The following is a 103,301-nucleotide window of genomic DNA, read 5'->3' on the forward strand; positions in this document are numbered from 1 at the left end:
TGGGGCCTGGTCCCAGACCTGGTCTCTGCCCACAGTGGATGGAACTGCTTTCCTGCTGAGGAAGCCCGAGTCTACCACCCAGAGAAGATGCAGGAAGAGTCAGGGGTCACGGGGATGGCGTGCAAAGGGGCACACCCTCCCCTTAACTCCTCTGCCTCGTTTCAGAAGGGATCCAAGGGATCCCTGCTTTATTCCCGAGACAGCTGGCACACAGTCAACTGAAAAACCAGAGCCAATGGGAAAAAAGTAGTGATTTTTTTCAGAAGTTTATTGATCAGTAGACGGTGTCTTTTTTTGACATTTCTAAACAAGATTACAAAAAAACAGAAGCATTGTGTATTAATTGCATTGGCTAATTGACACGTCGCCTGGTACACTCTTAGATTCTGCCCGTGTTTACCTGGAAAAACTCAGTGGTTATCTGTCCTAAGAAAGTTATTTCTCTGCCACATTCCATGGAGGAAATAACCAGTGCCTCCTTAAATGCTTTCCTTATCTCCAAGGCAATCTGTCCAGGGTATTGTTCTGAGCATCAAGGAGGAGTGTAGCCATAAAGCGGGAAGGTTCTGGTGGTGGCTGTCAGGCCATGACTCTGGTGGTTAAACCCCATCCTAGGCGGCAGGCTCCAGTACAAGACATTCCCAGTGTGGTGCAGGGGCGGCTCCCCGAGACCCAGCAGACATAGCAAAGTACCGTGGTCGGGGCAGTGGGGCCAGGGCTCTGCTGAAGCCTCTCCTGCGGTCTTGTAAGGCGGGCAGCGGTTGGGGGAGAGCACGAGGCATTTGGGTTCTCCTCACATGCTCTCTGACCCACCTGGACATCAGTCCCATGAGATGGAATAAGAATCCAACTCCTTAAGGCCCACAGCTCCGTGGGAGGAGTCACAGCCCCCAATCCAGGCATTATTGCTGCATGATGACAAGCGTTCCGGAGAAGCCACTCCAGCCCTGGAGAAGTGAAAGCCGACTGAATGCCTGGCCCTCCCCACAGAAGAGCAGCCCCAACCCGGGTCATCCAAGTGTGTGTGATGAGGAAAGAATCCACGTAGGACGCCAAGCGGGTTGGACATCAGCGTGTGGCCGCAGAGCTGGGGGGTCTCGGCAGGTCTCAGTGCAACGCTTCTGTACAGACGGGTTCAGGAGGGCCTCACCAGCAGGCTCACAGTTTGGAAGTCGACTTCGGGAGAAGTAGGCAGAAGTTTTCATTTTTTTTCCCCTAAACTCAAGACTGCAGAGGTGTGTGTTGTGCGATACCGTGTGCTGTACAGAAAATAGATTCAAGATTCTTAGGTTTTCTTCTGTGAAATCATGGAGAGCATGAAGATAGTTTTAGAGTTCTGGAGTTTATCTACTTCCACGTCCCCTGCCCCATCCGTGAGCACTTTGCGGAGGGGGTACTTGGACAGTGGGGTGGTGCAGGGAGGACAATACGGTCGGTCAAGGTGCCCAGATCCCAAGGGCTCCGTGTTCCCGGCCCTGCTGCATGGGGTCAGGGGATAACGGGTGTTTTGGACACAGACTCAAGGAACTCTGTGTGGGTCCTGGGACGATATGGGTCCTCGCTTGGCCGCCATCCCTAACGTCTTCCAGTGTTTTTCTTTCCAATCGACTATTTACGATGGGTGACTTCAGGTTTTAAGAGACGATATTGAGAAAAATGGACATGTGACTTCCTCTTGCTTCCTTTTTTCTCAGCATTCAGCTGCCAGATGTTCTCTCACCAGAGGTCATGGCGGGTGGGGTGGGGATCACCCGTGAGGTGTTTCCATCCACGTAGAACCAGAAACCTCCTCTGCGGCTCCTCTGAAACAGTATTCCTCTACATCCACATATAGACAAAACTTGGCCATAGGTACATATCTACACATTAACAAGTGGCCAAAATACATACTCTTGTGACATACGTGTATATATTTATCTTTATATATGACAACTGAGCAGAGTTAAAGAAGCAAGATGATTGTGAATGGAAATCATCTAACCTCAGCATCTCTATACCTTTGGACAAATGAACTCTCTCTCCTCCTCTCTCAATCTTGCCCTCTGCTGGATCCACTGTGCTTGCATGCCTGTGTGGTCCTCGTGCATTCACAGAACTATCTGCTCAGATTACAGTACTGGGATTACAAATGTCTCTTTTCTATGTGTCTAATTAATTTAAAAGTACTCATTAAGACTAAAACCATGTTATGTATTTATTTCTCTTAAAGCTAAATTATGTAGAAAGTAAGCTAGGGAGTGTGAGGGCTGGCATCTGGATAAATGCTTCTCTAAAATAAACATTTTCTTAAGTCTGCTGTTCTGCCCCTGATGTCGCAAGTGACACCAGAAAAAAAAAAACAAATGAGTTTTTTGGAAGACTTAGGTGTGACTGTTTGGATTTCATTCATTTTTGGTGCCGGCAGGGTCCCAGGCTATGCAGCCATCACAATAGTGATGAAATATCATATCTCTCTTATTGCATAAATAATGGTGAAAGGCACCTGCATCCCCCAGCTGGAGCCCACATAGTTGGGAGGGTGATCTCCACTGGACACAGGCATTTGGGCAAGTGGTCCAGAGAGGTTCACACAGGGCACCCAGGGAGGGAACATCAGGAGCTGATGTACAGGTAAGGGCCCAAATCCTACCTCGTGAGGCATTCATGGTATGAACCACACAGTCTTCTGAAGAAAAGGCTTTATATGAAAGATTGCATCTTGTTTCTGTATAAAGGCCTTTATCCTTTATATAGAAACTATATTTTAAAAACTAGTCATAATAAAAATGCCTATTTTTTATAAAAATAGTGTCTACAAAAAAAAAAAAAAAATAGTGTCTAACGCTAGTAGACTGACCTCTTCTATCTGACAGCCAGCTTGGGCTGGCCCCCCATCCCCTCTGTGGCCACAGGGCCAGGACACTGCCCGCACCAAGCCATGTTTTTTCTGGATTTAAATCCTGCCATTGACCAAGGAGCCTTGAGGACGTGTAACCATGCTAACTGACGACTGGGGAGAACCACCTCTTTTCTTACTCTAGTTTAAGTATGATAAACTTTGCTACAACCTATTGCCAGACAAGTAAAGCTAATCTTCAGATTTCAACGTGACTTGAAATGAATACTAGAACTCTTGCCAGGGGTTAATAAAGGTTGTGAGTTCCAAATTTCTAACCAAATACAACTTTGCTGGGAAGGCTCCAAGGCTGGGGGAGCCCTGGGAGGGCCGGCCAGCAGGTGCTGGGATGGATGCTCCCTGTGGCCTGGCCGCGGGCTCTGCGGGCCTACAGAAGGGACGGGGACATGCAGACACGGTGCGTCCTCCTCTCAAAGCTGGGGCGGCAGTCTTCTCTTTGGTAGACAGTTTGGAGAGAACAGAAATCTTCTCAGGTGTTTTTTTTTTTTTTTTTTTCACTCCAAATAGAGCAAGAGGCAAAATAAATAAGCTCGTCTTTGCTGCTTCCCGGTGCCCTCTGAGGGACAGCCAGTTTCAAAATGATGGACAGTCCAGTGAAGCCCAGCAGAGCCCCCAGCTGACACCCCGTGGCTCCTGGGATTCCACATCTGGGCTTCTCCAGGCTTTGGAGGACTCCTTGGACGATTTCCCTTTCTTCTCAACCCTTCCATCCCCGTATCCACCCCCTCCCACCAATATTTTAATAGAAACTCTGGGAATTTTAAGGTGAAAGGATCTCATCTAGTGTCCAGTGTCTGCCCTCCCCATTCTACAGATGGGGAAACCGAGGCACAGAGAGGGCAGTGACTCGCCCAGGGTCGCTCAGTGAGTCAGTGGCAGCGTGGGCCTCCGGCCCAGGCCCCCCGATTCTAGCCCCACACCGCCCTCCCTGTGTGCAGCCTGCCCCTCAGTCGGCCTTCGGCAAGGATTTCCTGTGGGAGGGCGGCACGAGGTGCAGGGGCAGGCTGTTGGGCAGCTCGTAGCCATCGAGCTTGATCTTGATGAGGTGCTTGGCCAGTGCGAACTCCTCCTCGTCCAGCATGCCGTCGCAGTCACAGTCGGCCAGCTTCCAGATCTTGCCCAGGACGCTGTTGGGCAGCTTGGAGGTCACCATCTCCTTCTTGGCGTTGACGCCCGATATCTTGCCGTTGATGGGCGACAGAGTGTAGAAGAGCTCATCGTAGACAGGCTTGTCTTTGGCCACAACCCACTCCTCCTCATCGGCGCCCTCCTTGGCGCCCTCCCCGTAGCCCTGGTTGAAGGGGCCCTCGGCCGTGCCGTCGAAGGCACCGCCCTGCACCAGCTGCGTGGGCATGCTCGTCTCCTCCTGGCTGATGAGGCTCATCAGGGACGAGATCCTGTTGCTCAGCATGTTGTCCACGGCCTCGATCAGCTTGGGCTTCAGCGAGTGGAATTTGGTGAAGTCATAGTTCTCAAGCTGTTCCTGGAAAAGGAGAAGCCACAGATTTGGTTAGCGTCCTCCCTGCAGGAAGCAAATGAGGAGAGGGATGGCTGGAGGGGACGAATGCTCCCTTAAAGCAGGCAGCTCATGCTCTGGGCTGTCCAGAGCTCTCTCTCTTTGGTGGGGTCCCCACATCCGAACCCACCAGACATAGGAGTAGCTTTTGGAACAAGAGACAAGATGCATGAGATGCAACATTTTCCTACGGTAGCTAATCTGGGCTGGCAGTGGCATGAGGGACGGTGATCCCCTAGGGCTTTGAGACAAAATTCCTTCACCCTGTCTTTTTTTAAAAAAGCACTCTAGAGATCTACTATTTTATCTTTTAAAGTATGTTACATACCTTACATACTTCAGTTGATTTTCACAACAATGCTGGGAGTCAGGAAGGGCAGGTATTAATAACCCCATTTTACAGAGAGCACAAGGGGTGTCCTGGCGGAGTCAAGACCAGAGCCCATGCCTCCTGCCGCTCGACTAGCCTCTTTGTGCTGTAACATGAAGCTGCGACAGAGCTGTCAGTAGAACTTATTTAGGTAAAATGATTATTTAAAGATGATGTTGATCAGTTAAAAAAATGTAGTTTAGGGTACAAATAGGTACAAGTTGAAACTGGAAAGAGAGAGAGGAGTAGGGATGGGAAGGGCAAGTATAAATGCAGCCAATAGCGCTGAGTAGTACTAGCATGGTCAGGGCAGGTCTCGGCTGCATCTCCCAGGAGAGCTGGGAGGAGCAGACAGAGCACAGGGTTTGCAGACGGCCCTAGGGGACACGGCAATTGCCTGGCCAGGATGGGAGCCAGCTGTAGATGCCACAGAGGCTCTGTGGATGGCTCTGTAGAAATAGTCCTTCCTGCCTTGGTTACCCTTTCTTCCTTCCATCCATCCATCCAACATTTACTGACCATTTGTTATGTGCCAGGCCCTGTTCTGGGATATAAATATGAAAAGCCACAGTCTCTGCCTTCAGGGAGCTTATATTTCAAAAAGGGCTTGACTTAGTTTACAGTGAAACAATGATAACATGAAATAGAAGAAAGTCATTAACAAAGGGAAAAGCCAAGTAATTGAAAGGAAGAGGAGGGGAATCATCACATCAGATAATGAAGGCTGAGAAAAGCTACACTCCTCAGCTGCCCTGGCTGGGGAGCCGGTGGGGTCACACCTCGTTGTCGGAGGGGAGAAACCACCTGTTCATCACAAGAAAGACAAACCTTCTCTGGCCCTGAACTGTAGAAGTCACTTAGGGAATTTTATAAGGGGCCTCAAAGATCTAGTGAAAATGTCTTCAATAGTAGTCTTGCCAAACAAACGCAGAGAATTCCAGGTATGGCAGTTTTTATACGGACTCTACATGAAGTATTTCTGTTTGGACAATCCTAGAGGGCCAGAGAGGGGACAGCCAGGTGCGCAGTTTTCTGGAGATGAGACAGGGAAGCTCTCAAGGGAAACAGCTTTCACATTCCCCTCAGACCTCACTGTTCTGGACAGAGGTAATGGGACAGGGAGTTAAGAAAAAACAAAACTTTGTGCTACCATAAATATTACACTTTGCTTGTAAAAAGTTGGGGAAAAAACTAGTAAACAAAAATAAAAATCTTGGGGCTTCACTGGTGGCGCAGTGGTTGAGAATCTGCCTGCCAATGCAGGGGACACGGGTTCGAGCCCTGGTCTGGGAAGATCCCACATACCGCAGAGCAACTAAGCCCGTGAGCCACAACTACTGAGCCTGCGTGCGTCTGGAGCCTGTGCTCTGCAACAAGAGAGGCCGCGATAGTGAGAGGCCCGCGCACCGCGATGAAGAGTGGCCCCCACTCGCCACAACTAGAGAAAGCCCTTGCACAGAAACAAAGACCCAACACAGCCAAAAATAAATAAATAAATAAATAAAGTGTAAAATTAAAAAAAAAAAAGGTAAAATATTAAAAAAAAAATAAAAAATAAAATAAAATAAAAAATAAAAAAAAATAAAAATCTTAAATCACTTATAATACCATCACCCAGCAATGACTTTTGCTAACATTTTTGGGCATACGTTTATAGCCATTTTTACAAACATACACACACACGTGCACACACACACTCTTTAACTGAAATAAGATCACACTATGTAACAACCTGCATTTTAAAGAAATAATGTATCACAGCTTCCCATGATATCAATTTTTACATAACCTTTAAAAATTTTTTAAAATTTGATTTAATTTTTAAATTGAAGTATGGTTGATTTACAATATTGTGTTAGTTTCAGGTATACAGCACATTGATTCAGTTTTATATAAATATAAAGTGATTTGGTTTTATATATACATATACTTTTTTTCGACATCTTTATTGGAGTATAACTGCTTTACAATGGTGTATATATACATATACTTTTTCAGTTTCTTTTCCATTATAGGTTATTACAAGATATGATATCGTTCCCTGTGCTACACAGTAAAAACCTGTTACTCAGCCACAGAAAGGAATGAAATATTGCTATTGGCAGCAACATGGATGGACCTCGAGATTATTATACTAAATGAAGTAAGTCAGACAGAGAAAGACAAATACCATATGATATCACTTATTTGTGGAACCTAAAAAATAATACAAATGAACTTAATTGCAAAACAGAAACAGACTCAAGATACAGAAAACAAACTTATGATTACCAAAGGGGAAGAAGGGAGAGGGATAAATTAGGAGGATGGTTAACAGATACACATTAATATATATAAAATAGATAAATAAACTTATTCTCAATAACTACATGATATTGAACTGTATAGCTGGGCCTTTCCTCATTTACCCTGTCCACGTAATTGGAAATTCAGGTCGTTTCCAATGGAGAATCAAAATTGTGGTCCCTAGGGTGTGCTGGCAGGGCAGACATTCTAGGCTGTTATTCTGAAGTGGAGCCCTGAGCTTTAGATGGTGGAGAGGACACAGCGGAAAGCAAAACAGCCTGACATATCTTGGAGAGGTGCCCCCACCACTCTTCTCAGTAGCCAACTCTGTGGCTGTCAAAGCAGGCTGGCCTGGGCTGCCACCTAGCACTCGGCCTGAGCTCAGCTCAGAGTGGTGGGGTAGCACAGGCCTGGTTTCTAAGGTACATTCCAGTTTTCATGTCCTCCATCCTCACTGACAGACCACAGTCACCTGCACGTCATCCCAACATCAGCACCAAACAATGCTGCTAACACTTTGGGGTCCTGCTGCCGGAACCTCGGTCAGCCAAGGGAACTGAGAAGAGAAAGCCCAGGAGGAGGAGAGCAGGCAGCCCACACAAAAATCCCAGTGCTGCTGGGGTAAACAAGTCTGGATTCCCCTGGGTGCATGAACACCTACCCTCTTTCCTCATGAATGAGCCTGAGCTCTGGGCACACACAGAGCCTCTGTGTCCAGCCAAGTGGACAAATGAGGGCGGTGCCCACCCAAACTTTCCACCCGCCTGCAGGGGGACATGGATTCAGACTGCAAACCTCTGGAAAACTGGCCAGGGGGAAACGGCCACATATTTGCAGGGGTGGGCAGGAAGCAGCGGCAGCAGCCGTTCCCGCCCCAGAGGGCACATAGGAAGGAAGCCCTACACTCTCATCCGTGTGGCGCCCGCCTGCCCAGCCCTGGCCGGGGGGGTGGGGTCCAAGTTAAACCACACCATCCCTGCCCTCCACCAGCGTGACTCCAAAACTTTTTATTGGGATGAACACACACTGGAGAATTTAAAGAGTTACCCATCAACAACTGTATCCATCAAAGCCACCAAGCCCGGGATCCTGGAATTCCCCCCCAAGAGACAAAGGTCAATCCCAGCCTAGCCTCTTCTGGGCCCTCCCTTGCCTGCTCACTCCCAGCCTGTACCAGAAGCTGTTTTTGAATCCACTGGGAGGGTCTGAGCGGATGCGGATGGCTCTGCCGCCCTCTGCTGTTGAAATGTTGCCAGCTCCTCAGCTGTGGCGGCCTAGTTCTCCAAGGAGGACGACTGCGTCAGCAATCAAGGCAGCCTTGCTAGTGTCCCCTCATTCTGCAGCACGGACACGTCAGCGCAGCAAAGCAGATTCCCTCCCCAGTGGTGTAGGGCTGACACAGGCAGATGCACCAGCAGGTCATGGGCCTCCCCCAGCACCAGGCAAAAGCCTGCAAAATACAACTGGCTCTTTGCTACGGTGAAGAGTCACCCTGACCAGCTTGGAGAGTAGAGACTTAAAGCCGGCCCTGGTGAGCTCTCCGTGAGATCCTGGGATGTGCAAAGATCATAATCAAGTCATCTCCAAGCTTCTGCCCCTGCCGCTATGCCAGACACAGTAAGGCTGAATGCCTGTGCTGGGGAAGATGTCAGATGTTCAACAGACTCAGGGATGATGGAGGCCTTGACCCACACCAGGAACCCCCAGAGCTTCCTGGGTGACAGCAAACTAGCTTGAAGTAGTAAGCACACCCTCTGGGCTCCAGGCCTGCCTTGCTCCCTGGGGATTCCCTGAAAGGACTCGGGTGGTATGATCAGGGCCTGGCCGGCTTCCCAAGGAAGAATCCTCAGCCAGCTTCCAGGGGTTTGCTCCAGAAACCACTGGTCTATAAGCCCTGTGGGAGTCAGCCCTAGGTCAGGGTCTGAGAAACTCATTACCCTAGAGCCTGCTACGACATAAACATACACTAACTTATGAATTAAGCTACTCAACACGTATTCACTGAGTGCCTGCTACACCCCAGGGGCTGGGGATATGGCCAAGAACAGGACATGGGTCACTGGCTTCATGGAATTACAGCCTTCTACGGGAGACACTAAATAAGACACTGAGTAAATTAATTATACCAAAGCACAGAGAAACTTACGCTGTAACAAGGAGCACATGTCCCAACAAAGGGCTTTGCTGCCAAAACGTCACTGCCAGTTACAGTCATAGCAGCAAAGCCTGTAACCCAGAATGGACCTCTGTAGAGGCAAGGATTTTTATTTTTGCTGTTTGTTCAATGATTTATTCCAGGGGCCTAGAACAGTGCCTGGCCATAGTAGACTTAATTACTATTCTTAGGTGAATGCATAAATGAACACAGATGATGGTAGGACTGTGTTGATGGTAGACACCCGTCAGGTAGGACTCCTGTTCCCAGTCTCAGGGCACCCAGGAGTCCAATGAAGGGGCCAAGGTGCCTGGTGCGGCGCCTAACCACAGGGTTCCCAGTGAAGGTTCAGGCCCTTCCTGTACTGCCCGGCTACATGGGCCAAGGCTGCTCCCGAGACCTGAGGTGAGGGACTGCCCCTGTGACCAGCTCTGAGAGGCCTGGATGCCCTCTGACCGGCCAGGCCCAGGCTAGCATGGTCAGGAGTAGCTCTGGTCACAGAGTTTGCTCCCTCCGTTCAGGAGCTCCCCGGAGACGGGCAGGGGAGGCCTGTCAGGGAGACTTCAGGTCTCGGGAGCCGCAACTTGTGGGTCGGGCATCAAGGGAGGCCAATGAGCCACAGACGTCCCATCAGGCCATCGTGAGCACTGTGTATTTACTCACAGCTTTCATTTCAGTCAGGAAACCAATTTCCCTTCCAAAGTATCTGAAGGATGCCAGGAAACAGTTGTCCTTCAGTTTGGTCACGGGGTGCAGGGCATAACCCAAGGGTGTGAAAGCAGAACCTGCTCAGGAAGAGGCCCCAGGAGCCCTCAAATTAGCCATCTTGTGACCAGAGAAAAATCCAATTCATCCTCTGAGTACAGGAATATCAACTTTACTTCTAAAAAAAAAGTGTTTCTATGTATTTTTTTAAGCCGACTAAATCATATTTGACTAGATCGTATATACCAGATGCATTCACCCTGATCCCAGGCATCACAGCAGTAAGTGTAACCCACTCCTATTTCAGTGTGTACTTTATATACAGAGTTTACATTAACAAACCCCTTAGGATCAATGCTTCCCCTCCTGCGGCCTGATCTTGCGTCTGTGCTTGCCCTTCCTCCTCCCTGACCCTCCCCTCCAAACCCACCCCCACCCCCATCCCCATCCCAGGCGGGCTGGCAGCTCACAGGCCCAGAGTCTCCAGGGTGCAGCCAGTACACTCTCTTTGGCCCATGTAGATTCTTTGAAATTCTGAGCCAAAATTTGAAAACCAGGGGACTTTACATACAAATCCAGATCTCCAGCTTCTTGTGAAATATCCAGGCCTGCACTCCCACGGGGCAGTGACCACTGGGCAGGATGGGGCCTCCCCACCGAGGGGGGCAGGGCACACGCTCCCCAATCTGCCCCCACCGTGCACCCCGCAAGTTCTCACTCACTGCACTTGCAGAATTGTTTTCTTCCTGGTAGAGACATGTTTCTCAGGACCCACATCTCTACCAAATGTGAGAAAACAAGAGGTGGTCGGAGGGGGCACCCCAGTTTCCTTTGGCGTGGCCCGCCTGCCTCACTTGTTTGAGTTACTTTTGGCTGGTGGCCGCAGGCATCTGAGTTGTGTTGCCTGCTTTCCAGAGAGGACTGTGGCCTCCAGGGCAGACGGGGCCTCGCACTGGACAAGGAGATGGTCGGTCAGGCTCTCTGAGGAGCCAGGTGAGGCGGCCTCGCTCGGGAGGACATGGTCAGCATAGAAATCAACGGTCACCTAACACCACGGCGGGGAGGTGGACACACGGGTCAGGCCAGGGTGGCAGCACCCACCCGGGGTCACCTGGGGCTGCCCAGACACATCTCAGGGAGACTCTGAAATTAGGCCAAAGGCTGCCCGAAGCTGACCTTTAAGCACACTCTTCAGTAAGCACAGCCCGCTGTGTCTAGTGAACTCCCGCCGTGGCCACAGCCCGCCACGGCCTCCGACTGAGCCCGCAGCAGCAGCAGTGCTGCCCGAGCGCGTAATCCCACAGCGCAGGGCAGCGCATGGGAGGGCCGGCTTCAGGAGGCCCCTGGAAGTGACCTCCAAGGTCACTCTCAGCTCTAATTCCCTTAAGGTTCTGGGATTCTGAAAAACAGGTGTCACTTCCGTGTCAAAACAACCTTGAACGCAGCCTAAGGGAGCTGTTCACAGGATTTTCTTCAGGTGAGCTTAATTTACTTCTTGAAATGTCTCCCTTTTTGTTTAAATGTTTCAGGAAGCAAGCAATTTCTGCTTTATTCACAGGAGCCTATTATCATGTATTACTAGGAAGACGAATTGACCGTGTTCCCCTCCATTCTAAACCATGAAACCCAAATGTGTACCCAGCAACCAGCCGGACAAGGTGGCAGTGCCCCTCCACCCCCACTGGTGACACTGTGATGGGCCTTGGTACCTGCATTGCCTTGACCTCGGGGAAGTCCCCTGAAGAAATCTGGTATTCTCGCTGCAGCTGAGTGTAGATTTCTGGCAACCTGCTGATAAGCTCTCTCTTCTTGTTTTCTTTTCCAAATACACTTGGCATCTCCTTCTTCAGGTGGCTGATGATGTAGGCATGTACCTGAAGGGGTATATGTCAGTGAGGACGGGCCATTTAGAAGTGCACCAGAGAAGGACAAACAAGATGGCATCTTACATGCATCATAGCACATAACAGGCATCCCCGCAAAGTCATGGTGCTCAGGACAGGAGGAGGGCAAGGACCTGGGGGAAAGGTATGGGGGCACCTGAGTGGGAAAGACCTTGGTTCTGGTGAATAACCTCAGAAGACCTAAGAGAAAGTTTCACCAGGGCCAGTGCACGGGAGCACCAGCAAATGAAGCTGGAGGCTGATGGAAATGGCTGATCTGCATGGAAATCTGTGCCCGGTGAACAGTGAGATGAGAATGCCCATAACCTCCCCGTGGACAGTTTAGGCCCCAAGATCACTGAAGTCATTTCTGCACAAGACCAGCTGCCTAGGGCCAGGCCAGACAGCAGAAGCTCCGTCTGAGAGAGGGATCCCTGGTACATGAGCAGGGAGCCCCAGAAACCTTGGTCACTCAGGGGTAGCAGGCCTGGCTACTGTTACCCGAAGGGTGGTGAATCCTGCTGGGATGGCTCTACTTGGCTTGCGTCACTTTCTTCCCTAACATTTCCACCCTTCTACTGATTTCCAACTTTAGGATGTTAAGAAACGCTCATTACAAAAGTTCTCTTTGTACAGCAGAAACTAACAAAACATTGTAAAGCAATAAAGATGTTTAAAAAAAAAGTTCTCTTTGTATATCTAGAATTCTACAGAGTAATTTAGAAGTCAAGAAAATAACTAAAATAAGAAAAGGTGAAAAACAGGGCAGTGATTACAAAAAGAAAATGACTGTGTAGCTATTAAAGAAAGCAGACGTCTACTACAATCTTGTGGAAGAATGGAAATTGAATAAAGGGGGTAAGCAGAAACATCCCATGGCTCAACTGAGGGCCTCTGTGTATGGACATACACTGGGCACAGCCAAAAACATTTTGCTAAGATTTAAACACTAAAATAAGTGCATAATGCAAATGCTGACAGGCTCGGACCAGACAACGCTAACTTCTCCATCTACATAAAGGTCATGTTAACATAAGCACACACTGAGCTGCCTGACTATTGCTACAAGTATAGGTTGGGGGAGATGCTTCTAAACCTTCCTGTCACTAGTAAACTTATTTATTTATTTATTTTTAAACATCTTTATTGGAGTATAATTGCTTTACAATGGTGTGTTAGTTTCTGCTTTATAACAAAGTGAATAGTAAACTTATTTACTTTTCAAATTAAAACAGCTTAAAATATTTACACGATTCTTTAAGATAACCAGAGAAATCCAAGGTTTGGGAATCCTTTTATTTAGAACGATGGGCTTTAACTGCATTCCTGAGGATATGATGAATAAGTGGTAAAGCTAGTAAGACTGGTAATTTCCTTGCCTTGATTAGTGAATGCCTGGCTTGGTTTGGATGGGGCTGGGGACGGCCCTGTGTAGGTCCGAAGGCCTTGGAGGGGCCGCCATATTCCATCGGGGAGAACCAGCTGTCACCAGCTGTCCTTGCATCATTTCCTTGGCCTCGGCCCTCCTGGATCTTCTGGACTGGGCCTGTGGACACCTCTCTCTTCCGTGCTCTGGCCTGCTCTGCTCTGGAGCCCATCGCAGCTGAAGCAGGAAGTCCCACTACCTGCTCAGCTTCCCATCCACGAGGGCGTCTTTCCAAGACCCCTTCCCAGAGCCCAGGTCTGGGGCAGCTGCCAGGCCACTGCAGAGCTCCCCAAGCCCCCTCCCCACCTATCAGTGTGGTACCTCGGAACTGCCAGGCCCCTGCACAGGTAAGGCTGACTCCCCACCCAGCCCCTAGCTCCCCTGGGAATGGCACCCTGCTCTTGAACACTGCCTGGTCCCCAGGGGCCTGCTTTCCCTGGGCTGGGCTGCAGGTGATGTGCCCGTGCCACAGTCCTCCACGCATCACCTGGCACCTGCTCCCTCATCCCTGCCCTCATGGTGCTCACTGCTGATGACTGAGGCTGCTGGATAATGGGCCAACCTTGGACGCCAGGCCTCCAGGGCCCTGACATAACTGGGGCGGTTCCTGTGCCAGGCCTCAACTCCCTCCTCCTCCCACCTGCCTGTCTCTACCTGAGTCATGACCCTCAGGTGACCTGCTCATGCTGCAGGCTGCTCTCAGCCTCAACTACTGGCCTGTTTCGTGGAAGTCCCCTGTTGTACTGCCTCTGCATGGCCGCCCCCTCCTGCTCTTCCCTGGGCATCCTAAGACAATAACCCAGGGTCAGATTCTATGCATGGGCCCTGCCTTTAAGAAGCTTATCACGTTACAAGGTAAATTATAATCCTTAGAATCACAGAGTATTAAATCTGGAAGGGGCTCCCTATATCTGATTGAATTCCTGGTTCCAGGAAATTCATATGACTTACTCAAGGTCACGCAACTAGTTAGGAGATGCCAAGCTGGCACTAGCATTTAACTATCTTACTGCCTCATTCCCTATCTTATAGAATTAACTGCTTTTTGTGGGTATGAACTAAAAATGGTACTGAAGCTGCTGAAATCTGGAATTCAAACTGAACTATGTCCTATGGAACAACTTTGAGGTTTGGCTTCTGATTGTTCCTAACTCACAGGGAAGCTTTGGAAAGGTCATGTACTCTTCCCTCCCCATACATAAAAAATGGATGTTATGGCACACACACACTGCGAACACCACGCAGAATGTGGGTAAAGACTGCAATCTTCTAGCGGGACGGCGCCTTGTGATTTTCTAAGGACTCTTGGTAAACAAGGGGCAGCCAGGGTGGCTGAAATCCCCAGTCAACTTGAAAAGCTCATGTCTGCCCTTATGTGTCAAAGATGTGTCTCCAAACAAACGCAGGACCCGGGGCCAGATCCGGCGATGGTCCAGGGAAGGAGGTAGAAACAGTCTGATCTTTTGTTCTTTATAATAAGAGAAAATTAATCGAGAGGAAGAGGAACAGGAAGGAGAAGATGGGGAGAAAGAGGAGGTGGGCAGGATGGGACTGCGTGTTTGAAGGCCGGGTCAGGCGTTGCCACCGCTGCCCACGCGCTGGCTGAGCAACCCTGGGCAAGCTATCTCCTCCCCAGCCTCGGCTTGCTCACCCACAACCTGGGGATTACAGCCCTTACCTCACAGGGCTGTGGTTATGAGAATAGAGAGAGAGCACGTATTTGAATGCACTTTGTCCTCTAGAAAGGGGACTAGAAATGTTGTCATTGACTAATGGCCAAAGACCTATAGCTGGAGGGGTAGTAATGCCAGAGGAGGCTTGTGGCTATTTAGTCCTTATTGAATAATGAATAAACTCTATATATTTAAATAGAACATGATGAATTTGGGTTCCAAGTTCTTCATTCACAACTGAATGACACTGAACCCTGGGGAACGTTTGAACATTGTTGTCTTGTTCAATTCGCTCTTTCCCTTATATAAAACTAGAAAAGCCCTAACTCATCAAATGGTGATGACCAAGGGTAAGTCAAATGGCTCAAAATGTCAATTTTTTTCTGGGCTAGTAACTCAATGAGCAGAAAAAGATGTACTCCCCTTTAAATGAACAGGGATTTATAGCTCACATCTACACTCTGCCACAATCTCATTAACTGTGTCCAGTGACAAGTGTTTGCATATCCAAGGCTGAGAAGCATGTACACAGAGTAATACTGAGTATTTCCACTGTGGGCTTGGAGGGCAACCCCCAGCAGCAAGTGCTGGAAGCTTGAGGTGCTCATGGACAATAGGAATGGAAATGCCCATGGAATTTGGATACTGGGGAGCCGTGTGGGGGAAGTCAGGCTGGGATACATTGTTCTGCACTGGGCAACCTTAGAGTTGCCCAGGTTTAATATGACCTGATGGAGATCTGCATCTTTGCAGGCTCAGCTGGAAACGTGCATAGAACATTTAACCTCTGGGGATCAGCACATTTATATATATATATATATATATATATTTATATATATATATATATATATATATATATTTGTTTGTTTATTTATTTATTTATGGCTGCGTTGGGTCTTTGTTGCTGCGCACAGGCTTCATCTAGTTGTGGTGAGTGGGGGCTTCTCTTGTTGCGGAGCACGGGCTCTAGGTGTGCAGGCTTCAGTAGTTGTGGCACGCAGGCTCAGTAGTTGTGGCTCACGGGCTCAGTTGCTCCGCGGCATGTGGCATCTTCCCAGACCAGGGCTCGAACCCGTGTCCCCTGCATTGGCAGGCAGACTCTTAACCACTGCGCCACCAGGGAAGTCCCTGGGGGTCAGCACATTTTAAAATTGGGTTTATTATGATATAAAAATATCAGTTCCTAAACTAAAGACCCAGAAGATGAACCCATGGGGTAGTAAGAGTGTGAGGCTTCAAGATGCAGCTGATTGGCTCCCACTTGGAGGTTTGTTATTCTGTTGAAATCAAAGCTGGCACCAACAGCACATATGATTCTGAAGAGCCTTAAAGGGCATGTGAGGGGGTCTACCCAGTCATCTGATGTTGGCCTTCAAAGAGACAGGCTCCCCTGGGTGGACACAAGTACTGACACACCCCCAGTAGATTGGGGCTGCCAACTGAGCTATTTTTAAATGCCCCCTGGAGGACTAAGCATCAAAGGGATAGTCATCAGCCATTGTAGAATGATTTTTACATAACTTAGCCTGGGTCCATGTGGTGAATTTCAAAATGTCTAACTCCTCCCCAGATGGAATAGGCGGTGCAGACAGACCAGAAAGCTGCCCCTGCACGCGACACGTGACTAAGAGGAGAACACACTTTGAAGATGAAACTAAATTGCACAGCACTATAGTAAACCCCCCAAATCACTGACCTCTCCTTTTCTTTCTCATTTTTAGTTGTTCCTTCCTCAAATGGTGACTCATTTTTTACTGAATAAAGGTTTCCAAGTGGGTGGGAGCCTTTCCTATCCTTGGGCAGCATGCTTATAAAGGGTGGGGTCCTACAGTAAACTTGCCTCGCTATTTACCTTTGTGCACTTATCCCATAAACTACTATGATTTGGAGTGTGAACCTTATTTCTTTAACTTGGCTATTTTAATTATAGCTGAATAAAACTAAATTCTTATTTTCTAAACTTACTTTGGGCTTTCCCCAAGTAGGTTACTCTAAAAAATCATGAAATGAAACTTGACTGGCATCTTAGATTGTGACATCCTTCAAAGAAGGATGTCTACGGATATCATAAGATATAATCTTTGAGGCTAACCAAAAAACCCACTCTAAAGGTTTCCTGTTCTTTGAAATAGACAGTCGGGAAAAAAATATAAATAGAAAAAGCAGGGAAATCATTAAGTTTCAAGAGATCTTTAGTAAGAGTGCCATTTTTCATATTATTAAAATGTCATCTTGGGCTTCCCTGGTGGCTCAGTGGTTAAGAATCCGCCTGCCAATGCAGGGGACACAGGTTCGAGCCCTGGTCTGGGAAGATCCCACATGCCACGGAACAACTAAGCCCGTGCGCCACAACTACTGAGCCTGCGCTCTAGAGCCCGCGAGCCACAACTACTGAGCCCTCGTGCCACAACTACTGAAGCCTGCGTGCCTAGAGCCCGTGTTCTGCAACAAGAGAAGCCACTGCAATAAAAAGCCTGTGCACCGCAACGAAGAGTAGCCCCTGCTCACTGCAACTAGAGAAAGCCCGCACACAGCAATGAAGACCCAACGCAGCGAAAAATAAATAAATAAATTAAAAAAAAAAATGTCATCTTTATGATACCTCAAGTTTGACTACTGCAGAACACGGCAGGACATTAACAACGCATTTCTGGCTTTATTTCTGCATGGGCCACAAATTCTACCTAATTATGGTGGTCTATAAATAGACACACTCCATACCCCAACTCAGATCTGTCACCTGTCAGGTGACATCTGAAAACTTATCCTTTGCATGCTTTCAAAATGACAGCTCGACAAACCTCTAAACTTACAGTAGGGTTTACGTGGATGGATAATTTTATAGAATAAACAGAATGACAGATTAATGCAGAAAGCAAGGGTGTAATAAGGAGCAACCAGATGTTGTCCACTCTGGATTTCAGGTGAATGCCTTCCGGACCAGGGAGTCAGGCCCACTGGAGTTTGAATCTATATTTTGTAACTTCAGGCTGGGGAGCCTTGGGCAAGTTATGTCACCTTTTTGAGCTTCAGTTCCCTTTTGTGAGAAATGGAGAGAATGCCCAACTTTGTGCACTTATTGACAGGATCAGACCCTCAGGAAGGACTGGCTTACAAAAGGAAAACTGGATCAAGAGAGATGAAGATTAATATACCAAAACCAAAGAGCATTTTTTATGAAATAGAAACACTGCAAAGAGAAGAACTCAGGTGACTCCTTGTCCATTTCGGCAACAAGTTCACAAATGGAACATAAAACTGCAGATGGTGTATAAAGTGGATGGCATTGGTTAGTGGCCAAGGCCACTGTGCTGAGTTCGGCTTCTTCTCCGCCCAAGACTGTTTCCTGCCCCCTTTTGCAGTGTGGTGCTGCCCCAGGAACACACTGGCACTGAGAAGCTCAGGCTGGAAACATCCGTACTTCAAACATTTTCCTTTATGAAAAGGAACAAGCCAGATACTATTCTTAGGAAAAAAAAGACAAGCTTTTTTCCTGGAAGTAAGCTCAGCAAGTTGACCGCCCCCTGCCCCTGCCCCCCGCCTCTACACAAGGGCTTTCATTATTCCCGGTGTCAGTACACAGCAGCATTCTGTGCCTCTCTAAACCCAGGCCATGCTGGCCCCTTCACAGGGCCCAACACCCAAGGATGGCCGCGAAGTCCCATGTGCTTGGCACCCCCAGTGAGCTCTCTGCTCTTTATTTATTTATATGACTAACGACAGCTGCGTCTTCAGTCACTAGGCCCTCAGCAACGACTGGTAAACTAAAAACGTCCATGGGGGGCTTCCCTGGTGGCGCAGTGGTTGAGAATCTGCCTGCTAATGCAGGAGACACGGGTTCGAGCCCTGGTCTGGGAAGATCCCACATGCCACGGAGCAACTAGGCCCGTGAGCCACAACTACTGAGCCTGCGCATCTGGAGCCTGTGCTCCGCAACAAGAGAGGCCACGACAGTGAAAGGCCCGCGCACCGCGATGAAGAGTGGCCCCCACTTGCCACAACTAGAGAAAGCCCTCACACAGAAATGAAGACCCAACACAGCCATAAATAAATAAATTAAAAAAAAAAAAAGAGTAGGAAAATTAAAAAAACAAACAAACAAACAAACAAAAACGTCCATGGGCATTTAAAAATAGTTTAAAAGATCTTGAAATCTGCAAAGGCTATGACGTCATTTACCCGCCTTGGTTATAAGATCACGTTGGGTACTACGTACACTGAAGGTTAAGTCCAGCTGTATCAGCTGGAGGAGAGAAAGACCACACGCCGGGGTGGTGGGGACGGGCGTCACTAAATGGGCAAAAACGGACTTCCTGCCACCGAGCATCGGGCCCGGGATGAGCAGGGGAGGGAAATCATTTCAGGAGAGTTGCAAATCAGTGGATTTACAAGCCTTGCAGAACTGGAACAAATGTGGCTGTAGTTCGGGAAGGAAGCAGATGGTACTGAGAAGAAAAGTTAAAACAACAGTGACTCACGGGAGCACAGGTGACTGCAGATTAGCTGGGCCGCCTGGGAGGAGGGCATGAGCACGCGCTGGGTGGGGAGCCGAGTAGAGAGGAAAAGAGCAGATCCAGGGACTACGGGTGGGGCTGGGCAGCCAGGGAGGCGTCTCTTTCGACACAGGCGGGACGCTGCCCTGTGAGCATGCTGGCATAAGGGCGGCGATGACAAGCCATGAGGAGGGGTTGGACGGCTGGTCACCCGCCCGGAAGTCACCCTCCGTGGAGCCCTCCCCGCTCCCCATCCCTCCCCGGCGAGGCCCCCTCCTCAGAGCACAGTGTCCACACCCCGGTCACACACAGCTCCCCATTCTGTAAGGGGGGGTCCTGCGCCCCCTCCTCCCCCAGACCAGGTTGCCCAGCCCCGGCCCAGGGACGCTGAGCAGCTGCCGACTGAATGAGGCAAAGTGATGGTGGACTCCAGGAGGCTGGCCCGTGGGCCCCCAGGCCACAGCAGAAGCCACTCTCCGTGCAGCAAGAGGAAGTGGGAGGAGACATGGGTTCTCTGCCACCAGCAGATGAAGGAGAAGTGAGCCCACCTCACTTCCTGACCAGGGTAGCAGTGGATTTGGAAAGGCAGGCCCGGGGACCAGTTCTAGCAGAAGGGACGGGCCAAAGCAGAAGGCGAGACTGAGAGGCAGGAGGGCTGTCTTTCAGTCCTAACTTTGTCACTGATGGATTAGGTAACCCTGGAGAAATCACTTAACCTACCTTGTGCTTGTAAAATTAGGGAGTCAGGATAGACCTCTGGTTCCCAAACTTGGCTGATCATCAGAATCACGTGGGGAGCTTTACACACACACACACACACACACACACACACACACACACACACACACACACGCATGCACATACGCACGCACGCAAATGCATCAGAGGCTCTGGGGCAGGGCCTGGGGATTCTTTGCTTAAAGCTCCTGGGTGCTTCTGATCATCACCAGGACTAGGTAAACTCTGGAGGCACTTGTAGCGGTAGAGGAATATGATTTTATGAAATGTACAAATAGTTTTCAAAGAACCATTTTTTTCTATACTTTTCCTTAGAGGAGTCACATCCTCCTCTCTCTTCAGAGACATGACAAAATCGACTACTTGAGGGTGGTCAGCAGACTACTGCCCACCCCTGTCGGGCACAGATTCCGGGGGCTGCTGAAAGGCTCAGCCACGAGGTGAGGGAGCGGAAGTCACAGCCTGGAATGGGGATGTGGTGCGCCCCCCGCCCCCAAACCGGCACACTTGGTGGGCTGGGCTGAGCCAACCTTCCTCCTGGGGCCCCTCTGTGTCTACGTGTGACACGGGGCTCTATGCCTCAGGCATAGGGTGACAGGTGGTGGCATCTTGGCACCCCACTGGTCCCATCGACGCCACCTCTCTCTGGTTCAGCGGTTACGTTCCCACCATCCTAACATAACAGCAGCATCCAGGTGGTGAGGGCACGGATTCCTCCCTGTGTGCCACGTACTACACCAAGCACTCTGCAAACCAGGTCGCACTAAACACGCCCAAGCGCCCTGGGATGTGCTCTTATTAGCTCCATTTTACAGATTAGAAAACAGGTTTGGAAAGGTTGAGTCATTTGCCCAAGATCACAGAGCTAGGAGCCAGAATCTAAAGAGGGATACTGATCGTGGGGCTCTCTTCCTAACCCATTCCACGTCCTGTCCCCCGAGGCTCCTGGAGTGGAGCCTCCCTCAAACTTTCCCTTAGAGAGGAGAGTGTGGGGAGGGTCCCCTGCAGAGGCTGCTGCGGGGGGTCTCCGGCTTACCTTGGCCAGCCTCGCTCGCTTGATGAGATCATTGAGTTTGCGCACCGCCGCCTTCTGAGGAAGGCTCTGGATGTCTCTGAACAGGTCCTGGGCCTCGGCCTCGAAGAGCCGGCGGTTGTCAGTGTTCTGCAGGGGCTGCGCCCAGAAGGAGCCGATGTAGACGCGCAGCACCTCGGGAGTGTTGATGACCTTGCCCAGGGACCACATGAGGGCCCCGTAGACGCGCATCAGCTGCTGCGTGTCCACTTGGTCAGCCTTGTTCAGCACCACGCGGATCTTGTCGTCCTGGCCCCGGAAGGCCTTGATGGCCTCCGAGAACTCATCTGAGATGTCCAGTTTGTGCGCATCGAAAAGCAGGATGATCCTGTCCACCCGCTCAGCAAACCACTGCAGGACCTGGCAGAAGTCATACCCTGTGGGGAGGGAAGGGCACATTAGTGCAGGCGGCTGCTGCGGGGGACACACTTGCCGGGAGGGCTCGGAACCACCTGGGTCTCCAGCAGCTGCCGAGGAGAGACCCCGTCTCCAAGCTGGAGGCAGGGGAGGCCTCATGACCTGAAAATCATTTCAAATGGGGCCCTCTGGGCTGGATGCATCGAATTAATGCTGGGGACCCTGGGAGCCCTTCCATGGGATGAAACAGGGGATATAGAGGGGCTCGTGGTCACTTTGATTGGGCAATGCTTACTTCCATAGATGTAATTTCATTTAGTCCCCCAGGAGTCTCTTGTTTCACCTAGTACAGTCTTTTGGCTCAATGGCAAAATTGATCAATGGCTCTGTAAAAATGCAGGCCATGGGTCAAAAGCTCTTAATTTCTGTCAAAGTCTCACCTTTCTGAAAGTTCCAGAGCTGGAGAAGGAAGAAAACCTAGAGGCCACTTGGAGTCCCATGGGGTGTCCAGGAAGTACCACAAAAGAGAAATCGCCTTCTCTTTAAGTTTTTAAGAGTGTTAAGGAGATCAAAGGTTGGCCTGGCCAAAACTGTGACCTATATTTATCATTTGGACTATTTATATCCTAAGTATGTTGTAAATATTTAAAAAATTGTGTCTCACAGCTATTCCAAGAAACGGTCTCTTGCCAATTTCTTTCTAAAAACGACTAGGCCCATGACAATTCTGTTTAGTTCACTTTGGCCACGTACCAACGCACTCCAAATCATGCAGCTAAATCAACACTCCTCTGCGCTTGTGGTCAAGATTTTCAGGCATTTCTCCAGAGAGGCAAGTCCCGCGAGAAGCAAACAAGAGGGGCCAGTTCCACAGGTTTATTTTTATTCTCAGCCTGATTAGCTCTGGAATCAGAGCCTCAGTGCAGCCCAATCAGAACCCAGATGGGATTCTTCCTGACACTACTTTAGTGCTCTTGCCTCTTTTTTAGATTTTGAAAACTTCCAAACACATATAACAGTCTAGAGAATAATGTGATGAATGCTGATATACCCACCTTGTACCTTTAAGAAATTTTGACATTTGGTCTTGTTTGCTTCACATACTTGAAAAAATTGAAGTCTAGTTTATTTATATAACAAAATACCACATAGCAGTGCGAATGAACTAGATCTTCACTTGTCAACACAGGCAAATCTCTCACAAATTGGTGAGTAAAAAATCAGTTCCGGGCTTCCCTGGTGGCGCAGTGGTTGAGAATCTGCCTGCCAATGCAGGGGACACGGGTTCGAGCCTGGGTCTGGGAAGATCCCACATGCCGCGGAGCAACTGAGCCCGTGAGCCACAACTACTGAGCCTGCGCGTCTGGAGCGTGTGCTCCGCAACAAGAGAGCCCACGACAGTGAGAGGCCCGCGCACCGTGATGAAGAGTGGCCCCCGCTCGCCGCAACTAGAGAAAGCCCTCGCACAGAAACGAAGACCCAACACAGCCATAAATAAATAAATAAATAAATAAATAAATAAATAAATAAATAAATAAATAAATAAATAAATAATTTAAAAAAAATCAGTTTCAAAAGGACATGTACAGTTTGATAACATTCACTTACAATGGAAAAAACAAAGCACCGCTCAACAGCCTATGGATATATACTACAGCACAGAAAAAAATAAGTTACACCAGTTTTGGGATTCTGGTTGACTCTGGGGATGGAGGGAGTGAGGCATCTAAGGTAGATGGGAAAGTGTCTAAAGGAGAATGAGCTATTAGGCGGAAATAAAGGGGGTCCATGGACTAAAGTTTCCACGAATTGAAGAACAGGTGTAAGGGGAGTAGGTGGACAAGCAAACTGGATTCAGACACATTTAAATAAAGAAAACATTCAGAAATGCTCAAGCCCTCTGTGCACCCCTCCCCAAGCCCTAGCCTCAACCTCCTCTCCAGAGGAAACCACAGCCCCCAGATGCGGGGCTTTATGTCATCACACATGTGCATATGCTGCCAGCTCAGGCTTTTCACTTCTCTTTCTCTCTGCATCACTCCCTGACTCCACCGGGGACAAGGAGGACAAAGGTAGTTCCCGGAACGTGGGCCAGAGTTTATTTTCATTGCTGTCAGCAGCCAGTTTAGATCAGAGGAAAATCAAAGACCTATTGAACGGGTCACAGAGTAGTATGTGAATATTCAGAGTCAAGATTCCACTCGAGTTCTGTCCCTCTGAGGCCAGAACAAACCTCCTCCTAAGGTAACACAGGTTCTGTCATTTGAAGCTGACTTGTGTGCCAGAGAGCCCAGATCCCGGGTAGCAGATCCTCAGCAGATGAAAGATGGTGCTGTTCCCTGGGCACCAGGAGGACATTTTGCAACCACCCACTGAGGGCCCTGCTTGTGGATTTACTTTTCCAATAGGGATGATCGACTTATCTCTCCGACCCAAAGTCTCTCTCACTTGGTAACCGAAGGTTCACAAACAGATGAAAGAAAAGGCTGTGTCCAGAGTGCACACTGGAGAGGACACGAGTTGTATTTTGCTGAACGCCCTTCCCGTCCGGTGGGGGTTGTGGGAGGGTCCCTCGGGGGCCACAGACGCTGAAGGTGTGGCAGACAGACTCTTGCCCCACTCGTTAGCAGGCTGGGGTACAGGTAGGTGATCTAGAATCAAACAATCATCTCCTACCAGAGGATGGTGTTGAATCTTGAGGGAATGATGCAAAGACACAGGGAACCTGAGAATTTATTTCTGGCAGAGGTGGCTGAGTTTAGACAGTGATGGTGGTTTCCTAACCTAGTTTTTGAGCCCAGCTCTCCAACTTTCCCATCAATTCTGTGAACAGCCTGATTTTCTGAAAAATTCCTTTTCTGCTTAAGTTAGCCAGAATCAGCTTCTTTGGTTTGTTACCAAGGACCACGACTGGTAAATAATCTATCCCCACATTTGAATATTTCCGAACTCTAGATGCTCTTACCATCAGTGCCAGAAGAAACTTGCCACTCCAATAGCTGTCACCTCCCCCATGTGCGTGCACCGTGCAAATCCAGCCATGCAGACACATCTCTCCTCCTCCAAGGGCCACCTGGGTTCAGCAGTTGGCCTCAATAGTACCTCATGTGTTTAAACTTTAACTTAAATTTGGGTTCCTAATAGTTATTTTAAAAAAGACTTCATTCTAATGCTTCAGTGAAATAAAAAGTTACTGTAAACGGAACTGCCAGATGTAAGTTTACTATAAGTGAAGCCAGTACTCATCTCGGGAGGAATGGCTGCATGTCCGTATTCTTCTGTTTTAAAGTAATGTTGAAAGCTTAATAAGATTAAGTAGTATAGGGAAGTAGAACTGTTTTGTTTGGCATTAAGCAGGTGTAAAAAGGATTGCTTGTTACACATTAGGCAACACAAAGGTGAAAAAAGTCACCAAGTGTCTCAGAAGAAAGCAAAGAATTATCAAAGCCAGGAGAGGTTGGTCTGCTCAATTTTTTCCCCACATACAGTTGTTGTTATTGTTATTATTTTATCATTTTTAAGTGTACAGTTTAGTGGCATTAAGTGCATTCATATTGTTGTGCAACTATCACCATCATCCATCTCCAGAACTCTTTTCATCTTCCCAAACTGAAACTGTACCCACCAAACAATGTGTCCATCCCCTCCTCCCCCAGCCCCTGGCAACCACTATTCTATTTTATGCCTTTATGAATTTGACTACCCTAAATACGTCATATAAGTGGAATCATACAGTACTTGTCTTTTTGTGACTGGTTGATTTCACTTAACATAATGTCCTCAAGGTTCATCCATGTTATAGCATGAATCAGAATTTCCTTCCATTTTAAGGCTGAATAGGTCTTCTCAATTCTTATATCTTCATGATATAAGAAAGGCACCAAATATCTGTCTATCAAAAAGTGTCAGCTGATTTTTTTTTTAAATTTAAAAATTATTTATTTATTTATTTATTTATTTATCTTTGGCTGCGTTGGGTCTTCGATGCTGCGTGTGGGCATTCTCTAGTTGCGGCGAGCGGGGGCTACTCATGATTGCGGTGCACGGGCTTCTCATTGCGGTGGCTTCTCTTGTTGCGGAGCATGGGCTCTAGGCGCGTGGGCTTCAGTAGTTGTGGCTCGTGGGCTCTAGAGCGCAGGCTCGGTAGTTGTGGCGCATGGGCTTAGCTGCTCCGTGGCATGTGGGATCTTCCCGGACCAGGGAACGAACCTGTGTCCCCTGCACTGGCAGGCAGATTCTTATCCACCGCGCCCCCAGGGAAGCCTGTTCCAGCTGATTTTAAAGAAAGGATCTAGTTTAATGATATGTTATTTAGTTTGCCTGCTGAAGGAAAATTATTCAGAAGGACCTAGAGACCACTGATTCTCAAAGCCTGGTCTTGCATCAGAATCAAGTATGGGATTTGTTAAAATTTAGACTCCTAGCCTCTCCCTAGAACCATGGAGTCAGAATCCCTGGGGCTGGGCTTGGTGACTTGCATTTTATTTTACTTTATTATTACTTTTTAGAGTATACAGATTTAATTTTATTTTTGGCTAAATGAGAGTTGTTTACAAAGCCTCTACAACATATTTATACATTATCTTGGCTTTAGTAAGCATAGGACGGTGAATGAAACTGAAGCCTGCAATGATATATGGTTTCCACTGAGGATTGGTCATCATTCTGAATAGAAAAGATTGTATTTTAGGCACAAGGGAAATGAACTATGTAGTAACTTCAAAATATAATATTAGAAATATTTATGCATGCAGTCCTTCAGTAAACTTAAGAGTTTGCTCTCTTGTCATCTGACACTTTCATTTCAAAGTAGAGAAGTGTGACCGGCATTTTATAAGCTCCTCAGACAACTGTAATGCCCAGTAAAGTTTGAGGATCACTGCCTTAGAATGAAGACCAAGGCATGGGATGGCAAAGATGTGTCTGTGTTATTGCTGGTCGGTAAAACAAAACACATTTAAAATAGTTTCTTTTTATTCTAAAAAGTTACCAATACATGGTTAGATGGTACAGCACAGAACTGAGGAAACACAGAATTTAAATCTGCTTATTTGAAGACGGATTTTAAAATTCATGAAAGCTCCCCCATCTTTGCTCATGCTGGGCCTAGGCCCTGGCAAGCCCTTCTCCTCTGGCTTAGGACCTAGAAATCTAGCCCAAATCCTCATCATTCTTCAAAACACCTGGGGGAAACTTAAGCGACATGTTACTTAACTTCTATAAGCTCCAATTTTCTCATCTGTAAAACCAGGTTGTTGAATGACTGCATAAGAAAATGCTTTTAACATGCTCAGTACAGTGCTGAGACTTAGTAAACTTTCAATAAATATAAACTTTCATTATTAATTCTGCCCCCCTCCCTCAAAAAGGTGGACTCAGTTACTCCCTCTTCTGAGCTCCCAGAGCCCTTTGCTTAGTCTCCTACTAAACAACTTTACACAGTGGATTATAATCCAATGGATATACAGGGCTCTCTCATTGGATCATAAATTCTTTAACCGTAGGGACCACATCTTCCTCATGGCGGCACAAGACAGTGATTATCAGTGTGGGCTTTGGACTCAGGCTGCCTGGGATCTAATCTGTCTCCATCACTTACTAATTCTGTGACCTTGGGCATGTTACTTAACCTCTCTGTGCCTCATTTCCTCATCTGTAAAATGGGGCTAATAATAGTATCCATATACTTCATGGGGCTGTGGAGTTAATATATGTGAAGCATTTAGAATCATCTTGGCACCTAGAAAGCTCTCCAAGATGTTATCTGCTGGTTATTTAAAAAACCCTCGTACCTAGTCCCCAATGCATGGCGGGGGCACAAAAAATATTTGTTGAAGGATGCCTGGCTGGGGTGAGGTATGGTCTGCAGTCATAGAGAAAACAAAATTAATTAGGGTAAAGGTGACAATGCAATGATGCTTGAGCCAAGTGAGAGAATCAGTGCTCAGAAAATAGCTAATAGAATATACCTACCAAGCACAAACCATTCATATTTTACTAATAGAGCTAGTGGCCTTTCTTTCCTTGCTTGTGAAACAGAGGGAGTTCTACCAGTTGGTCTTAAAGACCCTGGGTTATTCCTGAAACAGAGCGATGATTCCAACCACAGGATTCCCCCCTGGCTTAGGAAAGGCCTGTGCACACCTGCGCTGGCTGGGACAGCTCAGGGCAAACATTCGTACTCAACGGGTGGAGAGCAATAAAGTGCCCCAGAGGTTCTGTTACAGAGGGCGGTCAGAGCACTGTCACCCCTGCAGTCAGCACACTATGCTAAGTAGGTCTGTGACGAAGCTACCACTTAAAACAACATTGAAAACCAGTGGCCCTCAGACTGAACGTGCCCTTGGCTGCTGTTTTTTTTGGCCTACATAGTGTCCTTACGTTTTGAGCTGACTGCCTTTGGTCTGGACAGCACTGTCTACCTGGAGCCTACTTCTGAGGGGAAACACTACAGCTCTGACTCAGCCTTAGAGACCCAACTGTGCCCTCCAGCCCTCCTGGGCTCCCACAGCGTGCCCCTAGCCCCCCAGAGAACTGTACTCCGTTAGTCCACAGGTGCCTCCCAACTGGGCCGGGAATGTCTGAGGTGGGGGGGGGGGGCCCTTCCTACCCTGCTTCCTACACTGACTCAATGTTTTCTGTGGGAAGATGTTCAAAATCCCTTTTCTTTTTTTGGGCTGTGCCTCGTGCCTTACAGGATCTTAGTTCCCCGACCAGGGATCGAACCCAGGCCCTCGGACGTGAAAGCGCAGAGTCCTAACCACCGGACCACCAGGGAATTCCCCTAAACTTCCCTGCTTGAAACAATCTTTTTGAACATGTCTCTCCGGAAATCGAAAATACACTAAACATCTTGGAATTTAACAAGACATTTCAAATACAAAATTTTTTTTAATGGATTAATTAATAATTATCAAGTGCCTAGGATGTGCTTGGGACTGTTGCTGAGGGACATACTGCCATAAAAATGAGGCTGCTAGCTTTACCCAGAATAGCCCCAAACTGGAAATAATCCAAACGTCCTTTGGCAGGTGAACGGATAAACTGCGGTGCCTCTATGCAGTGGATTACTACTCAGTGATAAATGGAATGAGCTACTGACACATGCAGCCACACGAGTGAATCTCAGAAACATGCCGAGTGGGAGAAGCCAGGCGCTAAAGAGCAAATACTGTACGATTCCATTTATATTAAATTCTAGGACAGGCAAAGCTAAGCTACAGTGACAGAGAGCAGATCAGGAGTTGCCTGTGGCTGAGGATGGGGCTGGGACTGACTGCAAAGTGGCACAAATGAAGAAGGAACTTCTCAGGGTGACAGAAAGTTTCTATTTCTTGAAGATGGTGGTGGTTACACAAGAAACACGAGTACATGAGTAAATTTGCAAATTTGTCAAAAATCAACAAGCTGTACAATTAAAAGTGAGTGCATTATAATGTACTATACTTCAATAAAACTGACTTTAAAAGTAAAAATAAATAAATAAGAAAGAAAGGAAAAGAGAAGAAAAGAAGAAAGGAAGAAAGGATGGACAGAAGGCTGGAAAGAAGAAGGAAAAGGAGAAAGAAAGGGAGAAGGAAAGAAAGGAAAAAATCCAAGGCTGCTAAACTTGTTTGAAGATATACATCTCCACAAACTGCTGAGTAGATCAGGAAGTTGAAATCTGTTCATCAGGGAACTATGTCACAAATCTGGCCATGTACGGAGCTGGATTTAGCAACAGTCGAAACAGTCTTAACCACAGAGGTTAATGTAAAATTCGGCTTGTCCACTGAAACTTTGAGAGTCGTGTAATTTCACAGTGCCTTGCCTCGTGGGCAAGGTGATTAAAGAGCCTTTCATGCTGACAGCTCAGGGAAGAGAATGTTCTGAGTTTATGAGAATCAGTTCCAGCTGGGCAGAATACAACAAGTCCCAGGGTGCACACAGATCTGGGCGTGTGTGTGTGTGTGTGCACGCATGCAGGTGAGCTTGCATGTGGGTGTAGTGTATGTATGTGTGCAGGTAAGAGTGTCCGTGGAGGGCACAGGAGTCGACACAATAATAGAACTGTCCCTGTGATGCTCGATATATGTTAAAAATTCATCATTCAATTATAGACATTTCAATTCTATAAGACTTTCCAATGGAACTTTTAACGGTCTGGAACAAAACAGAGATGTAATCAGTCCAGTTGTTTAAAAATACACTTTCTATCTTTGCAAAAGGACCCCAAAGCTATATAGCTTTGCGAGCTGGGAAAGAGACTTTGTCCTGTGGAAGATCCCAGCTTGGCATTCCTGGCTCCACATTCTGGGAACAAGGGGGGGAGGCAGGAAGGAAGGGGCCCTTTCCACCCAATCAGGGGCTTCCGTCACAGCCCTGTGGAGACCATGGTCACCATCCCTGCTGAAAAGACCCACCAGGAAATGGCATCTGAGGTTTCAGCAGTGGCCGCCTGGCTCAGGTAAACACAGGGCGGGGACCCTGAGGAAGCAAATTTGGCAGGATATTTTTAATAGAACAGCAGAAAAAAATGCTTCAGTTTCTTCCCAAAGCCAAGTACGTGAGTTTTAAACAAAATGTGTGTCAATAAAAGGATGCAAGATAATGGAGGACAGTCAGACCGAGGCCAGGTTCTCCCTGCCCGTGCCCCTAGTGCCCTTCTTGGGGTGGGCAAGGCCACTCACCCAGCCGGCCACAGCCCAGGACTCTGCTCAGACCTCTCCTCCTCTTTGGCGGGGCCCTGGCCTGCCCCTCCCAGAGCTAGCAGCTCCGTTGCATGCAGGGCATTCATACCCCTTCCCCAGCACCTACGGTGTTGGTTTGTGTAACACTGGCCCCTGTCCCAGAGTTCCCCGAGGTGTCATGTCCATCTTTGTGTCCCTCCAGCACCTAGTCAGCTGTCCAGCACAGACTGTCCAGACAGGCATTGAGAGTGCTGGCAGTGACCTTAACTGCCCTTCCTGTCCCCGGGCTCCATCCTCTGCCATCCAGCCCTCAAATGATCCCCGCGCCTTCTCAGAACTCAGATAGTCTCCCCAACTGTGAGTCCCTGATTACTTCTAGAATAAATGTCTACAGAGTCTTGGCGACTAGCCCCAGCTTACCTCCCCAGCCTTTTCTCACAGTTCTCATACTAAACTGCCCTCCCCACCCCAGAAACCACACTGGGCTCTTTGCTGCTCCTCCAAAGCGTCCTGCAGTTCCCTGCCTCTGACTTTTCCTTCTGCCTGGGACGCCTTCCCTCTTTCCCATCTCCAGTTACCCATCCCTCCGGGGCACTTCCCCCCAGGAGGCCTTCCCCCACCCGAGTGGAGCTGGACCTCCCCACCTCCTGAGAGGGTCTGTTCTCTGCCACAGCCCGTCCTCTAGATGAGACTGTCATCATGTCTAGAACCCAAAAGCCTATCGCAGAACACTGTACACTAAGTCAGCTTCCCTGGGACATATTCTTCCAGCATCAGTGATGTTTCTTTCATAACACTTATTCTCTATAATATTTATTTGGTGACTATACGACAGAAATTCTGAGGGCAAACACCACCCCTCATTCCGTTTACCACCTTACACCCAGGATCTACCACTGAACATAGTAGATGCTCAATAAATTTGACTTATTCCTCAAAAAAAATAAACTTAACCCAAGGCCACACAGCTATTTCCCAGGGGAGCCAGGATTCAAACCCAGGGACGCTGATCCCAGAGCCTGCAATTTTATCCACTGCACTGCACTGTGTGTACACCACGACGGTGAGATTAGAGGTGATTTTTATTTTCTTCTTTTTGGTCTTTTAAAAAGTAGTTTTTAAGTGTTTTACGATGAACATATATTATTTTTGTAATAAAAAAAATAAACATGGAAAAAATCATTGGCCCATACAGGACTGGGCTAGCAAATATTATTGAGGTGGCATTCCCTTCCTTCTGTACTGGTGTTTACAGCTAGGGTCTGGATTTCTAGTGCTTTCCAGCTTATTGCCATCTCAAGAAACCCTGCAGGTGAAGTGGTGTCTTTGCTACACAACCCGCCGTGGACAGAGGCAGGCCCCCTTCAGCTGTGCCCGAAGAGCAGCGGGAACACGCAGGTGTGCAATGAGTACAGACACTGCTCCTGCCTCCCCCCCCCCCCACCTCCCCTCTCTTCTCCAGCCGGCTCTCTCCTCCTCGCAGCTGACCAGACACACAGTTGGGGTGGGTGGCGTGGGGGTGAGCTGATACTAAGCCCCTTCCCGGATCCAACGAGACTCTCAGAGAGGACGGACACCGCGGCCTCCACATCTGCACAGCGGTCGCCTCTTTCGGTGGAGGTTCAATGTGTGTTCCCCTCAAAGTTTTCAGACGGTAATGGTCACCGCTTGATGAATGTAACTGGCTACAAGAATACCCCCGCAGTTACAGAGTTCCCTGCCTCCCTGTGCCTGGCCTGAGGGTGGTCTGGCCACTGAACACAACACATTTTAAATTAAACCAAGGACCGAGCCTGTCCTGGGATGGGCTTGGTGTTGTTTATCCTCTAGCTCCTCTTCCCACTCCTCTCCCTTTGGAATTCAGTCCAAGACCTTGTGAATTAACTTTTCTGTGCCTGTTTCCTCCTAAAATAAATAAGCTGGCCCCACAGCCTGTCTCTCCTTCCTCTGGGGGATGTTGTGAAGATAACGATGGGGCAGATGGTGCCACGTGACCCCGAAGAGCCCGCACGTCACGAAATCACAGCATACCATGGACAGATGGGGAACTGAGAAAGGCTCTACCTGAACATTTAGCACAGCGAACGTGGCTGCTTCTGGTCATGTGACCAAGCCAAAGGGAAAATTGGGTTTCATATTTCATTTTCCATTTCAGGTTAAAAATTAGGTTAAGAAGCAGGTCTGAGCCCTAGAAACAGACAGCAACAGTACACGGCATTTGAGGCTCTTTGCTGGAGAGAGAAGTTGGTGAAAATCTACTAGGAAAAACCTACATGTCCTGGAGCCTGGTTCAGCCACTTCACTTTACATGGCCTCAGTTTCTACATCTATCAGATGGGTCAGATGATCAATATGGATTCCTTCAAATCTTAAAGATATATGTGGTGGTTCTGAATATCAAGCTTTTCTGAAACAAAAAGTCAAATTCTCAGGAAAATCCATTTAGTGCCTGTATAGTAGATACCATCAAGTTCCATTACCAGCATAAGAATGTAAAACCATCTGGATGGTTACAGGAATATTCAGTGACTAACTCTAGGGGATAAGATTAGCAAGGGACACATTTCATTTTATTATATTCGTTCCACTGGACTCACGTGCTATGGCATTTTGGGCTGATCTGAAGGTCCTTGCATGTTTCCATAGTGGCAGTTAGTTGCCCTGCAAGATTAATTTCCTTGTCATTTAATTCCAAACTCCCTATGCTGAAAGAAATTACCAGAGAAAAGGTCACAGAATTTGAGGCTTTCAACGATGCTGAAGAAGTCATCAGATTCAACCTTCTAATACTATAATTAATAGAATCCAGGAATCAAGTGTCACACACATGGAAATTGCCTCTTCCTCATTTTCAGGTGGGCTTTGTGTACCTCAGGTGAGAAGGTCTCATACAGTATGTCTATAAATCAGGCAAAGGCAGTTTGTACTTGGATTTTCTTGAGGCAAAACGCCAATGGTATATACACTCCACCCAAGTGTGATGAGGCCAAATATTTACAAACAAGGCTTCAACTTTGACAATGCATCTCGTCATTTTGTGGTTCAGAAGGGCAAACAGACAACGTTTCTTCAAGTCATAATTTTCCGCAGAGAAATGTTAAACCCAGAGGGTGACAACTTTGGATCAACGAATGACTTGCAAGCGACCTCTGACCCCGACCCCCTGCCCTGCCCTGTTCCTCCTTTTAAACATTCCCAGCGTTGAGTGAGTGTTCTGTGAGCATTTGGACAATAGCCAGTCATGAACACCAGCTCCAGCAACTAAGTTATCAGCTAACCCACTCCGAAAGCCGAACCATTACTCAGAGATAGTTATTTCTGAGTTTTTGTCACAGATAGAAAGACAGATCAAATCAGAGGGGACCATGTAAGCCCACACTGGGGTCTTTATTTTAAAAAAAGACTCATTTAATTAAACAAAAGTCCATGTAGTTTCCAACAGTATTTCAAAATGGTCAAATATCTCCGGAAAGGAACTGCTTTGAGAAGATTTGTAAATATGAAAAGATGCTCAACCACAAGAACAGTGAGAAGTGAAATTAGAATTATAATGAGATGCCATTCACCTATCAGACGATGCAAAGATAAAGCGAAGATGAAAACAAAATCGGTAATGCCCTAAATTGCGGAGGATGTGTGGAAACAGGCACTTCTGTACTGTTGGTGAGAATGTAAACAGGCACACCTTCTAGAGAGGGCATTCTGGCATCAGTTAACACAGTAAAAAGACCACAGTTCCTTTTGATCCAGCAATGCCACTGCTAGGAGTGTATCTTACAGTTACACGACTGTGCAGACTGTATATACTTGCACTGTATGTGCAAAACTGTATTCTGTGGCACTGTCTGTAACAGTAAAAGATTAGAAACCGCCTGAATGTCATCCATCCAAAGGACACCAGCTATTAATTCTGGCACAGCTATATGATGGAATATGAAGGAGGCAGCTCTAAAGTCCTGACCTGGCTGCGCTCCAAGATTTACTAAGTGGAAAAATCTTGGTGCAGAGCAGTGAGCAGAGGACCTTCTTACTCAGAGGAAGCCCAAGAGGCTGCTGCTGGGTTTTGCTCTAGGAGAGGAACTGGGAATGTGGATGGGACAAATGTTCTTCACCATTTAACTTTCTGTCACTTGAATTTTTCATCCCAACATGTACACACATCCGTACAAAATGGTGGTACTTCCGAAGAGTACTTGAGACAGGCGAAACGCTGAATAAATGGTCTGACTTGTGCTTTGCATCATGATTTGGATTCGAACAGGGGATGGTTTTGAGAAAGAGACGAAAGGAATCCAGGTGAATTGGAGGTTTCTAGAGGAAAGTGTCACGGCACATGTGAGAAATACCCCCAGATACCAGAAAGAGGATTATGGCAAAAAGAACTGAAAACGTGACAAGAGCCGGGGCCCTCGCCACGAGAGGACACCTCCTCTGGGTCATTCTCTGAAGCAGGTTCCCCAATGGCATTCCGTGGCTGCATTCTCTCAGTATCCTTTCTACAGATCTGCCGTCAAGTCTACTATGCTCTCTGCCACCTCCAAATCAAGTGAAGGAAGAGATGATCACAAACTTGGAAAACCTACCAAAATGGACTTGAGCTGTGTCTCATGTCCCTTTCACCAGTGTGAAAGGATAGGGCAGAGGATGTAAGTGGTGGGGAGTGAGATCTACTCTCCGGGGTAATTCTGGGGCACTTGGCCGAGCTGACCCTGCGATCCTGGTGGGTCTTTCAGGGACCATCCCAGTTCCAGGAAGTGAACAAGACTACCATCACCAACAGTCCTTCAATACGACTGTATGCCAAATGGCTTGTACTTGTTATGTCACTTTATCTTCCAACAACTGGGGTGGGGGGTTTCCTCACTTTATAAAAGTGTAAACTGAGGCTCAGAGGGTCCCACAGTAAGGTAGTGGTGCTGAGATTTGAGCTCAGGTCAGCCTCCTCCAGGGCCCACAATGATGAAAAACAAAGATGCCCTGAAAGCGCCGCTATTTTCAGCACGTTTCTACGTCCACTAGCTGGAGATGCCTCCCCACCAGCACGGGCGCCTGAACTTGCCCTCTGTCCACTCTGGATCCTCTCACTCTGAGCATGTTTCAGAGCTAATGCCTATGGACCACTTAGGTATTGACACGATTATTCAGATCTAACTCTGTGAGGGAAAGCGTTTTTCCTCCCATTTTACAGAGGAGGAAACTAAGGCTCACAAAGGTGGAATAACTTGCCCGGGTCACCCAGCTGGTCAGTGGAAGAGCCAGGGAAATGGAAAAATGTCCCAGGCCAGTGTTTCTCAGATGATACTGCTCTTCTCCCGCCTAGAATCCTGCATTTACAATCGATCACTCCCACCCTCCAGTCTGGGGGGGCCCCCCATGGGTGCACAGTGATGGTGGGGCAGAGAGCTTCTGCCATACATAACATTAGGGATGGAGGTTATATAACAAGAATGTCCCCATTATAGCAGTGAAGTTATTAAACATTTGAAAATATAAATGAGAATCTTTAAAAAAAATCTCTTTATTTTTCTCTAGAGGTTCTAAAAACCCTAACTTCCAAAGAAGTCTAGAATGGTTTGGGGGTGCTCCTATATGGAGTGAAGGCACAGGCAGAGGACAGCAGCGTCAGGCCAGGGGTCCCTGTCAGATGCTCACGAGGCTAGAGTCACCTGATTACCTGGTCACCACTGTGGGGTAAAGTTACCTCCGCTCCCTGTCAAAGCCCTCACCTGGGAGGATGTTGGTCAGTCACAGATCCCGGCCCAGTGCTGCGCTGCCTCTCACCCCACCCAAAGACCACCCCCGACCACTTACACCCTCCGTCCTATCCTTTCACACTGGTGAGAGGGACGTGGGACACAGCTCAAGTCCATTTTGGTAGGTTTTCCAAGTTTGTGATCATCTCTTCTTTCACTTGGTTTGGAGGTGGCAGAGAGCATAGGAGGGGGCAGGCTCAGCGCTACCCCAGATTCCTCAAAGTGGGGACCTCCTGCACCAGAACCCCTGGACACGCAGTTTTCTGCGTCTCACTCCAGATCCCCCAAATTGTGCTTGAGGCCAGGAAGTAGCATATTAACAAGTTCCCTGGAGCCTGAGAATGTTTGGGTCTTGATTTGAGGGGTCATTTCTTCAGGTAGCCCATTAGGGAATGTGAAACGAGGGATGTCCCATAGGATGTTATCATAGTGCCAAGTGACACTTGGCTGGTAGAATATGGTTGTTGTCATTAATCATTTTGTATCTTGCCTAGGGCTCTAGGGCTTCAGTCCATCATTCACAGGGTAGAAGGGGAGCAGAGGGGAGACGGTAACTGAGAACAGGTATGACAGGAGAAGAAATGACAGTGACAGCCTGGCATCAAGAGAGGAGAAAGCCAACCATCCACCAACCAAACAAACACACAGAAACTGAGTGGCAGAGCTGGGCTGGATCTGTGACTGCCCAGTATGAGAACACCTGGCTGTTCACAGAGATAATTCTGGGCAATCAAGAGAAGGTTAAAAAAGATAATCCTTCTGTTCCTCTCAGAATAAAATCTACGTGCTTCCCTAAAGCCAACAGCTCCCACCAGCAGCCCCTCCTGACCTCACTGCTCACCACCTCCCGGCCACTCCCCAGCCTCCAGCCTTCCCTGACCTGCCCGCTCCCTCTGGCCTTTGCCTGCAATGCCCTTCCCCCAACTCTCTGCCAGGCTAGCCCCTCCATTCTGTAGGTCTGAGCTTAAATGCCACCTCCTCCGAGACACCGCCTCTCACTACCCATCTAAAGTAGGACCACCCAGGACTTCCCTGGAGGTCCAGTGGTTAAGACTACGCAGTGCTTCCACTGCAGAGGGTGCACGGGATCGATCCCTGGTCGGGGAACTAGGATCCAAAAAAAAAAAAAAAAAAAAAAAAAAGAAGGACTACGCTTGCTGTGGGACTCTGCAATTGTTTCCTTCAAGTTTTTGTGTCAACTTCATTTGTTCTGCATTTTAGCTCATCCATCTACCTCAACCCCCCCTCCACCCCCGTATGTTTCAGAAAGCAGCAATAGGGTCTATCTTGGTGCTGTTAACTCTAAAGCGCCTGGTACCTGACACATGGTATGTGCATGAGCAATGGACCAAGAGGACCTAGCAGAGCACGGTGCAGGGTGGACATTCAACGTAAGGAAGCTTCTTCCTCTTCCCACTACCCTTTTTTTTTTTTTTTTAAAGGATTTAATTTATTTATTTGGCTGTGTTGGGTCTTCGTTGCTGCACGCGGACTTTCTCTAGTTGCGGTGAGCAGGGGCTACTCTTTCATTGCGGTGCACGTGCTTCTCATTGTGGTGGCTTCTCTTGTCGCAGAGCACAAGCTCTAGGTGCACGGGCTTTAGTAGCTGTGGCACACGGGCTCAGTAGTTGTGGCTCGCGGGCTCTAGAGTGCAGGCTGAGGAGTTGTGGCTCACGGGCTTAGTTGCTCCGCGGCATGTGGGATCTTCCCGGACCAGGGCTCGAACCCGTGTCCCCTGCATTGGCAGGCGGATTCTTAACTACTGCGCCACCAGGGAAGTCCCCCACTACCCTCGGAATGAGAATGCAGGCAGCGTGTACTATCTTTCCCAAAGACTACTACCAAAAACCACTAAAGGAAAAAAACCCAGGAGGTTTGGTGTGTGTAGGGGAGAAGTGTCAGTTATGTGGAAATGTGCCCCACGTGGTACCTTTCCCCAGTGCTGTCTTCTCAGTGTGTGTGTGTGTGTGTGTGTGTGTGTGTGTGAGAGAGAGAGAGAGAGAGAGAGACAGACAGACAGACAGACAGACAGACAGACAGACGGGCAAGGGTGTTTATGTCATTGCCTCTTGTGGTTAACATCCCGTCTGAGGGTTGACTGGGCTCAGCTGGGTGGGTCTCGATTGGGGTCTGCCATGAGGTGAAAGTCAGGTGGCAGTTGGGGCTGGAATCATCTTAAGGCTCAACTGAGCTGGTCCTCCATGGCTTTGCTCCTATCTCAGCTGGGCCAGTCAGAGGCTGCCTGAGCCTCTCGGCTGCCCCATGTGACTAGCTTGGGCTTCCCTCACAGTATGGTGGTCTCAGGGCAGCTGGACTTTTAAAATAGTGGTTGGCTTCCCAAGAATAAACATGCCAAAAGCTCCAGGTGGAACCTTCAGGGCTTCTTATGACTTAGACGTGGGAAGTTATATAGCATCACTTCTGCTGAATTCTACTGATCAAAAAGTGAGCCAGAGGCCATCCCAGATTCAAGGGCATGAATACTGGAAGGCATGGTTCATGGTTGGCAGTGGTGGAAGCAAGAGGCATCTTTGGAGACTGGCTACCACGCTAGCTATAGGACTGTGGACTTAACTTATTTGTGTCTCAGTCTTCTCGCCTATAGAATGGGAGAGCAGTTCCTACCTCACACAGCTTTTGTAAGGAGCAAATGAGTTAATAATATATGGAAAACACTTAACAATGCACCGTGTAAGTGTCAGCTATATTATTAGCACTCAAAAGAGTAAGGAGCAAACCTTTTCTCTGATTAATCTCTGTATCCCAATGTCTATGAAATGTTTTATGATCATAAGCTGCTCTCTATGGGAAGTAAGAGAAGGACTCTTTCTCCAATTTAAAAAAAAAAAAATTGTTTTTCATTTAAAAGTCTAGGTAGGTTTAAAGTTTGGGTAGAAGCAGTCATTTCTCACGATCGAGTATGCATTTAAGGTATTAACAAAAACTAAAAACATCTTCCAGGGCTTGGCAAATGCCATTCTGAGTCACGGTCATAACGCGCTCACAGGAGGGGCAGAAGCAGCCACACTCATGGTGTGGAATTTCCTGTGGCACCGGCGGAAAAGGAGCCTGAATGTGTTTGTCAGCAAACTTCCCCGAAACAAAAAGAAACCAGGATTTCCTGTTGGAGGCCCAAGAAGCGAGTGATGTCCAGGACCTCACAACCCAACCTCAGACTGGCCTTAGCTCTGGCCAGAAAACAGGGTCTGCCAACAAATTCATCAGCAGTCAGCCTCAGGCACTGGGGATGCACCCTTTTCTGTTGTTGCCAAATTCAAACAAAGCTCAGAGACAAGTCATTGAGCTTAAGCTCTAAATATAAAAATGGCTTCATGATCCGAGCCTGTGGACATAAGTTCTACCCTACAGAATTCCTACAGAATTCTCTACCATGTCATCCTCTACCTCATACTCCTCAGTATTCCACGCAGCCTCCAGGATAAACCCAGTCTCCTGACGTGTGCGTCCACCCGCCACATGCACACACTCCAGCCACAGGCATGACTCACATTCCTCCAAAGGGCTCTGAGCTCACACATCTTCCCGTTCTTGCAACCTCTTTCCATTGTCTCGAGGAGAATAACAATAGTTAGGGCAGCCAGGTTATCTTTCCCTTGACTGTGCACCAGACAGGTACTGTGACAAGATGTCACATCAACTCACTTTATCCTCACCTCATCCTGTACGGCCCTGACCTTGCGGGTTGATGAACTCACGCATTTACCTGCAGTCACTGATCAAGAAGAGCTGCATCATAAGGTCAGACATACAGATCAATGAAATAGAATTGAGAGTCCAGAAATAAACCTCCACATTTATAGCCAACTGATTTTCAATAAGGGTGCCAAGACAATACAACGGGGAAAGTACTGTGTTTTTAACAAATGGTGCCGGGACAACTAGATACACACATGCGAAAGAATGAAGGTGGGCCCTAAAGTCACACTATATACAAAAATTAACTTAAAATGGATCAATGACCTAAATGTAAGTGCTAAAACTATAAACCTCTTAGAAAAATATAGGAGTAAATTTTCATGAGCTTGGGTTAGGACAAAAGCACAAGTGGCAAAAATTTAAGCAGATAAATTAGACTTCATTAAAATTAAGAACTTTTAATGCTTCAGGCTAGACCATAAAGAAAGTGAAAAGACAACCCAGAAAATGAGACAAAATATTTGCAAGTCATATATTTGACTAGTACATAGAACATATAAAGAATGTTAAAACTCGGGCTTCCCGGGTGGCGCAGTGGTTAAGAATCCGCCGGCCCATGCAGGGGACACGGGTTCTAGCCCTCGTCCGGGAAGATCCCACATGCCACGGAGCAACTAAGCCCGTGTGCTACAACGGAGCCTGCGCTCTAGAGCCCACGAGCCACAACTACTGAGCCCGCATGCCACAACTACTGAAGCCCACATGCCTAGAGCCCGTGCTCCGCAACAAGAGAAGCCACCGCAATAAGAAGCCCGCACACCGCAACGAAGAGTAGCCCCTGCTTGCCACAACTAGAGAAAGCCCGCACACAGCAACGAAGACCCAACGTAGCCAAAAATGAAAATAAATTAATTAAAAAAAAAAAGAATGTTAAAACTCAACAATTAAAAGACAAATAATCCAATTAAAAACGGTCAAAGCCTCTATATATACATTTCTTCAAAGAAAATATAGAAGTGGCCACAAAGCACATGAAAAGATGCTCAACATCATTAACCATTAGAGAAATGCAAATTGAAACCACAGTGAAATACCCCTTCATACCTATGAGGATGGCTCTAAGCAAAATGAGAGTGTTGATGAGAATGTGGAGAAACTGGAACCCTCATACACTACTGGTGTATGAAAATATAAAATGATGCAGTCACTTTGGAAAACAGTCTGGCAGTTTCTCAAAACATTAAATACTGAGTTACCATATGATTCAGCAATTGTGCTCCTAGATTTATACCCAAGAGAATCAAGAACATACGTTTTCTCACTCTCTTTTTTTTTTTGCCTGTGCCCTGTGCCATGTGGGATCTTAGTTCCCTGACCAGGGATCAAACCCACCCATGCCCCCTGCAGTAGAAGTGCAGAGTCTTAACCACTGGACCGTCAGGGAAGTCCCAAGAATGCACATTTTCACAAAAACTCATACATGAATGATCATAGCAGCATTATTCAAAATAGCCAAAAAAGTGCAAACAACCCGAATGTTCACCAACTTATGAATGAATAAAACGTGGTACAGCTGTACAATGGAATTTTTATTCAACCATAAAAAGGAATGAAGCACTGTTTGACTCAGATGAACCTTGAAAACATTATGCTAAGTGAAAGGAGCCAGACAGACACAAGGGCCACATGCTGTATGATTCCATTTATATGAAATGTCCAGAGTAGGTAAGTCCAGAGACAGAAGGTAGATTAGTGGTTGCCAGGGTCTGAGGGGAGGAGAATGGGTAGCGGTTGCTAATGAGGACAATGTTTCTTTTTGGGGTGATGAAAATTTTCTAAAATTCATTGTGGTGATGGTTGCACAACTCTGTAAATATACAAAAAAACCAAAAACCCCACTGAATTGTTCAGAGAGAGAGAGAGAAAATGCAGATTTTTTTTAAAAAGGGGAAGAAGAGTCCCTTCCCTTAGCAGCTTTGCTGACAGCCTACTTCCCATACCCCACTTCTTGTTCAGAACTCCTGTAATGCACAGGGTCAGAGTGGCTTGTTTGCAGGTCCAACCACCCCAGCCAAGTGTGCGCACCAGGGCCAGGGGCTGTGCCTCATTCCTTTTGAATCCAGGACAGTGCTTGGCACCCAGCAGGCAATCAATATAAATGTGTGTTGAATGAATAGTCTCTAGCACGCCCCTACTACTACCCATTGCTTTTTAGACCATCACTTCTAAAATAAAGGAGTGTCAAAAAGATCACACACACAATATCTGTCCATTATTTTAAAATTCTTTTTCCACCAAATATTTTTTAAACCAGATGATCAATTAGTGTTGTCCCTTTTCCACTTCCAGAGAGACATGTGATTTCAAAATTTAAAAGCTAATTATCAATAAAATGACCAAGGTACGGGGAAAAAAGGTAAAAATGCTTAGCCAAACACAGCATATTCGGTCCCTGAACAACAAATTCCACATTTCAAATAACTTGACAAAAATTTCCCCTACTCTGAGACAGAAGACTTTAAGAGGCAAGAAACCAGTACCAACCAATATTAAATTCAGCCTTTGAAAACTCCAGCCTACACCACCACCACCACATTGAGATGGTGAGAGTAATAATAACAGCTAACATTTACTGAGCACTTACTATGTGCTAGGCTGGGTATTATTTTCTGCTTTCTAGGTATTAACTCAGTTACAACAGCATTATGTGGTAGGTGCTATTATTACCCTCATTTCCCATAGAGATTCACAACTTTCCCAAGGCTGCATGGCTAGTAGATGGCTGAGCTAAACTGGAACCCAGGACGTCCAATTCTCCTGCCCACGTGCTTCCCGCTATATGACATAGGACAGCCCACAGGGACTTCAGTCCCTTGACTGGACCTAGGAAAGCAACATGTTTGACTCTGGGTTTACAGACTGAATAGTGTCGGTTCTAAAAAAAGGCCTCAGAAAAAACCATGAATATGCAGGAACTGAAATCCATGGGTGAATATCTGATACTTGAAAGTCTATTCTTTTATATATCCTTTATATCAGGTGGAAAATATCTGAATAGACAACATAGTCAGCCAAAACCTGCAAAACCTTGACCTGCCCCCCTCTGCAAGGCCGCCGCCTTCTGAACTTTCAGCCACAGGCCTCTGTCACCTTCTGAGACTGTGGCTCTCCCATGTCACCCCTTCTCATTGAGCTCAATGCCTTATCTATTTCCTTCCTGGCACTCACCACTATTTACAATGATTTTATTCATTTGTTTACCTGCTTTTCTTGTCTGACTCTCCCATCAGAATGTAAATTCCATAAGGGCAGTGACCATGTCCATCTTTTTTGCCTAGTGTTTGTTGAATGAATAATAATTCTCTATGTAGGTGACAGCTTTCTTTCAGAACAATCTGGTGCATCAGTGACTGGCTGGATGACCACACTAGGCTGGAGCAACTCCAAGGCAGGGGCGGTACCTTGTTCATCTTTATGCTCCCAGCTCCTAGCTTAGTACCTGGCACACAGGAGCTCACTGCATCTCGACTGAACTTGTTCATTAATGAACTGCTGTCAACGTGGAGGGCAGTCTCTATTGGAGTACCTCAAGGCTCCACCTTGGGTCCTGTCCGCTCAACTTCTGGATCCAAGGACGAAGGTATAAGCGCATGTTGATGAAGCCTGGGGATGCCTTAGAGCTGGAAGGAGCTGCAGTGGACAGGGAGAGGAGCTAAGAGAGCCTCAACAGTCGTAAACCCAAAACCCCAGAAACAAAACAAAAAATTAAGAAACGCTGTACCAGGGTGGGAGGAGGGAGAATTAGATGAAGGTAGTCAAAAGGTAAAAAATTCCAGTTATAAGATAAATAACTACTAGTGATATAATGTACAACATGATAGAGATAATTAACACTGCTGTATGTTATAAATGAAAGTTGAGTTCTCATCACAAGGAAAAGAATTTTTTCTATTTCTTTAATGTTGTATCTGTGTAAGATGATGGATGTTCATTAAACCTATTGTGCAACCATTTCATGATGTATGTAAGTCAGATCCTTATGTGGTACCCCTTAAGCTTATACAGTGCCATATGTCAATTCTATCTCAATAAAACTGAAAAAAAACCCAACAACAACCCTGTACCAACCACAGGATGGGAAGGCAGGGACAGGAGTAGCACCTGTAATGAGGGTCACATGTCCAGTGAGCTCAGGTGACCGCAGTCTGAGATGCTGGGATGGTCCTGAGCCGTGTCTGTATTGGGTGGTGGTGAACAGAATGAAGGAGGGGATAGTGCTGCCTCGACTCCCCCTTTATTTAATGATTATTTCTACTCTTATTTATAATACTACCCAAGTAAGGCCTGAACTTCTTCTCCTGGGGTACTCGGCAGGCATGGCAGGCCCCCCTCAGAAACTCTCTGTGAAGTCCAGCCTTGGGCTGTGTGGTCCACCTGAAGCACAGGAAGCACCTGCCGTAACTGCCTGGCCCTGGGAGCCGCTGGCCTCTTCAGCCTCCAGCTCTCAGCTCTCCAGGCGCTTCTCAGAAGAGCCTCTGCTGCTGTTGAACCTGGCTCACATCTCGCTCCAAGCCTTCTCGCTCTGTTAGGGAAGAAGACTCATTCCTCCGTGTATGTGTGTGTTTTCCGCTCTAGTCCTCCCTGTCCCCAAAGCACAAGAGGGGAAGTCATTCTTACCTGGACATTTCTAAATGTTCTCTCTCCTGTCTTGCGCAGCCTTCAAAATTGGTCTTTTGTCTTTCAAGTTCAAAAAATGTGTCAAGGAGGTGTGTTTGGACTTCCCTGATTACAGTTTTCGTCATCGCTATTTTTTTTAGCATCTTTAATGATTACCAGTTGGATTTCCATTCCCTGTTTCCTGTTCTGTCAATTCTTTTGTGATGTTATGTTTGGGTACCTCCACTGTGTTGGCATATCCTTGAAATGACCTGCTCACGTGTACCTGTCAGTACTCAGATGCCTTTTTTATTCTTGAGTGCTTTCCTTAATGCTGCCAAAATCAGGAGGACATAAGGACGTCTACATGTAAATGTTAAGACATTAATCAATGATTTTGAAGCTAATGTTATGGCCTGTTATGTTATTTGAAGCACAGTTAGATCTCTTCTGTTTCATGCATTATCATCATTGATTGCTTTTACTAGCAGGACATTTTCTGCCCTTCTATTTTTCACTGTCTTCTCAGTTCTATTCACTGATTTATAATGAGAAAGGCTTAGAGAGAGAAGGGCTTAAACATCAGAAGAAGGCGCCCTTAGACTTTCATTTGACAAGCTGCTGGTCCTTGGTCCTAGGTCCTAGGTCTGACCTAGGACTTAGGATCCTTAGACTTTCATTTGACAAGCTGCTGGTCCTTGGTCCTAGGTCCTAGGTCCTAGGTCCTAGGTCCTAGGTCTGACCTAGGACTTAGGATCCTTAGACTTTCATTTGACAAGCTGCTGGTCCTAGGTCCTAGGTCCTAGGTCCGACCTGCTGGTAGATCCATTAGAAAATTCAGATGAAGAGTTTTTTTGTTCTAGAGTTATATAAATTTTTTAAAGGGAAAAATTGTACTATTTTTGTTATCAAAGTCAAGTCTGTTGAAGGCTACACAAAACCTCATGCTCTCAGGAAACCAGAGGAATAATTACTTGCTGCTAAAATAGCACCTTCCAAATGCTTATGTGCTAAGTAGATGGACAAGTACACCAGCTGCCACATTAGAATTTTTCACAGACTTCTCTTTGTCAGACAGGGACGTTATAATTGCAGCCAGAACCCAAAGGTTTGTACCACGCAATTGGGAACACACTTGTGTTCATGCCAAGTCCAGAAATAAATCCTAGATGATGTTTAGGTTCAGCACGACATAAACAGTATTTTAGGAAGCAAACAGTTCAGGAGCCGGAATAATAAGAGATTGGGAATGAAAATAAGGATGTGTGGATAAATGTGCTCTTTTCTTATCACATAGAGTCAAAAATCTGGATGCCATCATCAGGGCAAAGGATGTTCTCAAAACTGAATCTGGTCAGATTTCACCCACCCACTTCAAGAAAATAACTTAGAAAATCTTAAGAACTCAAACATTTCTTTATTGGCTACAAGAAAAGAATCAAGAAAAGTTTGTAGGAATTTTAGGTAGTTCTTACTTCAGTAGAATAAAGTTATTATTAAAAATATATCAGAATTATTTTAATTCCTGCTTGATGGGAATTCTCTATGTCAGGCAAGAAAACTAAAAGTTAGTATCTAAGCTCACCCTTTTGTTCCTAAAGATTTTCTGTTAACTAAAATTAAACCAAGGAATGTCAGAAGGGTAATGGGTTTCCATATGGAGTAGTATACTAAAAATTGCTTCAAAATCAATTACTCTAGTGGGTTTTATGTATAGAACTCCCAAAGAGGAGATTTAGACAACATTTTCTCCCCTCCAATGCTGACTATGCATTCTTGTTTCACTCTGGAGCACAGAGCAGGGTCCTGACTTCTAGGGTCCATGTTAAGGACCTGCTGATGAGAAGCTATGCTAAGACACATTCTAATTGGTAAGGTCACTTCTGACATAAGAGTGGGTTTGCCATGTTTTGCCTCAAACTGAACACCCCAAAATACGAATCATCATGTAGAAATGTCAGCTCTTTCTTCTGGTCACCTATGACTTTGGCCAAGAGAAGAGCAATGTCCTCTGTGTGATCACACTTGCCCCCTCTACTCAGCACAGAGTAAAAAGGAAGCAGGCGTATGACGTCACGAGAGAGAAGAATGAACAAGGAAGAAGGGAGCCACAGGTAAGGGGAGGCACGTGACTGAAGCCGGGTTCAGGACTCCTTCCTGGAGATATACCCTCACTAGGCCATCTGGTTCCCAGAGCTCGGGGTACCTGGGCAGTTCCCTGGGGGTGCCCAAGGGCTGCCAGTGATGACGAGGCCAGCTCCCCAGCTTAGGTCCCTCCTTCCCTGTTCGACCACTAGCAAAGTAGCACGACGCTCCACTGCCCCACCTGCCATCTGCCTCATCCTGTGCGGATGGGGAGAACTCTGAGTGTGATGCAGTCAGCAGGTCTTCTTGGAGGTGCTCTGCAGTCACCCCATGCTCATCACCTCCTCCTGCGGCTGCACTGTCTGCTCAGTGTGTGCTCAGCCAGGGCTGCACAACCCTGCAGGCTAGAGGGTGGACTAGGTCCACACAGCAGCGTCAGCCTGCAGCCCACATCCCCTCAGCTTGTTCTCCAAATGCGGCACCTCGTTAACAGCTTTTACTCTGTCCGCTCCCCGGATGTCAAGCCTGGTTGCCCATCTGCCCAGCAGCTGGGGAAAGAATTCTTACAGTCACTGTTAGGCTCCGCTTTCCCAGAGGAGCGAGGGCGAGGGGTTCCCTAGTCAGGGCTGGGCTCCTGTCTGTGCAGGACCGTGTGCAGGTTTAACTCAGCAAGTCCCAAATGAAGAGCACACTGTAGACACACAGCAAGGGCTCAATACCTGGCGGCTGTTCTCATACTGCTACTGTGAATACACACTTCAAGGAGACACTACATGTGTAAGAGGGACCTGCTCGATGAGACTCTGCCTGCTGAGGGTTAATCCATCAACTGCACTAAGGGACGAGGAGGAGGGGCAGCAGCTGCCCCCTTCCTCTCTCACAGACGAAACACCCGTCAGGGAGGCAAAGCCCCACCAATAAGGTCAATGGCGGATGTTTCAAATGTTCTGTGGGGTCACAGTTTGTCCCCGTGCCTCATCCAGTGTTAACACAGATGACTGGCGAAGGTGGTGCTCTGATTTAGGAGCTGGAGGGATGGAAGCAGACAGGAGCGTGTGTGAGAAGGCAGCGCTGTTTGCAATAGTTTAAGCTGAAGCAGCTTTAAAACAGTACACATTCTTTGGGGTTGAAACTGTCAGCTAAGTGACTCCAACCAGCTACGGTGCCCGAACACGGTATGGCACCTAAGCCTGGGGACCCTGGCCACAGTGCCCGGTTTGCCGCTCTGGGTCCTTCCCCATTTGCTGCTGTCTGTCAGGGTGGCAGGGACCAGCTGACTGGTTGGAACCATACGTGCTATTTCTGGGCATAGGATGTGAAGAAGGACAAGCCACAGTAAGTCAGGATATGAGTCAGTTATTATAAAGTGTTAAAAAGAACTGTCTTCAAAGCATCCTGAAAGCATTACACCACGCTAACTACTCTGAAGGAGCTATAGGTTGAAAGACACTTAGAATCACTAAGCCCAGGAGAAACCCTGAAGAACATGGATGATTAGCATTGGTCAAAGTCCTGCCAATGAAAAGGAATGGATAAGGCTGAAGCTAAAATCCAGAGGTCCTAAAATGTAGAGGCAAAAAGAAAATTTCCAGGACCACATATATCTCCAGCATACTTCTGTCAGACACGCAGAAGCAGTGGAAACATAGGCAGCTTGAAAAAGCTGTGGGACGTGGGTTTGCTTTACTTTCCTTTTAAAACGAGACATTGTATTTGCAGAGCAATGTTTAATGGGGCCAAATTAATGGTCCTAAATTGGTTTTTAAAAAAAATCTATTGGCACCGAGGTGTAAAGATACAAAAAAGATGTCTCTCTGGAGTGCTGTCTGCAAGAGGGAAAAATTATTAACCACACGACATCCACAAATCAGTTAAATAAATGACGTTATGTCCCTTTGATAGAACCTAAGCAGCTGTCAAAAGGAATAAAGTAATTTAAATATACTGGCATAGAATGATCCGCGATAGCTGTTATGGCAAAAAATCAAGTTGTAGCAAATGTGCATGGCAATCACATTTCTGTTAAAAAAGGTATGTTTGTATATGCAGAAGAAAAAGTCACTGAGGAGCTGGAGAAAACCATTAACAACTGTTATTTGCGGCTTTTTCTACAAGTGCAATGTTCTTGGAGGCCTCAGGGAGGCCCACTAAGTCCCTGAACGAATGGGTGAAGGCACAGCAAGGCAGTCGGAGGCTGCAAAATCAGCATTTCTCAAACGGCATGAGAAGAGAGGGCTTACAGACATGGGGAGCCCTTTCTTTAACCCTGTCACGGGACCCTCGCTTTCTAGCTCCCAGGTGTGTCCCAGGGCCTGTGTAACGTTCTTCAGCTTCGGGAGTGGGGCAGTTCACTGGCTGGCCATAACCCCACTGCTCCTGTTCACGGGCTGTAAAGAGTTACCAGTGAGAAGTAACAGCAGCAACGCATCCACTCCAGCCTCTCCCTCCCAGCAAAGCCTCCAGGAACTGTCCTCTGTTTCAAGGGCCAGGGCGAGGGAACTTGACCTGCCTCTGGGACCACAGGAATCCATCCTAGTGCCCTCCCTGTCAGGAATTTCCTCTCTGTAAGTAAACAGTCCTCTGGTCCGCTCCCGATAGCCCCTTTACCGGGAAGGTGGGGGGAGACCGCAGGCCCATCTGTTTAACCACAGTGCACGGGTCTGGAAACAGTACTGCCTCAGCCCTGTGTTGTGAAGGCTGAAGAAGCCCAGACGTCACTGTTCTTCACAAGCGTTTTCCGTTCTCCACAAATCTCCTCTGAGCGCCTTATTGTCTCTCCTTTCCCACCCCAGAGCTTCCCTTAGGTAATTCCTATTCATCCTCCAGATTCCGGCTCCAATGTCTCTTCCTCTGGAGAGCCCTTCCCAACACGCCAAGGCCAGATATCCTCCTTACACTCTGATAGACAGTCCCCTTCGAAGAGTGAGTATCCCAGCTCTTGTTCTCTATTTATTTCTGTGATAACGAAACTAATGTCCATCTTCCTTGTTAGAACACAAGCTCCTCCAGGGCAGAAACTGCACCTGTTCTTTCTGCATCCCCAGTGTGCAGTACAGCGTCTGGCACCAAGCAGATAGCAATAAAGGCTCACTCAATAGTAGGCTGCTGGGCTTCCCTGGTGGCGCAGTGGTTGAGAATCTGCCTGCCAATGCAGGGGACAAGGGTTCGAGCCCTGGTCTGGGAAGATCCCACATGCCGCGGAGCAACTAGGCCCGTGAGCCACTACTACTGAGCCTGCGCGTCTGGAGCCTGTGCTCCGCAACAAAAGAGGCCATGACAGTGAGAGGCCTGCGCACCGCGATGAAGAGTGGCCCCCGCTCGCCGCAACTAGAGAAAGCCCTCGTACAGAAACGAAGACCCAACACAGCCAAAAAATAAATTAATTAATTAATTTAAAAAAAAAATAGAAGGCTGCTGCAGAGGTGACCGGGGTGGAATACACGGCAATGGGGGAGGGAGGAAGAGCAGCTGGGAGGGCTCTCTCCCTTGCTGTCACTAGCTGGTCTTCTTTATTTTTTGTCATGTGTCCAAGTGAGTGGTCAGCAAGTGGTCCCCTCTTAAAGTCTGAAGATTTATGTGAGGTGGGTACTAGTATTACATGACAGTGTTTAAAGGAATTAAGAGGTTATGGCTAAGGCTCCAGAACGTTCCGTAGTTGAAAGAGCAGAACCTTTGACCATATGACTTCCTGGTTATTTCCTGGGACCTCTTCAGCTCTGGACCCTGGGGCTGCCCAGGGATGCTGGGGGTGCCCTGGAGGATGGATAGAATACAACAGGGGCAGAAATCCTCTGCCAACGTCAGAGAAAGACTCAGCCAGCCCCGGGTGGGGAGTGGGGGGCACGGAAGGGCAGGGTGGGCACTGACCTCGGCTGATGCGCTGCTTCTCCCCAGACAGGATGCCGGGGCTGTCGATGACGCTGATGCTCTTCAGGACCTGATTGGGCAGCTGGGAGCACATGAATCTGGAAGAAAGGGATCAAAGGTGGGATCAGAACCTGCACGTTGCAGAGTGCTCTGTCCTCGGAGCTCCTTGGCCTCTCCTGGCTACTGACATCTTCTGAAAAGCGGGGGCTTGGAGGAGATTGATGGCACCTCCGCTGGAGACTAGATGCTGGTCCACAGGGCAGCTATCGGAGGGTGGCCTGGCACCGGCTGCTCCTTACCACCAGATCCCTTACTGTTAATTTTATTTTAGCTAACGTTTATTGAACACAGGTATTTTACAAACATCATCTCATTTGTTCCTCATATTAATCTCATGAGGAAGACATTACCATTTACCTCCGGGAGGTTATGTAACTTGCTCAGGGTCACTCAGAGCTAAGCTTTAAACCCAGGTCGGTGTGACTCCAAAGGCCACCAGCCCCACCCACCCCTCCTCTATCCTGCTCCTTAGACAAACGTCCCAGGCTTTTCCTCCCCGGGAATCCCATGCTTCCTTCAGGGTCACTGCCCCACTGGGCTGGAGTATCCCAAGCTCTGTCCAGCCCCTGCTCACTCCCAAATGTGACAGCAGAGGTGCTAGGGCCTGTTTTCACTGCCTGATGCCCCAGGGACATGCTACAGCTCCAGGCTCAGGGTGGGGCAAGCACCTGTGGGCAACACCCCAAATCCTCCAGGTGCTTTGGTGCCCTAAGAGTGGACGAAGGGGCAGGGGTGGGCAGGGCCCTGGCCAAGCATCTCCCAGCCTCCTTCCTTGTCCATCACCTTCCCGATACCACCTCCTCCTTCTCATACCCATCCCTCTTCTGTGGTTCCAGTCGGCTGCCCTGGTGTTGGCCTTGGAAGCAGAGTGAAGTGGCAGGAAAATTGCGACCTGTGTGTCAGCAGACCTGGGTTCAGGTTCAGCTCATCCTTTGCCAATAACTTGCCTGGGACCCTGGGCAAGGGCTTCCCCATTCTGGGCCTCAGTTTTCTCATGTGTCAATGGAGACACTTGGACCAGGGGCTGGTGAGGTTCTTTTAGCTTTAACACGGTGTAACTCTAGAGGACCAGAGGGAAATGCTTTGTTACTTCCACCCCAGGCAACCTGGGGGGATCTCCGTTAGGCACTGTGTATGTTTTAAGGCAGAAACTAGAGTGTCTCTCCTTCTCCTATATTGTAAATGGCTAGCTTTGGTATCTGTGTGAGCAGAAGGCTTGAAAATCCTTGGGGAAAGCTCAGTTCTTCCATTCAGTGGAAAAGGTGGGATTACTCAGAAAGTAAATATGCTGGGAATGCAGGAGAGGGAGGCCTGCCCAGCCCTCACAGCGCACACGTGGACAGCACAGCCCCCAGGCAGGCGTGGGCAGGCGTGGGCATGCGTGGGCAGCCCTGAGAGAGACGTGCAATTACTGACATTGCAAATGAACTTTCACTGAAGGTGCTTGGGACAAGTTTCTCAGACATTGTTTCCCACATTTTCAAGTCAGCCTAGGAAGATGTAGGAATGATAACTATGATCATTTTGCAGCTGGAAAAGTTGAAGCACAGAGCAGTTACGACATGCGAGGCCATGCCGCTAATGCGTGGCTGGCTGGGGACTGCAGCCTGAAATTTCTGATGTCAGGTGAGTAGAACTCAACCTGTAAAGTTAAAAACCTCATAACATTAAAAATAAGGGGTCAAGTTAATTTATGAGAAGCCCCTCATTTCTGATTTTCTCCTGCCCCTCCACCTTTATAAACCTCACTGCCCAACACTCAGATAGCAGATCTGTGAGAATAAAGTGCACCGGGGTCACTACACATTCTCTGTAAGTTCACAGAGCAAAAAACGCCATATTCAAGTCTCTAGAACTGGGGTAGGAACAGAGTTCTGAGCACATCTGTGGTGGACTGCATTTCCTGTGGTAATTCGGTCTCTTATCATAGTCCCATCCTTTTTATCAGACGGCTCAAGACATCTGGCAATGCTGAGAAAACTGCACATATGTGAAACTTTTTCACATAAAGTATTCCTGTGAGAGGCAGACCTTTTTCCAGAACCACAAGCTCACACTTGATACCAATTTTTCCAAAACACAGAACCCCTGGATTCTAATGTGAAGTTAACAGAGGGATTCAAAATTTAGAAACCATCCACTCCCTCTGTACAAAGAGACAAGGTTTCAACAACTCCCATGCCTCCTGACGTGACAGCAGAGACAAAATGTGTGAGCCACAAAACAAGATGGTCTGATGTGGTGACATCGTCATGCAACATACAGGAAGCAGGCCCAGGGCCAGGAGGGATGACTGCAGACAAAAGGGGGGAGGGGAGGGGGGAGAAAAGAAGAGGGAGGGGAAGGAGGATGGGGGAGGGGGGAGGAGTGGGGGAGGAGGGGGATGGGAGGGGAGGGGGAGGAGGGGGATGGGAGGGGAGGTGAGGAGGGGGAGGGGTGGGGAGGGGGAGGAGGGGGAGGTGAGGGGGAGAGGGAGGGGAGGGGAGGAGGGGGAGGAGGGGAGGGGGAGAGGAGGAGGGGAGGAGGGGGAGGGGGAGGAGGGGAGGGGGAGAGGAGGAGGGGAGGAGGGGGAGGGGGAGGAGGGGAGGGGGGAGGAGGGGAGGGGGAGGGGGAGGCGAGGGGAGCTCTCCAGGGGCACCCCGAGAGAGGGTGACAGGGGTTGTATGTGCAGAGCTGGACTTTGCAGAGCTGGACTTTGCACAGCCTGCCCAGCATGTGTGTGGGGGAGGTGGGGAGGTGGGCAAAGGAGCACAGGGCACAGTCAGCTTTCAGACCCCTGTCTGGGGGCATGGCCCACACTCTAGGGGTTAGAACCACACATGTGTTTTCTTAAATGGTTGTACTATAATCAGAAAAAACCCTAATGCAATGCTGTTAGAGCAATCTTGTCTTCCTTTGATGTTCCATGAAAGGAAGGTGAAAAGTGGGTTATTTATCGGGTATAACACAGTCAGCCTTGGGTCAGGCCTTTCCCACTGATATGACTGCTGCAATGTTTCCAAGCACAGATTTGCTGTCCCAAGATGGATTTCCTACTTCTTTCAGAGGGACTAACAAGCATAAAGTGTACCCATGCGTTGCCTTCTACATTTCACGTGAAATACGCACATGTGCCAGTTAAGCCCAGGAGCCTCACGTAAGCTTTATGAAATATGTCCCTCACCCAGGGCTGGCTTGATATATTTTATTTTTGATAAAAGGAGAGGAGGAGGGGATCGAACCCTACATTGGACCCGAATTCCCTGTCACCCCACAACCAAGGAAGGCTTAGGGGTAGCAGAGAGGGGGTGAGTAAAGGAATGGTCTGGGCTATAAGGTCTCAGGCCGGTGGCTAGAAGTCCTGCGGCACAGTAAGACAAGGAGGTAAGGGGATTTCAGTTCCTAAAATCACCTCCAAACACTAACATTCCAATTCAATGATCAATATTTTAAAAGAGCCAGGCAGTAGCTTAATAGTGATGTGATCTCCAGTGCAGTGATACCCAGTAGTTGCAGCAATAATCAAATGGCACAAGCATCCACTGACCACTTACTGTGTGCCAGGCACTGTCCTAAGCACTTTCCATTAATGCACTCAAACATGGCCACAACCTTCAGCAGTGGGGCTGTGCGCCTCCATTCTACAAAGGATGAGACTGGGGTGGAGGGGAGCAAATCTGGCCACCCCGAAAATGTGTCTCATTGGCATGAGGATTAATTTAGGCTGGTTATTTTTTTTTTTTTTTAAAGAACTGGTCTTTTTTTTTTTTTTTTTTTTAATAAGTATTTATTTATTTATTTATTTTTGGCTGTGTTGGGTCTTCGTTTCTGTGCGCTGGCTTTCTCCAGCTGCGGAGAGCGGGGGCCACTCTTCATCGCGGTGCGCGGGCCTCTCACTATTGCGGCCTCTCTTGTTGCGGAGCACAGGCTCCAGACGCGCAGGCTCAGCTGTCGTGGCTCACGGGCCTAGTTGCTCCGCGGCATGCGGGATCTTCCCAGACCAGGGATCGAACCCGTGTCCCCTGCATTAGCAGGCAGATTCTCAACCACTGCGCCACCAGGGAAGCCCTAGGCTGGTTATTTTTAAGGCCCAGAAAGACTCAGGAAGAATCTTTGACCTCCCCTCTCACTGCCTAAGGAATGTAGACAGAGGACCTGTTCCAGGAAGGGAGCTGTCACCAGAGATAAACACAGTATGAACTAGCTGCGTATATGGGGGGAACCTCGCAAAGTCCGTTTGTTAAAACTCCTCTCTGTGTCCCATTGTCTCTGCATGGCCCAGCGAACATTTGTTTACCGAACATTATTTTCCAGCTCTGTGTCAACTGCCTTCTTCCCCTTACAGGTTCCAAACCACTACCCCCAACATCCTCTTTTGTCTTTAACTGAAGATGGTATTTAAGGTGAGGGCTTCAGCCGTCTGGGGGAGTTAGTTACTCGGTTTTCCTGGATCTCTCCCATGTATACACGTAATTAAATTTTTGTTTGATTTTCTCCTGGTAATCTGGCTCATGTCAACTTAACTCTTGGACCAGCCAGAAGAACCTAGAAGGGTAGAGGAAAATCTCTTCCTCCCCAACAAGGGCACAGAAGGGTCACATGCCATAACTTGCCAAGTCACATAGCTGGGAGGTGATGGAGCTGGATGCAAACCTGGCAGTTCTTACCCCAGTCCGGCTCTTAACTGTTAGGCTGCTACTGCCATTTCATGCATTTGAATCACCGCTGTTTATCTTTATCAACAGAAGGCAACATCCTAAAATAAAGGAGTGACATGCCATAGCCCTGGAATTCCCCACCAAAGAGGCCCCTCTGTGTGACCTGCTCTCAATCCATTGGTGGAGGGCGGAGCAGTGACAGGGAAACAGATCTGGTTCTGGCCGTCTTCCTTCTCACTCACCTCTTGGCCTTGGTCAGGTCTCTGAGCAATTCTACCAGCCTGAGGACTCCCAGGTTGTCTTTAGGTTCAAATAAACCTAAGCTTACAATGGAAGAGAGTATGGAGCTGTTTTTGCCCCAGTTCACTTTACTGATAAGCATAAGATCAGAGAGATTACACGACTTCCTAAATTGGCAGAGTGAATAGCACCCAATATGCAAAAAAACTTTGACAACTAACCTGTAATAACCAATTGTTATTACATGGTCCTACCACAAAGACCTGATCTAAACTTCTACTGCCCAACAGGAATTTAATTTCACATCCAGACTATGAAAAGTCCACGGTTATCCCTTAGACTGAGTCTTAATTGGAACTACCACTTCTACAAGCAAAAAGATGGTTGAATATTGGCAATTCCATGCAGTTCGACCTAAACATAGACTTTTCTAAATCAAACCTCCCTCTCCCAGCCACCACAGGGGGAAAAGCTGGTTTTCTGGGATGACAGGACCAGGGCTGTGCAGGCAGCTGCCAACAAAGAACAATGGCTTGATGATCCAGGAGCCACCACAAATCCTGAGGTTAAAGATTAACGGGAAGGGCTTCAGGGAGTTTATTATGGATAAACACACCACAAAACCCAAAACAAACCACCCTCCACCCCTAACCAGTTAATCTCTCATGTTTAAAAAAAAAAAATTAGTTTTGCTAGTGAATCAAGAGTGATTCTTGGCAAGAGCCTATTTTTCCTTAATTTCTATGGCTAAATTATCTGGTGGAGCCAGCATGTGTGTGGACCGATGCTGTTTACTTGCATTAAATCAGTTCTTTAGGGGCTTCCCTGGTGGCGCAGTGGTTGAGAATCTGCCTGCCAGTGCAGGGGACACGGGTTCGAGCCCTGGTCTGGGAGGATCCCACATGCCGCGGAGCAACTGCGCCCGTGAGCCACAATTACTGAGCCTGCGCGTCTGGAGCCTGCGCTCCACAACAAGAGAGGCCGCGATAGTGAGAGGCCCACGCACCGCGATGAAGAGTGGCCCCCGCTTGCTGCAACTAGAGGAAAGCCCTCGCACAGAAACGAAGACCCAACACAGCCATAAATAAATAAATAAATAAAAATAAAAATAATTAAAAAAAAAATCAGTTCTTTAAAAAATCCCAATGGTACTGACTATGTAATAGTCACAGTCTAAAAAAAGTCTATTGAATGAAGCCTCATTCAGTTACAAACATAGAGGTAACGAATAGAGTATAAGTCCAAAAATACATATATATATTCTATTATTGCTAAATCATTACGCAAATTTAAGACAGTGGAGTTTTTTTGTGTTGTTGTTTTCATTGGTTTGTTTTTATCACACCATCACCACCATCAGGCCTGGCTAAAATGACAGGAGCATTGGAAGTACTGTTTAGATTCCTTCAGCTCAAAAGGAAGTTTCAAAATTTCAAGCCCTAGGGCCAGCAATTAAAGTTATTTTTCAAAGAGAAACAGAGAAGTAAATGAGATTAATAATTTCTTCTGTGGAAGTCTACTATTTAATCCTAAATTGTAGATCCTAAACTGAAAATGATGTCTGTAGCTATCTGGATTAAAAAAAAAAGATTATCATTTTCAGAAAAGTAGATTGAGGGAAAAATTTAACATCCGATCCAAATGCAGGCTGCAGGGGGAAGTGTCAGAGGCCAACTCCTGACATTTCTTGAACTGACCAAAACACGCTGGTGTCCCCCAGGGCTTGTGCCCTCAGTGTGCTGCTGGGTTGTCCCTCCCCTCTGTGAGGTGGAACTGCCTCCTGACAACAGACTTTGGAACCTCAATAACCACATTCCCATGGAGCAACTCCGAGACAGGCGTGCCTGTGGGATTCCTCTAGAAAGTAGAGCAGCACGGTGGAGTCTCAGAATGTCGCATTAAGGTATTTTCCATAGAACTCTTTGTTCCAGACTCAACTCCTTTTCTTTTTCGATTGTTCAGGTATGGAGTTTCTATCATTCAAAGCTGTCTTTTTGGGAATTTGTCTTCGTTCCTCAGAAGTGCACTGTAAACCTCCCGTTACCTTCTTAGAAACCAGCCTTAGAGACTGAGGCTTAAGCTCCAATGGTTTGTTTAATGCTTCGAGGCTGGTACCATCTTGCGAAGTACTAAACTCTTTTAAAGACGCCCCAGGGGGCAGATGCCCAAGCCCACACCCTGTAATGGGAGGGGCAGAATAATGAGACCTATCCCATACGGGTAGGGGGGACAGGTTGCTCAGTAGGGTGGGGAGTGGAAGTTCTCCACAGCGGACAACCAGTTCTCCTCCCTACTAAGTACTGTATTTTGACCTAATTCCCAGAAAGTATGCTATGTAGAAAGAAGTTTGCCTGCCTTTAGAGCTAAGCCTGCTGCTGTTCCCACAGGGATGCTATAATTACATACACACATTTGAGCACCCCACGCTAACTGACCCTCTTCCTTGTGTTAGTGCTGGGTGAAACGGCAGCACTGCCGTGTAGATACAACTTAAGCAGGCTGTTTACTCTTAAGTACACTATCGATTTCCAGGTGGTACATCCCTAACATGTGAGCTTCAGGTATACATGGCCACCAGGTGGCTAGAAGGATAGGAACTCTTCTTTGCTGGTGCTTCGTGAGGTGCAGGGCAATAGGTAAAAGGGAAGAGGGAGCCTGAATTCTAACCCTGTCTCTGCATCTTCTTGGGCAAGTCATTTTACTTCTTTGCTCTCAGTTTTCTCATCTGTAAAATGGCCCTAGTATCATCTGTCTTATTAGCCCTGAAAAGAGGGTGTATGTGAAATTATTAATCTATAATTTAGGACATAATCATTATCATCTTCATCATCATTGTTGGCGGGCTAGATTGAGGACAGCCTTAAATGTTAGATAGAGGGCAGTAGGCAGTGATTCTCAGTCCAAACGTCCTCCCATTGGGCAGCTCAGTACAGCACTCACTAGCAGGACTCTAGCCAGATGGCCTGGGTTCCAATCCCAGCACTGCCATTTATCAGCCGAGTGGCCCTCTGGAAGTTAAATGAACCTCCCTCTGCATCAATTCCTCCTCTCTACGTTGGGGATAATAGTAGCACCTATGTCACAGGGCTTTTGTGAGAATTTAGAGCTAATTTACAAGTAAAGTTTAGACACATAGTAAATGCCATATAAATATTTGCTATTACTTTTCTATGTATTCTGAACTCAATTAACACGATTATGTAAAGCATGGGTTATTTTCAGCAAGATTTAAATTCTGAGATAAAGAACCTTGCCATTCAAAATCTTTCCTGAGGGACTTCCCTGGCAGTCCAGTGGTTAAGACTTTGCCTTCTAATGCAGGGGGCGCGGGTTCAATCCCTGGTCCGGGAGCTAAGATCCCACAAGCCTCGTGACCAAAAAACCAAAACATAAAACAGAAGCAGTATTGTAACAAATTCAATAAAGACTTTAAAAATGGTCCACATCAAAAAAACCCCAACAAACAAAAAACAAAGTCTTTCCTGAATGCTCCTTCTCCACTCTCATCTGCTGTATGCTTGGGATTTGAGAAAAAAATAAATTTGTTAGGGAAGTAAATCATCTGCCAAAATAAATGAAGCCAATAGCCACTCTCTCTAGTTTTTCCCTTGTGAATACAGACTTTATAACATGGGAATTCGAAAAAGGTGGCAGCTTATTTCTTTTTTAAGCCTTTGTCAGGCAAAAAGAAAATAAGACTAAGGACAGTGGTAATGAAATTGAGGGACTCCAGGCAGCCTTTCATGGAGGAGGCTCCTGTGCCCTGCACTTTCCAGGGCCTCCGGAACCTTCCAGGGCCAGTCTTGGGACAGGAAGCCTGGCTGTTGCCTGCCCCAGGACCACGGCTCCTGAGAGGCCCTGCTGGGGGAGCTTCCCCTCAGCTGTGGTCCACTTGTCCCGAGAGACCCTCTGGTGTTCTCCCTCCTGGGCTCAACCCTTACTTCTCCTACAAGGAGGCACGCTGGTGCCAACCAAGGCTGCCCTGGAGTTGAGGAGGACACTTCTGCTAGAGGAGAGACTCTGCAGGTGGAAAAAACTCATCTGGACAGTATTCTGCCAATCACCGTCAGCAACAAGATGGAATTTCTCTGCGACTCAATTTACATCATCTGAACATTTCTATTTATCCCGTGGCCAAGTTCCCTTGGTGCCCCTTGGATGCCTTCTTTGATTTGCTCTGGGAGCATAAACAAGCTCTTAGAGGAGAGTACAGATCCCTAGAGAGGTGCCTGTGGAGGCTGCCTGGGCCACTCTTGGCAAGAGCCACTGCACAGCACCTGGGCACGTCATTCATTCCACAGTCCTTGTGAATGGCGCACCCTGGAGTTGTGCGATCAGGCACCTTAGCCTCTGGGAGGACAGCAGTCAGCGGGGAGGATCTGTTCCTTTTTTTTTTTTAATCTAAAAAGTAGAAGTGCAGTTCAAGTCTCTTATCTGTCAGCTCTAGTTCCATGCCTCCCTAAAGGGGTTTGGAGGACCCCTCCCTGGCTCTGCACTCCCATAGCCAACTCCCTGCAACCAACCAGTCTAAAGCGGTAGACTCCTACAAGAGGGGAAGGGAGCGGTGAGGGGAACACAAGAAGAAAGAGAAAAGCGTTTTAAAAAATAGGCTAGGGGCTTCCCTGGTGGTGCAGTGGTTAAGAATCCGCCGGCCCATGCAGGGGACACAGGTTCGAGCCCTGGTCCGGGAAGATCCCACATGCCGCGGAGCAACTAAGCCTGTGCGCCACAACTACTGGGCCTGTGCTCTACAGCCTGCATGCCACAACTACTGAGGCTGCGTGCCACAACTATTGAAGCCCATGCGCCTAGAGCCCGTGCTCCGCAACAAGAGAAGCCACCACAGTGAGAAGCCCACGCACCGCAACGAAGAGTAGCCCCCACTCGCCACAACTAGAGAAAGCCCGCGTGCAGCAACGAAGACCCAATGCAGCCAAAAATAAACAAATAAATTAATTAGTTAATTTTAAAAAAATAGGCTAGGAGTGTCAAAGAAGAAGAGGGAAGGGAAGGGAAGAGCAGGTGGTGCCTGAAAGTGCGGAGCTGCATCCAGGACAACCTGCTAGCTTGTCCCCTGTCCTGTACCCCACTGTGTCATTGGGAACTCTGGTGAAAGGTAGTACAAATAAAACACATCTCCAATCAAGACAGAACCTCAGCTATCCTACAACTTCACATCTGTGAAATAATGACTATGCAACAAAATTAACGTTTTGTGTATTCTGACTCTATCTCCACTGCCTTGCTCTAATGAATGAGGAAGCAGCTCAAAGCATGGGACTGAGAAGCAAAAGGGACAGCCAGGGAGGTGGGGTGACAAGTCCTGGAAAAACCAAGACTAAGTCTGGGTGTCAGGAGAACTTCAGTGGTCCTCTGGGCTCAGCTCTCTGTGCAGGAGGCCCCAGCACACGATGCCTGAGATGCGGTCATCCAGCTACCATGTAACATTGCCAGCCACAGGGAGCTCACTACCTCACAAGGCAACTTGATCTATTTCTGTGAGACTCAAATTATTAGAAATTTGTTCCGTATACTGTGTGGCCTTATAATGTCCAAACCTGGGCCTTAGCTTTGCCCTCTGAAGTCACCCAGAGTAAGTATAAATGATCACTTCCTAAGAGAATTTTCTAGTATTTGAATATGATAGCAACTTTTCTCATAACTTCTCTCTTTCAGAACACACATGCTCTGTTCTTCTGGTTTTGGACCTTTACATGTAATGGGCAAGAATTCCAAGAACAGGTTTAAACAACCTGACCAAAGATTGCAGTTTGCTGGTCCTTACCGATTGAGGAAAGCATTTCCAAAGCGACTAAGCTTTCGAAATGGCTTTTTGGGGTCCACGACTAAAGCGTTCCCTGGGGTGCTGCCCTCAGTCTCCCCATACATCACGGCGATGAAGGAGTCGGTGGTGGGTTCTGGACCAATCCTCATGCCTGGGAAATCTTGCTCCAGTAAGTATCTGGGAGAGGGGAAAAGAAAAGAAACTTAGCATGTGGTCACAAAGCAAGAGGCCAGAAAGCTTCCTGGGGCTACCAATTTGTAACATAATCATTTGAAAACCTAGAATATAACCCCCAAGAAAAAGAGAATGATTGGCATTGTACTCTTTTGCTAATAATGAATTTTCAAAGCTTAGAATCTACAGACTTATTTTTTCCCCCAGTGTAAGGAGCCTAGTGAAAGAGGCAGACATCTTGCAGACCTGCTGGGCCTTCTCAAAGTGGACCTTAGCTCAGCACAGCCATTCCCGGTCACGGTTCCATTGGCACAATAGATACTACCCCAGAGAAGAGTACTCAGCCAGCACCTATGCGTCCTGGAAGACCCTGCTCAGGCCCACCTCCTTTAGGGAAGTGTCCCCGTCCCTCTAGCATGTTGGGGACACCTGCTCTGTGGGCCCCAGGCACCCTGCGCCTGCAGCCATCGTGGTGCTCACCGTGGGTGCTGCACTTCTCTGTTTGTGGGCCTTGAAGGCAGGCCCATATCTATGGCCAGATGTATATTCCCAGGACCCAGCACCATGCCTGCCCACAGAGGGCACCCAGTGTAGTGAATGAAATGATGAACCATCTCCTTCCTGATCACTGGCAGTCAATGTGGCCCCAAAAGCCTCCCTTGAGCATTTTACAGCTCCCTTGGGATCCTGGAAGTCGTGGCCATGGAAGATGATTGCCAAAGAATTGAGCAGCAATGGAGACTGCTAAGGGGAGGGCTCGGATTAGATATCACCAGGGCCATCCCTAGCTTTCTGTGCAAATTGGAAAAAGATGTCCCTTCCTCTAGGCAGACCCAGCCCTGTGCCAGGGCTCACAGCTTAGTGAGCAGGACTCTCGCTGGGTTTTACCCCCACGTGCCCCGTTGCCCAGGTGCCCTCATGTAGTTTAACCTGCATATAGTGGCCCTAGCAGATGTCATTGAGGATGTTCATCCAGGGGGCTGAGGAGACCAGCTGATGTGCTACAGGGCATAGGACTGGCTCAGTGGCATGGCTGGCATGGGGCAAGGGAGCCAGAGGTAGAGCTATGGGGAAAGTCTGCTCTCTGTGGGAAATGGCTGTGTCCTAACATTAGCTCCCCCTTACCTCCACCAGCACATCATTCAGCTGAAGCCACTCAGAGCCCCTCCCTTCCTCCCCACCAAGATTTCCTTTCCAGTATGTAGGGACACACTTAGGTATAGGTATGCCTATATGGATGGAATGGGATGGGGGGTGCAAAGACAACTCCCTCCTTCCTTTGCAACCAAAGGGAACATAAGGAGGGAGTATTTTGGAATACTTTTCACTAATTACCAAGCAACAGGTGGAAACGCAACACCTTCAGAGAACACTTGGCAGGGACAGTGAACGGCAACTGGGGGAGGGGGGCGGCGGAAGAGAATGCCTGTTTGAGCTGACAGAGCCTTGTCCCAGCCCTGCCAGGGAGATGATCCTTCGCCCTGGGAGGAGGCTCAGGGCAGAAACATGCACAACTTTCTGCAACTCCCCATTCCTGCAGCTTACAGTCTTGTTTGGTCCTAAACCATTTCTTTTGTTTCTAAAATGTCTTGACTGATCAAATTGAAGCCCAGAACCTATGATTTTATTTCCAGGGTTAGAGGGAAAGAACAAACTACCAACCAACCAACACCATTTTGCCATTTTTCTAAGAATAAGAAGTTAAGCCACCCTTTAGACTCATTTTTTTCTCTGTAAATAAAATTGAAATTGTTTAGCACTCTTAGCAGGCTGTACGCTAAACGTTTGATTTTTTTTTTTTAATCTAAAGTTTCTACATTTCTATGAACTTGTAGAGCACCAGAATAGACACAGCATTTAAATATGTCCCTTAAATTTAGAGTAAATGTGAAAAAAATCAGATAACAGCACCCAGCATTCACCAAGTACAGTCGACCCTTGAACAACATGGGTTTGAACTGCACAGGTCCACTTACATGTGGATTTTTTTTGGTAGTAAATACTACAGTACTACATGGTCCACAGGTGGTTGAATCTGTGGATGTGGAAGTACTGAGGATACAGAGGAAACGTGGGTATGGAGGGCTAACCATAAGCTATATGTGGATTTTTGACTGCTCAGAGGGTTGGCACTCCTAACCTGTGTTGTTCAAGGGTCAACTGTTCTCACTATTTACCTGGTGTAGTACAATACTCTGGGGTAGTATACACTATCTACCTGGTGTATACTAACATTACCCCCATTTTACAGGTGGGAAAACGGAGGCACCAGAAAGGCTAAGCAACGTGCCCAAGGTCACACAGTAAGTGTTTCAGTGGAGATGGAATGCAGGCAGTCAGACTCTAGGTCTTGTGCTGTCTCCAGATATGTTTAAACCTGGGCTTCAGTTGGTAGTTTGTTCAGAGATGAGGAGCACAAGGGGAGTTTCAGGGTGCCTCCATAAGGCACTATGGCCCAATTATTTCCTCCAAAGTGAAGGAAAAGAGCTCTCCAAACCGTCCTCCTGCATGGTCCCTGGGCTGCCCTAACAACAAGGGGCCAGCTCTCCCCATTCTCCCTGGAGAAAAGCTGGGGAGAAAAGATGCTATTTTTCAAAACATATTCAAACTTAATTTTTTAAAAACCTCAAAACTTTTTCAGGCACCTAGTAGACTAGTAAATATTCTTAGGAGCAGAAAGTTTCATGTTTATAATCTCTTATGAAATTCCACACAAATCTTAGAAATACTGATAAAAGCTACAGCGAGAGCATCACACATTTTGTGAAACTCCAGCACTTATAGAGCGTATGCAGAACGTATGGATTTCACATACACGCATGAATTTAGGAATTTAACTTTTACAGCCACTCTGAGATCTTAAGTCTGAAACCATTCAACAGCAAAGCTAGAAGTCAAGTCCAGATCATACCCATCCCACGTGCAGTTAGATTTCCATACCCCGTTTCCTGGATGAGGCAGTGCCAGGAGGCCTGTGGGAGACACGGAGGAAGGGGGACGACTGGGGAGAGGTGCCAATGTCAGCAGCCAATGTCACCAGGCTTCCTGCAGCGCACGACTCACAAAAAGGTTAGGTCCAAGTGTTGGTTTGAAACCTGACAGGCACTTTCCCATAGAATCAATGTTAACAGCAATGGCTGGCTTGCCAAGATAGCCGAAAAAGGGGCTCGTTGCTGGTCAAACTCATGAGTGGCCATGCAGGACTGGGAGCCTGGAGCTCCTCCCTCCTGGCTGGAGGCTTTTGCTTTTATACCAGGCTCAGCCCCATAGCCGTGGGGTTCCACACAGCGCCCAGCTTCTGGGACCCCAAGTAGGACCTGTCAGATACATGAGTTAATACATGACACTCTCAGCTGATTGCCCAGAGAGTCTTTACATTGGGGGATTGAGGGACTTGCCTGGCGGTCCAGTGGTTAGGACTCAGCGCTTTCACTGCCAGGGCTCAGGTTCAGTCCCTGGTCGGGGAACTAAGATCTCAGCTGTGTGGAGCAGGCAAAAAGACACCCCCAAAATGAAAAACAAATGCATTGCTACGTTGGGGGATTGTGAAACTCAGATATACTTCAGTCACACCCCTGGGCAGGCAGGCATGTGTCACATGCGGTGAGGGAACTAAGAACAGCCAGGACACAAAGTATCTGATGTGAACAAAGTGAGAATGAAGAGATAAGGTTCAAACCCAACAACGTTGAAAGGAAGAGTCTGAGTGGATCCTGAGGTGTGATGCACCGAAACGGGTTACCCACCCAGCCACATGCATGAGACTGATCAACTGTGATACTATTTTTTTTTTTTTTTTGGACACCTCAGAGGCTTTCCCAAACCTACAAGTTCCAGAGACTTTGTGGTGTTATCTGCAATAACAAGAATTCAAAGGAACAAGAGGCCATAGGAAGACTGCAGAAAAGACTCCCCTGCAGTTCAGAGTCGGCGAGCCCACTGCACGAGCATCCTGTGCATTGGGCTGGGTTTTGTCCCCGGCTCCACCTCACTCTCCTTTTCCTGTGTTCTCAGAGAGGGCTGCTAACTCCAGTGGTGACTGCTCCCAAGAGTCTCCAGCCAAGTCATCAATGAAAAAAGGGACAGACATTTGGACTCCAAGCAGCTGGACAGAGGGGGTGGTGGGACCTGACACTGCTTTGTCCCTGTCCGCTGAGGGCCATGGCTCGGTTGCATCCAAGTGGCTCCTGGGACCCTGGCTGCTGTGCTCAGCCCAGGTCAAGGAGCTGCTTTCATGCAAGGCTATATGTAGACAGTGTCTTTCTTCTTCCATTGCTTAGGTTAGAAAATTTCTTTTTGACTTCATAGAAAAAACTGTCATTTGTGATTGGACCTAATGAAACTTAAAAGCTTTTGCACAGCAAAGGAAACCATAAACAAGACGAAAAGATAACCCTCAGAATGGGAGAAAATATTTGCAAACAAAGCAACTGACAAAGGATTAATCTCTAAAATATACAAGCAGCTCAAGATCAAAAAAACAAACAACCCAATCCAAAAATAGGCAGAAGACCTAGACATTTCTCCAGAGAAGATACACAGATTGCCCACAAACACATGAAAGGATGCTCAACATCACTAATCATTAGAGAAATGCAAATCAAAACCACAATGAGGTATCACCTCACACCAGTCAGAATGGCCATCATCAAAAAATCTACAAACAATAAATGCTGGAGAGGGTGTGGAGAAAAGGGAACCCTCTTGCACTGTTGGTGGGAATGTAAAATGATACAGCCACTATGGAGAACAGTATGGAGGTTCCTTAAAAAACTAAAAATAGAACTACCATACGACCCAGCAATCCCACTACTGGACATATACCCAGAGAAAACCATAATTCAAAAAGAGTCATGTACCACAATGTTCACTGCAGCTCTATTTACAACAGCCAGGACGTGGAAGCAACCTAAGTGTCCAACGACAGATGAATGGATAAAAAAGATGTGGCACATACATACAATGGAATATTACTCAGCCATAAAAAGAAATGAAATTGAGTTATTTGTAGTGAGGTGGATGGACCTAGAGTCTGTCATACAGAGTGAAGTAAGTCAGAAAGAGAAAAACAAATACCATATGCTAACACATATATATGGAATCTAAAAAAAAAAAAAGGTTCTGAAGAACCTAGGGGCAGGACAGGAATAAAGATGTAGATGTAGAGAATGGACTTGAGGACACGGGGAGGGGGAAGGGGAAGCTGGGACGAAGTTAGAGAGTGGCATGGACATATATACACTACCAAATGTAAAATAGATAGCTAGTGGGAAGCAGCTGCATAGCATAGGGAGATCAGGTCGGTGCTTTGTGACCACCGAGAGGGGTGGGATAGGGAGGGTGGGAGGGAGACGCAAGAGGGAGGAGATATGGGGATATATGTATATGTATAGCTGATTCACCTTGTTATAAAGCAGAAACTAACACACCACTGTAAAGCAATTATACTCCAATAAAGATGCTAAAAAAAAAATTGTCATTTGTGACAGGGGAAGAACAAAAATCTTCAAGACAATGAAAAGTCCCTCAACATACCCAAGCACCATCCTCTCAAAGACGAGCTTAAGAATAACTAAAAAACAAGCAAACAAACAAACTAGAAGAGGCACATTACTCAATGATAGACATCCAAAATTCCAGCTGCAAACCTCGTCTCCCTTGGGTATTCACCCATGCGTTCTGTCTGGGTTTTGTCTGTCACACTTGTGCTTGGAATAATGGAAAAGGCATTAATTATTTTAGTAATACACCTAACATTTGAGAACTTGTTATGTACTGAAGTCTTTATATGAATAAACTTATTTCATCCTAAGTTCCTTATGGGGTAGGTACTATTTTTATCCCCCATTTTACAGATGAGAAAACAAAGGTTCAAATAGATTAAATTGTTTATTAGAACGTAGGATTTCTATTAGTCCTGTGAGAGCACTACCTGCCCTAAATCAGAGCTTAAGAGGCTATCAACCTCCAACAGACGTGTTTACAGGAATGGGTTTTGTGAATCATAACAAATATACAAATCTAAGACTTTTTAGTTGGTATTCAATCATTAAGTAAGCACTCTAAAAAGCAATATGGCACATCTATCTGGGGCGTTTTATGAGCATTATTTTTTAAATTCTCAAGTCAGAAATGAGAAAGAGAAATGGCCTGTGTAATGCTAAATGAGATTTTAAAGTATTTGTGCATACACTGGCATCTGTGCAGAGAGTTTAGAGGTTTAATTCATTGCTGTGGTCTGGGACATTTTTTAAAAGAGCATTTAACTCCAACGGTCATTTTGTTCCTTTGAGCATTACTAAGGTTTTAAACCATAGAGATGTGAAAAAAATACCTAAAGTACAACTTCTGAGTTCAGCAAGAGAAACAGTTTTATTTCCTGATTTTTAAATCCAGGGCTATGAGTTTAAATACATTTCAATTTATAATGTGTTGGACGGTTTTACATAATGTATTTTTGATTGATAATACCTGACCCACCATTTCACGAGGAAAGGGACTGAAAAGAAAGTGTTAGTCTTTCAACTCTGATTTGTCCTAAATCTGGAAATGATGTTTTTAAAGCAGTTTTTGTTTATCCTCATGTTTAATACCAAGAAATGGAAATGCCAGAAGAATCAAACATTTATTATCACAAATGTCTTATAAAAATGGTCCAGAATATATAATTATTTCCTAGCAATGAGTACCACCACCACTACCACCACTGCTTGTAGACACCACCAAACAACAGATTATGATGAAATGCTAATAATAATGATAATAATCTTACAAAAAAACAGTTTATAAGGCATTTCACATATAGGCTTTATCCTTTCACCCTCCCTGTTGCTGGAGCAGGTATTTTTATCCCTAGCTTATAGAAGAGAAAACTGCGCTTATGACAAGTTAAGCAGCTTGCACAGGACCACATTAATACAGGACAATGACTAATGTGAACATTTTGATATACTTCCATCCAGTCATTTTCTGCAGGTATAATTTTTTCTTTACACAATTGGGATCAAAGCATTTAAACAATTTTGCATCTAGACTTTTCATCATTAGTTTTTCCTCACACCATTAAAAATTATTTGAAAACACAAGTTTTAATGGCTGCATACTATTCTGAGGTGAGTATGCATCAATTTAGCTTGCCATTTCCTTACTGTTGGGCATTGAAATAGCTTCCCGTTTCTTGCTATGAAAAATAATGCTGATAGAAAACAAACTTATGGTTACCAAAGGGGAAAGGGCAGGGGGGAGGGTAAGTTGGGAGCCTGGGATTAACAGATACACACTACTATATATAAAATAGATAAACAAGGACCTACAGTACAGCACAGGGAACTATAGTTGATATCTTCTATTAACCCATAATGGAAAAGAATCTGGAAAAGAATTTATATATATATATATATATATATATATATATATATATATCTATCTCTGAATCACTCTGCTGTACACTAGAAACTAACACAACACTGTACATCAACTATACTTCAAATAAATAAATAATGCTGAGATAAATATCTCTGAGCAAACATCTACTTTAAAAAGTTTTTAGCTTATTTATTTATTTTTATTGAATTATAGTTGATTTACAACATTATATTAGTTTCAGGTATACAGCATAGTGATCTAGTATTTTTACATATTATATTCTATTAAAAGTTATTAAAAGATTACTTTAAATATTTAATCTTCTTTGAGTTATTGAAAAACTAAGTCAGGCCAAGCTTCACTTCCATTTTAAAACTCTATGTCTTCCTCAAGTGTGAAATCTAACTTTTCTTTTCATTTTTGTTTTCCCTTAGTTAAATCATTGACATATTATCACCAGGACTGTTTGTTCAGATGACATCATCCTTGTAACTGCTCTACGTACTAAGGGAGTGGACCAAGAAAAACTGGAATGGCCTGTTGGACCAAGTATTTGGAATTTGCTGGGTAAAGCCTTTCATATCTCTATTTTTCCAGCTATGAGTGGAATTTAAACTACATCGGGCTGGGATATGCTGAAGGCACAGCGCTGTCTAACCTATGTCATCATCTGGAGCTGCTCCTCTCCACCTTCCACGCTGCTCTGGAAGGAGGGTGGAAGAAAGGGAAAGGAAGGAAAGGAGAACAAAGGGAGAGGAAGTTTACAGGAATCAAAAGCAGCATGCTTCTGTGGGCAGGCCCCACACCTGCACACCTGCTATCAAGGGGAAATGGCCAGCACATGCTGAGGAAAGAGACAGCAAGCGTCCAAACCAAAAACAGCCCTCGCGCAAAAATATATTAAACCCCCACAAGCTATTCAGGGATGCTCCCTCATATAAATAGCAAGACTACAGTAGATAATTGTTTCTCCTAAACTCACAGAGTAAGAGAAATAAAAGCAACATGAAGAAGCAGAGGAACCACTCCCAGTTAAAAGACCAAGAGAATTCCCCTGAAGAAAGAAACAATGAAACAGACCTCTTCAGTCTAATCGACACCGAGTTCAAAAAGGAAGCAATGAAAATACTGAAGAAATTAAGAAAGGCTATCGACAAAACTGCAGATTACTGTAAAAAGGAACTAGAAACTAAAAGGAGGAGCCAAGAAAAATTAGAAAATTAATTTGCTGAGATGAAAGCTGAGCTAAAGGCGCTGCATAGCAGAATGAATAATGCAGAAGAAAGGATAAGTGATCTGGAAGATAGAATAATGGAAACTACCCAATCAAAACAGCAGACAAAAAGCCTAATTAAAAACAAAAAATGAAGGCAATACAAGAGACCTATGGGCTAATATAAAGTGGGTCAGTCTATGCATAATAGGGATTCCAGAAGGAGAAGAAAGAGAAAAGGGGATTGAAAATGTATTTGAAGAAATTATGGCTGAAAACTTCCCAAATCTAAAGAAGGAAACAGATATCCAGATACAGGAAGCACAGAGGGTCCCAAACAAGAGGAACCCAAACAGACCTACACTAAGACATATTATAATAAAAATGGCAAAAATTAAAGATAAAGAGAGGATTCTAAAGGCAGCAAGAGAAAAACAAAGAGTTAATTACAAGGGAACACCCATATGGCTATCAGCTGATTTCTCTACAGAAACACTGCAGGCCAGAAGGGAGTGGCAAAATATATTCAAAGTCTTGAAAGGGAAAAATATGTGACCTAGAATACACTACCCAGCAAGATTATCATTTAAAATAGGAGGAGAAATAAAGAATTTTTCAGACAAGCAAAAATTAAAAGAATACAGCAATACTAAACCTATCCTAAAAGAAATATTGAAAGGTCTTCTCTAAACAGAAAAGGAGCAGGAAGATATAGGAAGGAGGAAATCACAACTGGAAAGTAAATCACTTAAATTAGCCATTATACAGATCAAAAAGAAAAAAAAAAAAACCTATTTGTGAAAACGATGATAAACACAAGGAACATCAAAAGGATAAACATGAAGATGTAAAAAAGGACATCCAAATCATAAAATGTGGGGAAGGAGAGTAAGAAAATGCAGATTTTTTTTTTTTTTTAAGAATGCATTTGAGCCCATATGACTATCAGTCTAAAGCAAGCAGATACAGGAAGGGGTTAACATACTTGAAAAACAGGGCAACTGCAAATCAAAAACACACAATAGATTCACAAAAACCAAAAAGAAGAGAACACAACCATAAAATAAAAGGAAATAATCAAACCACAAAAAGAAAAACAAAAAGAAAGGAACAAAGAAGAAACAACCAACTGGAAAACAAGGTTTAAAACGGCAATAAGTATGTGTGTATCAATAATTACCTTAAATGTCAATGGACTGAATGCTCCAATCAAAAGACATAAAATGGCAGACTGGATTAAAAAAACAAGAGCCTACAATATGCTGCCTATAAGAGACCCACCCTAGAGCAAAGGACACACATAGATTGAAAGTGAGGGGATGGAAAAAGATATTTCATGCAAAGAGAAATGAAAAAAAAAAAACAGGAGTTGCAATACTCATATCAGAAAACAAAGACTATAAAGAAAGATAAAGAAGGGCACTATGTAATGATAAAAAGATCAATACAAGAAGAGGATTATATACTCATCAACATATATGCACGTAATATAGGAGCACCCAAATACATAAAACAAATACTAACAGACATAAATTGATGGGAATACAGTAATAGTAGGAAACTTTAACACCTCACTCACATGAATGGACAGATCATCTAGAAGAAAATCAATAAGGCAACAGAGATCCTAAATGATACAATAGAACAGTTAGACTTAATTGATATTTTCAGCACATTACGTCCCCAAAAAACAGAATACACATTCTTTTCAAGTGCACATGGAACATTCTCTAGGACTGACCACACACTAAGGCACAAAACTAACCTCAACGAACTTAAGAGTACAGAAATTATTTCAAGCATCTTCTCTGACCACAATGACAAGAAACCAGGAATCAACCATGGGAAAAGAAATGAGAAAAAAATGACTACATGGAGACTGCACAACATGTTATTAAAAAAAAAATGGGTCAACGAAGAAATCAAAAAGGAAATTAAAAAAATACCTTGAGACAAATGATAATGAAAACACAGCCATACACAATCTATGGGATATTGCAAAAGCAGTTCTTAGAGGGAAGTTCATTGTGATACAGGCCTTCCTCAAAAAAAAAGAGAAAAATCTCAAATAAACAACCTAAACTACCACCTAAAATAATTAGAAAAAGAAGAACAAACAAAACCTACAGTCAGCAGAAGGAAGGAAATAATAAAAATCAGGGAAGAAATAAATAAAATTGAGATTTAAAAAACAATAGAAAAAGCCAATAAACCAAGAGCTGGTTCTTTGAAAGGGTAAACAAAATTGATAAACCTCTGGCCAGGCTCACCAAGAAAAGAGAGAGAACCCAAATAAACAAAATAAGAAATGAAAAAGGAGAAATCTCAACAGATACCGAAGAAATACAAAACACCATAAGAGAATACCATGCACAATTATATGCCAACAAATTTGACAACCTAGAAGAAATGGACAACTTTCTAGAAATATACAGCCCATCAAAAGTGAATCAAGAAGAAATAGATGATTTGAATAGAGTGATCACTAAAAGTAAAATTGAATCTGTAATTAAAAAAAAAACTCCCTACAAACAAAAGTCCAAGACCAGGGACTTCCCTGGTGGCGCAGTGGTTAAGGATCCACCTGCCAATACATGTGACATGGGTTCAAGCCCTGGTCCAGGAAGATCCCACATGCCGCGGAGCAACTAAGCCTGTGCGCCAAAACTACTGGGCCTGTGCTCTAGAGCCCGCGTGCCACAACTACTGAAGCCCATGTGCCTAGAGCCTATGCTCCACAACAAGAGAAGTCACCACAATGGGAAGCCCACATGCTGAAATGAAGAGTAGCCCCCACTCGCCACAACTAGAGAAAGCCCGTGTGTAGCAACGAAGACCCAACGCAGCAATCAATCAATCAATCAATCAATCAATCAATAAATAAATAAATAAATAAATAAATTTATATTAAAAAAAAAAAGTCCAAGACCAGATGGCTTCATGAGCGAATTCTACCAAACACACAAAGAACTTATATCGATTCTTTTCAAACTCTTCCAAAAGACTGAAGAGGAGGGAACACTCCCAAAGACATTCTATGAAGCCACCATCACCGTGATACCAAAACCAGACAACGATAACACCAAAAAAGAAAATTACATGCCAATATCTTTGATGAATATAGATGCAAAAATTCTCAACAAAATATTAGCAAAACAAATCCAACAACACATAAAAAAGGTCATACACCACAACCAAGGTGGAATTCATCCCAAGTTCACAAGGATGGCTCAACATACACAAATCTATCAATGTGATACACCACATAAATAAAAGTCAAAAACCACATGATCATCTCAATAGATGCAGAAAAAGCATTTGACAAAACTCAACATCCATTCATGATAAAAACTCTCACCAAAGTGGGTAAAGAGGGAACACATCTCACATAATAAAAGCCATTTATGACAAACCCACAGCCAATATAATACTCAATGGTGAAAAGCTGAAAGTCTTCCCGCTAAAATCTGAAACAAGACAAGGATGCCCACCCTCATCACTTCTATTTGACATAGTATTGGAAGTCCTAGCCACAACAGTTAGACAAGAAAAAGAAATAAAAGGTATCCAAATTGGAAGGGAAGAGGTGAAATTGTCACTATATGCAGATGACATGATACTGTATATAGAAAACCCTAAGGACTCCACCCAAAAACTACTAGATCTAAAAAATGAATTTAGCCAAGTAGCAGGATACAAGATTAACATTCAGAAATTGGTTGCATTTCTTTACACTAACAATGAAATATCAAAAAGGGAATGCAAAAAAACAATACCTTTTAAAATCACAAACACACATACACACACACACAAAATACCTAGGAATAAACCTGACCAAGGAGGTGAAATACTTATACGCTGAGAACTATAAAACATTAATAAAGGAAATTAAAGAGGATTCAAAGAAATGGAAAGATATACCATGCTCTTGGATTGGAAGAATTAATATTGTTAAAATGGCTATGCTACCCAAAGGAATCTACAGATTTAATGCAATCCTTATCAAATTACCCATGACATTTTTCACAAAACTAGAACAAATAATCAAAAAATTTATATGGAACCATATAAACCATATTGCCAAAGCAATCCTGGTGGGGGGGTGGGGAACAAAGCAGGAGGCATAACTCTCCCAGACTTTAGACAATACTACAAAGCTACAATAAACAAAACAGTGTGGTATTGGTACAAAAATAGACAAACGGATCAATGGAACAGAATAGAGAGCCCAGAAATAAACCCACACACCTACAGTCAATTAATCTTCGAAAAAGGAGGCAAGAATATAAAACGGAAAAAGTCTCTTCAGCAAGTGTTGCTGGGAAAGTTGGACAGCTGCATGTAAATTTGATGAAGTTAGAACACAACCTCACAGCATGCACAAAAATAAACTCAAAATGGCTTATAGACTTAAACATAAGACATGACACCATAAAACTCCTAGAAGAGAGCACAGGCAAAACATTCTCTGACATAAATTGTACCAATGTTTTCTTAGGTCAGTCTCCCAAGGCAATAGAAATAAAAACAAAAATAAACAAATGGGACCTAATCAAACTTACAAGCTTTTGCACAACAAAGGAAATCATTAAAACAAAAACGAAAACGAAAAGACAACCTAGGAGTGGGAGAAAACATTTGCAAATGATGTGACTGACAAGGGCTTAATCTCCAAAACACACAAATAGCTCATACAACTCAAAAACAAAAAAACACCCAACCCAATTGAAAGATGGGCAGAAGACCTTAACAGACATTTCTCCAAAGAAAACATACAGATGGCCAATAGGCACATGAAAAGATGCTCAACATCACTAATTATTAGAGAAATGCAAATTAAAACTATGATGAGGTATCACCTCACACCAGTCAGAATGGCCATCATTAAAAAGTCTACAAATAACAAACGCTGGAGAGGGTATGGAGAAAAGGGAACCCTCCTATACTGTTGGTGGGAACGTAAGTTGGTACAGCCACTATGGAAAACAGTATGGCGGTTACTCAGAAAACTAAAAGTAGAATTACCATATGATCCAGCAATCCTACTCCTGGGCATATTCCTGGACAAAATTATAATTCAAAAAGATACATGCACCCCTTTGTTAATAGCACCACTATTCACAATAGCCAAAACATGGAAACAACCTAAATGTCCATTGACAGATGAATGGATAAAGAAGATATGGTACATATATATAATGGAATACTACTCAGCAATAAAAAGAATGAAATAATGTCATTTGCAGCAACATGGATGCAACTAGACATTATTATACTAAGTGAAGTATGTCAGAAAGAGAAAGACAAATACCATATGATATCACTTATATGTGGAATCTAAAATATGGCACAAATGAACTTATCTACAAAACAGAAACAGACTCATAGACATAGAGATCAGACTTGCGGTTGCCAAGGGGGCGGTGGTGGGGAGGGAGAGGGATGGACTGGGAGTTTGGGATTGGTAGATGCAAACTATTACATTTAGAATGGATAAACAACAAGGTCCTACTGTATAGCACAGGGAACTATAACTAATCTCCTGGGATAAACCACAATGGAAAAGAATATATAGGATTATTCCATAAATAGGGTTAAAAAATAAAAAACCAAAAAAAGAATACTTTCAAAACAGATTTTACTTCCAAGTGGATTAAAGAGTTAAGTATTTTTAAAAATCTATTTAAAAAAAGAAAATACAGGTGAATATTTTCTAAATCTTAGGATAAACAAGGATTTTCTAGGCATAAGAGAGATAAAAGACATATTTTACGGAGGGAAAAAAAGCTAGATTTGACCACAAATGTTACATATTTCTGCACGTCAAAAATTGTCATAAAAATTAAAAAGGCAAACCTCAAACTGGAAAAAAAACTTAAAATAGCTATGACAAAGGACTGACAGCCATTATTGAATAAAATATTTAAATATCTGCAAGATAAAGACTAATACTCCAAATGAAAATTGGTCCAAGTTCATATTACAATTCAAAAAGAAATAGAGATGTTGGCTATATAGTTTATGAGTTCAGCTTCACTAGTTTAAAAAAAAAAGAAAAGAAACTTTTTCCTATCATGTTTATTTGTTTTTAATAGTAATACTTAGTTTTATCAATGGTTTAATGAAATAATAATCCTTATATTAGACTCCCTAATGGGAGTCTAATTTGAAATAACTTTTCTGAATAGGAATATATATACACATACATACACTCCTTTGTGTGTGTGTGTGTGTATATATATATATATATATTTAATATATACAGCATATATATATATATATGTGTATATATATACACACACACACACACACGTACATTTGTCAAGAGTATATATAGGGACTTCCCTGGTGGCGCAGTGGTTAAGAATCCGCCTGCCAAAGCAGGGGTCACGGGTTCGAGCCCTGGTCTGGGAAGATCCCACATGCCGCAGAGCACCTAAGCCTGTGTGCCACAACAACTGAGCCTGTACTCTAGAGCCCACAAGCCACAACTACTGAGCTTGTGCACCACAACTACTGAAGCCCGCGTGCCTAGAGCCCGTGCTCCACAACAAGAGAAGCCACCACAATGAGAAGCCCTTCCACTGCAACGAAAAGTAGCCCCTGCTCGCCGCAACTAGAGAAAGCCTGTGTGTCACAACCAAGACCCAACGCAGCCAAAAATAAATAAATTAATTAATTAAATTTATATAAAAAAGAGTATATATAAACTTGAAAAATATTCATAACTTTTGATGCAGTAATTCATGCTCAGACAGCTATTCCAAGAAAAAAGCTAGATATACTAAGATTTATAGCCAAGAATAGTCATTGCAATATTAGGCATAACAGCATAAAATTAAAAACAATGTTCCTATAAAAATCAGTTGCATTTCTTTACAATAGCAATGAAATATCAGAAAGGGAATGTAAAAAAAATACCTTTCAAAATCATGCCCCCCAAAATAAAATACTTAGGAATAAACTGGACCAAGGAGGTGAAAGACATCTGCTGAGAACTATAAAACACTAATAAAGGAAATTGAAGATGATTCAAAGAAATGGAAAGATATACAATGCTCTTGGATTGGAAGAACAAATATTGTTAAAATGGACATACTACCCATGCAGATTTAATGTGATCCCTGTCAAATTACCCATGACATCTTTCACAGAACTAGAACAAATCCTAAAATATATATGGAACCATAAAAGACCCAGAATTGCCAAAGCAATCTTGAATTGCCAAAAGCAATCTTGAAGAAAAAGAACAAAGCAGGAGTCATAACCCTCCTAGACTTCAGACAATACTACAAAGCTACAGTAATCAAAACAGCATGGTATTAGAACAAAAACAGACTTAGGGGTCAATGGAACAGAATAGAGAGCCCAGAAATAAACCCAAACACCTACAGTCAATTAATCTTTGACAAAGGAGGCAAGAATATAAAACGGGAAAAAGACAGTCTCTTCCGCAAGTGCTGTTGGTAAAGTTGGACAGCCGCATGTAAATCTGATGAAGTTAGAACACACCCTCTCACCAAACACAAAAATAAACTCAAAATGACTTAAAGACTTAAACATAAGACATGACACAATAAAACTCCTAAAAGAGAGCACAGGCAAAAATTCTCTGACATAAATTGTACCAGTGTTTTCTTAGGTCAGTCTCCCAAGGCCATAGAAATAAAAACAAAAATAAAAAAATGGGACCTAATCAAATTTATAAGCTTTTGCACAACAAAGGTAACCATAAAAAAACAAAAAGACAACCTACGGAATGGGAGAAAATATTTCCAAATGATGCAAACGACAAAGGCTTAATTTCCAAAATATACAAACAGGTCATACAACTCAACAACAAAAAACAAACAACCCAATTGAAAAATGGGCAGAACACCTAAATAGACATTTCTCCAAAGAAGAAATACAAATGGCCACTAGGCACATGAAAAGATTCTCAACGTCACTAATTATTAGAGAAATGCAAATCAAAACTACATGAGGTACCACCTCACACCAGTCAGAATGGCCATCATTAAAAACTCTACAAATAACAAATGCTGGACAGGATGCTGAGAAAAGGGAACACTTCTACACTGTTGGTGGGAATGTAAGTTGGTACAGCCACTGTGGAAAACAGTATGGTGGTTCCTTAGAAAACTAAAAATAGAATTACCATATGATCCAGCAATCCCTCTCCTGGGCATATTCCCAGACAAGACTTTAATCCAAAAAGATACACGCACTCCCATGTTCACAGCACCACTATTCACAATAGCCAAGACACGAAACAACGTAAATGTCCATCGACAGATGAATGGATAAAGAAGATGTGGTACATATATACAATGGAATACTACTCAGCCAAAATGAAATAATGCTATTTGCAGCAACATGGAGGCAGCTAGAGATTATCATACTATGTGAAGTCGGAGAAAGGCAGATACTGTATGATATCACTTATATGTGGAATCTAAAATATGACACAAATGAACCTACCTTCGAAACAGAAAGAGACTCACAGACATAGAGAACAGACTTGTGGTTGCCAAGGGGGAGGAGTTTGGGGGAGGGATGGAGTGGGAGGTTGGGGTTAGCAGATGTACGGTATTATATACGGAATGGATAAACAACAAGGTCCTACTGTACAGCACAGAGAACTATACTGAGTATCCTACGATAAACCATATGGAAAAGAATATAAAAAAGAATGTATATATACGTATAACTGAATCACTTGGCTGTACAGCAGAAATTAACACATTGTAACTGAAATGAAAACTACACTAGAAGGAATCAATAGCAGAATAACTGAGGCAGAAGAACGGATAAGTGACCTGGAAGACAGAATGGTGGAATTCACTGCTGCGGAACAGAATAAAGAAAAAAGAATGGAAAGAAATGAAGACAGCCTAAGAGACCTCTGGGACAACATTAAACTCAACAACATTTGCATTATAGGGGTCCCAGAAGGAGAAGAGAGAGAGAAAGGACCAGAGAAAATATTTGAAGAGATTATAGTCGAAAACTTCCCTAACGTGGGAAAGGAAATAGCCAGCCAAGTCCAGGAAGCGCAGCGAGTCCCATACAGGACAAACCCAAGGAGAAACACGCCGAGACACATAGTAATCAAAGTGGCAAAAATTAAAGACAAAGAAAAATTATTGAAAGCAGCAAGGGAAAAACGACAAATAACATACAAGGGAACTCCCATAAGGTTAACACCTGATTTCTCAGCAGAAACTCTACAAGCCAGAAGGGAGTGGCATGATATACTTAAAGTGATGAAAGGGAAGAACCTACAACCAAGATTACTCTACCCGGCCAGGATCTCATTCAGATTCGACAGAGAAATCAAAAGCTTTACAGACAAGCAAAAGCTAAGAGAATTCAGCACCACCAAACCAGCTCTACAACAAATGCTAAAGGAACTTCTCTAAGTGGGAAACACAAGAGAAGAAAAGGACCTACAAAAACAAACCCAAAACAATTCAGAAAATGGCCATAGGAACATACATATCGATAATTACCTTAAACGTGAATGGATTAAATGCTCCAACCAAAACACACAGACTTCTTGAATGGATACAAAAACAAGACCCATATATATGCTGTCAACAAGAGACCCACTTCAGACCTAGGGACACATACAGACCGGAAGTGAGGGGATGGAAAAAGATATTCCATGAAAATGGAAATCAAAAGAAAGCTGGAGTAGCTATACTCATATCAGATAAAATAGACTTTAAAATAAAGAATATTACAAGAGACAAGGAAGGACACTCCATAATGATCAAGGGATCAATCCAAGAAGAAGATATAACAATTATAAACATATATGCACCCAACATAGGAGCACCTCAATACATAAGGCAACTGCTAACAGCTCTAAAAGAGGAAATCGACAGCAACACAATAATAGTGGGGGACTTTAACACCTCACTTACACCAATGGACAGATCATCCAAAATGAAAATAAATAAGGAAACAGAAGCTTTAAATGACACAATAGACCAGATAGATTTAATTGATATTTATAGGACATTCCATCCATAAACAGCAGATTACACTTTCTTCTCAAGGGCACACAGAACCTTCTCCAGGATAGATCACATCTTGGGTCACAAATCAAGCCTCAGTAAATTTAAGAAAATTTAAATCATATCAAGCATCTTTTCTGACCACAACGCTATGACATTAGAAATGAATTACAGGGTAAAAAACATAAAAAACACAAACACATGTAGGCTAAAAATACGTTACTAAATAACCAAGAGATCACTGAAGAAATCAAGGAGGAAATCAAAAAATATCTAGAGACAAATGACAATGAAAACATGACGATCCAAAACCTATGGGATGCAGCAAAAGCAGTTCTAAGAGGGAGGTTTATAGCTATACAAGCCTACCTCAAGAAACAAGATAAATCTCAAGTAAACAATCTAACCTTACACCTAAAGGCACTAGAGAGTGGAGAACAAACAAAACCCAAAGTTAGCAGAAGGAAAGAAATCATAAAGACAAGAGTAGAAATAAATGAAATAGAAATGAAGAAAATGATAACAAAGATCAATAAAACTAAAAGCTGGTTCTTTGAGAAGATAAACAAAATTGATAAACCACTAGCCAGACTCATCAAGAAAAAAAGTGAGAAGACTCAAATCAGCAGAATTAGAAATGAAAAAGGAGAAGTAACAACTGACACTGCAGAAATACAAAGGATCATGAGAGATTACTACAAGCAACCCTATGCCAATAAAATGGACAACCTGGAAGAAATGGACAAATTCTTAGAAAGGTATAACCTTCCAAGACTGAACCAGGAAGGAACAGAAAATATGAACAGACCAATCACAAGTAATGAAATTGAAACTGTGATTAAAAATCTTCCAACAAACAAAAGTCCAGGACCAGATGGCTTCACAGGTGAATTCTATCAAACATTTAGAGAAGAGCTAACACCCACCCTTCTCAAACTCTTCCAAACAATTGCAGAGGGAGGAACACTCCCAAACTCATTCTATGAGGCCACCATCACCCTGATACCAAAACCAGACAAAGATACTACACAAAAAGAAAATTACAGACCAATATCACTGATGAATATAGATGCAAAAATCCTCAACAAAACACCAGCAAACAGAATCCAACAACACATTAAAAGGATCATACACCATGATCAAGTGGGATTTATCCCAGGGATGCAAGGATTCTTCAGTATACGCAAATCAATCAATGTGATACACTATATTAACAAATTGAAGAATAAAAACCATATGATCATCTCAATAGATGCAGAAAAAGCTTCTGACAAAATTCAACACCCATTTATGATAAAAACTCTCCAGAAAGTGGGCAGAGAGGGAACCTACCTCAACATAATAAAGGCCATATACGACAAAGCCACAGCAAACGTCATTCTCAATGGTGAAAAAGTGAAAGCATTTCCTCTAAGATCAGGAACGAGACAAGGATGTCCACTCTCACCACTATTATTCAACATAGTTTTGGAAGTCCTAGCCACGGCAATCAGAGAAGAAAAAGAAATAAAAGGAATACAAATTGGAAAAGAAGAAGTAAAACTGTCACTGTTTGCAGATGACATGATACTATACATAGAGAATCCTAAAGATGCCACCAGAAAACTACTAGAGCTAATCAATGAATTTGGTAAAGTTGCAGGATACAAAATTAATGCACAGAAGTCTCTTGCATTCCTATACACTAATGATGAAAAATCTGAAAGAGAAATTATGGAAACACTCCCATTTACCATTGCAACGAAAAGCATAAAATACCTAGGAATAAACCTACCTAGGGAGACAAAAGACCTGTATGCAGAAAACTACAAGACACTGATGAAAGAAATTAAAGATGATACCAACAGATGGAGACATATACCATGTTCTTGGACTGGAAGAATCAATATTGTGAAAATGACTATACTACCCAAAGCAATCTACAGATTCAATGCAATCCTTATCAAATTACCAATGGCATTTTTTATGGAACTAGAACAAATAATCTTAAAAGTTGTATGGAGACACAAAAGACCCCGAATAGCCAAAGCAGTCTTGAGGGGAAAAAACAGAGCTGGAGGAATCAGACCCCCTGACTTCAGACTACACTACAAAGCTACAGTAATCAAGACAATATGGTACTGGCACAAAAACAGAAACATAGATCAATGGAACAAGATAGAAAGCCCAGAGATAAACCCACGCACCTGTGGTCAACTAATCTACGACAATGGAGGCAAAGATATATAATGGAGAAGACAGTCTCTTCAATAAGTGGTGCTGGGAAAACTGGACAGCTACATGTAAAGGAATGAAATTAGAACACTCCCTAACACCATACACAAAAGTAAACTCAAAATGGATTCGAGACCTAAATGTAAGACCGGACACTATAAACTCTTAGAGGAAAGCATAGGAAGAACACTCTTTGTCATAAATCACAGCAAAATCTTTTTTGATCCACCTCCTAGAGTAATGGAAATAAAAACAAAGATAAATAAATGGGACCTAATGAAACTTCAAACCTTTTGCACAGCAAATGAAACCATCAACAAGACGAAAAGACAACCCTCAGAATGGGAGAAAATATTTGCAAACGAATCAAAGGACAAAGGATTAATCTCCAAAATATATAAACAGCTCATGCAGCTCAATATTAAAGAAACAAACAACCCCATCCAAAAATGGGCAGAAGACCGAAATAGACATTTCTCCAAGGAAGACATACAGATGGCCAAGAAGCACATGAAAAGCTGCTCAACATCACTAATTATTAGAGAAATGCAAATCAAAACTACAATGAGGTATCACCTCACACCAGTTAGAATGGGCATCATCAGAAAATCTACAAACAACTAATGCTGGAGAGGGTGTGGAGAAAAGGGAACCCTCTTGCACTGTTAGTGGGAATGTAAATTGATATGGCCACCGTGGAGAACAGTATAGAGGTTCCTTAAAAAAGTAAAAATAGGGCTTCCCTGGTGGTGCAGTGGTTGAGAATCTGCCTGCCAATGCAGGGGACACAGGTTTGATCCCTGATCTGGGAAGATCCCACATGCCGCGGAGCAACTAAGCCTGTGAGCCACAACTACTGAGCCTGCACGTCTGGAGCTTGTGCTCCGCAATAAGAGAGGCCGTGACAGTGAGAGGCCTGCGCACCGCGATGAAGAGTGGCCCCCGCTCGCCACAACTAGAGAAAGCCCTCACACAGAAACGAAGACCCAACACAGCCGAAAATAAATAAATTAATTAATTAATTAAAAAAAAAACAAAAAAAACCCCTAAAAATAGAATTACCATATGACCCAGCAATCCCACTACTGGGCATATACCCAGAGAAAACCATAATTCAAAAAGACACATGCATCCCAATGTTCATTGCAGCACTATTTACAATAGCCAGGTCATGGAAGCAACCTAACTGCCCATTGACAGACGAATGGATAAAGAAGATGTGGTACATATATGCAATGGAATATTACTCAGCCATAAAAAGGAACGAAATTGGGTCATTTGTTGAGACGTGGATGGATCTAGAGACTGTCATACAGAGTGAAGTAAGTCAGAAAGAGAAAAACAAATATCGTATATTAACGCATGTATGTGGAACCTAGAAAAATGGTACAGATGAACCGGTTTGCAGGGCAGAAGTTGAGACACAGATGTAGAGAACAAATGTATGGACACCAAGGGGGGAAAACTGCGGTGGGGTGGGGATGGTGGTGTGCTGAATTGGGCGACTGGGATTTTATACACTGATGTGTATAAAATTGATGACTAATAAGAACCTGCAGTATAAAAAAACAAACAAAAAAACAACTAATACTAAACTTTGTTTGGGTTATTTGTATGGAAATATGTTAATATAACTGTTTCAGACATTACATGAAATTTCTAAAAATCTTATATGTTCTGGTATAATGTTATAAGTCATAATTCTAGTTATTACTTTAAAATGTGTATCTCAGAAATAACTAAATTTCCTTGTCAACTGCATTATTATGAACTTTCATCAAATCTTTATCCTTGGTCACTTTTAAGTCTTTTGTCATTTACAGACAGTTCTGGGTGTACTCTGATGCTTTTGCAAAAATGTTCCTATAAAAGGGTTTCATCTTCAAGGAATTCATGGAAAAGACTCTGACAAGTCCAGGTTTCTGGTAACTGACTATACTGCTGAACTGAATGAATAAGCATTTTCAGAACTCTAATGGAAAACTGATGAATTCATAAAAGTGCTAACAAAAGATCAAGATAAAAAAAATTAATTACATGGGACTGAGTGAACTGATGAGGATGATTATAATTTTTGTGACTTTCTGTTTGAATTAAAAAAAAAAGACCCAACACAGCCATAAATAAATAAATAAATATTAAAAGAAAAAAAAACTCACTGGATTTTCCAACTTGAATATTGGGATTGAAATAAAAACATATCAAAATAAAAAAAAAAGAAATTAACACATTGTAAATCAACTATATTTCAATTAAAAAATGGGGAAAATATTAAAAACAATGTTCCAAGCTTTACGATAGAATATGATGCAAACATTAGTTATTTTTGAAGATTACTTAATGACATGAGAAAAAATTCATCATATTGTATTAAGTGAAAAAGGCTGTTTATTAAATTGCATTTATTGCATAATCCCCAGTTTTGTAATCATGACTTCTATGTCTTCTTCTACGTCATCTGCTAAAATGTGAACAGATGGAGCTTGGACCATATGCCATGGAAGGTCCACCACAGTGAGCCTCTCTCTTCAGGCTTGATGGTTCTAGTGTCATGATTCCATCAACTGAATCTTCATGTAGCAACGGCTCTCAAATGTTTCCTGGGGGAGGCTGCCTAAGAATCACCTTGAGACGTAGTTTATAAAAACAAAAACAGATTTCTCAGTCTCATCCACAGAGATTCCAATTCATAAGGTCTGGGATGAAGCCCTGGAATCTGTTTCAGAAGGTGTCCTGGTGATCCTGACCCGCAGACAGATCCAGGAACCACAGCTTTCTAGTTCACAATTTTCCAAGGTTTTGAAAAGTATATTGAATGCCTTTTAGAAGTAAGCTTCTAGATGTCACTTCTCCTAATCCTCGGGTACCGCTGCCCTTTGTCAGGTAGACGATGTAATGAGTGGATGAGAGGCCAACCTACGGTGTCTCGCCGAGCTGACTGATGCCGGCAATGCCACACTCAACCTGGCCGGTACGGCCCCCCACCCCTCAGAATCCTTGCTCCAAGTCCTGCCTCCTCTTGGGCTTCTGAAATGCCAGCTGCTCCCCCTCCACGGGCCCCTTCCATCAACTTCTAACTCTGCTGAGGTCATGCTCATCAACCAAACCTCCGCAATGCCTGTGACCAGGGCACGACTGCTCGCCTTCAGTGCCCAGCTGCTGAGAGTTTTCTATATTTGACGCTTCACCTCCCACTCATTCCTCAACCCTCTGCCACCTGGCTTCCATCACCACCACTTACTGACTCTTACCAAGGTCACCCTGGCTCCTGGTGGCTAATCCACTGGTTCCGTTTCCCCGAGGCAGCCGATGCTGCTGACCACCCCGCCCTCTTTCCCTGGCTTTTGTGGGGGTCGTCTGCTGTTTCACCTGTCTAGCGTCCACTTCCCCTATTTGATAGCCGTGCCCTGAGGAGCTACCTCTCCCCACCCTTAGTCCATGAGGTCTGGGGGCTAACCACCCCACTCCAGGCACGGGTACTTCATTCCCCTGGCTCGAGAGACTGGTGCAAGGATGGGCAGACAGCCAAAGTTGAGCTAATGAAACTCAAACCTGAGACTTTTCCGTGAAACTATGGGGAAAGGGGTTCTCTTTTTTCCTACTGGGGTTGCTGAGCTGGCAGAATGTGAGTCTGGAATTAGAGAGGGTGTGCCCACCCCACGAGCTACTGCCTGAGAAGGAAGCCAGCGTGAGGAAGGCAGCAGAGCTGAGAGACCGAGTCCTGATGGCACCACGTGGGGTCCTAGGCCAGGCCTGAAGCCAGCACACCCTGATTCAAACAGTTTTGTGAGAAAAGGTATACCCTTTTTTATAAAAAAATAGATTTTATTTTTTAGAGCGGTTTTACATTCATAGCAAAATTGAGTGGAAAATACAGAGGTTTCCCATACACCCCCTGCCTTGACATATGCATCACCTCCCCCATTATCAACATCTCCCAGTAGAGTGGTGCGCTTATTACAACTGATGAACCCACCCTGACACAGCATTATCACCGAGAGTCCACAGTTTACATTAGGGTTCACTCTTGGTGATGTACATTCTGTGGGCTAAGGTATACCTTTTTACTTAAGGTTTTTTTAGTTGAATTGCTGTCACTTGCAACCAAACGAGCCCTAAGATGGCTCTGAACCATCATCCTTCCCTGGCATTACTCCACCTACCTGGTGACATTTTCCCCAGCGTCTCCACAAGCTCCTCTTCCTCTCATTCCAGACCCATATGTCTGACCCCTCACGGACTCTACACCTGGGTGTCCACTTACGCACAGGCTTAAATCTAAACTCTTAAGTATGCCCCTACTCTTCCTCCTCTTGTGTCTCCATCTCAGCGGATAGCTCAACCACCCACCCGGTTACCTAAACCTGGGCCTCATCATCGACACTTTCTCACCTTCCCTTCCCCGTCTCCTTGGGGCAGTGAAATCTGGCTCATTCCGTAGGGTTCACCTTTTAGGTTGTATCCTCAGGGAGGCCTTTTCCAATGTCCAAACCTGCAGGAAGGGTCCCTCCTATACTCCCATCCCACACTGTGCTTTAGTGTCACGGCTCTTACCACCCAGAACTCTCACGGCTTGATTCTTTTCCATAGTCTGTGATAGCTGGGCCCATCCCTGAAATCAGTATTATTTGAGTAAAGAAACACTAGGCTGTGTAGGTATGATCTTATATTGTATATTGTAAATAAAGTCTATTCTTTGGTGAAAATTAAATATTTCAGTATTTTGACGAGATCTGTAAAAGGTATGGTACTTGACACACAAGACTATGATTTTCAGGGGTCCAGCACTTGAATGGGGGTGAGAACCACTCAACTGGACCCACAGTGTTTCCCTAAAGGAACTTTTTTTTTAAGATTATTTTTGCTGTAGACCATTTAAAGTCTTTATTGAATTTGTTACAATATTGCTTCTGTCTTATGTTTTGTTTTTTTGGCCCCAAGGCATGTGGGATCTTAGCTCCCTGACCAGGGATCGAACCTGCACCCCCTGCATTGGAAGGCGAAGTCTTAACCACCGGACCGCCAACCAGACTGCCTCCTAGTGAGTGCCTTCACTTCTCTTTAATAACTGAGTCTAGAGCTTATCAAAGGAATGGAGCAGAGCCTTGTCCTTAAACAAAATCTATTTCCCCCCATTTTTGAAAACTGGGACATTTGTCTGCTTCCAATTTTCTGATACTTTGCATATTCTTCATAATTTCTTACAAATCACCAAACACAGTTCTTTGAGCACAACTGCAAGTTCGTCCTATAAGGGCTTCCCATCTATCTATCCACCCGGGTATTTACTCGGTCTTGCCTGTGCCAGGCCCTGGAGAGCTCCTCTCGGTCTGGGTTTGAGTCCCTCTCAAACATGGCTGGGCTCCCTTTACCATCCCTGGAGCATTTTCTTTGAGAGAAAAGGAGGAAGCAAAATAATAGCTGAGTAGTTCTGCTTTCTGTTAATGTTACAGCAAGAGTTCCAAACAGTGAGCCTATCACTTCCTGATTCTTTTTCTTGTTCTAATCATACCTAAAAAGGCTTTTTTATTGTCTGAGGCATTTTTGCCCTCTCAGCCCACTCACTCCAGCTTCTTAGTGCTTTGTACTGTCCATAAACCTTGTTTTCACGCTTGTGTGCGGAACCCCTGCTCCCTTTTCCCCTATTAATGCTATATTTAACATTTAAAGTTTTAAAACATAATTACTTTATCAAGCATTTTATAGGAAAACATCATACCTTGATTTTACTAACTTGAGTGTTATGAAGAATGCACGTTTATACACTGACAAGACCATACAAGGGAAAAAACGTAGGGATTGTGTGATGGCTATTTGTACTCCCTTTTTTCTCAGGTCTACTCCTTAGTTCCTTCTGTCCTTATGTTCTTTCAGCTTACCTCCACTTTTTTTTTCATTTGTTTTCTTTCTGGCATCCATTTTTATTTTAAATTATTGTACACAAATGCAGAAATTACTTGACTAGCACTAACTGCAGAATTTATAGAAAGTAAATAAATCATAGGATGCTTAATACTGAAAGACTGAATTGTTTTATATTTTTTATCTAGATATAATTCATATACCATAAAATTCACACTTTTAAAAGGCACAATTCTGTGGTTTTTAGTATACTCACAAAGTTGTGCAACTAATACCTCTATCTAATTTCAGAACATTTTTATCACCCAAAAAGAAACGCTGTACCCATTAGAAGTCACTTCCTATTCTTTTTTGCAATGTGGATGTCCAGTTGTCCCACCATCACTTGTTAAAAAGAATATTTTCCCCCACTGAATTGTCTTAGAACCCTTGTAAAAACAAATTTATCACAGATGTATGGGTTTATTTCTGGACTCTCAATTCTATTCAGTTGATCTACATGTTTATCTTTAGCTAGTATCACACTGTCTTGTTTACTGTAGCTTTGTGGTAAGTTTTGAAATCAGAAGTATGAGAAATGCAATTTTTTTTTCAAGATTGTTTTGGCTATTCTGGATCCCTTACATTTCCATGTGAATTTTAGGATCAACTTGTCAATTTCTGTAAAGAAGGCAACTGGGATTTTCCTAGGGATTGCCGTGATTCTGCAGGTCACTTTGAGTACTACTGCCATTCTAAAAATATTAAGTTTTCCAATCCATGAACATGGAATGTCTTTCCTTTTCTTTTTTTTTAAGGCTTTCTTTAATTTCTTTCAACAAAGTTTTATAGTTTTCAGTGCATAAGTTTTACATTACTTTTGTTAAATTTATTCCTTAGTATTTTAATTTTCAAGGTGCTATTATAAATGGAATTTTCTTAATTTCATTTTCAGATTGTTCATTGCTAGTGTATAGAAATATAATTGATTCTGTATATTAATCTTATATCCTGACATCTTGCTGAACTTGTTTGTTAGTTTTAAGAGTTTTTTAAGGCTTTTCCTAAATCCTTAGGATTTTTCTATATACAGGATCATGTCCTCTGTGAATAGAGATGGTTTTACTTCTTCCTTTCCAATCTACATGCCTTCTATTTCTTTTTCTTGCCTAATTTCCTTGGTTTCTACCCTTCAAAAGCCTATATAGCTTCTTGAGTGACTTCCTTTTTTTTTCCTCATTAGAATAAATTTTTTGAGAGAACAGGACAGGGTGTAGGAGGAAGAGAGAAAGTGGAGCTCTTAAAAACCAGAAGTTTTAGTTGTGTGGTTTGAATGGATTTTTGGTGAACCTCACATCCTCTCAGTGGAAATGTCTTCCTTCATAGCACCTGGGCCCAGGGACTTTCTGTGGGAATCTCTGAAATCTGTTTTCCTCAGGTTTTGGACATAAGCCTGGCTGAACCCAATATCCAGCCTTCCTTGGCTGTTAAAGAGTCTACCATGATATGGCCACCTCCCCCATGCCCATCTCTTCTCCTTCTCTGGCCAGTTCTTTCTTGCTGGTCAGAGGCAGAGCACCAACATTTCCTCCCATTGCATCCTCTGTCTTCTGAGAAATAAAACTGTCAACAAGACAATAGGCTGTTTGTTTCTACCCCCAAAAGACTTTGACAAACATCTCCTGAAGTTCTGGGCCAGCTTTGTGACCCATGTGAGGAGAGTCCACCAAGACTCTCCTTCTATCCGTCCTCCTCCTCACACTTGAGTCCTTCATGGTGATCTTCCATGCAGGAGTGAGCACAACTTCTTGACACTCAGGTTCTCCATCTACCCCATTTAGGAGACCTCTTCATTAGAACGTGGCACACACTTAATTTCTTCACTCTTGGTGAATGTCCTGGCTCACCATGCTTCAGTGGGGCTCTTGTTCTTCCCAGTTATGGGACAAAAGGAAGAAAGAATAAGGTTTCATCAAAGCTGTGGAATGTACACCAAAGGTCTTGCTGAGTGGCTTTACAAGGAGAGAAGTTTCCCTCCATATCAGTGCAGGTTCTGTGTTACCAGTGACCTCTTGGGATATGCAGGAAGCCAGGTAGATAAGAATCTCTGACTATGCAGATAGGTGCACCCCATAGCCAAGTACAAGCTTCCAGTGCTCACTGGCTAGAAGCAAACCACCCAGGCACTGAGAAAAGACAGCCACGGATGCAGGCATGTTCCAGGACTGTCAGCACCCTGGGCCAACACTTCTGGCCCCCAGTTCCAGTGCAGGACTCTAGAGGGCAGCTGCCCTTTTGTTTGGGGCTTTCCTCCCAGAAGCTACATCTTTTCCTCCTAGCTCCACTCTGAAACCAAACTCAGGTCTCCGGTGCTCACCAACCTTCCTGTCTACCCTGATTTTCTTCTGACCTCACAGGTCCACTTTTGTGCCTGCTGCCTAACGACAAAGTCACTTTGTCGTTAGGGAAGGTCTCAAGAGCAAGTGACTTCCTGATAAGGTGACTCCTTCCTCACCCTGGTGTTGCACATGGGGCTCCAGTGCCTCCTGAGAAGTAGTTCAGTTGGATGGAGTTGCCAGACCTCAAAATCCTTCTTTAAACTATGCTTAGCTATTCCACAAAGCTCCCCCCAAATGATGAAACAGAAAAACAGTAAACTGAAAAAAAGATCAATTCATGTTCCTGTGGGTTTGTTCTCCTGCCTTTGGCTTGCTTACTATCCAGGCTGTGGGAGCAGAGAGAGGGCCACATCACATCCGGGTTGCCATAGTATCAACCGTGGCTCCCTAATCACACAATAAAGCTCTCATGGCAAGGACAGATGGGAGGAACTACCCAGGGTGCTGTGAACATGCCACCGCTAATGTCTGAGACTATTATAACAATGCTTACCCTCTTATCCTTTATTTGCATATTTCAAAAAAAAAAAAAGTCCACCTACCACTCTTGTACCACTTGGTCATAATGCTTCATTGTCCCATATACTTAAAAACTGGTTAGTATTACTGAGACCTTAAATGTATTGTGCCTCATCTTTCAAGGTATCAGTTACTGTAATATTTCTATGGTTCATTTTGAGTGTCTTAGGTGACATATTTAATACTGTTTTCAGCTTACTAATAAGCACCAAATAGAGCAATTTAAAATTATTTTCTTCCATCTTCCTTCACATTCAATTTACTGCCTAGAACTATATTTCAATATAGTATATTTGTTTTGTTGAATTCATTCATAGAGTATCTGCAGGCCTGTACTTTCTGTAGTGGCAACTACTCTATTTGTGGGAACTATTTAGGTCACTGGAAGGGAGAAAAAGAGGTCACTACTTAATAGAAATGGCATTGATCCAAATACCGATGCAGTTTCCTGAACACCTGTTGAACATCAATGATGAAGAGACTGTTACAATTTCCAAAACCCTGGATCAAAACCTTAAATGATTACTTTGTTTCAACTGACACAGTTTAACCCAGGAAAACAAGTCTCCTAACCAAAGAAAGTGAGTCTTAATATGCCAGCTGCTTTAAAAGTAAAGTAGCTTCTTCAAAAAGCTATCTGTTACAATGTAAATGATTTCCCATCAAAAATCACTAGGAAGGAGCTATACGATTTGAATGTCAAGGCATGCACAGTAATTGTTTGCTTTTGGAGACACAGCGAGCATGACAATATTTTCAGCTGTCAAGGGTGAGGGAGGAGGGACTGACCCAACTAAGAACTGGAAACTAACGAAAAGCAATATGACACTCGCCCTTAGTTCCACTGGGCTTCCGCTGGTGCGGCGGCTACTCACAGCTAACTTCCTAACGCAGGGTAAAGGGAGGCTGTGCAAGAACTGAATGAAGGCGGCCTCTCTACCCTGTCCCCCGAACACAGTGGTGGAGGCGGCGTGCAAGGACCGCAAGGGAAGGGGGAGTGGGCAATACCCTCTACTGTTGCCATTCATTCATTCATTCTTTCTTTCTTTCTTTCATTCATTCATTCAACAAATAGTTATACGCGGGGCACTGTGCTAGGGGCTTAACTTTCCAACTTTGACTCAATAACCCATTTTGATACCCCACACCTCTGTCCCCATTTCCAGCCGTAGCCCTCACTCGCTCATCAAGAAGGTGCTTATTATAACCTCGCTTCCCCTCCCTTCCCCGGGTTCGCAGGCTAGGGTGACAAGATAATGCCAGCCAGAGGAGTGCCTTTCCAAAAGCAAGGAAGGAGGTCTCGGAGTACGCAGACAGGGGCGGGGGGCGGTTTCGAGGACCCTCCTGGCCGCGTAGGGAGAGCCAGCCCCTACTTTGTCGGCCGCGCCCCGGGTGGGGCTTCAGACACCCCGGCACCGCGCTCGGACGGGGAACCAGAGGTCACGCCGATACTGGAGGAGGAAGCAGCGGAGACGGGGTTCCTCCAAGGGGAAGTGGGCGCTGCAGGAAGTCCGAGGAGGGCGGGAGGCTAGTGACAACACGCACACACGTGGGGAGGACCGCCTCCACCTAGGTGGTGGGGACAGGTGCGCAGGCAGGGGTGAGGAGCGGGCGGGGAGGGTTACCTGATGAACGTGGTCTTGCCCGTGCTGTACTGGCCCACCAGCAGGATCATGGGCTTGTTCTCAAAGTCGGCGTCCTCCAGCGCAGGCGAGTGGAACTCGTGGAAGCGGTACGCCTCCTCCAGCGGCAGCACCTTACGCAGGTAGAGCGAGCGCAGGCCGCCAGTCACCGTCTGCACGGCGTCCGCGCCGCCCGCGCGTTCGCGCCCGCCCGCCTGCCGCCCCAGCCAGCTAAACATCCTGCCACCGGTCCGCCCGTCCGCACCCCGCGTTCGCCCTCTCAGTGCAGGTCCAGCGAACCGTCCCCACTCGAGGCTCGACCCTCCCCAGCTGGCACCGAGCCGCCCAGGCCGCCCTAGCCACCGCCCGAGCTGGCCCCGCCTCTCGCCGTCTCAGCCAATCCCCAGTCGCTACGTCACGGGAGCTCGTTCACTATTCAGAAGGGCTCTCTCAAGTCCTTCCTCATTGGGCTGCTGCCAGCGCTGGTGGAGGCGCCAACCAATGGAGAGGAGGTTCTTAATGAATTATTGATGACGGAGCCCTTCTGGAGGACTGGGCGGAGAAGAGGGTGTTTCTCGAACCCAGCAGCGCAGACCGGCCAACGGAGGGGCCCTGTTTGGTCTAACCGGCCGCACCTCTGGCCAGGTGGCGTCGGCTTCCGGGCAAATCTGAGCTGGTAATAAAAGAGCCTCCGGAGGCTGCTTAGTCTCCGGGAACGTTTACTCATTCCAGCCCAATGGACGTCGATGCTGGGGACAAATGTTCAGAAAGTTGACAGGCAGGTTCTTTCTACCTACTGGCAGGTTATTACACTCATTTTATTGGTGAAGAGACCCTGACTCACGGACACAATTGACAACATTTGAAGTAGGGGAAGTAGACTTCAATCTACTTGGGTATATGTTTCTACACACTGCCTCCACTAAATTCTGGGTCGATTGAAGACCTTTTGCCCTTAGTTTTCTTTATTTGATATTCTGTAAATTTGAAGATTTAGTTTAAATCCTCATTATTACAACCTCATTGCCACATAGTAACATAAAAAGACTGTTACCTCCTAGCTGTCTCTTTTTCAGGTGAAAAGGATACATCTAAATTGAGATTGGGAGAAATAATCAGCCATTACTTTTGGTGTCCTAGGTTACAGTTTTAAAATGTCTCAGTTGTTTCAGAGCATTTCTCAAGTGTGGTGGAGGGGGGCACCTGCATAAGAATAACCTGGGATACTTGTTAAAAATGCAGATTTCTGTTCATCACCCCAGACCTACTGAATTAAAATATTGAAGAGGGATGGAGCTCAACAACTACCCCCAGGTGATTCTGATGTATCCTAAATGTGAGGTAATAGGATCACAACAGAATTCTCACATTTGATAGCAATGCAGAGTCTGATTCAGTGGGTATGGGATGGGACCCAAGACTGCATTTCTAACAAGCCCCCAGGTGATGGATCTGCTTGTTCATGGATCATAATTTGAGTACCAAGGCTGTGGTGGGGACAACAGGATTTGGCATCAAAAGACCTGGGTTTGAATTCTGACTATATAAATTAATGGCTGTGTGATCTTAAATGCAATGAGTTGTCTCTCTGCCTCAGTTTTCTTGTTTGTAAATTGGGAATTCCTTTGCAGTTGTGTGGATAAAGTATTTAGAGGGAGCTATGTGTGACTAAGGAAGTGAAAAGAAAGCCAAGGGAAAATGTAGTTAGATATCTGCCTCATGTCAAAATAAAGATTGAAATGTAAAAATAAAATGAAACCATAGACCTACTAGAAGAAGAACTACTACTTCAGAAGCTACCGAAGATTTGTAAAATTTGGAAGGGAAAAGCTTTTCTAATCAAAATCAAAGATAGAAATTATGAAAAAAAAAGTTGATAGATTTATCAACAAAAAAGTAAAGGCTTCAATTTTTTTTTAATACATACAAACAAACCCATATAAACATACTCTTGCCATGTGATCCAGAATTTGCTCTCCTTGGTATTTACCCAAATGAGTTGCAAACTTATGTCCACAGGAGAACTGCACACAAGTGTTTATAGCAGCTTTATTGATAATTGCCAAAACTTGGAAGCAACTAAGATGTCCTTAACGAGGTGAATGGGTAAGTAAACTGTGGTACGTGTAGACAATGAAATATTATTCAGCTAAAAAGAAATGAGTTATCAAGCCAGAAAAAGACATGGAGGAAACTTAAAACTATATTACTAAGCGAAAGAAGCCAGTCTAAAAAGCCTACATACTATATGATTGCAACTGTATGACATTCTGGAAAAGGCAAAACTGTGGAGACTGTAAAAAGATCAGTGGTTGCCAGGGGTTAGAGAGGAGGGAAGGATGAGTAGGAAGAGCACAGAAGGTTTGTAGGGCAGTGAAACTATTCTGTGTGATAATGTAATTGTGGATACATATCATTATACATTTGTCCAAATCCACAGAATATATAACACCAAGAGGAAACCCTAATGTAAACTGTGGATTTGGGGTGATAATCATGTGTCAGTGTAGGTTAGGTTCATTGATTGTAACATATGTAACACTCTGGTGTAGGATGTTGATAGTGTGGGATGTTGATAGTGGGAAGGCTGTGTTGCAAGGATAAGGGATACATGGGAACTCTCTGTACTTTATACTCAATTTTGCTGTGAATTTAAGACTGCTCTAAAAAATTCTATTAAAAATAGTATATATAAAAAACCAAACAAATCCATAAACAAAAGTAAAGGGCAAAAGACAAATTGGGTAAAATATTACAGACATATATGATATACACATTTAATTAAGGACATTAGAACTTTAAAAAGCTACTATGAAGTTATTAAGAAAGAAATGAATAAATTGAACACCACATTAGACAAATGAGCAAAGGACACAGACAACTAAAAAATCTAATACAACTGGCTAGTAAACATTAAATGATGCTGATCTCCATTAATAATCAAAGAAACAAATTTAAAATGAACAGATAACATTAAGAATGGCAGACTTTTATTTTTCTAAGATGATGCCTAATGTTGGCAAGGGTGTAGGAAAAGGCACCTTTTCATACATTGCTGGAGATGGTGTAAATTGGAACTTCTCTGGAGTCCATACTTATCAAAATCTTGAAAATGCACATTTAAAACTTCTGCTTCTCAACATCATACTTAAGGTGAAATGACTGAAAGCTTTCCCTTTACAATCAGGAACAGGGTAAAGATGTCTGATTTTACCACTTCTATTTAATATCCTACTAGAGGTTCTAGTCACTACAATAAGGCACGTAAAAGAAAAGGTATCTAGATTGGATAAGAAGAAGTAAAACTCTATTTGCAGAAAATATGATCATCTATGTAGAAAATTCTATGGAATCTACAAAAAAAGCTAGTAGAACTAAGTGAAGCTAGCAAGGTTTCTGGGTATAAGACAAGAACCTGCTGTATTTTTATATACTAGAAATGAATAACTGGACAATGAAGTAAAAAAAAATCAATATCATTTGCAATAGCATTGAAAATATTAAATACTTAGGGATAAATCTAATTTAAAAAATGTACAAGGTCTATACACTGAGAACTACGAAGCATTTCTGGAACAAATAAAGAAGGTCTAAATAAATGGAGATATATACCATGCTTGTGGATCACAAGACTCAATATTGTTAAGATGTCAATTTTCTCCAGACTGATATATAGATTTAGTACAATCCCAGCAGGCTTTTATTTTTGTTAATTGACAAGCTGATTCTAAATTCACATATAAATGCAGAGGACCTAAAATAGCCAGAACAACTTTGAAAAATAACAAAGTTGGAAAACATACTACCTAATTTCAAAACTCATTGTAAAGCTACAGAAATCAAGACAGCATGGTATTGGTATAGAGATAGACTAATATATCAAAAGAACAAAATGGAGTCTAGAAAGAGACCCACACATATATGATCAATTGATTTTTGACAAAGTGCAAAGACAATTCAATGGATAAAGGAAAGTCTTTTCAACCAATAATGCTAGAACAGTTGGACATCCATATGTGAAAAAATGAACTTTGATCTATACCTTGCACTATATGTAAAAATTATCTCAAAATGATTATAAACATAAATGAAAGACTTAAAGTTCTAGACAAAAACATAGCAGAAAACCTTTGTGACCTTATGTAGGGAAAGGTTTCTTAGATGATACTAAAAGCATGACCCATAAAAGAAAAAAATTGATAAATTGGACTTGATCAGAATTAAGAACTCCTGGCCTTTGAAAGATATTGTAAAGAGAATGAAAAGACAAATCACAGACTAGGAGAATATATTTGCAAATTACATATCTGATAAAGGACTTGTATCCAGAATATATAAAGACCTCTTAAATCTCAATATCAAGAAGACAGGGAGTTCCCTGGCATTCCAGTGGTTAGGACTCAGCGCTTTCACTGCCATGGCCCGGGTTCAACCCCTGGTCAGGGAACTAAGATTCCGCAAGCCAGGCGGCACAGGGGGAAGAAAAAGAAACACACCAAGATACTGTTATATACCTATTAAAATGTCTGAAATTAAGTCTGATCATACCAGTTGTTGGTGAGGATGTGGAACAACTGGAACCCTCATTCATTTGCCAGTGGAATGTAAAATGGTACAACCACTTTGGAAAACAGTTTGGCAGTGTCTTAAAAAGTGAAGCATACACCTACCATGTGACCCAGCAGGGGAGGAGCAGAGGGAAGGATTACAAAGGGCATGAGAAGAAGACTTTTGTTGGCGTGAAGGATTTACTCATTACCTTGATTGCTGTTATGGTTGACAGCTGGATATATCTGTTGACACTCATCAAGTTGTGTACTTTAAATATGTGCAGTTTATTGTATGTCAATTATACCTTTACTAGTTGTTAGAAATGCTCACACTTCTCAGGAATTTTATCCTGAGGGAATAATGAATGTAAAGATTTATCAAAGGAATGTCTATCAGCATATCATTTATAATAGTGAAAAGCTGTGACTAGTTGTCCCCCCATGAAGGACTAGTTAAGCAGATGATGGCTTCCTATGCAGTCTCTGAAAATTGTTATATAAGTAGAGTATTAATGACCTGAGAAAATGCTCAGAATATATATATATATTTTAAATTTATTTGTTATTTATTTATTATTTATTTTTGGCTGTGTTGGGTCTTCGTTTCCGTGCGAGGGCTTTCTCTAGTTGCGGCGAGCGGGGGCCACTCTTCATCGCGGTGCGCGAGCCTCTCACCATCGCGGCCTCTCTTGTTGCGGAGCACAGGCTCCAGACACGCAGGCTCAGCAGTTGTGGCTCACAGGCCCAGTCGCTCCGTGGCATGTGGGATCTTCCCAGACCAGGGCTCGAACCCGTGTCCCCCGCATTGGCAGGCAGACCCTCAACCACTGCGCCACCAGGGAAGCCCTCAGAATATATTTTTAAGTGGAAAAAAGCAGATTATAGAAGTGAATCCATGTAATTGCTATGGCAAACCGTATGGCAGTTCCTCAAACAATTAAAGATAGAAGTACCATATTATCCAGCAATCCCATTTCTGGGTATATATCCAAAAGAATTGAAGGTAGGGTCTCTAAGACATATTTGCACACTCATGTCCATAGCAGCTCCACTCACAATAGTCAAGAGGTGGAAGCAACCTAAGTGTCAATTGATGGATGAATGGATAAACAAAATATGTGTATATACATACAATGAAATATTATTCAGCCTTAAAAAGGAAGGAAATCCTGTCTTATGTCACAATCTGAATGAAACTTGAAAACATTATGCTACATGAAATATGCTGAAACCCCTTTATCCTTCCTGCTGCCTGGAATGTGGGCATGATGGGTGGAGCTCCAACAGCCACATTGGACCAGAAGGAAAACTTGAGGATGGCAGAAGCAAGAGCTGAAAGGAGACTGGGTCTCTGATAGGAAATAGAAAAATAAACTTCTGTCTTGTTTAAGCCTCTTTAGATCCTTTTTGGTTATGTAGCAAAAGCAATGTTAACTGATATAGAATTTGAATACATGAATCAAGAACTTAGGACATTACCTTGGCTAGAACTAAAGGGTTGTGAGTTTTCAAAATAGAAGCAGTAGTAGAAGACTTGGGTGTAGATGAGATTGCTTAAGGAGAGTATAGAGTGAGAAGCAGGGAGAGCTAAGAAAAGAGCCTCAAGGAATACTAGCAGTTAAAGGAGAGAGGGGAGGTGAGGCCAGGGAAGGGGCTTGAAAATGTCCAAGCACATCTGGCCCCTTCCCTCTAGGGCTGGGTTGGCGGTCCCTAATGTGTGCCCCTGTGTACACAGCTAATGTGGAACTTCCTCTTCGTATTGCAAGCCTCTGTTTCCATGGAGGTCTCCTACGTGGGACCAGAAGGAAGCTCCTTGAAGTGTGGGGTCAATTGTTCATCCTTTTTTTGTTGTCCCAGTGCCTACAGCAGTGACTGGCACGTAGTGGGAAGGCAATAAATATTTGCAAGCGGAACTGAATTGAACTGCTTGCTGTTGGCAAGGAAGTCATGGGAAGGGAGGGTTTCAGGAAGGAGGGAGTGGTTTGCAGGGCCAAATGCGGTGAACAATCGAGTAAGATAAGGCCTGTAAAGGGCTGGTGCCATTTGGCTCAGTGTATTGGCAATTAGGAGGGCATTGGTGACCTCGGGGAGAAGTGTTTTCATGGAGACGTAGGGGCGGAAAACATCCACTGTAGGGCAGGGTGACGGGGCTGCGCGGCAGTGTGGTGTGCTGGCTGCTCTCAGGAAGGAAAGGGGAGACAGGGAGGGAGGGACATTGGGGAAGAAAGGAGTTTTATTTAATTTTTCTATTAAATCATGTTATAGGCGGAGAGCAGGGAACCTGAGGAGGGAGAATCCCTGTCCTCCCCCGGACCCTATGCTCTTGCCCCTCTCGGAGCTGATGACACTTTGTCCTTATCCCTCGTGTGGCCCTTACTCATCTCCTGCTCTGTGACATTGCCAGCATTGTTTTAGAAGCTAAGTCACTATTTAACTTCTCGAGTCTGTATACAAATCTTTTCATGTTTTACCCCCCAACCCAAATCTAAGTTCCTGGAAAGCAGAGGCTGTTCACAGACGGCTGTATATCAGGTAGGCGCTAGGCTGATGCTGGCCGCCCTTCTTTCCTCTCCATCAATCGGTGCTTCGTGAAAACCATCTGAGCTTCAAACAGCATAAGTCAGCAAGGGCTGGTGCTCCACTAGTCGCTGACACGGCTTCATAAAAACAGAGGGGCACCCTGCCACACAAGAAAGGGGGAACCCCTGCAGGAGGAGAGGAGGGCTGGGACGAAAACAGCCTTCTCACACCTCTGGCAGTGCATGTGGGAAGCCCAGGCAGGGATGAGGGCAGGAGTTATGCAGGTTTTGAAGCACCAGATAATGAAAGCTGATGAGTCTACAGCATTTACCCACATGGCCAGTTTATTCTGTGCTCAAATAATACAATGATTTTATAAAACTCGTTTTACATACTTTGATGAATCCAAGGCAGGGCTGCCTTCACCTTACAATAAACACCCAGGTCTTGCCCAGCGGCTCAGTCTGATCATTTTAAGGAGAACCTGTTTCTTGCAGATGGAAAGAAAAGATGGCAAAGTGGAGGCAGCTGGCTGCTCTGGTGTTGGAGCAGGGTGGGGTCCCAAGTCAGCATTCTCTGGGTGGGGACCAGCTTTGCAGGTCCAGGAGCCCAGTTTATCAGTGGCTCAGGGGAAGTGATGGTTTCATGCTTTCCAGCTTATGAGTGAGCATGGCATAAACCCTCTCCTCTCAGACTTTAATATGCATAAGCATCACCTGAAGGCAGTGGAGAGGAGGTGAAAATCTCCTTAAAATGCAGATTCTGAACTCAGTATGGCTGGGGTGGGGCCTGAGATTCTGCATTTCTAACTAGTTCCGCACCACACTTTGGGTAGCAAGGATGTAAATCAGAGGACAATTTTGGTAAACTTTTGACACCTGTCACTGCACATCTCCTAACATCCAAAGGACTGCTTAGGGAGCATGGTGGCCCAGAGAGAGGGTCATGTCTTCCAGGTTTGCTGGGCTTCATGTAGACCACATGCCTTTCTGGTCACACCTTCCATCAGCACAGGCATCTCAATGGCTCAGGTTACACATTTCTTTCTTTTTTTTTTAAAATAAATTTATTTATTTATTTTTGGCTGCATTGGGTCTTCGTTGCTGTGCAAGGGCTTTGTCTAGTTGTGGAGAGCTGGGGGCTACTCTTCGTTGCAGTGCGTGGGCTTCTCATTGCGGTGGCTTCTCTTGTGTGGAGCACGGGCTCTAGGCGCGTGGGCTTCAGTAGTTGTGGCACGCGGGCTCAGTAGTTTTGGCTTGCAGGCTCCAGAGCACAGGCTCAGTAGTTGTGGCGCACGAGCTTAGTTGCTCCGCGGCATGTGGGATCTTCCCAGACCAGGGCTCGAACCCGTGTCCCCTGCATTGGCAGGCGGATTCTTAACCACTGCGCCACAGTGGGAAGTCCTACTCATTTCTTTAGTTAAGTTCCCAGCCTGATGGGAGATGTGGATACTTTGAGCTTTTGTGTCCCAGGGCTTTCCCAGAGATTCATCTGGAAACCATCTCCAAAGATGAGCATTTTCCTCAGGGTTAACCTCGTCCTTTCTGGGTTGATCCTTTCCAGTTGTGTTATCTCAGGGTGACTCTTCAAGAGTTGGGATGTTCTGGCCACGGTGTTTACATAATAAATAAGAGAAATGCCGCTTAGAAATAAGTAATACCATCTGGAAACCAGAGAGGAGGTGGTAAGAGGATGGAGAAGTGCTCCTGGGGCAGGGTGGTCAGCGAGCGGTGGCCCTGTTGAGTGGCGGCACCAGGCAGCATCACTCACCTGATGCCCGATGTACCTGCCCAGACGTCCCAGAGCTGCATCCCAGATCCTTGTTCGGTGAACCGGAGCTGCAGACTTGGGCTTCGCCTGGCATTTCGCCGGAGCTGGATGCTCAGTCGAGGCTGCCCAGTGGGGATCAAAGGAATCACTTGTCCTGGGCCTTTGAGTGGCTGCAGAGGGGCTGCTGAAACCCCATCACCTGTTTGTGTTTGTTGTTGAAGAGACCAGGATGTCTCTAGTGCTCCATCTAGATCTTCAAGCATTATGCTTCCTATTAATAAGCTGATTCATAAAAATAAAAATCACAAAATACAATTGCCTATAAAAATCACAAGAATACAATTGCCTTAAATTTAAAAAAGCATTTGAAGTAAGTCAGAAAGAGAAAAACACCGTATGCTAACACATATACATGGAATCTAAAAAAAAAACAAAAACAAAAAAACATGGTTACGAAGAACCTAGGGGCAGGGCAGGAATAAAAACGCAGACATAGAGAATGGACTTGAGGACACGGGGAGGGGGAAGGGGAAGCTGGGACGAAGTGAGAGAGTGGCATGGACATATATACATTACCAAATGCCAAATGTAAAACAGATAGCTAGTGGGAAGCAGCCGCATAGCACAGGGAGATCAGCTCGGTGGTTTGTGACCACCTAGAGGGGTGGGATAAGGAGGGTGGGAGGGAGGTGCAAGAGGGAGGGGATATGGGGATATATGTATATGTACAGCTGATTCACCTTGTTATAAAGCAGAAACTAACACACCATTGTAAAGCAATTATACTCCAATAAAGATGTTAAAAAAAATAAAAAAAATAAAGACCACCTTCAGAAATAAAAAAAATTAAAAAGCATTTTTCCAGAGAACCCAGAATGCTTCTCAGGTCCTCTTGTGCATTTCCCGAGCAGAGAGGAGTAGTGAGGGGAGGGCTTTGAGTTCCAGCTCTGAGTCCGAGGTTTCTGGAGAACCAGCCTCTTATATAAATAAAATTGGGCCGTGCTATTATTCTCCACACTTCAGGCATGTGCGGGAGCCTGTGGCTATTGGATCCCCTTCCCTGCAGGGAAGGTTTAAAAAAAATTCCAGTGGGTATACTACTGGGCATATACCCTGAGAAAACCATAATTCAAAGAGACATGTACCACAATGTTCATTGCAGCACTATGTACAATAGCCAGGACACGGAAGCAACCTAAGTGTCCATCAACAGACAAATGGATAAAGAAGATGTGGCACATATACACAATGGAATATTACTCAGCCATAAAAAGAAATGAAATTGAACTATTTGTAGTGAGGTAGATGGACCTAGAGTCTGTCCTACAGAGTGAAGTAAGTCAGAAGGAGAAAAACAAAATATACGTGTATGCTAACACATATATATGGAATCTAAAAAAAAAAAAAAAGGTTCTGATGTACCTAGGGGCAGGACAGGAATAAAGATGCAGACGTAGAGAATGGATTTGAGGACACGGGGAGGGGGAACGGGAAGCTGGGACGAAGTGAGAGAGTGGCATGGACATATATACACTACCAAACGTAAAATAGATAGCTAGTCGGAAGCAGCTGCATAGCACAGGGAGATCAGCTCGGTGCTTTGTGACCACCTAGAGGGGGGGATAGGGAGGGTGGGAGGGAGGTGCAAGAGGGAGGGGATATGGGGATATATGTATACGTATAGCTGATTCACTGTTATACAGCAGCAACTAACACAACAGTGTAAAGCAATTATACTCCAATAAAGATGTTTAAAAAAAAAATTCCAGTGGGTATAAAGCCCCAAATACATCCCCTTGTTATTTTCCTTTGTCTGTTTCTCTTTCTCCCTCAACTTTTTTTTTTTTTAATTTTAATTTTTTGATAGAAAGCCCAGGCCAGCCTGCCTGCAGCCCTTGCTAGAGAGCGGAGCTGGCTGTGAGGGCCGGTCAGCCCTGGGTTCTGCGCCTCTGATGCTAGAAGCAGACACAGGATTGTCCTGGGACTTTAGGGGGACTCTTTAGGGGTGTCCTGGGACTTTAGGGGGACACTGGCTCTTCAGGCGTTTCTTCTTCTCTACTGCCAGTCGCAAGGCCTGAAGGAGCTTGTCCTTGTTATTCAGGATGTTATATTC

At 44.8% G+C, this 103,301-nt stretch overlaps 1 protein-coding gene across 1 annotated transcript; it reads right to left on the reverse strand.

Moving 5' to 3' along the window:
• Nucleotides 1-250: 250 nt before the first annotated feature.
• EHD4 (EH domain containing 4) lies at nucleotides 251-92,722 on the reverse strand. The gene is made up of 6 exons (XM_068549893.1): nucleotides 92,352-92,722; nucleotides 60,980-61,156; nucleotides 50,258-50,355; nucleotides 21,178-21,590; nucleotides 11,638-11,802; nucleotides 251-4,379 (listed from the first exon to the last, which is right to left on the reverse strand). Exons 1-6 carry the CDS (start codon nucleotides 92,585-92,587, stop codon nucleotides 3,843-3,845), a joined length of 1,626 nt encoding a protein of 541 aa, XP_068405994.1. The 5' UTR covers nucleotides 92,588-92,722; the 3' UTR covers nucleotides 251-3,842.
• Between the last annotated feature and the right edge of the window lie 10,579 nt (nucleotides 92,723-103,301).

Source organism: Eschrichtius robustus, chromosome 1, assembly GCF_028021215.1.
Source record: "Eschrichtius robustus isolate mEscRob2 chromosome 1, mEscRob2.pri, whole genome shotgun sequence".
NCBI classification, from domain to species: domain Eukaryota; kingdom Metazoa; phylum Chordata; class Mammalia; order Artiodactyla; family Eschrichtiidae; genus Eschrichtius; species Eschrichtius robustus.

Bases quoted from the DNA above. Each gene is read 5' to 3' on its own strand.
- EHD4 (XM_068549893.1), bottom strand. From the start codon at position 92,587: ATGTTTAGCTGGCTGGGGCGGCAGGCGGGCGGGCGCGAACGCGCGGGC. The intron at 50,356-60,979 runs GTAAGGACCAGC...CCTTTCTTCCAG, and splicing joins GGAAATGCTTTCCTCAATCG to ATTCATGTGCTCCCAGCTGC. The intron at 21,591-50,257 runs GTCAGTGCCCAC...CCCTCCCCACAG, and splicing joins GAAGCAGCGCATCAGCCGAG to GGTATGACTTCTGCCAGGTC.